We start from the raw sequence: 144,179 nt of genomic DNA, 5'->3' as shown, positions 1-144,179 counted from the left end.
CTGCCCGGGGCATAGACTTGGATTACCATGATATTGAATGATTTGCCTTGGAAACGAACAGAGATTATTCTATTGTTTTTCAGATTGCATCCAAGTACTGCATTTTGGACTTTTTTTGACTCTGATGGTTACTCCATTTCTTCTAAGGGATTCTTGCCCACAGGAGTAGATATACTGGTCATCTGAGTTAAATTCACCCATTCCAGTCCATTTTAGTTCGCTGATTCCTAGAATGTCGACATTCACTCTTGCCATATCCTGTTTGACCACTTCCAATTCGCCTTGGTTCATGGACCCGACATTTCTGGTTCCTATGCAATATTGCTCTTTACAGCATTGGACCTTGTTTCCATCACCAGTCATATCCAAAACTGGGTGTTGCTTTTGCTTTGGTTCCATCTCTTCATTCTTTCTGAAGTTACATCTCCACTGATCCCCAGTAGCATATTGGACACCTACCTACCTGGGGAGTTCATCTTTCAGTGTCCTATCTTTTTGCCTTTTCATACTGTTCATGGGGTTCTCAAGGCAAGAATACCAAAGTGGTTTGCCATTCCCTTCTCCAGTGAGTCACATTTTGTCAGAACTCTCCACCATGACCCATCCATCTTGGTGGCCCTACACAGCATGGCTCATAGTTTCATTGAGTTAGACAAGGCTGCAGTGGCAACCCACTGCAGTACTATGGCCTGGAAAATCCCACGGATGGAGGAGCCTGGTTGGCTGCAATCCATGGGGTCGCTAAGGGTTGGACACGACTGAGAGACTTCACTTTCACTTTTCACTTTCATGCATTGGAGAAGGAAATGGCAACCCACTCCAGTGTTCTTGCCTGGAGAATCCCAGGGACAGGGGAGCCTAGTGGCTGCCATCTATGGGGTCGCACAGAGTCAGACACAACTGAAGCGATTTAGCAGCAGTAGCAGCAGTGGTCCATGTGATTAGATTGGTTAGTTTTCTGTGATTGTAGTTTTCAGTTTGTCTGCCCTCTGATGGAAAAGGATAAGAGGCTTATGGAAGCTTCCTGATGGGAGAGACTGACTAAGGGGGAAACTAGGTCTTGTTCTGATGGGTGGGGCCACGCTCAGTAAATCTTTACTCTAATTTTCTGTCGATGGGTGTAAGTGTGTTCCCTCCCTGCTATTTACCTGGGGCCAAACCTTGGTGGAGGTAATGAAGATAATGGTGACCTCTTTCAAAAGATCCCATGCATGTACAGCTACACTCAGTACCCCCAACCCTGCCGCAGGCCACCACCAGCCCTCACCTCTGCTGGAGACTCCTGGACACTCATAGGCAAGTCTGGGTCAGTCTCTTGTGGGGTCACTGCTCTTTTCTCCTGGGTCATGGTGCACAAGGTTCTGTTGTGCCCTCCAAGAGTCTATTTCCCAGTTCTGTGTAAGTTCTGGCAGCTCTATAATGTGGTTAATGGCAACCTCCTCCAAAAGGGCTTATGCCACACCCAAGTCTGCTGCACCCAGAGCCTCTGTCCCTGTGGCAGTCCACTGCTGGCCCGTACCTCCACAGCAGACACTCAAACACAGCTCCGTCTCTGTCTCTGTGGGTCCCTGGGTCCTGGTGCACACAAGGTTTGTTTGAGCCCTCTGAGCATCTTTGGCAGGAATTGGGTTTGATTCTAAACATGAATTCACCCCTCCTTCCATCTTGCTGAGGATTCTCCTTTGCCCTTGAATGTGGGGTATCTCCTCACAGCTGCTCCAGAGCCTACCATCTTACTGGGGTTTCTCTGACCTTGGACATGGGGTATCTCTTCACGGCTGATCCACCAAAGCGCAGCCACTGCTCCTGACCTTGAACATGAGGTATCTCCTCAGGGCCGCCACTCCTGACCTTGGACATGGGATATCTCCTCTCAGCCACTTCAGAGTCACGCAGCCACCGCTCACGATAGAGTTCATATAAATCGGTTACCATAGAGTTCATATACATTGACTTATTTTAAACTCATAATCATTGAAGTTAAACACATTCTAAAATATCTACATGTTTTAGTCTCCATTCCCATGTTTTGTTTTCAGTGTCATATTTTATATCTTCATGCTTATTCCTTAGCTGTTTATTGTATAGTAGTCAAAACTGATTTCAAATTTTTGTCTTTTAACCTTTATACCAGCTTATTTAAATGATTAAACCATTGACTTTCTTGTATATGTGCCTTTCCCAGGGTGATTTTCCCTTCATATAATTTCTTATTTATTAATGTAGCTTTTTCTTTTTCATTTAGTAAAAAGACCATTTAATATTTCTCATAAGTTTGATTTAGTGTTTATGAACTCTTTCCTGTTTTTGAAAGAGCTTGTTTGAGAAGCTCTTTATTTCTCTTTCAATTCTGAATGACAAACGTGCTGGATAGACCATCTCAGATTATAGGATTTTTCCTTTCAATACTTTAAATACATTATGTTATTCTTTTCTGTAAAGTTTTTGCTGAATAATCAGTTGGTAGACCGTTCCTTTGATGTGACTGTTTCCTCTTGTTGCCTTTAAAATTCTCTAACTTCTGCAACTTCAATATGATATAACTTACTGCGGGTCTCTTTGGGTTTATCTTGTCTGGGACTCTGTGCTTCCTGTACCTGGATATCTATTTCCTTCTTCAGGTTCAAGAACTTTTTTAGCCATAATTTCATCAAATACATTTTCTACCCCTTTCTCTGTCTCTTCTCCTCCTATGTCTCCTACAGTGTGAATATTTATACACTTAATGTCTCAAACATCCTTTAACTGTCCTCATTTTTTTTAATTTGTATTTCTTACACTGTTAGTGGGAATGCAAACTAGTACAGCCACTATGGAGAACAGTGTGAAGATTCCTTTAAAAATTGCAAATAGAACTGCCATACAACCCAGGAATCCCACTTCTGGGCATACACACTGAGGAAACCAGAATTGAAAGAGACACGTGTACCCCAATGTTCATTGCAGCACTGTTTATAATGGCCAGAACATGGAAGCAACCTAGATGTCCATCAGCAGATGAATGGATAAGAAAGCTGTGGTACACATACGCAATGGAGTTTTACTCAGCCATTAAAAAGAATACATTTGAATCAGTTCTAATGAGGTGGATGAAACTGGAACCTATTATACAGAGTGAAATAAGCCAGAAAGAAAAACACCAATACAGTATACTAACACATATATAGAGAATTTAGAAGGATGGTAATGATAACCCTGTATGCGAGACAGCAAAAGAGACACAGATGTATAGAACAGACTTTTGGACTCTGAGGGAGAGGGAGAGGGAGAGGGTGGAATGATTTGGGAGAATGACATTGAAACATGTATATTATCATATGTGAAATGAATTTCCAGACCAGGCTCAATGCATGATACAGAATCCTCACGGCTGGTGCACTGGGATGACTCAGAGAGATGGTATGGGGAGAGAGGTGGGAGGAGGGGTTCAGGATGAGGAACATGTGTACACCCGTGGTGGATTCATGTTGATGTATGGCAAAACCAATACAATATTGTGAAGTAATTAGCCTCCAATTAAAATAAATAAATGTATACTAAAAAATAATTTTAAAAATAAAGTTTGTTTTTCTTTTTGCTGTTTTGATTGGGTGATTTCCATTATCCTATTTTCTTGGTCAGTAGGCACTCTTCTGTCACCTAATCTGTTGTTAATTCCTTCTGGTGCATTTTTCACTTATGTTACTGTATTATTCAGGTCTGACTGGATTTTTCAAAAAATTTTGTAGGTCTTTGTTGTAATTCTCACTGTGTTCATCTATTCTTTCCCCAAGTTCAGTTAGCAGTCTTATAACTATTGCTTTGAACTCCTCATCAGGTAAATGATTTACCTTCATTTCATTGCTTTTTTGTTTGTTTGTGTTTTTCAGGACTTTTAAATTGTCGTTTCATTTGAAACATATTCCTTTATCTTCTTATCTTGTTTAACTTTTTCTGTCTCTATGAAATTAGGTGAAACAGTTACCTATCCTGGTATTGAAGGTCTGTCCTTGTGTGAAAGGGTCCCTAAGCTGTCTACATGTACTCAGTGGCTTTGTGAGAAAGCTGGATCTGAAGTGAGAACAGGCTATATCTTCCCCTGGGATACACTGACAATTCACATTAATGGGAGGTAGGGGTGGAGTTGGAGGGCCTAAAACCAGAGCCAGGTGCAAAAAAAAGGGGCTTCTCCTACACTCAGTGGCCATCACCACCTTATTAGGAGGCAAGGGCGGAGCCTGAGCTACTGGAACAGGATCCCTGAGGGAGCTGGGTTCCTCCTGGGTGTGACTGCAATCTCCACTTTGGCTAGGGGCAGGGCTGAGGCCTGAGGGCTTGGGGCTGCACTTCTGTGCTGGTTTCACTTTTTCCCTGGTGAGCGCACCTTGGTTAGAGGCTGGGTCAGGATCAGAGGGGTTGAAGCCACATTACTGGGTTACTTGTTGTCCTCTCAAGTATGTACAGGGACATATGCACTGGCGATCTTCATGGTTAGAAGTAGGTCTAGGTCTTGAGCTGGCTCCTTTTCCTCTAAATGTGCACACTCTCATGGACAATGGTAGCCAGTGTCTTAGTGGGGAGAAGTTCTGGACCAAGACTGGCTGGAATAGGGGCCTGGTGCAGGCTGGAGCATGTGCCAGGGCTGTCCTGGAAGCTGACCAGAGCCCTAGCTAGTTTTTAATCTTTTGCCTCTGTGCTGTGACAGGGGGAAAACAAATTTGTTCATGCACTCTTCAAGAGCAGAGTCTTAGGTTTTCACAGCCCTTTAGTCAGCCCCACTGGTTTCCAACCTAGCTAAGGAGCTAAGGGGACTCACCTTCCCTTTATCAGTCCCCAGGCTGGGGCTTCTAACATATGGCTCAAATACCTTGCTTCCAAGAGAGGATGTCTGAGCGTATGATACCTCACTATTCTTCTGGATCCCCTCCTAGGGTGCTGGTCCTGACTAAATTGCTTCCCCTCCCTACCTACTAGACTCTGTGGATCTTTCTTTACTGTCTTGGTTGTAGAAGAGCCATTCTGCTAATCCTCAGGTCGATTTCAGCAATAGTTGTTCTATATGTACCGGTACTTTTGAATGTGCTTGTGAAAGGAGGTAAATTCAGCATCCTCCTACTCTGCCTTCTTGATCCAAAGAGATTGAATGTTTGCAGTTGTAAACCAAAAGATACTGAAGAATGCCTGCAAACCATCAGAATCAAAGAAAAGACTCAAGGAAGAATTCTCCTACAGATTTCAGAGGAATCATGCCCTACCAACATCTTGATTTAGGACTTCTAGCTTCTAGAAGTGCAATGCAATGTCTTCCTGCTTTTATCCACTTTGGATGTGTGGTAATTTGTTAAGGTAGCCCTAAGAAACTGATACAAAATATTGTTAAAAATGATAAACTCAAAAACTGTAGAGTTTTGTGGTTGCTCTTAACACTAACAGATTAAGAAGTGCACATCAGATTCCTAAGTTTTAGTTCAAGCGATGGACTTGTATCTAGGGGTTTCCTATGATGGTGTTAAAACAGTTATTATCACCTGTACTCACAGGCAGCTGAAAACCAAATGTAAACATGAATCCTCTAAGTTGCTGATTTATAATGACAGTTGAATTTGAAGGGAAACACTTTCTATAAGGTATGGTGAGTGAAGTCTCTCAGTCGTGTCTGACTCTTTGCGACCCCATGGACTGTAGCCCACCAGGCTCCTCCATCCATGGAATTTTCTAGACAAGAGTACTGGAATGGGGTGCCATTTCCTTCCCCAGGGGATCTTCCCAACCCAGGGATCAAAGCCGGGTCTCCCTCATTTTGGGCAGATGCTTTACCGTCTGAGCCACCAGGGAATCCCATAAGGTATGGTACTGTTTTGGAAAAACTAGAATAATGAAAACTTGAAAGAATATATTTGAACATCTGAATAGCATGGGATACTCTCTGAACAACAACAACAACAACAAAGTCCCCTTCTCTGAAAATCTTTTCTTCTCTTGTTTAAAATCTTATCAGAAAAAAAAAAATCATAATACTTCCCCCACCACTCCCACCTCTTTTAACTCCAGAGGTGTAACAAGAATTAGGATTCAGTAAAATAGCAAGATCTCACCAAAGATAAATGACTATGCACTAAAATAACCTCAGAATTTTACCAAGAAATTTTTGAGTGATATCAGAAATTTTAAAATGCCTTTCTTTTGAAAAGGATTTAGTGACTCCTCTCTGGAGCCTTTATTTGGATATCAAGGGATTCTGAACTCATGCTGTTAACATTCCCAGTTCTTGAAGAAGATGCTCACCAAGTGGAATAGTTCCTACATGTCTACTTGCTCTGTGAAGAGTTATTATGGTGAAAATAACAAAGATAAAGTCTTAGAACTCACTTTTTTTTTTTTTTACAAAAACAATAAATCATATGGTACATCACATAACCGGGAAAATGATAGAGACGAATGGCACCACTGAGACGTGAAAGATGAATGTATCTTGACTGTTTTACCAAATTTGCTGGATGGGTCTTTAAAAAGGGGAATACATTTTTATAAGCTTAATCAGGGAATTATTCCAGATTATAATTACACTTCCAGATGTGGTCCCATTACCAGAACAATTTAATTCAATTCATGAATCTCCCATATGTTTTGGAAAGACATGTGAAAATGACAGAGAGGTAGAAATAAATCCCATACAAATGTACATGTTTCAAGTCTTAGGCATGTTAGGACATCTACTCCAAAATGCAAGGTTAAGTTGCTTCACCCTCACTCTCTGTAGTTAAGAAAGACAATATTTACAGAGCATATTTGTGGTTTCAAAGAACATAAACTACATTTGGTGACCCATTGAGATCTATCTACAAATGTCCTTGAAACCTATAGTTTTTAATTGGATTCCCACCTCATCCAAGAAGACTCTCCTGTGTGATTTAGTCTGCCAACTAAGGAGCTCTGCCTCTAGGCCCATAAGATTTGACAGAAGTCAGTGGTCCTTGAAAATCTCTGGTGTATAAGAAAATTGGTATGCCAGCAGAAACCCTGAAGATTTGGTTGTATGCCTTATTTATCAGTTAACTCTCCATCTTAGCAAAATCCTGTTATATTTGCTGAAAAACACTCATAGAGGATGACCAAATTACCAAGGAATAAAATGTGACCACAGCAGTGGCCACAGGACTGGAAAAGGTCAGTTTTCATTCCAATCTCAAAGAAAGACAATGCCAAAGAATGCTCAAACTACCACACAATTGCACTCATCTCACACACTAGCAACAACAAAATTCTCTAAGCCAGGCTTTAACACTTCATAAACCGTGAACTTCTGGATGTTCAAGCTAGATTTGAAAAAGGCAGAGGAACCAGAGATCAAATTGCCAACATCCACTGGATCATCAAAAAAGTAAGAGAAACATGTTCCAGAAAAACATCTATTTCTGCTTTATTGTCTATGCCAAAGCCTTTAACTGTGTGGATCACAATAAACTGTAGCAAATTCTGAAAGAGATAGGAATTCCAGAACACATTATCTCCCTCCTGAGAAATCTTATGCAGGTCAAGAAGCAACAGTTAGAACTGGACATGGAACAACAGACTGGTTCCAAATTCAGAAAGGAATACATAAAGGCTATATATTGTCACCCTTCTTATTTAACTTATATGCAGATTATATCATGCAAAATGCTGGGCTAGATGAAACACAAGCTGGAATCAAGATTGCCAGATAAATATCAATAACCTCAGATATGCAGATGAAACCACCCTTATGGAAGAAAGCAAAGAAATAAAGAGCCTCCTGATGAAAGTGAAAGAGGAGAGTGAAAAAGTTGGCTTAAAAGTCAACATTCAGAAAGCTAAGATGATGGCATCTGGTCCCATCACTTCATGTCAAACAGATGGGGAAACAATGGAAACACTGACAGACTTTATTTTCTTGGGCTCCAAAATCACTGTAAGTGGTGACTGCAGCCATGAAATTAAAAGATGCTTGCTCCCTGGAAGAAAAGTTATGACCAACCTAGACAGCATTTTAAAAAGCAGAGACATTACTTTGCCAACAAAGTTCCATCTAATCAAAGCTATGGTTTTTCCAGTAGTTATATATGGATGTGAGAGCTGGACTATAAAGAAAGCTGAGTGCCGAAGAACTGATGCTTTTGAACTGTGGTGTTGGAGAAGACTCTTGAGAGTCCCTTGGACAACAAGGAGATTCAACCAGTCCATCGTAAAGAAAATCAGTCCTGAATATTCATTGGAAGGACTGATGCTGAAGCTGAAACACCAATAATTTGGCCACCTGATGTGAAGAACTGACTCATTGGAAAAGACCCTGATGCTGGGAAAGATTGAAGGCAGGAGGAGAAGGGGATGACAGAGGATGAGATGGTTGGATGGCATCACTGACTCAATGGACATGAGTTTGAGTAAGCTCCAGGAATTGGTGATGGACAGGGAAGCTTGGCATGCTGCAGTTCCTGGGGTCGCGAAGAGTCAGACAGACTGAGCGACTGAACTGAACTGAACTGAATACATACAAAATAGGGCACAGTCTTATGCAGAAAATGTACATAATTAGTACTGGAAATTTCTTCATGTTTCCAAAGCATGTACTCCAGTTATAATTCAACTCTCCATCAATAGAAATTAGCAACAAAAACCCATGAATATTCTCTGACATTTGTTGCCCAAAGAAAAAGTAAACATAGTAAACTAAATCTGATGAGTCTATACAAAGTGCTGGCAACAGATATGGACTTCTAGGACATTATCTCAAAATGGTGGTGGAGGATTAGTCACCAAGTCACGTCCAACTCTTGCGACCCCGTGGACTGGGAGTCTCCCAGTCTCCTCTGTCCATGCAATTCTCCAGGCAAGAATACTGGATTGGGTTGCCATTTCCTTCTCCAAGGGGTCTACCCAACCCAGGAATCAAACCCTGGTCTCCTGCATTACAGGCAGATTCTTTACTGACTGAGCTACAAGGAAAGCTCTTATTTCAAAATAGGCACATTAAAAATATATATTTAGGTAATCTGTTTGTGTTCACATTCAGAAGATTGCAATTTTGTAAAAAAAAAAAAAACTCTTAATAATTAAATGGAAAGATATATCAATTTGCGCATTTCCATCACCATACTTTCCCATTCACTGTAGTGCCTGCTCAGTGAGCTCATGGAAAAGCATCTCTAGCAATAGAGGAAGTAAATACATGGGCCTGCACAATGGACTTGCCCTCATTAATTCAATCAATCACTAATGTTAGTGCAAGATTTTTCCTTGGCAGCTATTAACAATGTAACCCCTTAAAGTTTCCTAAAATTATAGAGTTGGGAAAGCCATATAGTTACTTGAGGACAGGTGGGTTATATTGGCACTCCACCTGTAAACATTGGATTAATACCCTTTTCTTCACTAAATAGATACATTCTCAGTTCAGTTCAGTCACACAGCGGTGTCTGACTCTTTGCAACCCCATGAATCACAGTAAGCCAGGCCTCCATGTCCATAACCAACTTCCAGAGTTCACACAGACTCACCTCCATCGAGTCAGTGATGCCATCCAGCCATCTCATCCTCTGTCGTACCCTTCTCCTCCTGCCCCCAATCTCTCTCAGCATCAGAGTCTTTTCCAATGAGACAACTCTTCGCATGAGGTGGCCAAAGTACTGGAGTTTCAGCTTTAGCATCATTCCTTCCAAAGAAATCCCAGGGCAGATCTGCTTCAGAATGGACTGGTTGGATCTCCTTGCAGTTCAAGGGATGCTCAAGAGTCTTCTCCAACACCACAGTTCAAAAGATTCAATTTTTAGGTACTCAGCTTTCTTCACAGTCCAACTCTCACATCCATACATGACCACTGGAAAAATCATAGCCTTGACTAGACAGACCTTTGATGGCAAAATAATGTCTCTGTTTTTCAATATGCTATCTAGGTTGGTCATAACTTTTCTTCCAAGGAGTAAGTGTCTTTTAATTTCATGGCTGCAGTCACCATCTGTAGTGATTTTAGAGCACAAAAAAATAAAATCTGACACTGTTTTCACTGTTTCCCCACCTATTTCCCATGAAGTGATGGGACCAGATGCCATGATCTTCGTTTTCTGAATGTTGAGCTTTAAGCCAACTTTTTCCCTCTCCTCTTTCACTTTCATCAAGAGGCTTTTTAGTTCCTCTTCACTTTCTGCCATAAGGGTGGTGTCATCTGCATATCTGAGGTTATTGAGATTTCTCCCAGCAATCTTGATTCCAGCTTGTGCTTCTTCCAGCCCAAGGTTTCTCATGATGTACTCTGCATATAAGTTAAATAAGCAGGGTGACAATATACAGCCTTGATGTACTCCTTTTCCTATTTGGAAGCAGTCTGTTGTTCCATTTCCAGTTCTAACTGTTGCTTCCTAACCTGCATATAGGTTTCTCAAGAGGCAGGTCAGGTGCTCTGGTATTCCCATCTCTTTCAGAGTTTTCCACAGTTTATTGTGATCCACACAGTCAAAGGCTTTGGCATAGTCAATAAAGCAGAAATAGATGTTTTTCTGGAACTCTCTTGCTTTTTCTATGATCCAGCAGTTGGCAATTTGATCTCTGGTTCCTCTGCCTTTTCTAAATCCAGCTTTAACATCTGGAAGTTCATGGTTCACATATTGCTGAAGCCTGGCTTGGAAAAATTTGAGCATTAATTTACTAGTGTGTGAGATGAGTGCAATTATGTGGTAGTTTGGGCATTCTTTGGCATTGTCTTTCTTTGGGATTGGAATGAAAACTGACCTTTTCCAGTCCTGTGGCCACTGCTGAGTTTTCCAAATTTGCTAGCATATTGAGTGCAGCACTTTCACAGCATCATCTTTCAGGATTTGAAATAACTCAACTGGAATTCCATCACCTCCACTAGCTTTGTTTGTAGTGGTGCTTCCTAAGACCCACTTGACTTCACATTCCAGGATGTCTGGCTCTAGATGAGTGATCACACCATCGTGATTATCCGGGTCGTGAAGATCTTTTTTGTACAGTTCTTCGTGTTTTCTTGTCACCTCTTCTTAATATCTTCTGCTTCTCTTAGATCCATGCCATTTCTGTCCTTTATCGAGTCCATGTTTGCGTGAAATGTTCCCTTGGTATCTCTAATGTTCTTGAAGAGATCTCTAGTCTTTCCCATTCTGTTCTTTTCCTCTATTTCTTTGCATTGATCGCTGAGGAAGGCTTTCTTACTCTTCCTGTTATTCTTTGGAACTCTGCATTCAGATGCTTATATCTTTCCTTTTCTCCTTTGCTTTTCGCTTCTCTTCTTTTCACAGCTATTTGTAAGGCCTCCCCAGACAGCCATTTTGCTTTTTTGCATTTGTTTTCCATGGGGATGGTCTTGATCCCTTTCTCTTGTACAATGTCACGAACCTCAGTCTATAGTTCATCAAGCACTCTATCTATCAGATCTAGTCCCTTGAATCTATTTCTCACTTCCACTGTATAATCATAAGGGATTTGATTTAGGTCATACCTGAATGGTCTAGCGGTTTTCCCTACTTTCTTCAATTTAAGTCTAAATTTGGCAATAAGGAGTTCATGATCTGAGCCAGTCAGCTCCTGGTCTCGTTTTTGTCGACTGTATAGAACTTCTCCATCTTTGGCTGCAAAGAATATAATCAATCTGATTTCAGTGTTGACCATCTGGTGATGCCCATGTGTAGAGTCTTCTCTTGTGTTGTTGGAAGAGGGTGTTTGCTATGATCAGTGCACTTTCTTGACAAAACTCTTATTAGTCTTTTCCCTGCTTCATTCCGTATTCCAAGGCCAAATTTGCCTGTTACTCCAGGTGTTTCTTGACTTCCTACTTTTGCATTCCAGTCCCCTATAATGAAAAGGACATCTTTTTTGGGTGTTAGTTCTAAAAGGTCTTGTAGGTCTTCTTCATAGAACCATTCAACTTCAGCTTCTTCAGCATTACTGGTTGGGGCATAGACTTGGATTACTGTGATATTGAATGGTTTGCCTTGGAAACGAAGAGAGACCATTCTTTCATTTTTGAGATTGCATCCAAGTACTGCATTTTGGACTCTTTTGTTGACCATGATGGCTACTGCATTTCTTCTAAGGGTTCCTGTCCACAGTAGTAGATATAATGACAGAATGTGGTCCTTTGGAGAAGGGAATGGCAAACCACTTCAGTATTCTTGCCTTGAGAACCCCATGAAAAGTATGGAAAGGCAGAATGATAGGCTACTGAAAGAGGAACTCCCCAGGTCTGTAGGTGCCCAACATGCTGCTGGAGATCAGTGGAGAAATAATTTCAGAAAGAATGAAGGGATGGAGCCAAAGAAAAAACAATACCCAGTTGCGGATGTGACTGGTGATAGAAGCAAGGTCCGATTCTGTAAAGAGCAATATTGCATAGGAACCTGGAATGTCAGGTCCATGAATCAAGGCAAATTGGAAGTGGTCAAACATGAGATGGCAAAAGTGAACATCAACATTCTAGGAATCAGCGAACTAAAATGGACTGGAATGTGTGAATTTAACTCAGACACATTCTAGTTAAGTGCATTTCTAATCTGCCATTGTTCCTTTATCACTACTAACATTAGACAAACTAAATGCCTTATATACAATCACAGTATTATATAAATATTGATTCTAATCAAGTAACTGGAGATTTGCTTAATTAGTAGCAAGAAGTTAAATGATTCTTTTATACCCAAGGTCTCACTGTGTACCATATCGCACAAAAGAGGTTACCCTTAAGGAAAAGTAGAATGGTGTAAGTATCAACCATTACAGTGCTATAATACAGAGCACTGTAGAATTTATATAATTCATTCTTTCTCATATAATGTTTCCTAAGCAAAAAGAGCATTTTCATACTAATTTTGTATACCTAGTCTTATACACAAAATCGATGCTAAAAAGAATGCTGGTCAAAATTAAATAAATCAATTAAAATTACTTTGCATTAGTAGACATAAAATAAGATTATGCAAACTAGTACAGCCACTATGGAGAACAGTGTGGAGATTCCTTAAAAAATTGCAAATAGAACTCCCTTATGACCCAGCAATCCCACTTCTGGGCATACACACCGAGGAAACCAGAATTGAAAGAGACACATGTACCCCAATGTTCATCGCAGCACTGTTTATAATAGCCAGGACATGGAAACAACCTAGATGTCCATCAGCAGATGAATGGATAAGAAAGCTGTGGTACATATACACAATGGAGTATTACTCAGCTGTTAAAAAGAATTCTTTTGAATCAGTTCTGATGAGATGGATGAAACTGGAGCCGATTATACAGAGTGAAGTAAGCCAGAAAGAAAAACACCAATACAGTATACTAACACATATATATGGAATTTAGGAAGATGGCAATGACGACCCTGTATGCAAGACAGGGAAAGAGACACAGATGTGTATAACGGACTTTTGGACTCAGAGGGAGAGGGAGAGAGTGGGATGATTTGGGAGAATGACATTCTAACATGTATACTATCATGTGAATTGAATTGCCAGTCTATGTCTGATGCAGGATGCAGCATGCTTGGGGCTGGTGCATGGGGATGACCCAGAAAGATGTTATGGGGAGGGAGGTGGGAGGGGGGTTCATGTTTGGGAATGCATGTAAGAATTAAAGATTTTAAAATTTAAAAAATAAAAAACTAAAATTAAAAGAAAAAAAAAGATTAAAACCCTTTAAAAATGAGATTGGTATCATAAAATATCCAGAAATGCAAATCAAAGTTGCTTTTTTGGGTTTTACATAAAAATGATGCTTTGTTGATATGGTTACAGAGGATTCACTGTTTCTTTCAAATAATCAGCTATATTTAAAAGCTTTTTAAACACTCTTTTTTACAACGAACTAAGCATTCTGCCCTTAATGATGACAAAATCTTTGTACAATTGAATTATATCCAAGTCACTGATTTCATTTTGATAACTGTCTTTCCAAAATCATTTGCAAAGCATGTGTTTTTACAGCTCTCAAAGAATTGACATTCTAGTGAGGAACAGTAATTTGATGATCCTGAAATTTAAGGTTTCAGCTTCTAATTTCCTTGCTAGATTTATTTTTGTTTATTTTATTTTAGTGGTAAGGATAGATTTAGTCAAACCTAAAATATTTTTTTCTTATTGATGATTACTTATATATCTTTTTTTTTTCATTTTAAAAGATTAGTAGGGCTGCTATGTGACTACATAACTTTAACTGATTCATCCACTGAAGAAAGACTCAGAAGTTGCAGTATCTGAGTTCAGCATAGAATTAGTACACACACAAAAAAAAAGGTTCAGTCCTTCAATTCCTTAATCAATCATCGTCTTCTAAAAGCAAGGCAAACAAATTATTATAAGCACTGCAAATAGAGCATGCTTAAAAATATTCTGAAAAGTACAAAGCAAATTTCTTGAATACAGCACAGATTTGATAACTAATATTGATGTGGGGGGAAGAAATTTTCCTCTATCCTTCTAGGTTCTTCTGGCTGGTCTAAGAATTAAATCGACATGAGATAGATTAACAGGAAAACAAATCAAACAAAAGTTTAGTAACCTGTGTATATGGGAGAGACCCAGGAAAACTGAGTAACTCACCAAAGTGACTGAAATATTTACCTTAAATACTTCAGCTGAAGACAAAAGAGGATGTTGGGAAGAGGTGGATTGGGATTTCGAAGGGGAGAAAGGTGATTGACAGGAGACAGAAAAGCAAATGATTGGTAAACAAGTGTTTGCTAGGCCATACAGAGACAATGGGACAAAGAGAAGAATTTTAACAAATAGACCCTGCTAGGTTCCTCCCTGCAACACACTTACTTTTTTACTATAGTTATCTACGGTGATAGCCTTTTCCCTGAATCAGGTCTTCTATCTATATTCTTCAGGCAGTTCTGGAAGGCCACAGTTTCTTTCTGAATCATTTGGGCCTTGACTGTTTTCAGCTCAAAATGATCTACACGCCAAAAGAGACATTTTTGGGTGGGAAATTTTGCTCCCTTATAAAACATTGAATTTTTAAAAAACTAAATATCATGCTATTAGAGAGCAAGCCCATTCATAAAAATCTGCAGAAATCAGTCTAGTCTCTAAATTTAAGAAACTCAATATATTTTTGGTGAATTAATGAGCATGATTATAATAACAAAATTAAATGAAAGCTTTAATCATTTTTCCTGAAGTTTTGCACTTTGATTAGCTTATAATATTGTTAGAATACACTGTCTAATCTTTTATTTCCATTTTTCTAGGAGTTTTATAGCAAGTCTGGACTCATTAAAATTCTCTCATCACTTTATACCTTTATTATTTCTTTAGATTGCTGGTAGAATAATTAATCAGAATTTTAAAACCTGGAATAATCTGAATTTTTACAGTCTACCAATGAAAACAGTATGCTTACTGTGAGGATTTACTTTGTCTACATTTTTCTCCATTCAATCAATAAGACTGTTGAGTAGAATTTTAAAATATTGTCTTGTGTTCATAAATTATGATGATAATTCGGGTCAAATAAAATCAATTACTTGTAAACAATACTTGTAATTTATTTGGATTTTGAAGCATTTTGAAAGCAGCTCTTTTTCCTGTTTCCTGTATGCCTGTTTCCATTCCCCCCTAACCTTAAAGGAACTTAATATTAGGAACAAGATCACTAAGCAATTTAACCTAAACTTCTGAATTATGCTCTCCTGAGTGTACACAATGCCTTGCCTAACTTGTTGATCTTTATCCTAGATTAAAGGAAGTAAGAATGAAGAACTAAGTAGCTAAAGAATGACTTGTTTTCAACCCCACAAAGTTATTTTAAGAGCAGATCATGTGAGCAAGATAACATCTGAAGAAAGAGCCAATCTGCATGCAATGGAAAATGTAAAAATTTTTTTCTCTTTAAAAATTGGCATAGCTGAGCAGAGCCAGTCTTGGGACATGAGTCCACATTTTACCCAGATTGCCAGCTTTTCTTCTTAAAGCAACCTTCCACCAACACTTGCCTCTCATATTGGCTTTTGAGTAGCAAGAAACCAAACCTGAGCTCAGTAAAAATTTTAAAAATGTATTTGCTTTGTATGAAGCGTGACCTTCTAGAACTAACACCCAAAAAAGATGTCCTTTTCATTATAGGGGACTGGAATGCAAAAGTAGGAAGTCAAGAAACACCTGGAGTAACAGGCAAATTTGGCCTTGGAATACAGAATGAAGCAGGGCAAAGACTAATAGAGTTCTGCCAAGAGAACGCAATGATCATAGCAAACATTCTGTTTCAACAACACAAGAGAAGACTCTATACATGGGCATCACCAGATGGTCGACACTGAAATCAGATTGATTATATTCCTTGCAGCCAAAGATGAAGAAGCTCTATAGGGTCAGCAAAAACAACACTGGGAGATGACTGTGGTTCAAATCATGATCTCCAAATTCAGACTGAAATTGAAGAAAGTGGGGAAAGCCACTAGACCATTCAGGTATGACCTAAATCAAATCCCTTATGATTATAGAGTGGACGTGAGAAATAGACATAAGGGACTAGGTCTGATACAGAGTGCCTGATTAACTATGGACGGAGGTTTGTGACATTATACAGAAGTCAGGAATAAAGACCATCCCCAAGGGAAAAAAAAAATGCAAAAAAGCAAAATAGCTGTCTGAGGAGGCCTTACAAATAGCTGTGAAAAGAATGGAAGCAAAAAGCAAAGGAGAAAAGGAAAGATATACCCATTTGAATGCAGAGTTCCAAAGAATAGCAAGGAGAGATAAGAAAGCCTTCCTCAGCGATCGATGCAAAGAAATAGAGGAAAACAATAGAATAAGAAAGGCTAGAGATCTCTTCAAGAACATTAGAGATACCAAGAGAACATTTCATGCAAAGATGGGCTCAATAAAGAACAGAAATGGTATGGAACTAACAGAAGCAGAAGATATTAAGAGGTGGCAAGAATACATAGAACTGTACAAAAAAAAAGATCTTCTTGACCCAGATATTCACGATGGTGTGATCACTCACCTAGAGCCAGACATTGTGGAATGTGAAGTCAAATGGGCCTTAACAAGCATCACTATGAACAAAGCTAGTGGAGGTGATGGAATTCCAGTTGAGCTATATCAAATCTTGGAAGATGATGCTGTGAAAGTGCTGCACTCAATATGTCAGCAAATTTGGAAAATTTAGCAATGGCCACAGGACTGGAAAAGGTCAGTTTTCATTCCAATCCCAAAGAAAGACAATGCCAAAGAATGCTCAAGCTACCGCACAATTGCACTCATTTCACACACTAGCAAAGTAACGCTCAAAATTCTCCAAGCCAGGCTTGAGCAATACACGAACTGTGAACTTCCAGATGCTCAAGCTGGTTTTAGACCCAGAGGGATGGTACGGAAAGGGAAGTGGGAGGGGGTGTCCAAGATGGGGAACACATGTACACCCGTGGTGGATTCATGTTGATGTGTGGCAAAACCAATACAATATTGTAAAGTAATTAGCCTCCAATTAAAATAAATAAATTTATATTTTTAAAAAATGGAAAAAAAAAAGAAAAGAAAAGACAGAGGAACCAGAGATCAAATTGCCAACATCCTCTGGATCATCGAAAAAGCAAGGGAATTCCAGAAAAACATCGATTTCTGTTTTATTAACTATGCCAATGATTTTGACTGTGTGAATCACAATAAACTGTGGAAAATTCTGAAATAGATGGGAATACCAGAGCACCTGACCTGCCTCTTGAGAAACCTGTATGCAGGTCAGGAAGCAACAGTTAGAACTGGACATGGAATAACAGACTGGTTCCAAATAGGAAAAGGAATACGTCAAGACTGTATACTGCCACCCTGCTTATTTAACTTACATGCAGAGTACATCATGAGAAATGCTGGGCTGGAAGAAGCACAAGCTGGAATCAAGATTGCCAGGAGAAATATCAATAACCTCAGATATGCAGATGACACCACTTTTATGGCAGAAAGTGAAGAAGAACTAAAGAGCCTCTTGACAAAGGTAAAAGAGGAGACTGCAAAAGTTGGCTTAAAACTCAATATTCAGAAAACTAAAATCATGGCATCTGGTCCCATCATTTCATGGCAAATAGATTGGGAAACAGTGGAAACATAGCTGACTATTTTTCTAGGCTCCAAAATCACTGAGGATGGTGATTGCAGCCATGAAATTAAAAGACACCAACTCCTTTGAAGGAAGGTGATGACCAACCTAGACAGCATATTGAAAAGCAGAGACATCACTTTGCCAACAAAGGTCCATATAGTCAAGGCTGTGGTTTTTCCAGTGGTCATGTATGGACATGAGAGTTGGGCTATAAAGAAAACTGAATGCTGAAAAGCTGGTACTTTTGAACTGTGGTGTTGAAAAAGACTCTTAAGAGTCCCTTGGACTGCAAGGAGATCCAACCAGTCATCCTAAAGGAGATCAGTCCTGGGTGTTCATTGGAAGGACTGATGTTGAAGCTCAAATTCCAATATCTTTGGCCACCTGGTGTGAAGAGCTGACTCATTTGAAAAGACTCTGATGCAAGGAAAGATTGAGGGCAGGAGGAGAAGGGGACGACAGAGGACGAGATGGTTGGATGGCATCACCGACTCAATGGACATGGGTTTGGGTGGATTCTAGGAGTTGGTGATGGACAGGGAGGCCTGGCACACTATAGTTCATTGGGTCGCCAAGAGTCAGACATGACTGAACGATTAACTGAAGCATTCCAGAACACAAATGAATAATAGTTTCTTCTATGACCTTAATAAATAGAAAGAAACCTTCAAAGCAGATATTTTTTTCTCCTGAGATCAAAAATGCCAAGAACCCCATGGTAATGATTTGTTACAATTGTAATTACAAAGAAGCATTATTTCTTGAGTTCAGTTCAGTTCAGCCACTCAGTCTTGTCCGACTCTTTGCGACCCCATGAATCACAGCACGCCAGGCCTCCCTGTCCGTTACCAACTCCCGGAGTTCACTCAGACTCACCTCCATCAAGTCAGTGATGCCATCCAGCCATCTCATCCTCTGTCGTCCCCTTCTCCTCCTGCCCTCAATCCCTCCCAGCATCAGAGTCTTTTCCAATGAGTCAACTCTCGCATGAGGTGGCCAAAGTACTGGAGTTTAAGTTTTAGCATCATTCCTTCCAAAGAACATCCAGGGCTGATCTCCTTTAGAATGGACTGGTTGGATCTCCTTGCAGTCCAAGGGACTCTCAAGAGTCTTCTCCAACACCCCAGTTCAAAAGCATCAGTTCTTCGGTGCTCAGCCTTTTTCACAGTCCAACTCTCCCATCCATACATAACCACTGGAAAAACCATAGCCTTGACTAGACAGACCTTTGTTGGCAAAGTAATGTCTGTGCTTTTCAATATGCTATCTAGGTTGGTCATAACTTCTCTTCCAAGGAGTAAGCATCTATTAATTTCATGGCTACAGTCACCATCTGCAGTGATTTTGGAGCCTGGAAAAATAAAGTCTGACACTGTTTCCACTGTTTCCCCATCTATTTCCCATGAAGTATCAGACCAGATGCCATGACCTTCATTTTCTGAATGTTGAGCTTTAAGCCAACTTTTTCACTCTCCTCTTTTACTTTCATCAAGAGGCTCTTTAGTTCTTCTTCACTTTTTGCCAAAAGGGTGGTGTCATCTGCATATCTAAGGTTACTGATACTTCTCCCAGCTATCTTGATTCCAGCTTGTGCTTCTTCCAGCCCAGCGTTTCTCATGATGTACTTTGCATATAAGTTAAATAAGCAGGGTGACAATATACAGCCTTGATGTACACATTTTCCTATTTGGAACCAGTCTGTCTCCCAGCTATCTTGATTCCAGCTTGTGCTTCTTCCAGCCCAGCGTTTCTCATGATGTACTTTGCATATAAGTTAAATAAGCAGGGTGACAATATACAGCCTTGATGTACACATTTTCCTATTTGGAACCAGTCTGTTGTTCCATGTCCAGTTCTAATTGTTGCTTCCTGACCTGCATATAGTTTTTCAAGATGCAGGTCAGGTGGTCTGGTATTCCCATCTCTTTCAGAATTTCCCACAGTTTACTGTGATCCACACAGTCAAAGGCTTTGGCATAGTCAATAAAGCAGAAATAGATGTTTTTCTGGAACTCTCTTGCTTTTTCCATGATCCATTGGATGTAGGCAATTTGATCTCTGGTTCCTCTGCTTTTTCTGAAACCAGCTTGAACATCTGGAATTTCATGGTTCACGTATTACTGAAGCCTGGCTTGGAGAATTTTGAGCATTACTTTGCTAGCGTGTGAGTTGAGTGCAATTATGCAGTAGTTTGAGCATTCTTTGGCATTGCCTTTCTTTGGGATTGGGTTGAAAACTGACCTTTTCCAGTCCTGTGGCCACTGTTGAGTTTTCCAAATTTCCTGGCTTAGGACCTCTAAAATTTCAGACTGATAATTATTTTTTCTAAGATTTTTATAGTCTGATCTTAAGTTTCGTGTAATTCAGTAACCAGGATAATTAGTTTCAACCAAAAATTAATACTTTGCCTTTTATCCTAGTGGTCTAATTTAATTTCATTTAAAATACTATTCCTTAGAAGCAATCCATGATCATTCTTTTCAATGGCATAGTTTATCTATCAGTTGAGTGTTTTCACATCAGATATTTACATTTCCTCCCAGAGAGACACAGAGTAAAATCTGAGAAAAATATTATTTTTAACCTTCAATCAAAGTGTAAGAAACTATGAAAATGAAGTTTTAGTGTGATCATCACTCTCTAATGCATTTTTTCTATAAAAACATTTTCATTTCTATCTATTTATGATTCTGATGTCTCACATTGCATCAAAAAAATGAAAAAAAAGCAAGGCATGAGTCCAAGTGGCTGCTACTTGTCCTTTTCTACTAATGATAGCACTATTTGAAATAGAAATTCTCTTTTTTTCTCCTTTCAGTTCTACAATAACACTGGATTTTAAATATTCCAGATCAGTGGTATTTATTACTGTGAAGTAAATGTAGCTTGCAGGTTGAACATCCTGTTTTAAATTATTAAACTGATAAGTAACAACAGATGGTAGTGCTGGAAATGTTTCTACTACATATTTTATTTGAGCAATACATTTATCATATTGCTTATAGCAGAGCAATGAAAACTGAACGTTTCCCCCCAAAGCAGGTCTTAAAATTTCTCTAGTTTCCTTAAGTAACTCTGCTGTAGAAAAAAAGATAAGAAGCTATAAATTTTTGGGGTGCCAGTAGTGAAAGGGACTCATTCTGAGTCAAAAATATTTCACCTTAAATATGTACATGTTGTCTTATAATTTAAATTATCTTATAAAATATTATTTTATAAACCTTATATATGACATCAGTATATTTCATATCAAACTTCAATGTGTAATTTTACTGAAATATATTATCTCAGTCTACAGTGACATTTTCAAAGAAGAAATAAAGGATGACTATAAAAATCAATCTACCCTGTAATCTGAGAAAAGTACCTACAGACTATAACAGAGTTACAGTCTTCACTTACAAGGCTGAATCATAGCATCTTAATGTTTGAATTCCATGTTTATACTGGAAAAAAATGAATCAACTGGTAATTGTGAGCTGCATAAACCCAAATGCAGTCTTCAGGAACAAATGTCTTATTCAAGATATTTCTCTAAATTCTATAATCACCATATCAAATACATAGTGACTGTGAAGAGCATGTACTGCCAGCTTTTTGTGTGTGTGCATAGCATCTTCGGTATTTTCACAATAGCCTTCTAACTGGAGAAGAAAATGGCAACCCACTCCAGTATTCTTGCCTGGAGAATCCCATGAACAAAGGAGCCTGGTGGGCTAAAGTCCACGGAGTCGCACAGAGTCAGACACAACTGAAGTGACTTAGCACAGCACAGGACAACACAGTGAAGTCTTCTAATAAATTGTGGATATACCCAACCAGAAAAGAATGAAATGCATGACTATAACCAGAATTTCAGAGAAAAAAAAAAAAAAACAATTAAAAAGATAAGATGTGCTTAGCAACTCCATTTGCCTCTCCAGATCCATTCCCCACAGTATTCCAACTTATATCTGCTCCAGGTGGCCGACATGTTGAAATATATAATCAGATCTCCTGCACTCTTTCAGCTGGGGAAGCCTGGGGGATTCTGGAGGTAGAGATGAGAGCAAGGTCAAGGCTTTGCTGACCCCGATTTTCTTCCTTTGAAGTCATTTCAGGCTGGCTGTCCCCCTTGAAAAGATGGCACTACTGAACTCAAAATGGCCTACTCTACACAATTCCTTTTGGTTCTGAAAGCCTCTCCTACCCTACATCACTGCTATACCTAGAAAGTCTAACATTTGCTTCTGTAAGCAAGCTTCTAGGATTTTGTACCTATCTTTGTGTTTTTCAAGACTCCCAGTCACTTCTTTTTAATTTGGCACCTTATAAATAAACCATCTTCAAATCATCCTAATATGAGTGTGTTATTTTCTGATACAGCCATTGATATCAGGAGTATCCTAAATAACTTACCCTTAAAATGAGATTATGAGATTTGGTTGGTTATATAATCCAGGGGCTCATAGATAACCTCTATTCTGGGGAAAAATAGGATACAAGTAACCTATGGCCTGACATAGCATCATAATTGCTCAAATTTTTACTGCCAGTAACATTGGATAAATATAGTTGGAGGAAACAGCATTGTGAGATTGAGTGCTTTGACACTATTCAATGGAAAAGACAGTGATTTTAAAGTTCAAATGTTCACCTGATTTCTTCTAATGCCCCTAGAGAATTAATATAAGGCAAAGAGAAATTTGAAACTATGTGAAATCAAAAATACATGTAGAACAACAAAATGTGTAACAACTTTCATGAAGACTCTTATTTTCCCTGGTCACAAGGAACACATGGCTGAGACCATGTATAGGAATGTATGAGTTGGAGTTTCAGCCACAAATTAAATGCCCAACTCCTCCACTAGAAGAGAAGGAGCAGGATGCAGAGATGTGGTCCAGGAACAACTAAACAGATATTAATGAAATCTTGAAACTTTAACTTTCACCCCAACCTGCCTCCATCTGAAAAAAAAAAAATCATTCCATCCTCAACTTCTGGTTGCAGCTGGGACAATTAGCTTCATAAGATAACAAAATTCTTTTTAGAAATATCTTCTCTCTCTCCCCTTTTGTCCAGATATACAGTAAGACTTATATCCCAGCATTTTCCAGACAGTGTGGTCTATTCTAGGAGAAGATGGTATATATATATATCACATGAGTTAAAATGTTTCACAAATACAAACTTGGGGATCTGTGTGGTATTTGGTTCTAAATGTGTTAGACCACACGTAGAATTTAAGGTTCAGTTCAGTCGCTCCGTTCTGTCTGACTCTTTGCAACCCCATGGACTGCAGCACTCTAGGCCTCCCTGTCCATTGCCAACTCTTGGAGTTTACCCAGCCTCATTTCCCTCGAGTCAGTGATGCCATCCAACCATCTCATCAGCTGTCATCCCCTTCTTCTCCTGCCTTTAATCTTTCCCAATGTCAGGGTCTTTTCAAATGAGTCAGTTCTTCACATCAGGTGGCTAAAGTATTGGAGTTTTAGCTTCAGCATCAGTCCTTACAATGAACACCCAGGACTGATCTCCTTTAGAATGGACTGGTTGGACCTCCTTGAAGTCCAAGGGACTCTCAGGAGTCTTCTCCAACACCACAGTTCAAAAGCATCAATTCTTCAGCGCTCAGCTTTCTTCACAGTCCAACTCTCACATCCATACATGACCACTGGAAAAACCATAGCTTTGCCTAGACAGAGCTACAGGTAAAGTAATGTCTCTGCTTTTTAATACACTGTCTAGGTTGATCATAACTTTCCTTCCAAGGAGCAAGAGTCTTTTAATTTCATGGCTGCAGTCACCATCTGTAGTGATTTTGGAGCACAAAAAAATAAAGTCGGTCACTGTATCCACTGTTTCCCCATTTATTTGCCATGAAGTGATGGGACTGGATCCCATGATCTTAGTTTTCTTAATGTTGAGTTTTAAGCCAATTTTTTCACTCTCCTCTTTCACTTTCATCAAGAGGCTCTTTAGTTCTTCTTCACTTTCTAATTAATGATATGTATCCTTTCACATTGGTTTCAGAATTTATTGTGTAGGCTAGGCTTGAGCACTTATGTGTGATGTTAATATTCTACTAGATTGGCTAATCTAAACCTTCTCTCAACTAAGACCTATCGTTAATGAAATTGAAAGGAAAAAAAATACAATTCCACATTATTCTGTAATGAAAAGTCTTAATTCTTTTTTTTTTAATTTTTATTTTTACTTTATTTTGCTTTACAGTACTGTATTGGTTTTGCCATACATTGACATGAATCCACCACAGGTGTACATGAGTTCCCAATCCTGAACCCCCCTCCCACCTCCCACCCCATATCATCTCTCTGGACCATTCCCATGCACCAGCCCCAAGCATCCTGTATCCTGTATCGAACATAGATTGGCGATTCATTTCTTACCTGATAGTATACATGTTTCAATGTCATTCTCCCAAATCATTCCACCCTCACTCTCTCCCTCAGAGTCCAAAGTTCGTTCTATACATCTGTGTCTCTTTTGCTGTCTTGCATACAGGGTTATCATTACCATCTTTCTAAATTCCATTTATATGTGTTAGTATACTGTATTGGTGTTTTTCTTTCTGGCTTACTTCACTCTGTATAATAGGTTCTAGTTTCATCCACCTCATTAGAACTGATTCAAATGTATTCTTTTTAATGGCTGAGTAATACTCCATTGTGTATATGTACCACAGCTTTCTTATCCATTCATCTGCTGATGGACATCTAGGTTGCTTCCATGTCCTGGCTATTATAAACAGTGCTGCAATGAACATTGGGGTACACGTGTCTCTTTCAATTTTGGTTTCCTTGGTGTGTAAGCCCAGCAGTGGGATTGCTGGGTCATAAGGCAGTTCTATTTCCAGTTTTTAAAGGAATCTCCACACTGTTCTCCATAGTGGCTGTACTAGTTTGCATTCCCAGCAACAGCCTAAGAGGTTTCTCTTTTCTCCACACCCTCTCCAGCATTTATTGCTTGTAGACTTTTGGATTGCTGCCATTCTGACTGGTGTGAAATGGTACCTCATTGTGGTTTTGATTTGCATTTCTCTGATAATGAGTGATGTTGAGCATCTTTTCATGTGTTTGTTAGTCATCCGTATGTCTTCTTTGGAGAAATGTCTATTTAATTCTTTGGCCCATTTTTTGATTGGGTCGTTTATTTTTCTGAACTTAAGCTGCGTGAGTTGCTTGTATATTTTTGAGATTAGTTGTCAGTTGCTTCATTTGCTATTATTTTCTCCCATTGAGAAGGCTGTCTTTTCACCTTGCTTATAGTTTCCTTTGTTGTGCAGAAGCTTTTAATTTTAATTAGATCCCATTTGTTTATTTTTGCTTTTATTTCCAGAATTCTGGGAGGTGGATCATAGAGGATCCTATTGTGATTTTTGTCAGAGAGTGTTTTGCCTATGTTCTCCTCTAGGAGTTTTATAGTTTCTGGTCTTAGGTTTAGATCTTTAATCCATTTTGAGTTTATTTTTGTGTATGGTGTTAGAAAGTGATCCAGTTTCATTCTTTTACAAGTGGTTGACCAGTTTTCCCAGCACCACTTGTTAAAGAGATTGTCTTTAATCCATTGTATATTCTTGCCTCCTTTGTTGAAGATAAGGTGTCCATATGTGTGTGGATTTATCTCTGGGCTTTCTATTTTGTTCCATTGATCTATATTTCTGTCTTTGTGCCAGTACCATACTGTCTTGATGACTGTGGCTTTGTAGTAGAGCCTGAAGTCAGGCAAGTTGATTCCTCCAGTTCCGTTCTTCTTTCTCAAGAAAGGAACTACACTTGGAATAAATCGTTTAAGTGGAATCTTCTTGGTGATTGCCTAGCCATATTCTCTTAGGATATCTGGGAGGACATTCCCTCAACAAGACATTAAGAAATGCTTTCATGATGGAGGTATGAACATTCTTGATCTCTCTGGTGCTTATACTCTGTAGGCCAGAGATGAGAGTATGAGATGCTACAATGAAAATTGACTCTGTGACCTCAATGGCAAAAATGGGATTCTAGAGTGGTAGAAAATGTGAGCACAGAAGGCATAAGGAGAAAATGCCTGTGGCTACAATACTGGTCTTTTAAATTTTTATTTATTTATTTGGCTGTGCCAGATCTTAGTTGCATCATGAGGGATCTTCTGCTGCTACACACAGGCTTAATTGCTTTGCAGCATGTGGGATCTTAGTTCCCTGACTAGGGATCAAACTCAAGTTCTCTGCATTGCAAAGTAGATTCTCAACCACCGAATCACTAGAGAAATCCCTACAATAGTTATGATCCATGTAAATCTATTGCTATTTACTCATAGCCTCAGAAGTGAAATAAATTGATTCCTAGAAATCTACTTAAGTGCTTCCTAACATATATAGGATGATAAATTCTAGATTTGCTGAGAAAATTCTGACCCAAATTGCTATTTGGAGATTCACAGCTTTGTTACTACACAAAAGTCAGTTTAAGACAGAGCTTTCCCCATGAAAAACATTGATGCTGTTCAGTTTGAAAATTAAACCTCCATCCAGTTCCTCAAATGTCCATTTTCCCATTACCATTTTCCAGAATGATTTTAAAAAGAGAAATATCCATACTTCATAATCTTTCAGTTACTGACTCTGAACTCATGCTTATCCTCAAAAACCCAAAATACTTTTATATTTTATTAATCAGAGTGACTCTTGGGTTTTCCTAACAGTGGCTTCAGAACATGCAGTAAAAATAGAATATATTTAATTCTCAAGAAGGAGTCTTATCTTTGTTCCATAGTATATGGAAAAAAGTTTATTTCATAGCAAGAATAAAATTCCATTATCTCATCTCTTCCTGAAAATAGTAAACCATTCCTAGGGGAAATTATAGATATTAGTATCACAATCAAGGATTTGACATGTGTAAGGATTGTGATTCCTAGCATAGCACCAATGAACTAGCCAGTTTGGTCAGGGCAAAAACTTGATGGATCATGGAGAATAGCAGAAGATCATTAAAAACTTAATGAAATACTGATGTCAATTGCAGCTATGATTCCAGATTGGGTATCTCTATAGGTACAAGTCAACATAATTTTAGCACTTATGTATAGTAAATAATTAATGTTCTAGAAAAGTTTGTAAGCAAAATAATAAATGGTTTGTATTTCCATATCAGAGAATACTGTGTAACTTTACTGTCTTGCCACAGGTCTATGTCAACTGTTTAGCTTCCTTTCATATAGAGAATTTGTTAATTAACTAGAGCTCTGGAGAACTCATTAAGACAAACATGTGCCCGAAGGTAGGGAAGCAACTACAAATACTCACAATCTGCTCTGTTGGTGTAATTTCCAGGAGTCTAGTAGCTTGGATCATGTCAGAATATTCTTTCTAAAGTAAAAGATAGAACCAGTCTCAAAAGAATAAGCACAATGTTTTATAGATGTCTATGGATTTTAGAGGCAAAATATCCTGTATTGGATATTTTGGCACCTAATGTGCCTATTATCAGTGTGATCTAGAGACAGAAATTTCACTTTATCAGATTTAGATAAATCTGATAGTATAATTTTACTTCTACCAGGCATAATGACCCAGAAGCTCAAGTGGTTTTGGAATTATCTTTGGCATACAGATGCTATATGAAGCTTCTGGTGATCCCAGAAAGAAAGCCAGAAACATCCCTAGAATAAGACCATGTCCTTCTCTTTTGGCAAATGTTCTACATGAGAAAAGCAGCTCCAGGCTTGTGACTGGGCCCTTGTACAGACTAAGTGACTGAACATGAGATATCTAATGACCACATGAACCAAATTTCTTATTATGATAATTCAACAAACTTATCTTTGGATTTCAATAAGCAGTATTCCCATATAAAGTAAAAGTAAGATATACAAAGTAAGGTTGTAGCAGGCCCTGAAGACATGTGTGAATCACACAAGCAATTAACTAAGAACCATGGCATCTGTGTACAGAAGAGCCTGGGAGGCTACAGTCAATGTGGTGGCAAAATAGTCAGACATAAGTGAGCATGAACACTACTTATTAAACTAGTACCAGATGGAGGTATTAATATATGACTAGCCCTCTTCAGCACCCCTCAGAAATGTGCCTCAAAGGCAGTGGAAAGGAGGGGAACCATCCTGTATGGAAATGGCTCTCCACATGGAAGAAGGAAGAATAGCCTCACGTAAGTCTATTGGAACAGAACTTAGAACAAAGTCAGAGAGCTAATGAACATGCAGTATAGTAAAAGATAAATAAGGAAGAACGTCACAATCATAAAAAGATTAATCATTTACAAAGAATCAGTCTGCAAGGAAAAAAAAAAGACCCTCTCCTTAAATAAAACAAAAAGCAAATGTTTTTTAAAATATAGAGAAAATATATGAGAATTTCAAGTTAATAATTTCAACAGTTCCATTGTATTCAGTGTTACAGTACTGAATAAGCCATGGTTCATTATCATATAAGGGCAAGACTTCTGGGTCTGAATAAGACCACCTTAACATTCTGAGCACTTTCTTAGTTCTTCCAGATAAGTGATTGCTTAAGGCATTTGCAGGGTCATGACAAGGTTCTTGAGTTCAGGATCATTTCAAGGGCCTGCAATTAGGACAGCCCAATTATCTGGTGACTTAAATGACCCAAGTTTTACCAAGGCCGATGCCAACTTCAGTCCTTCTTAGTGTTTATCTCCTATAATTAATACTTTTATAATTAAGTAGCTTAAACTCTTTCTCTGATTATTAAAAGACTCAAAAATCTGTCTGTCAAAGGTCACAACATTTATCAAAAATCTGCATTAGGATTAGAAAATATATTATTTAACCCAGTAAAAGTAAAAATAAATTAAGAAATACCATCCAAATCATTAAAAAGGAATATGCTTGTCCAGACACAGATTTTCTAAAAATATTTCCTTTTTTCTTATCTAACAGAGAAGTCCTTTCTTTCATAGAAAAGCATAAGTTGAGCATAGAGGAAAGCTGTCATTATTCCTTTTTAAATTCATTTTCAACATACACAAATAAAGAACAAGAAGTATTCATACTCTCTTACATGGTAAGTTGGAATTCCTTCATTCGTTTATAAAAATTATTTGGCTTGAAATGTACATATGGTCCAGGATACACAGTTGGGGAGGCAGGAACATTGGAGAGACTATTCTTGCCCTTGAACATCCTAGAACCTAGTGAAGACTGACTGGGTGCCTGCTCTGAGATAAATCTCTATCCCACAAGCAATTAAACTCCTAACTCCCTCAAGTAGGTGCATTCACTGTTACACAGGCAGCACTTAGCTCTGCCAATTGTTGTGTCCAGGCTCTGTTCTTCCTCAGGTGAGAACAGGCAAAGTACTCTGCAACCTGAACACTCAACACAAATCCCCAGGACTTGTGAATATAATAGCAAATAATCTTTACTAGATTTCTGAAATCTAGAGATCATTTGCATATGATTTTCCTGGCCTTTTCACTACACAGGAGCACACTTTGAAATTCTGGCTGTTATTCAGCATTGTACTTTTAGAAAAGCTTAACTTCCACGCAAAATAAATAAATTTAAAATCATAATAACTGAATAAGAGCTTGTAAAATGCTTAATAAGTTTTCAGCTAAAAAATGGTGTTGAATTTGATTGGTTTAACTCTGCAGTGAGGAATTTGAATGAAAGCATATTCTTGGGAACATCTTCAGATTTCAAGGTCATCTAATCAGATTCCTAACAGTTCTTTAGTGAACAGCGTCAGGTCTTACAAATGTGCCTCAGAAAATATTTTTACATTTTTATCATCAAAAATTCGACTTAAAGGTTTTAATGAATGGTTTAGTTTTAGACTGTGAATTTTTTTTTCTGAAAGTCATCAAACTGATATATGTATCAGGAATTTATATCAGGGACTTCTTTGGCAGTCCAGTGGTTAAGACTCTACATTTCTGCTTCAGAGGGAGCGAGTTTGATCCCTGGCTGGGGAACTAAGATACTACATGCTGTGCAGCCATGCACTATGCTGTGCATGCTGTGCAGCCAAAAAAGAAAAGGAAATTTATAACCAAGTATTCATAACACTGTAAGTAACATTCTCAGGCCCTTTAGTGTAGAACTTGAAGTACACAATGGTGGGAACATGATGATATCAAGACCTCAGATCATTTTGTTTCCAGGGGCTATAAGGATATAAATCCTAAGATTTCATTTGGTTGAGCAGATGCAGAGAATAAACTATGAAAATACAGTGGAACTATTGAAATTATTAGCTTGGAATTCTCATATATTTTTCTACATTCATAAATTGTGTCCTCCCTGAATAATAAATATTCTTTTTGTTTTAAATTGTATAGATAGTTTGCATATGTGTGTGTGTATGCTTTGTCATGTCTGACACTTTGTGATCCCATGCACTATAACCCACCAGATTCCTCTGTCCATGGAATTTTCCAGGCAAGAATAATGGAGTGGGTTGCCATTTCCTACTCCAGGAGATCTTCCCAACCCAAGGATCAAATCTGAAGCTCTCATGTATCCTGTATTGATAGGCTAATTCTTTATGACTGTGCCACCTGTGAAGCCTTGCATATGGATACAATGTGTTAAGTAGCTAAATTATACAATGTAAAACATATCAGTGATTATTAGAAACAGCTTTTTCCAAATTTCCCAATTTGCCAACTATGAATCCATTTGCAAAAATTTTTAAATTTATAACAAATCTAGGCGATTCTTGAAACTGTCACCCATTTTTGAAATGCTTAGTAAATAGAATCAGCTGTGATTTTGATGGCCATGAAAGTGGATATAATACCTTTTCTTCTTTCTCTTACATTCTTCTATATATTTCTATGTTCAACAAATATAAAGATGTGTTCCCAAGTTATTTGTAATATACCTATAATGTTTCACAAGGCTTCTTCCATAATGTTCTAGGGTTAATATTCCTATTTGGAAGGAAAGGATGTTGATGAGAATAGGATTTGTTTGCTTAACTACAGAAAAATGTTTATTTCTGGTGCTTCCACAGATAGATGATAAGTAATACAAAACAACAATATGAAGTGCTTATTTCTTAGGAAAACATGTAGAAAATATTTTAAAGAATTTAAAATGTATAAAAAGAATATACTTTACTATTTAATGATCCTGACCTGGTGAATTTAGGAATAGAAGATAAACTTGCCATGTCTTTGATAGAAAACAAACACACATCTCAAGTTTTAAATTAAAAGTTTTAAAATAACTTTCATTAAGAAATTAAACATATACTTCAGGTGTCATAAAAGTAGGAATGAAAACAAAAAGAAACAAAAGAATGTTAATGAAGCCAACACATGTAGAACAAGTACATGCCTTGTATAAAGTCACAAGATGGAAAGTTTTTGTATTTTTACAGGCAGCTGAAATGGAGATTTCCAGTCTTCCTCCCCAAAGATTCTGAGTCTCTAGATGTCTTGACCTTGACAGGCCATAGTTGATGCAACTGGTCATTTACCAGTAATTCAGTGCACAGAACCACAGAAGCACAAGAAATGTCCTAGTGAAACCCCAGGCAGGTCCCCAGATATACTCTTTTTTACTCCCATTGTGTGATATCCCCCTAATACTTTATGTCAATTATCATTAATTGTTTCTGATATTATAGAAGTCCCTATTTTTGTTTACTGGTTCATTGTCAAGAGCAGAAGCTGAAAGCAATTTGTTTCTACTCACAACATCCAATTTAGTAAAATTCTTTGTCCCCTGGATGCCTGAAATGTTACCTCCCTGAAAACCACAATCCTCAAAGATATTGATAGGAACTACTCCTATCTCCAACATGTAACACCTGGAGCTGTTCATATTAGGTTTTAAGGATTCTCCAACAGAAAATAAACAGCTAGTTCATTATTCAATAGCCTCCTTGGGGATCAGTGCCTTACCCCTACAAAATGGTGCCCCTAAGCTAGTGCTTTGACTAAGCTTTTAGCAGTGTATTCCATCATCCTTCCCTGGTGGCTCAAATGGTAAAGTGTCTGCCTGCAATGAGGGAGGCCCAGATTCAATCCCTGGGTTGGGAAGATCTCCTGTAGAAGAAAATGGCAACCCACTCCAGTATTCTTGCCTGGAAAATCCCATGGACGGAGGAGCTTGGTAGGCTACAGTCCATGGGGTCACAAAGAGTTGGACATGACTGAACAACTTCACTTTCTTTCTTTCCATCATCCTAGTTCAGTTGCTTAGTTGTGTCCAGCTCTTTGCCACCCATGGACTGCAGCATGCCAAGTTTCCCTGTCCATCACCAATTCCCAGAGCTTGCTAAAACTCATGTCCATTGAGTCAGTGATGCCATCCAACCACCTCATCCTGTCATCCCCTTCTCCTACTGCCTTCCCAGCATCAGGGCCTTTTCTAATGAGTCAGTGCTTTGCATCAGGTGGCCAAAGTATTAGAGCTTTAGCTTCAGCATCAGTCCTTCCAATGAATATTCAGGGTTGATTTTCTTTAGGATTGACTAATTTGATGTGCTTCCAGTCTAAGGAACTCTCAAGAGTCTTCTCCAACATCACAGTTCAAAAGCATCAATTCTTTGGTGCTCAGCTTTCTTTATGGTCCAACTCTCACATTCATACATAACTACTGGAAAAACCATAGCTCTGACTAGACGGATCACTTTTTAAAAAGTAATGTCTCTGCTTTTTATTTTTTTTAGTATAAATTTATTTATTTTTATTGGAGGTTAATTACTCTACAATATTGTGTTGGTTTTGCCATACATCAACATGAATCCGCCAGAGGTATACATGTGTTCCCCATCCTGAAACCCCCTCCCTCCTCCCTCCCTGTACAATCCCTCTGGGTCTTCCCAGTTCACCAGCCCCAAGCACGCAGTATCATGCATCGAACCTGGACTGGCGATTTGTTTCATATATGATATTATACATGTTTCAATGCCATTCTCCCAAATCTGCTTTTTAATATGCTGTCTAGGTTGGTCATAGCTTTTCTTCCCAGGAGCAAGCATCTTTTAATTTCATGGCTGCAGTCACCATCTGCAGTGATTCTGAAACCCAAGAAAATAAAATCTCATTGTTTCCATTTTTTACCCATTTTTTGGCCATGAAATGATGGGCCAGATGCCATGATCTTAGTTTTCTCAGTGTTGAGTTTTAAGTCAGATTTTTCACTCTCCTCTTTCACTTTCATCAAGAGGCTCTTTAGTTCCTCTTTGCTTTCTGCCCTTAGCATAATGGCATCTGCAGATCTGAGGATATTGATATTTCCCCTGGAATCTTGATTCCAGTTTGCACTTCATCCAGCCTGGCATTTCACTGAATACAAAAGACCAAAAGACCTGTCTCTCACCCCATTCACTCCTCTCCTCATGCTACTGTCCCATTTCCAACTATTATTCTGCCTTCTGTCACTAGAGATCAATTTGCAGTAGAATTTAACACTATGTACTGATTTTAGCCTGATTTCATTCACTCACCATAGCTAGTTTCAGAATCATTAATTTTGTAAATAGGTATTAGTAAAAATTTCTTCTGATTGCAGAATAGTGTTCTAATATTACAGTTTGTTTATTCATTAACCTGTAGATGATATTTGTCTTATTTCCTGTTTTTGAACCTTACAAATAAAGTTTTCATAAATATCTGTATATAAGTCTTGTTATGGACTATGCTTTCATTTATAGATGTGGAAGCTAATGTACATGAAATTTTTAAAATTCCAATTTCTGAATGTTAAAAATGTATAAAATTCTGAACATTTTTTAAAATACATTGATATTGTATATTGAACCAAATATTAAAGGAATATTCTAAATGTTTCCAGTAGGGAAGCAAAGAGGAGGTTATACAATCCAAGCGATCTCAGGATTCCTGCCTGAAACTCTTGAAGCCAAACTAAAATGTCTTTGAAGTTTGAGGGATAAATTACTTTCAATTTAAAATTCTATTCCAAGTCAAGATATCGTTAAAAATTGGGAGTAAAGTTTAAAATTTTACCAACAATAAGATGACTAATACAGATTTGCTCAGCTTTATTTTAATTTTGTACCTACTGTAACAGCATAATTATAATAGCTCTCATTCACTTTATCCTCATAAACATCAAAAATTCAGAAATTCTGCCTTATATACTCCATCAGGAAAATACTAATGTTATGTTTCTGCACCACAGTCACATAAACCATCAAAGACTCAGAATTCAAGAAACAGAAGATAATGAGGAAAGTAATGAAGAGAATTTATAGTAAGACTGATTAGAAAAGGAATTATCAAAAAGGGGATTTTCACTTCTGGAAATATTCAAACAGTCATAATAGCTATCTACCTTGGGTTTTGTAGAGAAATCTATGGGAAGTCTAGATTTGGTAAACTGCGGTCTCCAAAGTTAAAGAAAATCTTCTGTTGTAAAATAACAATTCTTTGGTTATAATTTATAAATGTCTGCTTCTTTTATTGATGCTAATGTCAATGTTAATAACTTACATTTAAAGTTAGCATACATTTTCCCTTTATTCTGAAGCAATATTGAAGCATTTCAATAAGACTGAGTAAAACCTTTTAAAAGTTATGAAATAGTGAATACAGACTAGGGAAACAGATATGAAAGAGATATCAAAGTTTGTCTGCCCTTAATAATGATAACAGAATTACATTTGTGTTCTCTTGGCATGCTTCTCTGATGGCCAATGAAGATTGTTGGTAAGAATACAAGATTATATATAATTATCTCTTAAGTAATAACTGCCTATATGAATATTAAACCTGTAACTTTGATGATATGTGTTACACTCATTCAAAAGAATTTAACAAACTCAACGGTTAAAATTTTAATCTCCATAAATAGAAAGCTTATCATAAGTCATTTTAAAAATCTAATTGAAATTCCCATTTAAAAAAAAAAAAAGATATACTGAATCATCAAATTTGTCTAAAGGCTTATGTAAAGATTCAATTAAAAAAAATAGGATTCTCATGAAGAGGGACTTTTATTCTTGCTTAGTTAAAATACATTCATTCAAAAATTACTTATTAAACACCAAGGATATTCCAAACATAGGGTCACTGTGTCAATCAGGAGAAAAAGCTACCCTAAACTTCAGATAGGAAAATGTTACACAGTAAGTGAAAGATATAAATAGTCATGTAGTTTTAGACTCTGAAATGGGAAAGTTCAGAGTTTGGAAATCACTTGAATTTGAATTTCCACCTATGAAATTACAAAAACAGTCATAAAGGAGAGGATCTGAAAATTCACAAGGGCTCCATAAACATCACTTGGATGGTTTTAACTTTTAAATCTATGTGCAGAAAAGGGGTAGTGACATAAAGCCAAGCACAAATATGAAAGAAACATGAGCCTATGAGAACAGTGCCAGAAAACACAGAATCAACTGATATTCATGGATAAACATCTGTCGGATCATTGAAAAAGCAAGTGACTTCCCAAAAAACATCTTCTGCTTTATTGACTACACCAAAAACTGTGACCATATGGATCACAACAAACTGTGGAAGATTCTTCAAGAGATGGGAATACCAGACCACCTGACCTGCCTCTTGAGAAATCTGTATGCAGGTCAAGAAGCAACAGTTAGAACTGGACATGGAACAACAGACTGGTTCCAAATAGGAGAAGGAGTACATCAAGGCTGTATATTGTCACCTTGCTTATTTAACTTATATGCAGAGTACATCATGTGAAATGCCAGGCTTGATGAAGCACTGCAACCAAGATTGCTGGAAGAAATATCAACAACCTCAGATATGCAGATGACACCACCCTTATGGCAGAAAGCGAAGAACTAAAGTGCTTCTTGATGAAAGTGAAAGAGGAGAGTGAAAATGTTGGCTTAAAACTCAACATTGAGAAAACTAAGATCATGGTATCCAGTCCCATCTCTTCATGGCAAATAGATGGGGAAACAATGGAAACAGTGAGAGACTTTATTTTAGGGGGCTCCAAAATCACTACAGATGGTGACTGCAGCCATGAAATTAAAAGACGCTTGCTTCTTAGAAGAAAAGCTATGACCAACTTAGCACATTCAAAAACAGAGACATTACTTGGCCAACAAAGGTCCATCTAGTCAAAGCTATGGTTTTTCCAGTAGTCATGTATGGATGTGAGAGTTGGACTATAAAGAAAGCTGAGCACCAAAGAATTGATGCTCTTGAACTGTGGTGTTGGATAAAGACTCTTTAGAGTCCCTTGGACTGCAAGGAGATCCAATCAGTCAATCCTAAAAGAAATCAAACCTGAATATTCATTGGAATGACTGATGCTGAAATGTCAATACTTTGGCCACCTGATTGGAAGAACTGACTCATTGGAAAAGACCCTGATCCTGGAAAAGATTGAAGGCAGGAGGACAAGGGGACAACAGAGGATGAGATGATTGGATGGCATCACTGACTTGATGGACAAAAGTTTGAGTAAGCTCCAGGAGTTGGTGATGGACAGGGAAGCCCAGCATGCTGCAGTATATGGGGTCGCAAAGAGTTGGACATGACTGAGTGACTGAACTGACTGAATGTGAATAAATTGCATAAGGACAATAACATGTTTTTAAGTTATATTTATATCCAGAGCAAGAACAAAGAGAATTCACCTATAATATGTCTAGCAAGATTTTATAAATTGAACAAGTGACACAAAATTGGATTCAGAAAGTTCTATTTACTTCCATATTCTCTGACCAGAAAAATAATTTTTAGCCTGGAGAAGGTTGAATAAGTATTGGTAAAAGCAATTGATCCTGAAGATATGTAAAGAGATGATAAGATAGTGTTTAGCTTCTCTAAATGATTTCAAGTTTCCTGGCCTAAAATGATTACATCCTAGAGTATGGTAAAAAACTTACAGATGAGATAGTAAACTATAGGAACAGAAATTTCTTATCTTCCAGCCACCAGGGAAAATAGGAGATGTGACCAGGAATCAAGAGTTATTAATGTTTAGTCTTGACTTTCAGAATGAAAAGAAGAGATAGGGACTGAAAGAATGTATTACTATAATTTGTGTGTTTTCACACTGCTCTGAGCCAGTAGTCAGGCCATTAATATATCCATACCTCTGGGATGGTTGCAGATGGAAAGCAGAGTTTTTGATCAGTGGCTCCTTAAGTTTTTTGTGAAAACATACATTCCTTGAAGAGAGGATGTTGGTTTTCAGATGCTACTCATACTCACAAAATATTCTTCAACAATTCCCATCCTCCCAGGTATTCAGTTTGGGGCCATATGACTAGCACAAGCTAATGAATTAAGAGTAGAAGCCACATATTTTATTTCTAGACCAAGGCAATTAAAGCCAAATTCTTCCTCTCATTCTCTCTCTCTACCTGCCACAAATTGTGATGGTGGCAGAATAAGATGGAAGAAATCTGGTTCTTTGTGTGACTAGACAGAGAACAGCCTCTGACAACTCACATCAGACATTATGTGGATAAAATATAGCCTTTTTGTTGTATTAATCTACTCATATTTTATGGTATCTTAAGGTAGCTAATATCAATTTCCTTGCTCTCTGAGTATAGTTATTCATTTAATGAAAAAGTTTAAAGAAAGAGAAAGCTTTAGACAGTGATAGACTAGAATTTCAATTTCGCTTATGTTAAGAAGTTTTGTCAGCTATGTGTTTTGACTTCATCCTTAGGCTGTCATCCTTCATGTTAGCAAAGTAGGTATAAGCAGTTCTAGGCCTCACTTCTGCATGCCTTATCATCCAGAGCAGGAGAAAGAGACTTCTTTTTTCTCAACCTAACATTCTATCCAATCAAAGAATATCTATTCTCTGATTGAACTGTCCATGAACCAAGGACTGTGACATACATAGTTAAATTATGATAACTAGCTTCAACATATTAGGGCCCAAGCCTAAAGAATTTGATGAGTCAACTGCTCCCAACCTCGTAGCTGGTACAAGTCAAGGGGAAGCTGGAATGAAAGAATGAAAGAAGCAGCAGTGAAACATACTAAATATACTAAACATACTAAATATACTAAACAGGTCTTGGATATCCTTAGATCATTTTATTTTATCTTATTGAAAATGTCCATAATGATTTAATAGCATATTTAGTAGATTCATAAATTTTGTAAAGAAAGTCATTATGTTAGACCAACCCCCAGTACTGGTCCATGGCCTATTAAGAATCAGATGAACAGCAGGAGGTGAGCAGTGTGAGCAAAGCTTTATCTGTATTTACAGCCACTATCCATCACTTGCATTACTGCCAAGTTCTGTCTCATGCTCAAAAAACTCAATAAATGTAATGCACTTCAATCATCCCTAAACCATCCCCTGCCATCCCCTCCACCTCAGTCTGTGGGAAAATTGTGTTCCACAGAACTGGTTCCAGGGGCCAAAATGGTTGGGGACCACTGTGTTAGAGAGTACAATCAAGGTTCAACGTAATGAATAATGGTTCAAGTCTAACAGCGTAAATACTTCTTAAATAGAAATTTAAAGAACCGGTACTTGGATTTTTAAAAATTATACAAATATAGGTCCAGATAGGTAAAGATTAATACTAGTGACTGTGAAATATTTGGGGGTTATAGCTTAATAGGAAACACAATCAATCAGCAATGTGATGAGATCATCCAACAAAGCCAATGATAAAATGAACAAATGGACATAGAAAATCTGCAATGATACAATGAAAAATCTCATGTTACTCTATATAAATGAGACCACTCTTGGGGTCTATATAAAATTCTGAGAGTCACAATTTAAGAGGAATATTGAAATATCAATATCATCTGGAGGAGAAGAAGCAAATTAATTAGAGAATTGGAAGCTATATCCATTTTGGAGTAGTTGAGGATGCTTAGCCATGAAAAGAGGCACTTAATAAGAATTTATTAACTGTCTTCAGACTTCTGAAATGATATATATTCATGCACATACAACTTGTTTGGAAGGAATCACTAGGACAAAAGAACTGAAACACGTACGCACACAAAACAGATTTCAACACTATACAGAGAAGGCTTTTGTAACAGTCATAGATATACAGGAATGAAAGAGGATGCCTCGGGGCAGAAAGCTTTCTCAACACCAGGGTGAGTTGAAGCAGAAATTAGTTTTTAACTTGTCAGATGTGATACGGAGAAGATATAAGCCTGCAGTGATAGTTGAACAAGATAATTTTTATAATCCCTTTGATGTCAGTGTTTCTAGGATAATATGAAATAAGCTGAATTTCACTACTCTGTAGAAATAGTCTATTTTAAAGCTTAATTCCCTAAAGAGACTGCAATTCCACCATACAGCTTCAGAGAAACGGAAAGAAAATGTCAAATTTAAACAATCTCTACTTTTCTAGCTCATGAGAGATTTCATAAATTTTATGATTTTGAAGGACACAGAGAACATGTCATATTTCCATTAAGAAAAAATTTTGTAAGTTAGTATCAACTCATGAAATGTCACTCTGCTTCTTAACTGTAATGACAACATTGGCTAAAATAGAGTGTTTTTAAAGAACTCTATCCATATCATTGGTTTAAGAATAAAGTGTCTCCAAAGGCCTTTACTCAGGGAGGAACAACTCAGTGATAAAATCAAGCCAAGAGAGCAGTGGATAGTTTCTAAGAGCAGTGCATTCACCTTGAGAAATCATCAGCCTCACTTTGACATTTCTAAATATGATCAATTAATTTGGAATCCATTTTCTATAGCTCTCCTCCTTTACCCTAAAATAAAAAGTTAAAAAAAAAAAAGGCATAGTATCAATTTGTGGCACTGTACTTTTTTTGTCTGGGGTGAAGCCACCAAACACATAATTTAGAGTCTTATATAAGTTTAAATAGCAGGACTAAATGAAAATGAAGTTCTTATTAATGGAAAATAATCTCATTGCAATAAACAGACAAAACCAAATTTATAATACATACATATTCTCTATACAAGCAGTATCTACTAAAAGCCCTTTATCTAAAGTATCTATAAACTACTCACATTTTTCAAGAGATCTATAAAAACAACCAAAGGTATTCTGAAGAAAATTTAAGTTTACAAATGTGAATTTCCCATAAAACTACATAATCTTCCTACAACCAATTTTTTTCACAGATACATTGTTTTCATAAAGTTAACACTGCCTCTTCCCACTCTTCTGTGTAATGTCTAAAAGACATTACTGTTTGGAAGCTGTCTAACAGCTTTTGTGAGATAAACTGGTAGATTCCATTAGTGTAAACAACCTTCCTAATTTTTGAAGGAAATTTTAAAGACTTCACATTTTATAAAAAGTGAACTATTTAAAGTCATTTATTACAAATTCTATTTGCTTTCAGAAGGACTGATCTAAGAATCAAAAAGAAGAAAAATTTCCCACTTAACATCCCACAAGCTACTTTGTAAGGAATAGTTCGTTTTTCAACAACAATTTACTGGAAATTCTTATTGTAAACTTAGGGGAAATATTCAAGAGCTATTCCTTGAAAAGTACAAATAAATGATAACTTTGACTTTGACTTTCAAGGGCTTCCCTGGTGGCTCAGGCAATAAAGAATCAACCTGCCAATGCAAGAGATTCGGGTTAGATCCGTGGGTCGGGAAGATCCCATGGAGAAGAAAATGGCAACTCCCTCCACTATTCTTGCCTGAAGAATGCTATGGACAGAGGAGCCTGGAGGGCTACAGCCCATGGGGTTGCAAAGTGTCAGACATGATTTAGCACCTAACACATTTGGCTTTACAAAGCATTGACATGTATTTGGAATGAAACTTACTGAATATATCTAATTACTTCCCAAATTGTTAAAACTGAGTGCTAATTCTATTTTTTCAACCCAAATTTTGATGAATTACATTGTTAAATAGCTGTGTTGACATTTTTTCAACTAGTAGTTTTACAAAAACAGGAAAAAATTCATACATTTGACAGCTTAATAACATGGACAATTTAAATTTCTCGTCCATTTAGGTACTATCTAATAGGGGTTTTTTAAAATTATTTTGATTGGAGTCTAACTTTGTGATATTATTCATCAATGTGCAACAAAAATATTTTATTTAAACTACTCAAGGCAGATTTCTAGGACATCTGACTTTTAGTCCCTTGACATCAACTTTAATCTGGGGTAGATGAGTAAGGAAGTTAGTGTCTCAGGGCCAATTCAGCTGTGTAAAGGGAAAAAGGCTCATGCTAGGTAGGACCTATCCAAACCTAAAGAGCTCTTGCTCCGGCTAATGAGAAAAATACTGCCTAATTCAAGCATATTGTTTTTACATAGGAATTAAACATTTTCCAAAAGAGGCCACAACTTAGATTTTTTGTGTAAAATTTCTCAATTTTGCAATGTTAGAACCTATATGAAGATTTCCAAAACCTATGCAGAACAATGTTATGAGAACTAAATAATACACATTTGTAACTGAAGGAAACTTCACTTCAGTCTACAAGTGAATGGTTCATATCTATGGTTTGGAGAATGCACAGGTAATCAAGAGAATCAATTCTTATTTTCAGACTCCTTCTTCATGTTCTTCCCTCCTTTCACACCTTTATTCTCCAATTACCTCTTTTTCCATCCTTAGGTCAAACAGTAAAGAATCTGCCTGCAATGCAGGAGATGCAGGTTCAATCTCTGGGTTGGGAAGATCCCCTGAAGAAGGACATGGCAACCCACTCCAGTATTCTTGCCTGAAGAATTCCATGGACAGAGGAGCCTGGAGGGCTATAGTCCACGGAGTTGCAAAATGCCGTATATGGCTGAGTGACTAACACTTTCAACGCATCTCAGCATGTTCTTCGTCTTTGAGAAAAACAAGTAAAACTTCAGGAACATAGAAAGAAATATACTAGAAAACCAATTCTGAGCTATTGAAATTGGTACTAGAGTCCATTATGATTCATTTGCTAAGGGTAACTCATAGCTCTCTCCAAATGTTTCTACCTTTAATTGTAAAACACAAGAATCAGAAAAACCTTAAGTATGAATAAACTATTTCTAAGAATTTGACTTCTATATTGACATAAGAATCTGCTTAATTCAAAATTATATGAGACATCTTAGATATAAGAAGTGGTAAGTTAGGCAAGACCAAAAAACTGCTCCAGTCTAATGAGAATGTGTTAACCTTGATTTCCAATTCAGTTTGTAAACAGACATCATAAGACATAGGAAATCAAGGAACAACTTCCCAGTACTTAGGAAGACATAGGTTTACTTAGGAAGTAATCTCTAATTGCTTAGGAAGACATAACTGAAAGTTTGGTAGTGAAAGAAATCCCCAGGAGAGTAAGAACTGATAGTAACAGGCCAAAGACCCATGCTTGTTGTCTTTTCTTCATTTAGCCAGAAAAAGTCTTGATTATAATATTTGCTAGGCCAGTTAGTTACTTTCCTTCCTAATATAAGAATTACAGTATAGAAATTACAATCCTAATTTCAATAGGTCACATGTAGACAAGAGTTACCTAAAAGAATTAGAATTATTTTTTAAGGTTGAAAATTAAAGAAATATACAGCAAGGATGAAAGGAGTTTTGCAAAAGAAAGAATTTTATTAGAGTAAGCAAATAAATCCTTGTATATTAGAGACAACTCAGACTAGAACATGAAGGAAAGTACTCTTGTTCACATAGCTAAAGCAGTACCATTGCAGATTCAGAAAATTAATGATTTGGTTGAGAGGCCTATTTTACAGGATTGGAGGGATTTGTGAAGGGACACAATAAACATTGAGGCTGATGTGATGAACTAGGGTCAGTAGGTAAGTTGTAAATAGCAAATTTCAGCTAAGAAGTTCAAACTTTATTTAGAAATTAGGTTTGGCCATCAGGACTTTCTGTGAAGAATTAGAAACAACCACAGCTTAATTTGAATTTTCAGAAAATACATGGTGAACCACTTATTAGAAAGACAGAATTTCAAACTTTTCCAAACTGGATTGGCAAAAGCACAAATCAGTTGACTTTTAATGCAGACTGAAGGTCCATCTGCTCAGGCTAGCCCACCCAAAGGGGCATACTGAATATCATTGCTTGTTGGTGCATCTGTCCCTTTAGAATTGTTCTTTTAAACACTTGCGTATTTGTAAAATCAAACTGCTTTAAGGAAGCATAAAAGATATCTTTTATAAGAAAAATAATTTTGCATATTTACATATAAAACCCACTCAACATTTTTTAAATGTTATTGAAATATAGTTCGTTTGCAGTATTATTCATGTCAGATTATTACATAGTGATTTGAAATTTGCATAATTTAGGAAATTATCACCACAATAAGTCTAGAAACATCTATCCTCATAAAAATTTATTACAATATTACTGACCACACACTTTATGCTGTGTATCACACACCCTGGCTTATTTATTTTATAACTGGAAATTTGTACCTCTTAATCTTTTTCACTTATGCTGCCTCTTCACCCTTCTCCCCTCTAGCAATAACAATAATCTCTGTATCTATCAATATAAATCTATTTTCATTTTGGTTTGTTTGTTTTGTTAGATTCTGCATATAAGTGAGATCATATGGTTTTTATCATTCTCAGTCTGACATTTCACTTAGCATAATACACTCTAGATCCATGCATATTCTTGCAAGTGACAAGATTTCATTTTTTATGGCTGAATAATATATGTATCCATATATATCTATCAAAGGACACTTAGGTTGCTTCCATATCCTGACCATTGTAACTAAGGCTAAAATAAACATCACTGTACATATATATTTTCCAATTAGTGTTTTTGTTTTTTCATGGTAAATACCCAGAAATGAAATTGCTGGATCATATGGCAGTTCTATTTTTATTTTTTTGAGAAATATCCATACTGTTTTCCATAGTGGCTACACCAATTTACAGTCCCACTTACAGTGCATAAGAATTCCCTTTTTTCACATCCTTGCCAACATTTATTTGATCTCTTTTTTATTCTGACAGGTGTGAGGTGGTATCTCATTGTAGTTTAATTTGCATTTCCCTGATGATTAATGATCTTGAGGACTTTTTCATGTGCCTGTTGGTCACCTGTAATCTTTGAAAAAAATATCTACACAGGTCTTCTGCCCATTTTTTTTTTTTAATTTGGTGTTGAGCTCTATGAGTTCTGTGAGTATTTTGGATATTAATACCTATTGGATATATTGTTTGCAAATATCTTCTTCCATTCGTAGTCTGCCTTTTCATTCTGTTGGTACTTTCCTTTGCTGCACAAAATCTTTTCAGTTTGATTCTGTCCCACTTGCTATTAATGGCTTTATTCCCTTACCTGTGGAGACACACCCAAAAAATGTTGCTAAGACCAATATTAAAGATGTATGTGCATGCTAAATAGCTTCAGTGGTACCTGACTCTTTGCAACTCTATGGACTGTAGCCTGCCAGGCTCCTCTGTCTATGGGATTCTCCAGGCAAGAATACCAGAATGGGTTGCCATGCTCTCCTCCAGGGTATCTTCCCAACCTGGAGACTGAACTTGCATCTCCTGCATTACAGGTGGATTCTTTACAGTTGAGCTACCAGGAAAGCCCATTAAAGATGTACTGCCTATCTTTTCTTCTAAGAGTTTTATGATATCAGGTCCTACATTTGTCATTTATCCATTTTGACTTCATATTTGTATATGGAGTGAGAATATAGTCCAATTTGATTCTTTTACATATAGCTATTCAGTTTTCTCAATGTTTTACTGAAAAAGCTATCTTTTCCTCACTGTATTTTCTTGTCTACTTTCCCATAGAATAATTGACAATATAAATGTGGGTTTATTTCTGGGTTGTCAGTTCTGTTCTATCAAGCTGTATATCTGCTTTTGTGCCAATGTCATACTGTTTTAATTACTGAAGCTTTGTAGTACTATTTGAAATTAGGGAGCAATTTGTTCTTTTTTCTCAAGATTGCTTTGGCTCTTTGTGATCTTTCCCATTTCCATACAGCCTGCATTATTTTAAAGCTGTAACTCATAGACTTTTGTTAATTAATTAATTTATTTATTACTTTTTGCTGTTCTGGATCTTTGTTGCCGTGCAGGATTTTCTCTAGTTGCAGCAAGCAGGGGCTACTCTCTAGTTGCTGTGTATAGGCTTCTCATTACTGTGGATCCTCTTTTGTATAGCACAGGCTCTAGGGGGTGTGGGCTTCAGTAGGTGTGGCTCATGGGCCCACCAGTTCGTTCCCAGGCTCTAGAGTGACAGGCTCAATAGTTGTGTCCCATGGGCTTAGCTGCTCCACGACAGGAAGGATCCTCCCAGACCAGGGATCAAAACCATCACCTGCACTGGCTTGCAGATTCTTTACCACCAAGCCACCAGGGAAAACCCATATAACTGTTAGAATTATTTGTTCTAGTTCTGTGAGAAATGCCTCAGGTGTTTATATAAGGATTACATTGAATCTGTAGATTATCTTGAGGATTATAGCTATTTTAACAATATTAACTATTTCAATCCATGAGCATGGTACAACTTTCTGCTTGTTTTTGTCATTTACAATTTATTTTATCATTGTTTGTGATTATGACAAACCTATAGCAAATATCATATTCAATGTGAAAAACTGAAAGCATCCTTCTAAAATCAAGAAGAAGACGAGGTTGTCCACTCCTGCCATTTTTACTCCACATAGCTTTAGAAGTCTTAGCCAGAGCAATCAGAGAAGAAAAGGAAATAAAAAGAATCCCAATTGTAAAGGAAAAAGTAAAACTGCCACTGTTTGCCAGAAAACTATGAGAACTTATCAGTGAATTCTATAAAGTTGAAGGATATAAAATCAATATACAGAAATCTGTTGCATTTCTAACAACAAAGATCAGAAAGAGAATTTAAGGAAACATTTACTATCACATCAAAAAGAATAAAATATGTAGGAATAATTCTACCTGAGGAGGCAAGAGACCTGTACTCCAAAGACTGCAAGACACTAATGAAAGAGATTGAAGGCTACATAAAAAGATGGAAAGATACACTGTGTTCTTTGAATGAAAGAATCAATATTGTCAAAATGACTATACTACTCAAGGAAATCTACAGATTCAATGCAATCCCTATCAAATTACCAGGGGCATTTTTCAAAGACTGACTAGCCTCAGTTTTTTAATTATTTTTCACTTTTCAACTTGGATGATTTCGACTACTGTGTCTTCCAGATCACCAGTCTATTACTTTGCATCATTCAATCTACATTCCTTATAGAGTTGTTTTTTTTTTAATTTCAGTTATTGCGTTCTCCAGTTCTGCTTGGTTTTTTTTTAATATAATTTCTAACTCTTTGTTGAAATGTTCAGTGTCTTCATCCATCCTTCCCCTGAGTTCGGTGATTATCTTTATGATCATTACATTGCACTCCTTATTGAATAGATTGAGTTTGAATAAAGGAGTTTGGGACTGCTGTTGGCCCACCACGGCCAAGATCAAATCCCTGTTCAGCTGCATGTTGTCCACAGGGCACAGGCCTAGTGCAAGTTAATTGGAAGGTGGAGCTGGGTCCTTGTGTAACTGTCTACATGGCCTGGCCGGGCGTGGTCTGGTGCCCACCTGCTGGACGGTAGGACCAGGTTACTGCACAGCTACTTGTGTACTCTGTGGGTGCTCTGGACTTGTGCCAATCCCCTGGAGGGAGGGGCTGGCTCCCCACATGACTGTCTATGTGACCCAGTAAGGGAGGTTGAGGGCTTCCCTGATAGCTCAGTTGCTAAAGAATCCACTTGCAATGCAGGATACCCCAGTTCAGTTCCTGGGCCAGGAAGATCCGCTGGAGAGAGGATAGGCTATCCAATCCAGTATTCTTGGGCTTCCCTGTGGCTCAGCTGGTAAAGAATCTGCCTACAATGCAGGAGACCTGGGTTCAATCCCTGGGTTGGGAAGATCCCCTGGAGAAGGGAAAGGCTACCCACTCCAGTATTCTGCCTGGAGAATTCCATGGACTGTATAGTCCATGGGGTTGCAAAGAGTTGGCCATGACTGAGCAACTTTCACTTTCACTTTCAAGGGGATTTGATACTGGTACCAGTCTGTTGGAGCATAGGGCCAGATTTCCGTGCAGTTGTCTGTATGACCCAGGTGGGCTCAGGGCTGGTGCTGTCTTGCTGGTGTGTGGGGCTAGTCCCTGATAATACTAGACTGGAAGGAGTATCCCAAATTGTTGCTTGCCAGCACTGATGTTATGATAAAATGAGTTCCCCCAAATGGCTGCCTCCAGTGTCTACAGGGCTTCCCAGGTGGCTTAGTGGTAAAGAAGCTGCCTGCCAATGCAGGAGACACAAGAGACGCAGGTTTGATCCATCAGGAAGATCCCCTGGAGTAAGAAATGACACCCCACTCTGGTATTCTTGCTGGAAAATTCCATGGATAGTGGGGCCTGGCAAACTACATTCCATAAGGTCGCAAAGAGCTCAACACAACTGAACGTGCACTCACAAATGCATGAACCAGTGTGTCCAACCTTAGGGGAGTCCCAGTTGCCTCCTATCTCTTCAGGAGGCTCTCCAAGATCAGTAAGTGCCTCTGATACAGGCTTCTTTTAAATCATCACCTTTGTACTGGGACTCAGATCATGTGAGATTTTACATGCACCCTTTAAGGGGGGAAGTCTGTTTCCTACAGCACTCCATTCTCCCAATCATAAGCGCTGCTGGTTTGCAAAGCCAGATGTTCAGGTAATATTCCAGGAATCTTTCCTGGGCTGGGGAGTCCAATATGAGGCTCAAACTTCCTTGGGGAAGTCCTGTACAGCCCCCATTTGTGGACTGTCAAACTGGAGGGTTTTGGTCGTGGTGATACTGCACATCTGCTTCTTCTACCCATTGAACTCTTGTTCCTTCTTTATGTCTTTGCTGCTGCTAAGTCGCTTCAGTTGTGTCTGACTCTGTGCAACCCCATAGATGGCAGCCCACTAGGCTCCCCTGTCCCTGGGATTCTCCAGGCAAGAACACTGGAGTGGGTTGCCATTTCCTTCTCCAATGCATGAAAGTGAAAAGTGAAGGTGAAGTCACTCAGTAGTGTCTGACTCAGCAACCCCATGGACCGCAGACTACCAGGCTCCTCCATCCATGGGATTTTCCAGGCAAGAGTACTGGACTGGGGTGCCATTGCCTTCTCTGTCTTTATGTCTTTAGTTGTGGAAAAATCTTTTCCCATGCATAGTTGCTCTGTAAGTTGTTGCAATTTTGATGCGTTCTTGGGAGGAGGTGAATTCAGTCTTCCTATGTGAGATCTTGACCTCTTCTCCTCCACTCAACATTTTTAATTATAGTCCATTTTACCCATCAAATACCTTATTTTTCAAAGCACTTCTTAAATTCTCAAAAGAAAAAAAAAAAGCACTAACCTGATAATTATGAGGAGGAAAATTATTCACCCAAAAGCATAAAATTAACATTGAATTTCTAATATAAGAATTACTGTTTGTTTTACTTCTGAGGAAATGCTCTTTACTTATCTGTAAGACTATATGCAGAATTTATATTTAGTTCACACACAAAAGTTGATCTGGACAACATAAATCCAATTGTGTCAAATAAACTACAGATTTTTGATAAGACAGTGATATTTGACACAACATATAGTTTGGATTTTAAAAATGGAATTCATGTATTTTCAGAGAGTGATAGAGAAGAGAAGGTCAGAAATCTTTCTATCTTTTAAGAATCACACTTTTAAGGGATCTAGGCATGTACACACACTTTTAAGGGATCTAGGCAGGTGCTTTAAATGCTTTCTTCAAGAAGGTATGAGGTTCTAATTTATATATAAGATACTCTCTTTCATACCTGTGGTACATGTCAAGCTGCATATAACTTATTTCTGTAAGCAATATTTTGTGACTTTTCATAATATACTCTGTTAATCTGTCTCAGTTTGGAGTTACTCCATAGACCAACCTAAGATGTTGTTACCTCTTGCTTCCTTGGTTTTAGTGCATCATCTACAAGGGAACATTGTTCTACCTTGCAATATCTCTGGCACTTGTATGTTACCTGCCATCTGTTTGCCACATCATGCTTGCTAAACATTCTTTACATTTTAATGCCAAATCGTGATCATGTTCTAAAACTGACCATGCATTACACTTCCTGAAGATGAGAAATGAGACATGAAGCTACAGATAGTTCTAGATCAGTTTCTTCTCCTTCCAAACTAACGCTTCTTCCCAATTAAATTTCCATCATCAACTCTAAGGGAGTAAGTCCCAAAACCACTATTAACAGAAATTTGTGTATGTTAGTCATTCAGTCATGTCTGACTCTTTGAGACCCCATGAACTGTAACCCATCTGTTCATGGGATTCTCCAGACAAGAATACCATAGCGGGTTGCCATTTCCTTCTCAGCTTGAAGCTCCGAAACCCTAATCTGTATGTTGTTGTTGTTCAGTTTCTAAGTTGTGTCCAACACTTTTGTGATCCTAGGGATTTTACCCCACCAGGCTCCTTCTGTCCATGGGGTTTTCCAGGCAAGAATACTGGAGTAGGTTGCCATTTCCTTCTCCAGGGGATCTTCCTGACTCAGGAATCGAACCCACATCTCCTGCACTTGCAGATGGATTCTTTCTGACTGAACTACCATAGATATACCCCTTGTTTGTATACAGGCTGACAGACCTTCAGAAAGTCACTTAACCTTCTGAGTTTCAGTTACATAAATAAGAATTGTAATAATATATTGTCTTAATGAGATGGGTTGTTGTAAGAATTAAATGAGATGTGTATATAGAATATTTACTACAATATCTGGCACAGAGTGAGGACAATAGTATCATTAACTAACATAAAGAAATAGATCTAAAAGGTAACATCAAAAATACTGCAAAAACTGCATGTCTTTAGAATGATGTTATTTAACATTACAGGATAACTGTTTGAGCACTTTCAAAAAGGATATTCACCAATCAACTCATGTGGAAATTTAAGGAAATTTGAAAACTCACCCTTCTCTGGGAAGAAAAGTGAAAGCGTTAGTCGTTCAGTTGTGTCTAACTCTTTGACCCCGTGGACTGTAGTCCACCAGGCTCCTCTGTCTATAGAATTTCCCAGGCAAGGATACTGGAGTGGGTTGTCATTCCCTTCTCCAGGGGATCTTCCTGACTCAGGGATGGAATCAGGGTCTCCTGCATTACAGGCAGATCCTTTATCACCTGAGCCACTAAGGAAGCCCTTTAAGAAGGAAAGCTGCACCCAATGTAACATGAGAAGCATTCATTTGTAGAATACTTATTGAGCAATTACTTTATGCAGACCCTAGTATGGGAAAGTTGTCAGCAATTTCTCCTTTCCTTCAAAGCATGTGTAATTTATTGTGATGTGTATGCATGCAACTGAAATGCAAGTGATAAGAAATCAAGAGAATATTCCAAAGGAAAGAGTGCATTTGCAACAGATGTAAAGGAAAATATGCTATAGGAATAGTGAGCAGAACAACACAACTGAAGCTATTTCAAGGTTGAGGCTGACTACATGGAAGGAGCTTGAATATAAAGACTAAACGTTTGGATTGTATATTGTGAGAAATAGAGCACTACTAAAGATCCAAAGGTGAACAGTGATGGGCTCAATCTGACTTTAAGGAAAATTGATCTGACAGTGATGCTTCAGTTCAGTTCAGTTCAGTCGCTTAGTTGTGACCGACGCTTTGCGACCCCATGAATCACAGCACGCCAGCCAGGCTTCCCTATCCATCACCAACTCGCAGAGTTCAATCAGACTCACGTCCATAGAGTCAGTGATGCCATCCAGCCATCTCATCCTCTGTTGTCCCCTTCTCCTCCTGCCCCCAATCCCTCCCAGCATCAGAGTCTTTTCCAATGAGTCAACTCTTTGCATGAGGTGGCCAAAGTACTGGAGTTTCAGCTTCAGCATCATTCCCTCCAAAGAAATCCCAGGGCTGATCTCCTTCAGAATGGACTGGTTGGATCTCCTTGCAGTCCAAGGGACTCTCAGGAGTCTTCTCCAACACCACAGTTCAAAAGCATCAATTCTTTGATGCTCAGCCTTCTTCACAGTCCAACTCTCATATCCATACATGACCACTGGAAAAACCATAGCCTTGACTAGACGGACCTTAGTTGGCAAAGTAATGTCTCTGCCTTTGAATATGCTATCTCGGTTGATCATAACTTTTCTTCTAAGGAGTAAGCGTCTTTTAATTTCATGGCTGCAGTCACCATCCTCAGTGATTTTGGAGCCCCAAAAAATAAAGTCTGACACTGTTTCCACTGTTTCCCCATCTATTTCCCATGAAGTGATGGTATTGGATGCCATGATCTTCGTTTTATGAATGTTGAGCTTTAAGCCTACTTTTTCACTCTCCTCTTTCACTTTCATCAAGAGGCTTTTAGTTCCTCTTCACTTTTTGCCATAAGGATGGTGTCATCTGCATATCTGAGGTTATTGAGATTTCTCCCAGCAATCTTGATTCCAGCTTGTGTTTCTTCTAGTCCAGCGTTTCTCATGATGTACTCTGCATATAAGTTAAATAAGCAGGGTGACAATAGACAGCCTTGACGTACTCCTTTTGCTATTTGGAACCAGTCTGTTGTTCCACATCCAGTTCTAACTGTTGCTTCCTGACCTGCATACAGATTTCTCAAGAGGCAGGTCAGATGGTCTGGTATTCCCATCTCTCTTAGAATTTTCCACAGTTTATTGTGATCCACACAGTCAAAGGCTTTGGCATAGTCAATAAAGCAGCAATAGATGTTTTTCTGGAACTCTCTTGCTTTTCCGTGATCCAGTGGATGTTGGCAATTGGATCTCTGGTTCCTCTGCCTTTTCTAAAACCAGCTTGAACATCAGGAAGTTCACCGTTCACATATTGTTGAAGCCTGGCTTGGAGAATTTTCAGCATTACTTTACTAGCATGTGAGATGAGTGCAATTGTGCAGTAGTTTGAGCATTCTTTGGCATTGTCTTTCTTTGGGATTGGAATGAAAACTGACCTTTTCCAGTCCTGTGGCCACTGCTGAGTTTTCCAAATGTGCTGGCATATTGAGTGCAGCACTTTCACAGCATCATCTTTCAGGATTTGAAATAGCTCCACCGGAATTCCATCACCTCTACTAGCTTTGTTTGTAGTGATGCTTTCTAAGGCCCACTTGACTTCACATTCTAGGATGTCTGGCTCTAGATGAATGATCACACCATCATGATTATCTTGGTTGTGAAGATCTTTTTTGTACAGTTCTTCTGTGTATTCTTGCCACCTCTTCTTAATATCTTCTGCTTCTGTGAGGTCCATACCATTTCTGTCCTTTATCGAGCCCATCTTTACATGAAATGTTCCCTTGGTATCTCTAATTTTCTTGAAGAAATCTCTAGTCTTTCCCATTCTGTTGTTTTCCTCTATTTCTTTGCATTGATCGCTGAGGAAGGCTTTCTTACTCTTCCTGTTATTCTTTGGAACTCTGCATTCAGATGCTTATATCTTTCCTTTTCTCCTTTGCTTTTCACTTCTCTTCTTTTCCCAGCTATTTGTAAGGCATCCCCAGACAGCCATTTTGCTTTTTTGCATTTGTTTTCCATCGGGATGCTCTTGATCCCTGTCTCCCGTACAATGTCACGAACCTCATTCCATAGTTCATCAGGCACTCTATCTATCAGATCTAGGCCCTTAAATCTATTTCTCACTTCCACTGTATAATCATAAGTGATTATATTTAGGTCATACCTAAATGGTCTAGCAGTTTTCCCTACTTTCTTCAATTTAAGTCTGAATTTGGCAATAAGAAGTTCATGATCTGAGCCACAGTCAGCTCCCGGTCTTGTTTCTGCTGACTGTATAGAGCTTCTCCATCTTTGGCTGCAAAGAATATAATCAATCTGATTTCAGTGTTGACCATCTGGTGATGTCCATGTGTAGTCTTCTCCTGTGTTGTTGGAAGAGGGTATTTGCTATGACCAGTGCATTTTCTTGGCAAAACTCTACTAGCCTTTGTCCTGCTTCATTCTGCATTCCAAGGCCAAATTTGCCTGTTACTCCAGGTGTTTCTTGACTTCCTACTTTTGCATTCCAGTCCCCTATAATGAAAAGGACATCTTTTTGGGGTGTTAGTTCTGCAAGGTCTTGTAGGTCTTCATAGAACCGTTCAACTTCAGCTTCTTCAGCATTACTGGTTGGGGCATAGACTTGGATTACGGTGATATTGAATAGTTTTCCTTGGAAATGAGCAGAGTCGACCCAGTAAAGTGGGTAAAGGCTGCAGACATGGAAATCAGGTGGAAAACTAATACATTAGTTCAATGAAGACATAATAAAAGACTGAGAAAGGTTGATGTCCATCAGAATAAAAACTTCAGGATTATTTTTTTAAAATCAATAAACTTAACAACTGATTAGATATGAAGAAAGAAGTTAAGGTGGCTGCTACTGTCTTTAGGTACCATATGAACAAGCTGACTTAGACATAATGATCTTTGATGGAAATTATTAGCAAGAACTAGCATCATCCAGTACACACCGTGTGCCAGACACCCTTCCAGTTGTCACATATATTAACTTATTGAGATTCACAACAATACCATGAGTTGTGTTATTACTGTACCTTTTTTTTTTTTTAGCTAACACATGTGGGAGAGAGAGGTTAAATGAAAAAACTAAAACCTCAGAACCAATATGCAACAATGCCAGATTTGAGCCCAAGGTGCTTGGCTCCAAGGTAAAGTAAATGGCTTTTGATACTACACATACTGCTCCTCATCATTTCTATAGGAAAGACAACACATTGCTATCATCAGATATAATGCTCACAGAAACAACCCCTTCTAATATTGGTTATATTTCTACAATACTCTTTTCTTCCAAGATACTACTTCAAAATTTAGTTCCCAAGACCATACCCATGAAATAAGTCCAGTTGGAAATTATATTTTATTCTTATCTTTTTTCTAATCTAGTCAATGCCAAAGAGATGAAAAGCTGTCAAATGTAATAATTGGAAACAGTGGTTTAATACTGGCAGCATAATTACAGAAAGTTAGACATGTCAGATTTCATGAGTGGTCTGAAATAAAGGATTCTCATGTAAAGACCTTTAACTTTTCCATATTTTATGCCACAATGTTGATTTTTATAGTTTATTTTGTTTCAAAAATAATTAGAGGTTCAGAATCAGTGACTCACCAGAATTTACTAGTAAAGGGCAATGCTCCTAGCTGTGGAGTGCAGTTGTAGCCCACAGGATATTAGACATGAAGTGATTAAGGAATAATTTCTTGGAACTGCTACACCCCTGTGGGGAGAGGAGAGAACTATGCTTGATATTATTACAGTGTTATGCAAATGGACTCTGATTTCAATTTAGGCTCCAGGTTGTAACTGACATTTCCCAGTTCAACATGTTCCTTCCCTCATCTCTGAATAGAACACCAGATATGGCCTACAGTGCAAAGATGCAGGACAGAATACTTAAATTAAAGGCAGAGTATTAGAATGGCATGCAGAAATCGGGCAGGCAACCAATATTTTTTCATCTATATTGGAAAACCACTTTGTGACCAAAATTTAAATGGTAATATCTCCTTAATTTAGAAAAAGTTTTTATATGCACACACACACATACACACACAGAATCCTATATAATTCTCATAATATATGTATCATGTATATGTTAGTATTATCATCACATTACAGATAAAGAAACTGAAACATTAGAATATTGAGTAACTTTACAAAGTCACATAAGTTGTAAGTGGCAGAGTCAGGATAGAAAATATAGGTAATTTGACTTCAAAGTAGACACTTTTAACTCTTAAATAGCCATTTATCACAGCACATTGCAACAAAGCAGACCTTTCAAATATATTCACAGAACTTTCATAAAGTACTCTTTGAACATTTACCAATGAAAAGACTCATGAAATCTACCATCTGTATTAAGGGCCCTGAAAGAAGATATCCTAGCCAGAATATTGAGTCAAGATTTCAAAGGCACAGCAAAAATGATTTTCAGAACTGGGCAATGCAACAAGGAATCCAAACCATCCCAGAATCAACACTGACCCTTCAATTACACAGATTTAGAGTAATTACCTAATGTTGATGAGATAGAAATAGTTTCCATTCCAGGATTTGGGAAATCTGTATTAACTTAAAGTCTGTCTAGATCTAGTAAAGAATATATACATAAATAATTCAAAAATTTTATTCTAACTTTAGAATTTTTATTAGTAGCTAATACTAACTTTAGTATTTTTATTCCAACTTTGGAACATGATAGAATAGTGATCTTTACACATTTTTTAATCCCATAGGAATAGAAATTGGTCAATGTTCTGAAATCAGTTATTAATTATAGACATATTAGAATCAAACCCACCTGGCAAAGTCTGGCTTTTTAACATTTCATAAAAGAAATTTACCATTTTAGGGATTGGTAGTAATTTATGTTTTCAGGGTGAAAATGGGAAATCATCTTTAAGGCAAACTTTCCTTTACACTAGAAAGACCACTGGGGGGGGGGGTGGTCCTTTAGGTTGTGAAGATTCCTCAGTGAAAAGTCACTGTAAAGTTTAATAATGCTTCACAACATTAAGCTATTAAAAATTGAGATAAACGATATTTAGTATTTGGCTTATGCCTTTGCCTTCTCCTGAGATAAGATCATTGATTAATTGTCAGGCAGAACTGATCCTCTATTTCACAATGAAACACAGGCTTTGAGAAGGAACTTGACTAGATGCAGCAGCCAGTACTGGACACTTGGTGTCCTCCATGTAATGCTATTTAAGATTTAATATTCAACCTGATTGTAAACATGCCATCAACTATTGGGATTGTTTTGTTGCAGCCATCTGCCTGGAACGCTAATTTCCCTCTGAAGAGAGGGGTCTACTTACTGCCCATCATGTTGGAACATGTTTAATCCTGAGACAAGACATCAAAAGGGATGGCAGGAAATAAACATGAGGCTGAGGACAGGGGTGGGACATGTACAGTTGAGATAGGGTGATGTTTAGGAAGAATCCCACTGGCATTGGACAAGTGGGTGAACTTCAGTTATCAGAGCCCTTCTTGGGGTGACACAATGATTCAGATTTTGATTCTGGAGTCTGATGGTCCCAAGAATAATTAACACAAGTAAGTGAAATTCAAATTTGTACTTGTAATGTTATAATGTCTTATAAAAAGTCACAGCCTGGTCTCAGCTGTGCTCTTGGGGATAAAAGGAAGCTTGTTTTCCTTCCAGAAGTCGGATAGGCAGCATCAGTGGTACTCACCGCTGGGGGATGACTGTGCCAACGGAGCAGCAGGAGCAGAGGCACAAGAGGCAACAGCTGGGACCAGTCAAGAAGGCTCGAGCAGAAGATCTGAGATGTTATGCGCATCCGAAACCTGAAAAAAATCGCAAGAAAAGCTAGAACAGTCTTGGAGGGAGGCAGTTTGTGTCAATTATTCTAATGCTTTTACTGAAAGAATTGAATATAAAATAAAATTCTGTTTTTCATTACAGATTTGTGAGTCCAGTTTATACAGATGATAATGATGGTAGTGATGGTGGTGGTGGTGGTGGTGATAGTGTTAAACAAATATTCCAGACTTCACTAAGTTGTGAGCTCCCATTTCCCTTAAATATGTGAATAATGATTGCTTAATCTTCAACTAGAGTTTTAATATTCTACCAGATTCTAGTACCTAAGTGTTTGTGAAGATTTGTAAAGAATACTTATGTGTTTCCCAGATTGACTCTGTGTTTTCACTATCTTAGCCAGTAGTCAAGCTTGTGATAAAACACCTCCCACTTCCGGAGTCCATCTCCTATTATCTTGAGGCTGGGGACCCAAAAACCAATGCTGCTTTGCCTGTACCACACAGTCCCTCACGGCAGCACCAGCCCTTTTTTGATTCCCCAGAATAACAATAGACCAGACTACAACATACACAAGGATTTTCCAGAGGCTTCATAATAGTACAAAGGAATTACAAAGCTGAGGATTTAAACCTGGACCCTAATTGTGGCATCCTCACAGCCTTAAGTTCTTTCATTAGTCATTTCTTCTATTTGGCACTCCCCCATGACCTGGTGCCATCATATGTACACTTCCCAGAATAAGTTCTCAGAAGCATGTTTCCCTCCCCTTGGGATCCAACCTCCAACTACAAGGAAACGTTTCCCTCCAATATGCCAGTCTGAGGCTTGTCATTCATGTTCCACATTTTTCCCTTTGGGTTAAAATCTTCCCTGGATACTTGCAATATGAATGTGTAGTTTTCCCTACCCTTAAACAATATGGATTGGCTCTGCCTAAAGTTGCCATTAAATCAAATCATCAGAATCTAACAGTCTTCTATTATTTCTCTAGCAGGATTATTCATTCTTAAAAACCACTTCAAATAGTACTTTGACAGTCAGAGTAAGCTTTAGAATTAAGAGTCTCTCTCATTACACAATGTGAATATATATCCCCATATCCCGACTGTCAGTTTTTGGTCTCCACTTCCGACAACTCTATGAGATGTGTTCAATCATTATACTTATAGATATAGACATTTTATACAGCTTGCCCAAACTGAAACAGTTAGTACATGAGGAATCTGTGATTCATCCCCAGGTAGAATGACTTCAGTATCTTCTGTCTCAACCACTATTCTAAAACTGTTTTAGAAAAGAATTCTCCAAGATGATGTGCTCTAAACATCTATTTAGAAAAGAAACATTACTTTCCAGAGAAAATAATCCAGCACTCTTCCAATAGCCTTTGACCATGAAGAATAACTCTTTATTTTCTTCTGTTCACTAAATTGCTTACTTGTGACTCATTGTGGCAAAAAATAATAAGATAATTGGGGGCAATGATTATTAGAATTTTAACTCTATTGGTAGCAAAAAATACAGTTCAGGGACCTAGAATAAAAAGAATTATTCCTTGTAAACATCTATGATAGGCTGCTTCTGTGTTCCACGGAGTAACAGCTCAACGTTACTCTCATTTAGAGACCTAGATTGTATAGAATGTCACTGGAAACCATAACAGAAGAATAAGGGAGAAGCAGACAATTTCATGAGAGGTGATACATGTTACTATTGTTCACATTTCACTGGCCAAAGCAAACATGGTAAATCAACACTTATGTTTACCACATGGTTCTTTTCCAGTAAATGCTGGGGAAAAGAAAGAATGATTTTACACAAAGACTTGTCCCTCAGACATGCTATTACACATATCACAAAAAGTAGACCATAGTTCTCAAATTTATGATCAGTTGGCCACTTAAGAAAAGATGGCTAACTGACTTCAAAAGCCAATAGTAAAATTACTAGCATCTTTCCTTTTTTCCTTTTTTCCAATCAATAGGAATAGACTGGCAGCTTCTACACCAGGCTCTAGGAATATAAAGATGAAATGACCTAGTTTTTTCCCTCATGATACTTTATGGTCTAGGAGAAGTAGAAAACATCTCTCTGTACAAGAAAATATCTCTGCCCCGTGATAGAACTAGAAATTAAAATCTAATTTTAAAACAATGAAACTTTATTTTATCCTCTTTGGAAAATTATGGGCCCTCCCCCCACCTCCCCCTGGGGGAAAAAAAAAACAACAACAACATTAAAATTATCTAAGTCATTGTCCAAATGAATAGTAACTATTCCATCATAGTTTCTGAGTGTCATCAAGAATCATCACCACTATTGAGATAAGCTAAAATGAAACATATGAAAGGTCTCAGAGGTAGAAGTAATAAAGTATACTAAATATCTACTATTGAATGCATTTTCTGCTTCCCAAACAAGTTACAGTTATAAGGCAGACATCAAAAATTGTGTGGACTCCATTAACCTGTGTTTGCTTCCATTGTTTTTCCCCCAAACTGTGCTTGTACTGAAATAGATTAACCTAAGAACTGCTTAGCTATTTTTCCAAAAAGCAAAGATAGCTTAGATAATATTACTGTAAGTGTAAATTCATTGCTAGATGGTTGCAATTGGATCCCTCAATACTGTTTACTACAAATTATGAGGCAAAGTTTGGAAAATGAATTTCTGCACAACAAAACATCTGTCCCTGAATTTTAGTCTCTTTGCTTCTTTTATTCCTGTGATGAATGCAAACTTTACAGTAAGATAGGAATCCAGTTATATTCACTCTTGTCAATCTCAAACAGGTCAATAAAGATTACTTACTATGTCATATGCCCAATCACTTTTACCATATTGGGCATCTCTCCTCAGCAGAGCCATCATGAATGGCTATTACATCAGGGAACATGAAGCACTGTTGTTTTTTTTTTCTAATTAATTCTTTTATTTTAATTGGAGGCTAATTATTTTACAGTATTTTGGTTTTTGCCATACAATGACATGAATCAGCCGTGGGTGTACATGAGTCCCTCATCCTGAAACCCCTTCCCACCTCCCTCCCCATCCTATCCCTCTGGGTTGTCCCAGTGCACCGGCTTTGAGTGCCCTGTTTCATGCATCAGGCTTGGACTGGTCATCTGTTTCACATATGGTAATATACATGTTTCAATGTTATTTCCTCAAATCATCCCACCATTTCCTTCTCCCACAGAGTCCAAAATTATGTTCTTTATATCTGTGTCTCTTTTGCTGTCACACATATAGGGTCGTTGTTACCATCTTTCTAAATTCCATATACATGCATTAATATACTGTATTGATGTTTTTTCTTTCTGACTTAATTCACTCCATATAATAGGCTCCAGTTTCATCCACCTCATTGGAATTGATTCAAATGCATTCTTTTAAATATTCCGTTGATTATATGTACCACAACTTTCTTATCCATTCGTCTGCTGATGGACATCTAGGTTGCTTCCATGTCCTCGCTATTGTAAACAGTGCTGCGATGAACATTGGGGTACACGAGTCTCTTTCAATTATGGTTTCCTCAGTGTGTATGCCCAGCAGTGGGATTGCTGGGTCGTATGGCAGTTTTATTTCCAGTTTTTTTAAGGAATCTCCACACTGTTTCCCTAATGGCTGTACTAGTTTGCATTCCCACCAACAGTGTAAGAGGGGTCCCTTTTCTTCACACCCTCCCCAGCATTTACTGTTTGTTGACTTTTTGATAGCAGCTATTCTGACTGGCGTGAGATGGTACCTCATTGTGGTTTTGATTTGCATTTCTCTGATAATGAGTGATGTTGAGCATCTTTTCATGTGTTTGTTAGCCATCCGTATGTCTTCTTTGGAGAAATGTCTGTTTAGTTCTTTGGCCCATTTTTTTATTGGGTCATTTTTCTGGTATTGAGCTGCATGAGCTGCTTGTACATTTTTGAGATTAATTCTTTGTCAGTTGCTTCATTTGCTATTATTTTCTCCCATTGAGAAGGCTGTCTTTTCACCTTGCTTATAGTTTTCTTTGTTGTGCAAAAGCTTTTAAGTTTAATTAGGTTCCATTTGTTTATTTTTGCTTTTATTTCCATAACTCTGGGAGATGGGTCATAGAGGAACTTGCTGTGATTTATGTCAGAGAGTGTTTTGCCTATGTTTTCCTGAAGGAGTCTTATAGTTTCTGGTCTTACATTTAGATCTTTAATCCATTTTTAGTTTATTTTTGTGTATGGTGTTAGAAAATATTCTAGTTTCATTTCTTTCACAAGTGGTTGATCAGTTTTCCCAGCACCACTGGTTAAAGAGATTGCCTTTTCTCTATTGTATATTCTTGTCTCCTTTGTCAAAGAAAAGGTGTCCATAAAAAAAAAAAAAAAGTGAAGTCGCTCAGTCGTGTCCAACTCTTTATGACCTCATGGGCTGTAGCCTACCAGGCTCCTCTGTCCATGGGATTTTCCAGGCAATAATCCTCAAATGGATTGCCATTTCCTTCTCCAGGAAGGGGTCCATAGGTGTGTGGATTTATTCCTGGGCTTTCTATTTTGTTCCATTGATCTATATTTCTGTCTTTGTGGCAGTACCATACTGTCTTAATGACTGTGGCTTTGTAGTAGAGCCTGAAGTCAGACAGGTTGATTCCTCCAGTCCCATTCTTCTTTCTCAAGATTGCTTTGTCCATTCAAGGTTTTTTTGTGTTTCCATACAAATTGTGAAATTATTTGTTCTAGTTCTGTGAAAAATACCATTGGCAGCTTGATAAGGATTGCATAATCTATAGATTGCTTTGGGTAGTATACTCATTTTCACTATATTGATTCTTCTGTTTCATAAACATGGTATATTTCTCCATCTATTTGAGTCATCTCTAATTTCTTTCATCAGTGTGCTATAGTTTTCTATATATAGGTCTTTTGCTTCTTTAGGTAGATTTATTCCTACGTATTTTATTATTTTTGTCACAATGTGAATGGGATTGTTTCCTTAGTTTCTCTTTCTGTTTTCTCATTGTTAGTATATAGGAATGCAAGGTATTTCTGTATATTAATTTTATATCCCACAACTTTACTACATTCATTGATTAGCTCTAGTAATTTTCTGGTGGAGTCTTTAGGGTTTTCAATGTAGAGGATCATGTCATCTCCAAACAGTGAAAGTTTTACTTCTTTCCAAACTGGATTTCTTTTCTTTCTTTTTTTTTTTTTTTTCTCTGATTACTGTGGCAAAAACTTCCGAAACTATGTTAAATAGTAGTGGTGAGAATGGACACCCTTGTCTTGTTCCTGACTTTAGGGGAAATGCTTTCAATTTTTCACCATTGAGGATAATGTTTGCTGTGGGTTTATCATATGTGGCTTTTATTATGTTGATCTACATTCCTTCTATGCCTGCTTTCTGGAGGGCTTTTATCATAACCAGATGTTTAATTTTCTCAAAGGCTTTCACTGCATCTATTGAGATAATCATATGATTTTTATCTTTCAGTTTGTTAATGTGGTATATCACATTGATTGATTTGCAAATACTGAAGAATCCTTGCATCCCTGGAATAAAGCCCACTTGGTCGTGATATATGATCTTTGCAATATGTTGTTGGATTCTATTTGCAAGAATTTTGTTTAGGATTTTTGCATCTATGTTCACCTGTTGATACTGGCCAGTAGTTTGTTTGTTTGTTTTTGGTGGCATCTTTGTTTGGCTTTGGTTTTAGGGTGATGATGACCTCATAGAATGAGTTTGGGAATTTACCTTCCTTGGCAATTTTCTGGAAGAGTTTGAGTAAGGATAGGTGTTAACTTCTCTCTAAATTTTTGGTAGAATTCACCTGTGAAGCCATATGGTCCTGGGCTTTTGTTTGTTGGAAGATTTTTTATTACAGTTTTGTAATAAAACTTGTGATGAGTCTGTTAAGATTTTCTGTTTCTTCATGGTTCAGTTTTGGAAGGTTATACTTTTCTAAGAATTTGTCCATTTCTTCCAAGTTGTCCATTTTATTGGCATGCTGCTGCTGCTGCTGCTGCTGCTGCTGCTGCTGCTGCTGCTGCTGCTGCTAAGTCGCTTCAGTCGTGCCCGACTCTGTGCGACCCCATAGACAGTAGCCCACCAGGCTCCACCGTCCCTGGGATTCTCCAGGCAAGAACACTGGAGTGGGTTGCCATTTCCTTCTCCAATGCATGAAAGTGAAAAATGAAAGTGAAGTTGCTTAGTCGCGACCCCATGAACTGCATAGAGTTGCTGATAGTAGTCTCCTATGATCTTTTGTATTTCTGTTGTGTTGTCTGTTGTGATTTCTCCCTTTTCATCTCTTATTTTGTTGATTTGATTCTTCTCCCGTGTTTTCTTTGCGAGTCTGGCTAACGGTTTGTCTATTCTACTTATCTTCTCAAATAACCAGCTTTTAGTCTTGTTGGTTTTCACTATAGTCTCCTTTATTCCTTTCTCATTTATTCTGCTCTAATTTTTATTATATCTTTCCTTCTACTAACCCTAGGATTATTCATTTCTTCTTTTGCTAGTTGCTTCAGGTTTAAAGTTAGGTTATTTATTTGATTTCATTCTTGTTTCTTGAGGTAAGCTTGTATTGCTATGATCCTTCCCCTAGCACTGCTTTTATTGAATCCCATAGGTTTTGGGTTGTCGTGTTTTCATTTTCATTTGCTTGTATGCATATTTAGATTTCCTTTTTTATTTCTTCCATGATTTGTTTATTATCCAGAAGTGTGTTTTTAGCCTCCGTGTGTTTGTGTTTTTAATAGTTTTTTTCCTATAATTGACATCTAATCTTACTGCATTTTGATCAGAAAATATGCTTCAAATGATTTCATATTTTTTGAATTTACCAAGGCTAGATTTATGGTCCAGGATGAGATCTATCCTGAAGAATGTTCTGTATGCACTTGAGAAAAGGGAAATTCATTGTTTGGGGGTGAAATGTCCTATAGATATCAGGTAGATACAGATCTACCTCGCCCATTGTATCACTTAAAGTCTCTGTTTCCTTGCTAACTTTCTGTTTGGTTGATCTATCCATAGGGGTATTAAAGGTGGGGTATTAAAGTCTCCCACTATTATTGTGTTACTATTAATTTCCCCTTTCACACTTGTTAGCATTTGCATTACATATTGGGGTGCTCCTATGTTGGGTGCATATATATTTATAATTGTTATATCTTCTTCTTGGATTGATCCTTTGATCATTATGTAGTGTCCTTCTTTGTCTCTTTTCACAGCCTTTATTTTAACGTCTATTTCATCTTATATCAGTATTGCTACTTTTGCTTTCTTTTGGCCTCCATTTGCATGAAATATCTTTTTCCAGCCCTTCACTTTCAGTCTGTATATGTCCCTTGATTTGAGGGTGGTCTCTTGTATACAGCATATATAGGGGTCTTGTTTTTGTATCCATTCAGCCAGTCTTTGTCTTTTGGTTGGGGCATTCAACCCATTTACATTTAAGGTAATTGTTGAAAAGTATGATCCCATTGCCATTTACTTTGTTCTTTTAGGTTCTAGATTATAAACCTTTTATGTGTTTCCTGTCTAGAAAAGATCCTTTTAGCATTTGTTGAAGAGCTGGTTTGGTGGTGCTGAATTCTCTCAAGCAAAAGCTGAGAGATTTACAGAAAAGCTGTGAAGATTTTGATTTCTCCATCATATTTGAATGAGATCCTTGCTGGACATAGAAATCTGGGTTTTAGGTTTTTCTCTTTCATCACTTTAAGCATGTCAGGTCATTCCCATCTGTGTTCTGGTTGGTGGAGATGGATCTCTTCTCTGAAGTGTAATGAAGTGTCCAGTGAGTTTTGGGGTGTCTATGGGTTTGGCATGGCTTTGGGAAGCCTATCTTTTATTGCTCAGGGCTGTATTCCTGCTTTGCTTGAGAATTAACATGGTATGTCTTGTTCTGGAACTTGTTGGCTCTTGGGTGGAGCTTGTTTTTTTCTATGATCCAACACATGTTGGAAATTTGATGTCTGGTTTCTCTGATAAATGAACATAAAAAATTGGAATGACAAATTTAAAGGAAAGAACAGTAATTTTTTTTTTCTAGAAAATCAACATCATTAATGATGCCTAATAGTAACTGGAGCCTAATTGTATTTTTCTCCACTATACTGGAGCAATCTTGATTATTTTTAACACATTTATTTTAACTAAAAGTGGTGTTACATGATCCAGCTGCTGAGGAAAGTGTCAGAAAGTCATATCCAGGTTTCTGTTGCTATTGTTTTGCTTCTATTTAATTTTTTTCCTTAAAGTTAAACATGTTCTTATAAATAGAGCTACATGGAAGACACAGAAGCCAAAAATATGTTTTCCTGAAATGGAAACCCAAAGCACCAAACAGTAATTTAGGAAGTTTTCTGAATCATGGAATGGCCCTGAATTCTAGCAATAAGGCAATAGGAGAAAGGAATCAGTGAATAAAAAAGTGGGGTATTTTGGTAGTATTATTGAAAGAAAGAGTAGTGGTTCAGTACAAAGCTTCCTATTAAGGAAGTTCAGAGCTGACCACTTATATCTACTGTGTTCTATTGCCATTGCTTCATACCCTGGGTAATGTCCCTGACTCTAAGCAGATTAAAGGACTGAACAAAGGAATTATATCCACATTCATCAGGCTTTGTAAAATTTATTCTACTTTCATGGGTTTTTTTGATGAGTTATTAATAAAAAAGTTCACTCATATTGGAGGAAATGTTTTAGAAGTCCAGATACATTAAGAAATGTCAAACATTTTTCTCAAAAGTACAACTATGCTAACTATACTAGGAAAAGTTTATTTTCCTCTCCAACTTTGAAGTAGCCACCCATCTATAGAGCAGTAAGTACAAGATTAGTTCTTTTATTACCAATAATAAAATTATAATAGTCATATTTATTGAACCTTTAACATAAGCCAGGTTTGTGCTTAGTATGTGTATTATCTAATACTTACAATATCTAGATGAAACATTATTAGTATATTTCCCATAAATGCAATTACATTATGAGGTATAGTTTATATTCAATAAGCTATTTATTTTAAGCATACAATTTAATAAGTTTGAAATATGTATATACCAGTGAAGCCATCACCAGAATCAAGATAATGGATACAGCCATCATCCTCAAAAGTTTCATAGCACTCACTGTAATCCACTCATCTCTTCCCATCTCAACTCTATCCTTTTTCCTTTCATCGGACAACCACTGACCTGCTTTCTGTCACAATACATTATGATGTGAAGGAACTTGAATTTTCATGCAGTGTTGATGGAAATATAAAACTCTATACATATTTTGGAAAACATTTTTTGGCAGTTTCTTTAAAAATTAAACACACAGCTACAATGTGACCTACACATTTCATTCCTAGGTATTTATCCAATAGAAGCATATGTCTCTGGAAAGACACGTGCATGAATATTCATAGAAGTTTTATAAGATGTATAAGAGAGTTCCAGAAAAACATCTGTTTCTGCTTTATTGACTATGCCAAAGCCTTTGACTGTGTGGATCACAATAAACTGTGGAAAATTCTGAAAGAGATGGGGATACCAGACCACCTGACCTGCCTCTTGAGAAATCTGTATGCAGGTCAGGAAGCAACAGTTAGAACTGGACATGGAACAACAGACTGGTTCCAAATAGGAAAAGGAGTATGTCAAGGCTGTATATTGTCACCCTGCTTATTTAACTTATATGCAGAGTACATCATAAGAAATGCTGGACTGGAAGAAGCCCAAGCTGGAATCAAGATTGCCGGGAGAAATATCAATAACCTCAGATATGCAGATGATACCACCCTTAGGGCAAAAAGTGAAGAGGAACTAAAAAGCCTCTTGATGAAAGTGAAAAAGGAGAGTGAAAAAGTTGGCTTAAAGCTCAACATTCAAAAAACGAAGGTCATGGCATCTGGTCCCATCACTTCATGGGAAATAGATGGGGAAACAGTGGAAAGAGTGTCAGACTTTATTTTGGGGGGCTCCAAAATCACTGCAGATGGTGATTGCAGCCATGAATTTAAAAGACGCTTACTCCTTGGAAGAAAAGTTATGACCAACCTAGATAGCATATTCAAAAGCAGAGACATTACTTTGTCAACAAAGGTCCATCTAGTCAAGGCTATGGTTTTTCCAGTAATCATGTATGGATGTGAGAGTTGGACTGTGAAGAAAGCTGAGTGCCAAAGAATTGATGATTTTGAACTGTGGTGTTGGAGAAGACTCTTGAGAGTCCCTTGGACTGCAAGGAGATCCAACCAGTCCATTCTGAAGGAGATCAGCCCTGGGATTTCTTTGGAAGGAATGATGCTGAAGCTGAAACTCCAGTATTTTGACCACCTCGTGTGAAGAGTTGACTCATTGGAAAAGACTCTGATGCTGGGAGGGATTGGGGGCAGGAGGAGAAGGGGACAACAGAGGATGAGATGGGTGAATGGCATCATTGACTTAATGGACGTGAGTCTGAGTGAACTCTGGGAGTTGGTGATGGATAGAGAAGCCTGGCTGGCGTGCTGCGATTCATGGGGTCACAAAGTGTTGGACACGACTGAGCTACTGAACTGAATACTGAAGTATAAAACACTGAAGTAAAGGTATCTAAATATGGACGTGAATATAGAAATAGAAAAGATGTAATCCAAACTCTGATGCCTAGATCTATGCATGGATAACATGTCTAAGAGACAAAGAGGAACAAAGCATGTAGATTAGGGAGAAATAGCTGGGCATAAGGAGGAAAGCCAGGAGAGTTTAACACCCTGAAGACCACTTTTTAAAAAGTATTTAAAGGAAGATGGGGTAATATACCCTCTCAAATGCCACTGGTAGGTTTACTCACATGAGGGGAGACTAGACATTCAGTTTAGCACCATGACCAATGGTGGCTCTAATAAGAACAACATAATTGGAATAATGGGCTTTAACTACTGATTAGGGTAGAATGGGGAGAGAGGAGTTGGAAATGAAGATTGTAAGCAAATCATTTTTAGATTTCTTGTGAAGGAATACAGAGAAATGAAGTGGTAGTTAGAAAAGCATGAAGGATCAAGAGTTATTTTTACACAATTGGTTTGTTCTGATTTTTTTAAATAATTTATGCTTTGCTTTGTTTAGTGCTCTTTTGTTAGTCAATTTGGAAGTATAAGTTAATGTATTTGGTGGCATTTGATATGTTTAAATTTGATATATATTTGACTGTGGGTATATTTTACTTTTTTATTTTGAAATGATTATAGGATTCACAGAAATATGCAAAGATGGTACACATAAGTCCTAAAAATGTTCACCCAGTTTTATACTATGCTTGTATCATATATAACTATCTTAACAATATCAATTATACCTTGGTATAATGTAGAAGTAGAGTTCTAAGTCATCTTATCACTTGTACAAATTCATGTAACCACCACCACAATCAAAATACAGAACTATTATTCCAACTCTGCAAAGATCCCTCTTGTGCTGCATGTTTATGGCCATGACCTCACTCCTCCCCGATTCTATTCCTTACCACTACCAGTCACTAATTTGTTTGCCATCTCTATAATTTTCCTTTCCTAAAATGTTATGTAAATGGAATCATACAGTATGTGACCTTTTGATATTGGCTTTTTCTCACTCTGCATATCCTTGAGATCCATCCAAGTTTCTGGCTGTATCAATAATTGTTCCACTTCATTATACATGGTACGGATGTATCACCAGTTGTTTAACAATTTACCAGTTGTAACACACTTCAGGAATGTCTGTATATTGAAGAAATCATCTAGTAAAAGAAAGGGAGTAAACTTCCCTGGTGGTCCACTGGTTAAGAATCCACTTGCCAATGTAGTAACATGGCTCTGATCCCTGTTCCAGGATGATCCCACATTCCTGGGGCAACCACTTGTGGTCCACAAGCCCACACACCACAACTATTGAGCCTCTGCTCTAGAGCCCAGGAGCAACGTTCTTGGGTAAGTGCAGAGAAGATACAGAGCTCAAGTAGAAACCAGGGACATTCATTCAAAGTAAAGCTTATGAAGTCAGAGTCAGTGGGCAAAAATGCAAGCAAATGTGTGTGCTGGGGGGAGCTTGTGGAACCCCTTTCCCAGTGGCTTCTCCTTTCTAAATAAATAAGCAAGCAAGTCATCAACTGAAAGGAAAAGTTGTTGCAGGTTGAAGGAGAAAAGGAAATGTATTCAACAAGCATCTAGAAGAGTAGAGCGTAGAGAGATGAGACAGACATCGGATGTTATGCTGTGGCACGAAAAGCCCACAAAGATAATAACCGTGAATTTAAAGCTGAAGTAACCAGCATGGCTTGTTTCTCTCCCACCTCATTCAGATGCTCAGATGCAGGTGCAGGAAATGCCGGAGGAATAATGACTTGAAGTTGACAGAGATGAAATAAGAAGAATAAAGAAAAATTCAGAGTTTGGAAAGAAGTATTCGGTTTTGTTTTTAAAAATGTGAGGCACATTATAACCAATAGATGTTCTGTAGATGCAAGCGGGGCTTTCCCAATGGCTCAGCAGTAAAGAAACTGCCTGCAATACAGGAGACGTGGAAGAGGTGGGTTCGATCCCTTGATCAGGAAGGACCCCTGGAGGAGGGTACGGCAACCCACTCCAGTATTCTTGCCTGGAGAAACCCATGGACAGAGGAGCCTGGCAGTCTATAGTCCATAGGGTCACAAAGAGTCGGATTCAACTGAAGTAACTGAACACACAGACAAGATTCAACCAGCTCAAGAGAAAGTGACAGGTTGCCTTGAATTATAAACAGAAAGCCAATCCTATATATCATCACCGTTAACCAGAACCCTGAAAATTCCATTGAGGGGCTGTGGCGGTGACTCCTTGGTCAGTTAAGGGGCTGACACTTAACACTTAATGCCACCATTTTCCAAGGAAGTTTGGAGCTATCTTTAGTCAGCTCCCTCAGCCACTGCTACGTCAATGTCTTCAGCCATTTGAATATCTGTGTAGGCCTTCCCTTCCCTTTCATAAAACATTTGTACCTTACCCTCCTCAGCCATTCTGATAAACTGTTGCTATTTTTCCATCTGTCAGATCTGAATATTACAGCAGGGAAAGAGAAGTGTTGTTCAAGTCTTCTGTGGGAATGTTCATTTTCCTGACTCATTTGGCTGGGGTGTTCAAGCTCAGAAGCTTTGCCACTCCTCCCACACAATGAATGTGATGCAGAATATCCCTGTGGATATTCCTGGGCACATGAAACAATGCAGGGTTGTGCAGTGTGTCTGAGGCAATCGGTGTGTCTGAGGCAATTGGTGTGTCTGTGATTTCACAAAGCAGGCTGCCACTTGACCAAGCGCAAACATGACATTTCTAGAGGCTCTGGAGAGAGGACTCAGAAACAGTGCCTCAGTTCAGAGACATTTCTACCTCCTAGTGTTGGTGCAGCCCTTCCAGCCTGATGCATCCTGCTGTGTCTGTTGAAAACAGAGAGGTCAGCACAATTTCTTTGGTGCATCTGCTTTTTAAGAGGCTGGGAGCTAGGTATCTTTCTAATTAATATCATTTGTTTTGAGTAAATTTCTGGCATGCAGTCTGGTTATAATATCTTCTTGGGAAATAGAAAACTGCCTCAGTAATCTGTTGAACCAGTTTGATCTGTTTTAGTACACTCAAGTCTCATATTCTCTCTCTTTCTCTCTCTCTGACCCCTCAATCCTCACTCCCCTACCCACATTTCTCAATCTCCAAACAATGCCCTGCCTCTGCCAGAAAATAAACAAGGAGCCACAGTACTTACCTGGGTCACAGCATTTTGTTACTTAGGCAAAAAGTATAACAAATAGTTTAAATTCTGTCACTAGCAGAGGTCAGAAGGATGACAGAATCAAATCTGCAGGTTCTTCAGTAGGGCCCTTCACTTAGCTCTGCCTAATTACCTTAATTTTCCAAGTTCTTCTAAGTCAGTGCTCAGTTCAAAACACAGCTAAAAATGCTCTTTCTCCTGCTATCAGCATGTTTGTGTTCAGTTCAGTTCAGCGGCTCAAGCACGTCCAGTTCTTTGCCACCCTGTGGAGTGCAGCACGCCAGGCCTCCCTGTCCATCACCAACTCTTGGAGTTTACTCGAACTCATGTCCATTGACTCAGTGATGCCATCCAACCATCTCATCCTCTGTCATCCCCTTCTCCTCCCACCTTCAATCTTTCCCAGCATCAGGGTCTTTTCAAATGAGTCAGTTCACTTTCACATGGGACAGCATGTTTACTTTCTCCTTTAAACAACAAAGACTGCAAATATAACCTTCCACTGACCTGTTCCAATTTTAAAAGGCTTAAAGCAAAACTGACTGAAAAAAGCAACTTTGTAGGCCTGTGAGCCCAAGAACAGATAATCTCGTCAAGCAGCAGCAGCCTGCAAGGGAAATATACTCTGACAGAGCACTTCACAAAGCTGTTTTCTTGGTGTCTGCTTTAGTGACTGGGTTATAAAAACACTCAGGGCTCACTGGAAATAAGAGGGACTGGGAGGCAGGAGGTTGGGTGAGTGATTGAGAGGTCCAGGCTGTTGCAGACTCCTCCCCAGCAGATGCTCTGCAGGCCACAGGTCGGCATGGCCCCACAGGCCCTGCACAGGAAAAGAACTGGCACTTTTCCCAGGTCGGTCCTCAGCTCTATACCTTCATGCTGCTATTCAGTGCCACTCCCCTCCTCCTTCTGACTATCCCTCCTAGGTCGTATACTGTCTCCACATCCTTCTCTCATTCCCAAGGTAACCAAGGGCTCCATTTTGTCACTGCCTTCTCAGTTCTGTCGACTTACCAAACTGTTCACATCAGGGTTTTTGCATACACTGTTCCTTTTACCTCAGAGATTCTGTCTATCTTTTTCATTTTGCTCATTTGGGTCTCATCACAAACATAACCCTTCCCAAGAGTGGCCTTCCCCAGCTGTGGACTCCAGATTAGATCCCCAGCACATCACTGTCCCTCATCACACCCTGGTCTGCTCCTTCTTTATCATATTTGACATTTTCAATTTACTTGTTCATAAACATTCAGAAAAGAAGTTTATTTTATTCACCATTGCATCAATACCTAGTACTGTGCCTAGCCCAGTGTAAAAGGTACCCGTTATAAATGACACTTGATTTTAGTAGAGTTCTTTTTATTGAGTGCCTTTACATCAAAGAAAAATCCTGATAAGTGGCTGCCCCTCTTTCCACCAGTAATCTAAGTTACATAGGCCTCCCCAGCACTGTGCCATGACCTTGAAATATACTTCCTATTTCCTCATTTAATCATCAACACAACAATGTCATATCATATCCATTTTATATATAGAAAAGAAAACAATGCACAAGTTTCCCAAAATGTTTAGAAATGATAATGCTAAAATATAAAGTTATATAAGTATTTCAAGCATGATAACAAGCCAGTAGGGTCTCATCATAAGTTATGATACAAGTTGTATAAAGATTATTTTAAAGGACATTGCCTGACTCTTTAGCAATATTACATCATCTTTGTATCAAGTTCAGGAAATGCAGAATGATGAAAAGTAAGTATAAGGCACAGACACCCAACTAGCACCTAACAAAATGTGAAGTATGTGTTCAAGAGAACTCTGGAAACACAGCACAGCATTCTAATACCAATAAAGGATGTTATCCATGCCACGTGACTGATATAACTATACCAGTATAATGTTGCAGTTAAGATTAAGAACTGTACAATAAGACAGACTTGAGTTTTAATCCTTGCTCTATTATTGGCTGCTTTTGATTGGTTCTCTCATCTGTCAAATAAAATATAACAATCTCATCTCCCAACATTGGTGTGAAAAGTAAATTACGTATTTAAATTGGTTAACACAATGTGTGAAACACTAAGTGTTCAATAAATATTGATTTTATCATGGTAATTATTATTAACATTATTATTATCATTAGCTTGGGTTGCCTGCCACTCTAAGACCAGAAATTTTAGCTCCTGTCTATGGAAGTTCACAGGCTAGATCTTGTATGCTGATGGGAGGTGAGGGGAGTCCTTACAACTATATTGCAGGAGCATTCTCCCCTGTATTTGAGAAATCCTATATAATAGCACATTTGCCCTTCTAGTTATTTATCATGACTGAAAAAAATCCTTATTCTGAAAAAATAGTGTCATTTGATAGCGTGTAGTAGATCTCTCTCATTTACCTACACTTACTAGCACTTATAAGTATGTGGTCATCAAAAAAACCCAAAATTTTACTTTTATTTTTGTGAAATTGTTTTAAATATAAATTAGCTCTTAGATTCTGTCAAAAGGTTGCAGTTTTATGCTGTCTGACAATTTGCTCCCTTGGGGATATCATTTGTTATCATCCTAATTATCAGTTTGAAGCATTCTTGACAATTATGCTCAGAACAATTTGTTCAACAACACCTTGTTTAGGCTAAATTCAGATTTGACTCTGCTGGCTGTAAAACTAAATCAGTGCATTTGTACCTTAAACAAGTTTGCAATTACCTCCACAGGGATTTTCAGAATCACTTCATGTGGTGAGTGGAAACATTAATCTGGGTGCTTAACTACTGCTTGGGAATTAATTGGCACTCAGATAACATATATTAAAGAATTGCATGACACAATTTAATATAAACATAAGTTCTGTTAAACAACCAGCTCTTATGGCTTATGTTTCAATACAGAATGAAGCTGATGATTGAAATTATCATTTGAACTATATTCACTGTATTAAAAATAAAGCTATAAGGCAACAAGAAATTTAGAGCTTTGCTCTCAGCCTCAAGGATTCTTTTCATAACATAAGAAAACTATAAATAACAATTTTACTATTGGAAGGATACTGCAAAGAAATGTAATTTTATATCTTTTAAAGAGACTTTAATGTGGATGGAGTAACTAAAATCAAGGCTTGGACATTGCCAACAAAGGTCTGTCTAGTCAAGGCTATGGTTTTTCCTGTGGTCATGTATGGATGTGAGAGTTGGACTGTGAAGAAAGCTGAGTGCTGAAGAATTGATGCTTTTGAACTGTGGTGTTGGAGAAGACTCTTGAGAGTCCCTTGGACTGCAAGGAGATCCAACCAGTCCATTCTAAAGGAGATCAGTCCTGGGTGTTTTTTGGAAGGAATGATGCTAAAGCTGAAATTCCAATCCTTTAGCCACCTCATGCGAAGAGCTGACTGATTTGGAAAAGACTCTGATGCTGGAAGGGATTGGGGGAAGGAGGAGAAGGGGAAGACAGAGGATGAGATGGCTGGATTGCATCACCAACTCGATGGACAAGAGTTTGGATGAACTGCAGGAGTTGGTGGACAGGGAGGCCTGGTGTGCTGCAGTTCATGGGGTCACAAAGAGTCGGACACAACTGAGCGACTGAACTGAACTGAACTGAACTGAACCCTAGATATATATTTTATAGGTATATCTTTCCTTTTCTCCTTTCCCTTTAGCTTCTCTTCTTTGCTCAGCTATTTGTAAGGCCTCATCAGACAAGCATTTTGCCTTTTTGCATTTATTTTTCTTGGGGATGGTCTTGATCACTGCCTCCTATACCATGTCACAAACGATGAGCACAATAAAAGAAAAAGTATGGACCTAACAGAAGCAGCATTTATTAAGAAGAAGTGGCAAGCATACACAGAACTATACAAAAATTTCATGACCCTGATAACCACAATGGTGTGATCATTCATCTAGAGCCAGACATCCTGGACTGCAAAGTCAAGTGGGCCTTAGGAAGCATCACTATGAACAAAGCTAGTGGAGGTGCTGAAATTCCAACTGAGCTATTTCAAATCCTAAAAGATGATGCTGTGAAAGTGCTGCACTCAATATGCCAGCAAATTTGGAAAACTCAGCAGTGGGCAAAGGACTGTAAAATGTCAGTTTTCATTCCAATCACAAAGAAAGACAATGGCAAAGAATGTTAAAGTTATTACACAATTGCACTCATCTCACACGCTAGCAAAGTAATCCTCAAAATTCTCCAAGCCAGGCTTCAATAGTACATGAACCATGAACTTCCAGATGTTCAAGATGGATTTAGAAAAGGCAGAGGAACCAGACATCAAATTGCCAACATCTGCTGGATCATCAAAAAAGCAAGAGAGTTCCAGAAAAACATCTACTTCTGCTTTATTGACTATGCCAAAGCTTTTGACTGTGTGGATCACAGCAAAATGTAGAAAATTCTGAAAGAGATGGGAATACCAGACCACCTTACCTGCCTCTTGAGAAATCTGTATGCAGGTCAAGAAGCAACAGTTAGAACTGGACATGGAACAACAAACTGGTTCCAAGGAAGGAAAGGAATACATCAAGGCTGCATATTGTCACCCTGCTTATTTAACTTAGGTTCAGAGTACATCATGTGAAATTCCGAGCTGGATGAAGCACAAACTGGAATCAAGATTGACAGGAGAAATATCAGTAACCTCAGATATGCAGATGACACCACACTTATGGCAGAAATTTAAGAAAAGCTAAAGAGCTTCTTGATGAAAGTGAGAGATGAGAGTGAAAGAGCTTGCTTAAAACTCAACATTCAGAAAACTAAGATCATTGCATCTGGTCACATCACTTCATGGTAAATAGATGAGGAAACAATGAGTAGAAACAAACAGTGAGAGATTTTATTTTCTTGGGCTCCAAAATCACTGCAGATAGTGACTGCAGCCATGAAATTAAGAGACACTTGCTCCTTAGAAGAAAAGCTATGACCAACCTAGACAGCATATTAAAAAGCAGAGACATTACTTTACCAACAAAGGTCCATCTAGTCAAACCTATGATTTTTCCAGTAGTCATGTATGGATGTGAGAGTTGGACTATAAAGAAAGCTGAGTGCAAAAGAATTGATGCTCTTGAACTGTGGTGTTGAAGAAGACTCTTGAGAGTCCCTTGGACTGCAAGGAGATCAAACCTGTCAATCCTAAAGGAAATCAGTCCTGAATATTCACTGGAAGGACTGATGTTGAAGCTGAAACTCCAATACTTTGGCCACCTGATGCAAAGAACCAACTCACTGCAAAAGACCCTGATGCTGTGAAAGATTGAAGGCAGGAGGAGAAGGGGAAAACAGAGGATGAGATGGTTGGATAACATCACCAATGCGATGGACATGAGTTTGAGTAGGCTCCAAGAGTTGGTTATAGACAGGGAAGCCTGGTGTGCTGCAGTCCAGAGGGTGGCAAAGAGTCAGACACGACTGAGTAACTGAACTTATAGATTTTTATGAAAGAAAAGCATTCATAATTTTTGAAATATTCTCTTACTGAAGACTTTATTTTCCTAAGATTTTTTTCAGTGCATAAAATATTATAAACAATTATGTTTACAATGTAAAACAAAGCATGATTTCCTAAGTAAAGTCAGAGACATTGAAAAATGTTAATGCATGAATCAACTTTTAAGAAAATGACTACTGGAGTTAATACCATTCTAGTTTTGTGATTCATTTATTCAATCACTCATTCATTTGTTTGTCACAGAATATTTATTGATGACTTTATTATGTGTCTGGCACTGTTATAGCCTTGGGAAACAAACATAAAATACACAAAAACTGGATGCCCTCAAAGACCATCCATTCTAGTTGGTTGTGGAGGATGTCCAATAAGCAAAATATATAAGTGAAATTTATAGAAACTTAGATGGTGATAACTCCAATGGAATAAATAAAGCAAGAAAGTAGAATTTAAAAATGCTAGGTATGGATCTGAAATTTTAAAGAGGAAAATCAGAGTAGGCTTTACTAAGAAGATCACATTTAAACAGACTTGAAGGAGAGATGTTGGTTCATACACTTCTTGGAGCCTCCTGTGTACAATCTGCCCGCATAGTCAAATGGCAGAGCGAGAGAAAAGAAGGAGGCAGGTCTCTCCAGATTGTTGAGTGGTGGTTTTATTAATAAAGGGAATATCCTCTTAAGGGTGGTCTTGGGCATCCACAAGATGAGTAGACTACCAACCACAGCCAGATACTAATGCCAGAATCTTAAAATTGTACATAGAGTTCTGAACTGGTCTCAGTCACATATGCCATCAAGATAGTCTCAATAACTCATTGCTCTCTCAAGGTTGTCTTTGGCAAGTTCTAGCAAGGAGGCCAGAAAAGTACAAGAATTCCAAAGAGGGAATTCTGACTGCCTGGGTCAAGGTCGCAGGTTAACCCATGCCATGTCTTCTCTTCATTTACCTCCTCCAAGAGAAGGAAGCGAATATTGCAGAAATTTAGAGGAAAGCGTTCAAAGAGAAAGAATATTAAGAATAAATGCTTAGAGGTGAGAAAGTGGATGGATGGCACTTAGGACGAAAATCAAAAATGAAAATGTGACTGGCATGTCATCAGAGAGGAAGAGAGAAAGGAGAGCTGGAGACAAACAGGTTCAACATCAGATCATGGAAGGTCTACTGTAAGGACTTTTTCATTAAAGATCAGTGAAATAGGGTGTGACCCAACTCTTCATTATGTTTGGAGAAAAAGTTTAATCATCTAGTATTTCCTACACACTCTATGATAATGTCCACTTGGTACTATACTAAAAGACTTGTGGTTGAACTCCAGCTTTTTAAAAAATTCTTGATTGTCACCAAGATCAATAATAAAGGTGAAATTGGAAAAGACTTCGATGCTGGGAGGGACTGGGGGCAGGAGGAGAAGGGGACGACAGAGGATGAGATGGCTGGATGGCATCACTGACTCGATGGACTCGAGTCTGAGTGAACTCTGGGAGTTGGTGATGGACAGGGAGGCCTGGCATGCTGCGATTCATGGGGTCGCAAAGAGTCAGACACGACTGAGCGACTGAACTGAACTGAACTGAAACCAAATTCTAAAATTAAATGCATGCCAGGGATGGAGAAAATTTTGTTTAAACAATTTGCTTTCAGTTAAATTTTTTTAACTGTGGCAGAAACTGCTTATAGGTCTCTAATATCTTTGCTAGCTGAGAGGATGCAAGCGGAAACTACAAGTGCCAGGACTTCCTGGTAGTGGAGTGGTGACCACTTCACCTTCCATTGCAAGGGGTGCAGGTTCATTCCGTGGGAGCTAAGATCCCACATACACTGAGGCCAAAAAAAAACAAAATGTAAAACAGAAGCAATGTTGTAACAGATTCAATAAAGACTTAAAAATAAAAATGGTCCATGTTTTAAAAAATCTTTAAAAAAAAAAAAAAAGCTACAAGGGCCAACTCTAGGTCCTAAGAAAGAATACATGTTTCTATCTTGGCTCTTTCCCTTTCATGGCTACCTGGTAGTCAGTGAAAACTGGAACAGAGATGGCAGTAACATATTAAGTTAAGCAGTTATCCAACCAGCTATGACTGCTTATTCTTGGTTGGTAATATGAGAAAGAGACAAAGGCCTTTTTTTAGCCCATATTTTGGGTCTTTGGTTTGCACCAGCTTAATCTGCACTTTATCAAAGTACATTAGCAAAACAAGAAGTTAAATGACACAGAACTCCTAAAACTCTATATTATTTCATTATAATCTTTAACCTCTTTATATTCACTTTAAACTTGTTTACTTCTCCCACAAGGAGAAACAAAACTATAATTCACTGTACTTTTTATCATAAATAAGAAACAAGAAATCCATGACCCTTTGACTCTAATTTTTATTCAACCTTTGATGGAAAAGAAAATAGGGGTGTCTTAGGAAATAATCTGAACAATTTCTCAAAGAAAAGCTATATTTTATGGCGCAAAAACATTTCCTTTTCTTGATGATAATTAGAGTGATATATGCATCAGATTTGTTTAGGAATGTGTGAATAATGAGAGTTACATATGGTACAGGGAAGCATTCACTGAACTATGATATTTTAATATAGCTTGCTTCAGGAAGAGAGAGAGAAAAGATTAAGAAAGATATAGAAAATAAAACACAGAAATTTAGGGTGCAGGAGACTGCAATAGAGAGATATAGGCTAACAGAGCAAAGGAGAAAGTTTAAAAAAGACACAAAAGAACTAGACAAAGGAACATGGAAGAAGACTGTCAAGAATCATGGTGGAAATTTGTTTATTCTTGTCTTGCTTTGTATTTTTAGCATAACCTTAGAAGATCTTCACTAAACTCAGGAAACAGTTAATATTTGACATTCTTAGAGCCATTGTCTGAGTAGTTGAGCAGAAAAAAAAAAAAAAAAAAGCCACCAATAGGGTAAGAAGTAGCTCAGTTGTCTCTGCTTACTTTTATAAGTTATAAAGTATCTCAAGGGCTATTTTACAAATATCTTTTAATGGACTATATACTACCCCTGATTTTTACCAGAGGTTTATTTATATGAATATGTCCAAAGTCACTAATATTTCAATAATGATTTTTTTCCTTGAACTTCCTTAAATGATTTTTGTGTGTGTTAGATTAATCAATCTGTGACTCATACCTCTTAGGATTATAAAGCCAGTTGGTTGACATAGAAAAGAAAAACAAACAAAAAAGCTCAATGCATACTATTTTAGAGTACTTAAATGACAATTATCCCTTCATTGATCACAGCCTTGTCGTGAAAAAGGAGCTTGTGTAACTCAATGAAGCTATGAGCTATGCTGTGCAGGGCCAGTCAAGACAGATGGGTCATAGTGAAGAGTTCTGACAAAACATGGTCCACTGAAGGAGAGAATGGCAAACCACTCCAGTATTCTTCCAGTGAGAAGCCCACGAACAGTATGATAAGACAAAAGATAAGACACCAGAAGATGAGCCCCCCCAGGTTGGAAGGTGTCCAATATACTCCTGGGGAAGAGCAGAGGGCAATTACTAATAGCTCCAGAAAGAAAGAAGCATCTGGGCTAAAGCAGAAATGACACTCAGTTGTGTATGTGTCCAGTGGTGAAAGTAGAGTTCAATGCTGTGAAGAACAATATTGCGTAGGAACCTAAAATGTTAGGTCCATGAATCAAGATACTAATAAATTGGACATGGTCAGGAAGGAGATGGCAAAAGTGAACATCAACATCTTAGGAATCAGTGAACTAAAATGGACAGGAATGGATGGATTTAATTCAGATGACCATTACATCTACTACTGTGGGCAAGAAGAAATGGAGTAAACCTTATAGTCAACTGAAGACTGAAATCAAGCACTTGGGTGCAGTCTCAGAAACAATAGGATGATCTCGGCTTGTTTCCAAGACAAACCATTCAATATTACAGTAATCCAAGTCTATGCCTGAACCACTAATACCAAAGAAGATGAAGTTGACCAGTTCTATGAAGGCCTACAAGACCTTCTAGAACCAACACAAAAAAGGATGTCCTTTTCATCATAGGAGATTGGAATACAAAAGTAGGAAGTCAAGAGATATCTAGAGAAACAGGCAAGTTTGGTCTTGGAGTATAAAAATGGCTAACAGAGTTTTGTTAAGAGAATATACCGGTCATAGCAAACAACCTCTCCCAACAACACAAGAGATGACTCTACATGTGGACACCACCAAATGGTAAATACTGAAATTAGATTGATTACATTCTTTGCAGCCAAAGTTAGAGAAGGTCTATAAGTCAGCAAAAACAAAACTTGGATCTGATTGTGGCTCAGATCATGCACTCCTCATTGCAAAATGCAGGCTTAATTTGAAAAAAGTAGGAAAAACCACTAGACATTTCAAGTACGACTTAAATTAAATCCCTTATGGTTATATAGTGGAGGTAACAAATAGATTCAAAGAATTAGAACAGGTAGAGTGTCTGAAGAACTATGGATGGAGGTTCATGACATTGTACTGGAGGCAGTGACCAAAACCATCCCCAAGAAAAAGAGATGCAAGAAGGCAAAATGATTGTCTGAGGAGGCTTTACAAATTGGTGAGGAAAGAAGAAAAGCAAAAGGCAAGGGCGAAAGGGAAAATAGGCCTAACTGAATGCAGAGTTCCAGAGAATAGCAAGGAGAGATAAGAAGGCCTTCTTAAATGAACATGCAAAGAAATAGAGGAAAACACTAGTATGAGAAACACCAGAGATTTCATCCATAAAACTGGAGATATCAAGGGAACATTTCATGCAAGGATGGGTATGATAAAGGACAGAAATGATAAGGACCTAACAGAAGCAGAAAAGATTAAGAGGCAGCAAGAATACAAAAAACTATACAAAAAATGTCTTAATGATCCAGATAACTACAAGGTTGTGGTCACTTAACTAGAGCTAGACATCCTGAAGTGTGAAGTTAAGTGGGCCTTCAGAAGCATCACTATGAACAAGGCTAGTGGAGGTGATGGAATTTCATTGGAGCTATTTCAAATCCTAAAATATGATGCTTTTAAAGTGCTTCACTCAACATGCCAGCAAATTTGGAAAACTCAGCAGTGGCCATAGGACTGGAATATTCCAGTTTTCAGTCTAATCCCAAAGAAGGGAAATGCCAAAGAATGTTCAAACTAGCATACAATTGTGTTTATTTCACATGCTATAAAGATCATGCTCAAAATCCTTCAAGCTAGGCTTCAGCAGTATGTGAACTGAGAACTTCCAGATGTACAAGCTGGGTTTAAAAAAGGAAGAGGAACCAGAGATCCTATTTCCAGCATTCCCTGGATCATAGAGAAAGCAAGGGAATTCCAGGAAAAAAACATCTACTTCATGCTTCATTGACTATGCTAAAGATTTTGACTGTGGATAACAAGAAACTAAATCACATGAGACTGTTACACTGTGACAATTCTTAAAGACATGGGAATACCAGAGCACTTTCCCTGCCTCCTGATAAACCTGTATGCAAGTCAAGAAGCAACAATTAGAACCAGAAATGGAACAATGGACTGGTTCAAAATTGGAAAAGGAGTACAACAAGGCTGTATACAGTTATCTTGTGAATATAACTTATATGCAGACTACATCATGTGAAAAGCTGGAATCAAAATGGTGAATCACAAGCTGGAAACTAGATTGTTGGGAGAAATATCAACAACCTCAAATAGGCAGATGATACCACTCTAATGGCAGAAAGCAAAAAGAAACTAAAGAATTTCTTGACGACAGTGAAAGAAGGGAGTGAAAAAGCTGGCTTGTAACTCAAAAGTCCGAAAACTAAGATCATGGCATCTGGTCCTACCACTTCAAGACACATAGATGGAGAAAAAGTGGAAGCAGTGACAGTTTTTCTTTTCTGGGGCTCCAAAACCACTGTGGAGGGTGACTGCAGCCATGAAATTAGAACTTTTGCACCTTGGAAGGAAAGCTATGACCAACCTAGACAGCATATTAAAAGTACAGACATCACTTTGCCGACAAAGGTTCATATAGTCAAGGCTGTGACTTTTCCAGTAGTCATATACAGATGTGAGAGCTGGACTCTAAAGAAGACTGAGTGTTGAAGAATTGATGTCTTCAAATTGTGGTGCTGGAGAAGCCTCTTGAGAGTCCCTTGGACAGCAAGGAGATTAAATCTGTCAGTCCTAAAGGAAATAAACCCTGAATATTCATTGGAAGGACTGATGCTGAAGCTGAAGGTCCAATACTTTGACCACCTGATACAAAGAGCTGACTCACTGAAAAAGACCATGATGCTGGGAAAGATTGAGGGCAGGAGGGGAAGAGGGCATTAGAGGATGAGATGCTTGCGTAGCATCACAGACTCAATGGACATTATTTGAGCAAACTCTCAGAGATAGTGAAGAACGGGGAACCTAGTAGGCTGCAGTCCATGAGGTCACAAACAGTCAGATAAGACTTAGTGACTGAATCACAACAAAATGACAATTATACATGTTTAAAGTCAATTTGAATGAGATGTTTAAGATATAAGCATCTGTTAAACTCAAAAAACATTTTTTTTAGAATATCTGATATATTTTTTTAAAATTTGACCCAAAGATCATTTTGGAGTACTTATTTGGAATGATCCAGATATCTGCATGCTAGATAACATCTAACATTTTGTCTAATCCTTTGAAGGATGTTATGAGAACCCTCGAAGAATAGTCATTTAAGTGTCCATATGTGATTTTTTTCCCTGTGTAGGTCCCTTTCTATGCACATTTGTCTGTAAAATGACAGTTTGGAAAATTCAGCATAGCCTACAAGAATATGTCCACTAAGTAACATAACAACTTCATTTTTAATTCAAAACACAATATGAGCTGATAGAATTATTAAAATTTAAAAAAAATCTGAAGTAGGAGGCACAATCTGTTTATTAGATTGCTCATGTTTTTCTTTTTTCTGAAAAAAAGAGAATTCATGATAACATACAGGTCTGATGTAGAACAATGTACGAAAAATTAAAAATTAACAACTGAGCAACCACTTTGTAGTTTTATTTGCACAACCTAAAGTTCAATTCCTTTCTATTAGTTCAGGGATTCAAAACAGATTATGATCAGTTCAGTTCAGTCATTCAGTCATGTCCGACTCTTTGTGACCCCATGGACTGCACCACACCAAGCTTCCCTGTCCATCACCAACTCTTGGAGCTTGTTCAAACTCATGTCCATTGAGTCAGTGATGTCATCCAACCATCTCATCCTCTGTCATCCCCTTCTCCTCCTGCCTTCAATCTTTCCCAGCATCAGGGTCTTTTCAAATGAGTCAGCTCTTCGCATCAGGTAGCCAAAGCATTGGAGCTTCAGCTTTAGCATCAGTCCTTCCAATGAATATTCAGGACTGAGTTCCTTTAGGATTGACTGGTTGGATCTCCTTGCTGTCCAAGGGACTCTAAAGAGTCTTATCCAATACCACAGTTCAAGAGCATTAATTCTTCGGCACTCAGCTTTCTTTATGGTCAACTCTCACATCCGTACATGACTACTGGAAAAACCATAGGTTTGACCCTTGTTGGTAAAGTAATGTCTCTGCTTTTTAATATGCTATCTAGGTTGCTCATAGCTTTTCTTCCAAGGAGTAAGTGTCTTTTAATTTCATGGCTGCAGTCACCATCTGCAGTGATTTTGGAGCCCAAGAAAATAAAGTCTCTCACTGTTTCCATTTTTCCCCCATCTATTTGCCGTGATGTGATCAGACTGAATGCCATGAACTTAGTGTTTTGAATGTTGAGTTTTAAGCCAGTTTTTCCAGTCTTCTCTTTCACTTTCATCAAGAGGCTCTTTAGTTCCTCTTCACTCTCTGTCATAAGGGTGGTATCATATGCATATCTGAGGTTACCTAAATTTCAATTTCTTTCTATTAATTCAAAGATTCAAAACAGAGTATGATATGGATTACTAATTATCCAGCCAGCTTTGATTTTTCATATGACTAAATCAAATGATAATAAGCAACCAACCTAATTATTCTATTATCTAAATAACTGATAAACTTATCCTTTAACTTACTCTGCAAAAATAAACTTGCTTTGTAATTTGAGTCTAACACTATAAAATATAAAACAAATATATAAAGTCTGTTCCCATAAGAAGTTAACAAGCATCTGGGGAGAGGAGGAAACACCATCATCTCCCACCTGAAGTACACAGAAAGAAGTGTGATCTGTATTAAATCCATTCATTCTTCACACTGCATTTAGGGAGATCCTTACAAAGAGCATATCTGATTACATCTTCACCCTCCATGCCCCTACCCCCAACAAAGACATAAATTATGTAAATGAACTTTCAATGTGCTTAGCTATAAACACAAAACTCCTTGCCAGTGTTTTTAGTGCTCTTTAAAGTCTTCCCTGGTGGCTCAGATGGTAAAGAATCTGCCTGCAATGTGGGAGGCCTGTGTTTGATCCCTGGGTGGGGAAGATACCCTGGAGAAAGAAATGGCAACCCACTCCAGTGTTCTTGCCTGGGGGATTTCATGCACAGAGGAGCCTGGCAGTCTACGGTCCATGGGGTCACAAAGAATCAGACATGACAGAGTGGCTACACAGTCTTCTCCAAGAGACTTTCCACCCTGGTCTCTCACTGGGCTCCCTTCTCTGCTTCAGCCGCACTGGCTATGCTTCTTCTAGCCATGATATCATTGTAAAAGGTAGTTTTGCTTCATTGGGTTCACTCCTTCAGATCTCAGCATAACTGTCACTTTCCTGATCTTTTTTAGGTCAAATTCTTTATGTATATTTCATAGCACCTTGAATTTCTCCTCTGTGCGTAGGGGTTAGAGACAGTTTTATGCTTTTGTTATTAATTAAAGCTTATCTTCCTCTCTAGGCTATGAACTGTGAAAGTAGAAAAATCATGTTCATTTCTCCTCACTATTAGAAAATAAGTGCTTTCTTAATGAAACTGAATCCTATAATCTCTCAATAAATATCAGCAGAATGACTGCTATTATTCAGTGATAAATAAACTTGAATTCAGCATTCCATCATTGGAACTTCAGAAAATCCCTTCATAATGTTTATAATGACTTTTAATCTTCAGCTTAAACTAGTCACTGGTTAGTTGACTACGTTTTATGTGTTTGTTTCTTTGTTTCTGAAAAACAAATCTTGACTTGCTCTTACTAAGAAAATGACTGTCTCTCTTAATTATATTATAAACATTTATTTCTTCATGTGTTCAACAAATACTCAGAAAAATAGTGTGAATTCAAAGGTACTTCTTAGGTTTTAACCACTCAAAGGCATGAACTTATAAATTCATTTCAAAATTAACATAAACCATAGTACTTTTGAAAATTCTATCCTATTTATGGTTGATCAAAACTCATATTTGCTGCACTCTACAAACATAAACTGTTTATGCTTCTATGAAGTTTGTGCTTCTATGAAAGAGAATTAATGCTCCTTCATTTCCCCACATTAGACTTTTTCCCAATCTGTTTTTCTCCCTTTATTGAAAATTCAGAAGTAATTTTTTTCAGCTTTGAAAAAATAAATTCCTTAACCTCACCAAGTATTCCTCTTATCTGTTGTTTTTTCATTGCTTATTAAACAATTTTGGAACAAATAAGTTACCAAGCACTTACAATGTGTCAGGCTCTGTGCAAAGGATTTTACATATACTGTCTCATTTTAACATCATGTAGAGATGATTATTAGATTCTTTGAATAACTAGAGAGAGAAGTTCATCAAGTTGCCTCATCATCACCCAAATAATAAAGGGGCCTAACTATGATTTTAAACATTTTTCTTCCTTGCCAAAAGGTTAAAGGAAGGATAAAAGAAACAGCATGGAGTGGGATAAAGATTCCTAAGCTAGTGTCTTTTGAAATACAGAGATAAGCCATGGCTCTGTGGCTAACTGACAAGTCACTAAAGTTCTCTATAATCGCCTTTAAAATAAAGAGCATGTAGAACATCAGAGCCAGAACTATTGTCTGCCGAGTGAAAGTTGATTGATTCTCTGCTTACTTCATCTTCCCTTTACCCAGCCCCAAAATTAAGTCCACAGGAAGAATGATGAATGGCTTCATGATCATGTATTATACAAGCAGACAGGAATGTAATCATATAGTCAGCATTTTTCATCTTCCAAACCATACACTTATCTTCACAGAGTAGAATGTTTAGATTAGTAGTATTTTTTTAATGTGGTGTATATCATTAGGAGATAAGACTACTACCAGCTGTTTGAAGGAAATAGGAGTTTTACTAGAAGAATCCACTGGAAGGAAGTGAATAAGACAGATTGGTGATAGGAGAGGAAATCAAGTCTAACAGCTTCAATTCTTATTCTAGCTCCCTCTTTCATACAAGTTCCAGTGACTTTTGTAAAGGATTTTAATACCTTCATTTACATCTCAATAAACTGTTATAATGTGGACATTTTTACTTACATAAAAATTAATGCTTGAAAAGCACTTTAAAATCCTTAGTGCTTCAAGTATTTTAAATGAATCCATATCATAATATAGTCTGCTATACCATAAAATGTGATAAAACAATAGTTTTTAACAGTATTGGAGAAATCTTAAACAGGCTAGACTCAAGAAGGAGTACAAAGATCTACAATATTGACACATGCCAGCTATATTGAAGTGGTACAGTTTGTAACTTAACACATGGGCTAGATTTTATTGTATCTTATGGCTATCAAAGATATAATCTGGTATGAACTCCCAAACTTTTCTTCTGCCATGTTTAAGGGTGCTAATAAAAGGTAAGTACCTCCTATCTTATTCTTCTGTTGCACCATCAGAAGTGTCCACACTGGCTGCCAAGCTCCCACCATCAGACCCCTACTAGAGCTAGCAAGAAGGAGAGCAAACACAGAGCTGTACACAGAGCCCTGTGTAGAGCCCTACACAGAGAATGTATGCTTATGCCATGTAGGCCAAGACTTACTCATAGATTCAAAGCAATCTGGGAAACACTGTCTTCATTCATGGTCATGTAAATAGCCAAAAATCCATGAAATATACTGATATAAAGCTAGGAGTCTCTTACGCAATGATCTTAAGCAAGTGACATTGCCTTCCTAAACAGCAAATTCATCATCTATTACAGGGGTTTTCATATCTATATTATCAGAATGTGGTGATGATGCCATGTTCTATTTGAACATGCCTGTCACACTTGTAAATCAATGTGTTTACATTTAAGCCTTATGTAGACCTAAGACATTATTTGCTCATAAGAGTCCTTGAATGGAAAAAAAATTTAAAAATCTGCAACTAGTCTGTTGTGTTACTAATAGAGATAGAACACTTTGGACAAGAGTCAACATATTTTTTTTTAAGAGTCAGCATATTTTTAAAGCAATACTTTTTCAATATAATTTTAAAGATTTTGTTTATAACAGAGAAATGACTCTCAAGTATTAATCACTAGATTTAATATGCCTCTTCTGTCACTGTCACTTGTAGCTTTCTAAGAATGTATTACTCTCTATCTTTTTCTTAAGCAAGGATGATTTTATTCTGATTTAGGAGCTCTGAAACTGTTCAAGAGTGAGAAGTAACTGAAGCCAATCCTGTCAGATTGCTTGGTACCTATTCAAAGCCACACTGTGGAATGCTCAGGAGGGATTATTGTATTTCAGTCACATTACTATACATATACCACTTGTACATTCCACAGAAGTCTCTAATAAAAAGCAGTTTTTTAACACCAGTGCAACCTCTGTGAGAACAGAGTATCTTTTTTATGGGTGAGGTACCAGACAGACAAAAAACTGATCTCTAAAAGCAAGGAAACTCCCATTTCTAGTGATGGGGGAAGTGGAAAGCACCTATTAATATAATAAAGAGAAGCCACCAAGTGAAAAGTTAAGTTTTGAATTCTTTTTTAGCAAACATAGAGAAAAAGTTGGATCATTTGTCCTCAAAGAAACTATCTCAGAGCAATGAAGTTCCTTGGTGGATCCAAAGAAAGACTATTGCTGACAATTGGTAAAAGAAACACAATGAACCAGTTGTCAGACATGCCTACAGAATGACAATTTGTAAAATAAAACCCTTTGAACAACCAGAGGATGTTTTAAAAGAAGCTGCTGATTCAAACTGAATAACCACTTTGCTGTGTTTTCTGCTCTTGTATAGATCATCATTACTATTTTTACTTTCTATTTTCAGCAGAAATTTGAGTTAACCTTTTGTTCCATCTGTAGCGCCTTCTGAAGCAGCACCACCTTCTTTTCATTATTTCTTTCAAAAGCACTGAAATTTGCAAAATGTGCCATTTCCCTCCCTCACTCTGTGGAGGAGTAGCAGAGCCAGCTTTTCAAGCGTGAAGATTCCTAATAATCAAAGGAACTTCAGGACTAAAATGAATATGCAGAGTGGATAATACCCAATACCAGAGCAGGTGTGATTGGAGAGGCAACAAAAATCCTCTTGTTCTAAAATTTGTTATTTAGAAACCTGTCAAAACACCTGGAACTTCCTACTGTGACTCGCTGAAGTTTTTAAGCCTCCAAGAAAAATTTTAACTATTTTTATGAAGATATTGTTCACTAAATCACCACCAATTTTAAATGTCTTAGTTCATATTGGTTTGATTCTTCCTTCCCTAGACACAAAGCATTCACCTGATTTCTAAGAAAAAGATAATGGGGAGATACTAGAGGCTGGCCTCCAGATCTGTTCCTAAATAAGGACATTGGTAAAATCAAAGTAGTTGCTGACTCCCCATATGATACTATTCATTTAGTATGAGATAATATCAGTATTTGAGAATATAAAAGATAAAATTTACTCTGAATTCACTAGCATCTTAAAATAGTTATTTTTTCTTATTCACAATATCACTTTTATGTATTTTAAATGTTGTAGGTATTTATGGAATACAAATTTTTCCAATCCTCAGAAAGTATTCAAAGATAATTCCAAAGCTCCTTATAGCAACATCTTAGCACTTTAGCCTGGTGAACTCCCTGGCAGGCAGGCTATATCTACCTGACTGTGCCCAGGCTGGGTGATGTCACAGGGAAAGGCTTTGTTGGGGGCTGGCAGGAGGTAACCTGTGGGACTGGGCTCTGAGGCTGATTCTGGCTCAACTGTAAAGAGAGGTAAGAAACAACACCATTCCTCAAGAATTCTGCCTTGTTAATTCATTAAAGGGGACTGGAATGTAAAAGTAAGAAGCCAAGAAACATCTGGAGTAACAGGCAAACTTGGCCTTGGAATATGGAATGAAGCAGGGCAAAGGCTAATAGAGTTTTGCCAAGAAAATGCACTGGTCATAGCAAACACTCTCTTCCAACAACACAAGAGAAGACTCTACACATGGACATCACCAGATGGTCAACACTGAAATCAGATTGATTATATTCTTTGCAGCCAAATGGAAAAGCTCTATACAGTCAACAAAAAAAAAAATTAAAAAAAAAAGACTGGGAGCTGATTGTGGCTCAGATCATGAACTCCTTATTGTCAAATTCAGATTTAAATTGAAGAAAGTAGGGAAAATCACTAAACCATTTATGTATGACCTAAATCAAATCCTTGTGATTATACAGTGGAAGTGAGAAGTAGATTGAAGGGACTAGATCTGATAGAGTACCTGATAAACTATGGATGGAGGTTCGTGACTTTGTACAGGAGACAGGGATCAAGACCATCCCCATGGAAAAGAAATGAAAAAAACCAAAATGGCTGTGGGGGAAGCCTTACAAATAGCTGTGAAAAGAAGTGAAAAGCAAAGGAGAAAGGAAAGATATAAGCATCTGAATGCAGAATTCCAAAGAATAGCAAGGAGAGATGAGAAAGCCTTCTTCAGCGATCAGTGCAAAGAAATAGAGGAAAAGAACAGAATGGGAAAGACTAGAGATCTCTTCAAGAAAATTAGAGATATCAAGGGAACATTTCATGCAAAGATGGGCTCGATAAAGGACAGAAATGGTATGGACCTAACAGAAGCAGAAGATATTAAGAAAAGGTGGCAAGAAAACACAGAAGAACTGTCCAAAAAGATCTTCATGATCAAGATAATCATGATAGTGTGATCACTCACCTAGAGCCAGACATCCTGGAATGTGAAGTCAAGTGGGCATTAGAAAGCATCACTATGAACAAAGCTAGTGGAGGTGGTGGAATTCCAGTTGAGCTATTTCAAATCCTGAAAGATGATGCTGTGAAAGTGCTGCACTCAATATGCCAGCAAATTTGGAAAACTCAGCAGTGGCCACAGGACTGGAAAAGGTCAGTTTTCATTCCAATCCCAAAGAAAGGCAATGCCAAAAAATGCTCAAACTACCGCACAATTGCACTCATCTCACACTCTAGTAAAGTAATGCTGAAAATTCTCCAAGCCAGGCTTCAGCAATACATGAACCGTAAACTTTCAGATGTTCAAGCTGGTTTTATAAAAGGTAGGGGAACCAGAGATCAAATTGCCAACATCCACTGGATCATCGAAAAAGCAAGAGAGTTCCAGAAAAACATCTATGTCTGCTTTATTGACTATACCAATGCTTTTGACTGTGTGGATCACAATAAACTGTGGAAAATTCTGAAAGAGATGGGAATACCAGAGCACCTGACCTGCCTCTTGAGAAACCTATATGCAGGTCAGGAAACAACAGTTAGAACTGGACATGGAACAACAGACTGGTTCCAAATAGGAAAAGGAGTACATTGTATATTGTCACCCTGCTTATTTATCTTATATGCAGACTACATCATGAGAAATGCTGAACTGGAAGAAACACAAGCTGGAATCAAGATTGCCGGGAGAAATATCAACAACCTCAGATATGCAGATGACACCACCCTTATGGCAGAAAGTGAAGAGGAGCTAAAAAGCCTCTTGATGAAAGTGAAAGAGGAGAGTGAAAAAGTTGGCTTAAACTCAACATTCAGAAAACGAAGATCATGGCATCTGGTCCCATCACTTCATGGGAAATAGGTGGGGAAACAGTGGAAACAGTGTCAGACTTTATTTTGGGGGGCTCCAAAATCACTGAGGATGGTGACTGCAGCCATGAAATTAAAAGACGCTTACTCCTTGGAAGAAAAGATACGATCAACCTAGATAGCATATTGAAAAGCAGAGACATTACTATGCCAACAAAGGTCTGTCTAGTCAAGGCTATGGTTTTTCCTGTGGTCATGTATGGATGTGAGAGTTGGACTGTGAAGAAAGCTGAGAGTTGAAGATTTGATGATTTTGAACTGTGGTGTTGGAGAAGACTCTTGAGAGTCCCTTGGACTGCAAGGAGATCCAACCAGTCCATTCTAAAGATCAGTCCTGGGTGTTCTTTGGAAGGAATGATGCTAAAGCTGAAACTCCAGTCCTTTGGGCACCTCATGCGAAGAGTTGACTCATTGGAAAAGACTCTGATGCCTGGAAGGATTGGGGGCAGGAGGAGAAGGGGACGACAGAGGATGAGATGGCTGGATGACATCACCAACTTGATGCACATGAATTTGAGTGAACTCTGAGAGTTGGTGATAGACAGGGAGGCCTGGCATGCTGTAATTTATGGGGTGCAAAGGGTCAGACACAACTGAGCGACTGAACTGATCTGAACTGAACTGAAGAGTTCCCCCAGGTAGAATAATAGCATGCAAGTGTGCATGCTCAGTCATGTCCAACTCTGCAACTTCAGTCTAACCCATGGACTGAAGCCCACCAGGTTTCTCTATCCATGGAATTTTTTTTATGTTAATAATAATATTTTATTTTTCCATACTATTTTCAAATACACAAGTGATTCTTTCTTATAGCACTGTGCTATAACTATTTTATTTTTTTTACACATTTTATTTTTTTTATTTTTTATTTTTTTTAGTTTTTTATTTATCCATGGAATTTTGCAGGCAAGAATACTGGAGTAGGTTGCTGTTTCCTATTTTGGGGGTGATAGATGTAGAACAAGGTTTAAGGACTGGAAGAGGCCTTAGAAGTCACATAATCTGATCATCAGGTAAGGAATATGAGGTAATCTATGTGATAACAAAGTAATTGCCAAGGCAGGACTAATTTCCAGAATCTTCTTTCTGTGAAACTATTGACATAAACTAAATATGAGTCCAAAAAACACTATCAAATCAATGTTTACAAATATGCACTAAATAAATGTACTGCCTAAAACATTCTGCTGTGAATCATTTATGAAGTCTTGTATAGAACCAGGCATCAGGAGACTCACACAAGAGTATTACTTCTGCCTTAAACTGTGTGACTTTTGACATGCAATTACACATTGACTCATCTTTTTCCTTCTGAAAAATATGGATATTAATTTTTAAAAATCTCTCAAGTCCCTTCAACCTTATCATTCTGAACATATAAAAATTCCCCCAAATGCAAAGCATGACCCCATAATTTATCTGTATTATTGCCATATCGTCATTTTAGAATGGCATTAAAGGAGAGTTATCTTTTTTTTTTTTTTCTGGAAAAGACAAACATATACAGGTGGTATAGTTAACGGTATAAATTCATTACTTAATTTTTTAAAAGATACCTCAAGAAATGTTATTCTGAGATTGAAATAATATAGTTGCAATAAAAATACAGAAGCCCATCAATAGATAGCAATGGTATTATGAAGATATTATGCTTTTAGATATCTTTGAGGATGATAGATAATAATTACTGAGGGTCTATACCAATGCCCCAGAGTGACAGTTTTATCTGTTTCTACAAGGAGATAGTGACAATGTTGATTTTAATCATTCAAAATATGAAGACCATATGAAATGTAATACTTTTTCTTTTCATAAGCAACTAAAAGGCAGAGGAACCAGAGATCAAATTGCCTAAATTCGCTGGATCATCTAAAAAGCAAGAGAGTTCCAGAAAAACATGTACTTCTGCTTTATTGACTATGCCAAAGCCTTTGACTGTGTGGATCACAACAAACTATGGAAAATTCTTAAAGAGATGGTAATACCAGACCACCTTAGCTGCCTCCTGAGAAATCTGTATGCAGGTCAAGAAGCAACAGTTAAAACTGGACATGGAACAACAGACTGGTTCCAAATCAGGAAAGGAGTACATCAAGGCTGTATATTGTCACCCTGCTTATTTAATTTATATGCAGATTACATCATGAAAAACTCTGGGCTGGAGGAAGCACAAGGTTGAATAAATACTGCCAGGAGAAATATCAATAACCTCAGATATGCAGATGACACCACCCTTATGGCAGAAAGTGAAGAAGAACTAAAAAGCCTCCTGAAGAAAGTGAAAGAGGAGAGGGAAAAAGTTGCCTTGAAGTTCAACATCCAGAAAACTAAGATCATGACATCCAGTCCCATCACTTTATGGGAAATAGATGGGATAACAATGGAAACAGTGAGAGATTTTATTTTTGGGGGGTGGGGGGGCTCTAAAATCACTGCAGATGGTAACTGCAGATGTGAAACTAAAGATGCTTGCTCCTTGAAAGAAAAGTTATGAACAACCTAGATAGAATTTTGGACCCTGAGGGAGAGGGTGGGATGATTTGGGAGAATGGCACTGAAACATGTATACTATCATGTAAGAAATGAATCACCAGTCTATGTTCGATACAGGATGCTTGGGGCTGGTGCATGGGGATGATCCAGAGAGATGATAAGGGGTGGGAGGTGGGAGGGAGGTTCAGGATTGGGAACTCATGTATACCCGTAGCGGATTCATGTCAATGTATGGCAAAACCAATACAGTATTGCAAAGTAAAATAAAGTAAAAATAAAAATTTTTTTTAAAAAAAGCAGCGACATTACTTTACCAACAAAAGTCCATCTAGTCAAAGCTATTGTTTTCCCAGTAGTCACGTATGGATGTGAGAGCTGGACTATGAAGAAAGCTGAGCACCAAAGAATTGATGCTTTTGAACTGTGGTATTGGAGAAGACTCTTGAAAGTCTCTTGGACTGCAAGAAGGTCAATCCTGTCAATTCTAAAGGAAATCAGTCCTGAATATTCACTGGAAGGACTGATGCTGAAGCTGAAACTCCAATACTTTGACCACCTGATGTGAAGAACTGATTCATTGGAAAAGACCCTGATGCTGGAAAAGATTGAAGGTGGGAGGAGAAGGGAACGACAGAGGATGAGGTGGTTGGATTGCACCGCCGACCTGATGGACATGAATTTAAGTAAGCTCCAGGAGTTTGTGATGGACAGGGAAGCCTGTCATGCTGCAGTCCATGGGTCACAAAGAGTTGAACTCGACTGAGCAACTGAACTGAACTGAAGGCTGGACATTCACTGTCAGAGAGAACTGTGGAGGTGGGAACAAATAGTATATGCCTTCAGCCCCATTGTCCCAGATTGGCATGTGTTTAGTCTCTTGGATAGCTATTTAATTTCCTTTTATTGTTTAAGTATCCCACTTGAGTAAAGGATAAAGAGCATAGGATATTATAATTAACTTTCTATGAATTCCATTTGACAGGAGAAATAACTAACCCGTGTACCAAAGGCTGTTTCTGTATAAAACTATAACCAAGTAGTGAAAAAAAGTAATTAAGCCATAATTTTGTTATGAATCACCTAACATTTTTACTGATTTCCCCCCAGAGAATGGTTTGTCTACAGGACATTATGTAAACAGAGGTTAAGAGAAGCTAAAGACACTAAACAGAGCATCAAGTTTGTTTGGATTATAGTAGTGCAAATGTCCATCTCCTGTTTACTTAGTTTCCTAACACTTCTTTAATATATGCAATATTTTGAGAAATGTCTTGTGTAAATCTAAAGCCTTTCCAATTAATCACTGCAAAGTTCACTGTGCCCCTAAGGCATATTAAACTTCAATAAAGGTATTTGGCTATGTGAGAACACAGAGGGAAAAGATGGCATCCAAGGACGTGACATAAAACCTGATATATTGGTAACACACAACAACAAAGGAAAGGTCTTTTGAGTGCAGAGGACAGTAGCCTGAAGTGTAAAATTAATCATTGTCATAGAAAAGAATATTAAAGAGTAAAATATGATTGTTGTATCCACCTGTATTGAACTCAAAGCACTACTCCAAAGGGAACTTGATGTTGGTTTTGCTTATTAAAGGGTTATTGGATAGTATTGTTGCAAGATTAAAAAGTTGTTTCTATTAAATTTTGACTTCTGAGAAACATAAGAGATAATGATAGGTATCCAAAAATGATTAACTGAAGCATTTTGTATGTTTAGCTATTAACCAAAGGAAGAAAACAGACTTGAGTACTAGGAAAATTGTTTGTTCTCTTTTTACAACTGCAAAGCATTTAATATATTTTTCCTGAATCAGTTACAAATCCAGAATTGCATTTATAAAAACCAACTATAGTTTCAAAGAATTTTTATTTTTCTGTTTCTTTGTTGAACTGTAGTTGATTTACAACGTGATGTTAGTTTCATGTATATAGCACAGCGTTTCATATATATATCCTTTTCAGATTCTTTTCCCTTATCAGTTCAGTTCAGTTCAGTCACTCAGTCATGCCGACTCTTCATGACCCCATGTACTGCAGCACACCAGGCCTCTCTGTCCATCACCAACTCCCAGAGCTTGCTCAAACTCATGTCCATCGAGTCGGTGATGCCATCCAACCACCTCATCCTCTGTTGTCCCCTTCTCCTCTCACCTTCAATCTTTTCCAGCATCAGGGTCTTTCCCAAAGAGTCAGTTATTAGCATCAGGTGGCCAAAGTATTGGAGCCCTCAGCTTCAGCATCAGTCTTTCCAGTGAATATTCAGCATTGATTTCCTTTAGGATTGACTGGTTTGATTTCCTTGCAATCTAAGGGACTCTCAGGAGTCTTCTCCCACACCACAGTTCAAAAACATCAAAAATATTGAGTATAGTTCACTGTGCTATCCAGTAGGTCATTGTAAGTTATCTATTTTATGTATAGTAGTGTGTATATATTAATTGCAACCTTCAAATTTATCCCTCCCTCCACTTCCCCCTTTGGTACTATAAATTTGCTTTCTATGTGTATGAGTCTATTTCTGTTTTGTAAATACTTCATTTGTATCTTTTTTTTAGATCCCCCATATAAGCAATGTGATATTTGTCTTTGTCTGACTTGCTTTCTTTAGTATGATAATCTCTAGATCCATCTGTGTTGCTACAAATGGCATTATTTCATTCTTCTTTTGGTTTAAGTAATATTCCACTGTGTATACACTACATCTTCTTTATCCATTCCTATGGCAGTGGACATTTAGGTTGTTTCCAGGTCTAGGCTATTGTAAGTAGTACTTCAATGAACATTGGGGTGCATATATCTTTTTCTGAATTAGTTTTCTCCAGATATATGCTCAGGAGTGGGACTGCAGGATCATAAGGCAACTCTGGGCTTCCCAGGTGGTGCTAGTAGTAAAGAAGCTGCCTGCCAGTGCAGGAGATGAAAGAAATAAGGATTCAATCCCTGGGTCAGGAAGATCCCTGGAGAAGGGCATGGCAACCCACTCTGCATTTTCGCCTGGGGAATTGCCTTGGACAGAGGAGCCTGGCCAGCTATAGTACATGGGGTCACAAAGAGTCAGACATGACTGAGTGACTAAGTACAGCACAGGGCAACTCTATTTTTAGTTTTTTAAGGAATCTCCATACTGTTCCCCATAATGGCTGTACAAATTTATATTTCTACCGACAGCATAGGTGGGTTCCTTTTTCTTCTCACCCTTCAGGTAGATCAAGAATTGCAATTTCTAAAAACCCACCATGGTTTCAAGGGATTTCTTTGAAAACAAACAAACATGTTTGTTGGTAACAACAACAAAACATGAAGTCTGGCAATATACTAGGAGTGCAGGGAACCAAGCTTGGAAAATAGAAGCTAAGGTAGCTTCTAACATGCAAAAAAAACATAAAGCATAATTAGCAGAACACTGCATCAGGATAGATACCAGCACTGCAAGATGCTCAAGTTACATAGAACATATGCCCACTGACTACAGTGGAATTTCCACTATATGATTGTGAATATATTCTACTTCACTGTCATCAAAGTATCAAGATCCTGGGTAAAAGTACATAACTGATTAAATGCATGCCATCTTTCTAATACTGGAAAGTTATCGTATTCATTATTAGAGGCCATGGTGACAAATGACCACAAATTTGGAAGCTCAGAATGATAGAAATACATATTCTGGAGGCCAGGCCTACAGAATCAAGATATTGGCAGGGCTTTACTTCCTCTGGAAGCCCTAGGGCAGATTCTGCTTCTTTCATCTTCCAGCATTCCTTGCCAGCATTACTTGGCTTGAGGCACATAACTCCAATTTCTGTTTCTACTTTTATAGAAATTTCATCTCTTCTATTTGTCTCTCAAAATTCCTTTTGCCTTTCTCTTATAAAGACACTTGTGATGGCATTTAGGGCCTACCCAAATAGTCTATGGTTAGCTAGCCTTTCCTGGTTGCTTAGTCAGTAAAGAATCTGCTAGAAGTGCAGGAGACCTGGGATCAATCCCTGGGTTGGGAAGATCAGTTTAGGACAAGACTGGGCGACTTCACTTTCACTTTTCACTTTCATGCGTTGGAGAAGGAAATGGCAACCCACTCCAGAGTTCTTGCCTGGAGAATCCCAGGGATGGGGGAGCCTGGTGGGTTGCCATTTATGGGGTTGCACAGAGTCGGACACGACTGAAGCAACGCAGCCACAGCAGCATAACACAAAAAGAGAATTTTTTACCATAAAAAAAAAGTTGGTTTTGGTAAAATTAACCAAAGTTAAATTAGTAACGACAAAGTACAGAGAAAGAATAAGGAAATAATTCATCTGAAAGAGAATGCATTATTTATTTATTCATACTCATTGTATACAATATGAGACACACCTCAATGCCTCAAATCTCAGTTCCATTTACACATTGCATCCTGTAAAAATGAAATTCTAGTAAGAGGTGATAAGTTATACAAAAGTGAATAGAAAAGCCATGGAAATGAAAATAATTTAGATATATATTCATTCATTTCATATCAATAGTGTACCAGAGATCCTAACAACAATAATGATGAATAACATACAAACTATCGCCATTGTCCTTGATCATTTGGAAAACCAATACCCAAAACTATGAAGGGCAAAAAAAGCTCACATCTCATCTGGACTCCAACTTGTATTTCTAACAGGAACTAATGAATTCCTGAAAAATCGCTTCACTTTTTATATAGTTGCTAATGAGCTTTGATCTAATTCAAGCAAATATTTATGAGTGAAATAATGCATCATATTTTTTCCATAGCAACACCACTCTGTTGTATAATATCTACTGGATACAAATCATTGCCAAATGTAGTGATAGGCAAATGCAGCTATAGAAATTAGGAGAAAAGAATTATGATGAGACTTTCAACAAACTGGGAACCCACGCTGTAACTTGCACACAGGGATGCTACAGAATTCTTTATTTTTATCAATTCCTTTATTATTTACAATCAAGACCTAAAATAAATCTACATTGTAGTTGAAAGTCCAATTGTATGAGACTTTCTCACAAACTTAATGATTTATAAAAGGAAATATTTGAACATATCATTTACCAATAAAGCCAGTTATTGGCCTACAAATCGGACTTCCTGTGCCCCCACTTCAATTGTTCCTGACCTCATCTCTTATTCCAGCTGCTGTTTCAGTGACCCATCCTCACTAACTTTGATAAGATTCAAATAGGTGAAATTTTAGGTCATTGCTTCATATCTCTTGTCCTCAGGAATTTTTTAATGCCACAATGTGGGATGTCAGCAAATACCTGCTCAGCATTTAAGCATGACCAATCTAGAAGTGTGGGAGAGTGAATGCCCAGGAGCCATCCTTAATCAATGTGAGATGAAAGCCAATGGATAAATGCTTCCTCCTTTCATCCCCCAGGCAGATCATTCTAAGACACATTTCATAAAACACTCCATAAAATGCAGTGAAGTCAACCTGCAGTTTCTCATACTGATTGCCAACTTAATAATGCATCTTTATTTTAATTTTCTCTCCTTCCCCATTTTACTCTCTTATTCCTCACTCCGATTCTCTGTGTGTAATCCTTTCTCTCAGGCTATACTTTTTTGGTACCCACGCTAAGGCAGTTGTTATTTTACTTAATTCTATGTAACAGATCTTCAGAATGGGTTTTGGAAACTGGATAAAGCTCCAATCAGTTGATAGATGTGTGGTAGGACCATAGCACACAAAAGCACCAGTTTGTGAGAAAAATGGCAGGTTCCATTTGGCCTACTATAAAATTAAAGCATGCTTGAAAAGATAGGACTCCAGAAGACTGTTTGAGAAAATCCATATCTAGTATAGCCACGCAGGATATACTGTACTGAAAAACAGGCACAAGATTTTATTGTGAGTTGGTAGAGCTGCAAAGAAACAAACACACAGTCTTGATAGAGCTGCTAAGTCAGAATCTGAGCCCTAATAAGAAAATGTATAAAATATAACTGAAAAAATTCAGTGGAGATTTTTTGGTTAAAAAAAATTATAAGCACCTTGAATCCACAGATAACCGTGAACTCTTCAAGGCAGTAGAAGAGCAGGCTTCTCCCCATTGATAAAGTGACCTTCCAATTCTTAACTACTCTGCAAAGACTATAGGAAAAATGTCTAGACATATTTTGCTTGTCCTCTTCACAGTTTATATTCTCAATTCCTTACTGTTATCAGGTCAAAAACCAAGGATCGGTCTCAGTATAGTCCAAACAGGGAAATACAATTTCTTAAATACTGAAGGAATTTCAAGGACTGCTAATATGCACCAGCAGAAACTAGAGGAATACATGTGTGCTAGGTGGTCTTGTCTTTTCATACTGTTCATGGGGTTCTAAATGAAAAAGCAAGACCACTTACTCATACATAAAAGCCTAAAACATGATGTTGTTAAAGTGCTGCACTCAATATAGCCAGAAAATGTAGAAACGCAGCTGTGGCCATAGGATTGGAAAAGGTCAGTTTTTATTCCAATCCCAAAGAAGGACAATGCTAAACAATATTCAAACTACCATACAATTATGCTCATTTCACATTCTAGCAAGGTAATGCTCAAAATCCTTCAAACTAGGCTTCCACAGTATGTGAACTGAGAATTTCCAGATGTACACACTGGATTTAGAAAAGACAGAGAAATCAGAGATCAAATTGCTAACGTCTGTTGGATCACAGAAAAAGCGAGAGAATTCCAGAAAAACATCCATTTCTGCTTCATTGACTACACTAAAGCCTTTGATTTCTTTGAGGAGAAGGAGATGACAGAGGATGAGATGATTGGATGGCATCATCAACTCAATGGACATGAGTTTGAGCAAACTCTGGGAGATGGTGAAGGACAAGGAAGCCTGGTGTCTGGCAGCCCATGAGGTTGCGAAGAGTTGGATATGACTTAGCAGGTGAACAACAAGAAAGTGCTCTTGAGGCTACTACAGTGAGTAGTGGTCAATGGCGGGGGGTGGGGTGGGGTGGTGGTGATAGAGCAGAAAATAAGTTTGAATAGAAGACAATTTATTGGATTAGAATCCTGTAACTCAGAGTTCAGTATCTTAGTAACGGCACCTAGCTTTGATCCTAACATACAACATGAGTGGCTCTTTGAAGCTTGGATCCAATGATAATTCTCTATTAAACTGAGATTATGAGACTTCCTTGGAATGGTATTGAGAAAGGGATCTAAAACTTCGGAAAATGAAAACACCTGAATGAATTAACTAGGAGACTAGAAAACCTGCCACCTGATTATGTTTCCTGGCAGGACCCAGGGGACATATCTTCACAAAGATTATAAGAAACGTGCTAGTGAGAAAGGCACTAGCATCTTTGATAAGCTTAGTGCATAAGGTCTCTGCAGACAGGAGTAAGAGTAGGAGATGCTTCCTACTGGACCCAATGGTATCAACAGGAATTCTAGAATTCCAGAATACTAGAAAACAGATGCAGCACTTAAAAGTTAGAGTAAGACTAGAATGGCAGACTATCTGAACCCACAGAAATCAGTGGTAAAGGAGGGCTAATAAATTATATCTATATAATATTATATTATATAATATATAATTATAAATATAATATATAATTATAAATATATATATTTAAGCATCATATATATGTATTTATGGCTGATATTTGGGCTTCCCTTGTGGCTCAGTTGGTAAAGAATCTGCCAGCAATGTGAAGACCTGGGTTTGATCCCTGGGTTGGAAAGTTCCTCTGGAGAAGAAAAAGGCTACCCACACCAATATTCTGGCCTGGCGAATTCCATGGACTGTATAGTCCATGGGGTCACACAGAGTTGGACATGACTGAGCAATTTTCACTTTCACTTTCAATTTTTCATGGCTGATATATATATTTATAGTTGATATGATGTTATGATGTTAATTTTCTGTAAGAACCTAAAAATAATACAATCAAATTCTGGAAACCAGAAGGCTAAGGTAGATTACTATACTGCAAAATTATAATCCTTCACCCAATTTCCAAATCTAATCACAAATCTATCCACATATACAGTATGCATTAATTAAAGTATGTATTAGTTTCTTAGGGTTTCTTTAATAAAGCACCACAGACAAGGTAGCGTAATATTCACAAATTTATTTTCTCACAGTTCTGGAGGCTGAACACCTGAGATCAGGTCTCAGCAGAGCTGGTTTCTTCTGAGGCATCACCCCTTAGATTGGAGATAATCATCTCCCTTCGTCTTCACTGATCTTCTCTCTGTACCTTGTTATTCAGTCATCCTGTCGTGTCCAACTCTTTGTGAGCCCATGGACTGCAGCACGCCTGGCCTGCCTGTCCCTCACATCTCCCAGAGTTTGCCCAAGTTCATGTTCATTGCATTGGCAATGCCATCCAGCCATCTAATCCTCTGATGCCCTCTTGTCCTTCTGCTCTCAATCTTTTCCAGCATCAGGGACTTCTCCAATGAGTCATCTGTTCACATTAGATGGCCAAAATACTGGTGCTTCAGCTTCAGCATCAGTTCTTCCAGTGAATATTCAGGGTTTATCTCCCTTGAGATTGACTGGTTTGGTCTCCTTGCTGTCCAGGGAACTTTCATGAGTCTTCTCCAGCACCACAGTTCAAAGGCATCAATTTTTTAGTGCTCTGCCTTCTTTATGACCCAGTTCTCATAACCATACACGACCACTGGAAAGACCATAGCCTTATCTATAGGACCTTTGTCAGCAGAGTAATGTCTCTGCTTTTCAACACACAGTCTAGGTTTGTTATAGCTATCCTGCCAAGAAACAATCATCTTCTGATTTCATGGTTGCAGTCACCATTCACAGTGATTTTGGAGCCCAAGAGTAAATCTGTCACTACTTCTACCTTTTCTCCTTATATTTGCCATACAGTAACGCGGCCAGATGCCATGATCTAATTTTTTTAAAACATTTAGTCATAAATCAGCTCTTTCACTCTCTTCCTTCACCCTCATCAAGAGGCTCTTTAGTTCCTCTTCGCTTTCTGCCATTAGAGTGGTATCATCCACATATCTGAGGTTGTTGATGTTCCTCTCACCTATCTTTTTTCTAGCTTGTAACTCATCCAGCCTGGCATTTCTCATGATGTGCTTAGCGTACAAGTTAAACAAACAGGGTAACAGCAGACAGCCCTGCCATATTCCTTTCTTGATCTTGAACCAATCATTTGTTCCATACAGGGTTCTAAATGTTGCTTCTTGACCTGCATACAAGTTTCTCAGGAGACAGGTAAGATGGTCTGGTATTTCTCTAAGAGCTTTCCACAGTTAGTCATGATCCACACAATCAAAGGCTTAAGTGTAGCTGATGAAAGAGAGATAGCTGTTTTACTGAAATTCCCTTGCTTTCTCTATAATCCAGCAAATGTTAGCAATTTGATCTCTAGTTCCTCTTCCTTTTCTAAACCTAGCTTGGACATCTGGAAGTTCTTGGTTTGCATAATGCTGAAGCCTAGCATGCAAGATTTTAAGCACAACTTTACTAGTATGGTAGATGAGTACAATTGTTCGACATTCTTTGGTACTAACTTTCTTCAGAATTGGGATGAGGATTTACCTTTTCCAGTCCTGTGGCCACTGCTGGGTCTTCTGTATTTGCTCATATAATGAATGCAAAACCTTGATGACATCATCCTTTAGGGATTTGAATAGTTCAAATCCCTCTGTATCTACCTGTGTCTAATTTCCTCTTCTTATAAGGACACAGTCTTACTGGATTAGGGCCCATCTTAATGACCTCAATTTAAGTTAACTATCTGTTTAAAAAAAAAAAACTATCCCCAAACAAAGTCATATTCTAAGATATTGTGGAGATTAGAATTTTAACATGAATTTGGTAGAAATTCATGTTAAATTCCGCTCATAGCAAAGAAGTTAGATTCCCTTGACAAAAGGTCTACCCAAGCATATATGATAAACATTTCTTTAATAACTTCCTAAAGAGATCTGTGACCCTATACAAGGCCTTTTAAGATACTGACACCATAGGATCTGAAAGCTTATTGTGAGTGCTCTGATTTGTGAAGGGCTTCCCTCATAGTTCAGTTGGTAAAGAATCCACCTGCAATGCAGGAGACCTTGGTTCGATTCCTGGGTTGGAAAGATCCACTGGAGAAGGGATAGGCTACCCACTCCAGTATTCTTGGGCTTCTCTTGTGGCTCAGCTGGTAAAGAATCCACCTGCAATGCAGGAGACCCTGGTTCAATCTCTGGGTTGGGAAGATCAGCTGGAGAAGGGAAAGGTTACCCACTCCAGTATTCTGGCATGGAGAAGTCCATAGTCCATGGGGTCACAAAGAGTTGGACACAACTGAGTGACTATCATTTCACCTCACTTATAAAAACTGAGTAATAGAGACAGTTTTGACCCAAATCCATAGCATCATGGTCCAAAATTCAGGCTGATTGATTCAGTTAATTCTTCAGTCTCTAAGTATATAATTGACTGGATATATAAAGCAATTGGTATACATTCACACTAGTTCTCTGACCTATGGTGTAAGATCATATGGTAGGAAGGATAAGGGGAAGCACTTTAACCCACCACTGAACTCTGTCAGATTGTTAAAAAAAAAAAAAAAAAAAGCAATATTGCTACCCAGGAAGAATTTTAGATACTATTGCTACCTCCCACCAAAATCTGTTTTCAGTTCACTTATTTGTCTCTGAAAAAGAAGATGGATTATAGTACATGAATATGGGCAATTATAAACTTAACCAAATGATAGCTTAATTCATAGTTGCTTTTGTGCTAGAAGTAGTTATGTACTGACATATAGACATAGCCTCTGGAACTTTGTATATAGCTCTTGATCTACTGGACATATTCTTCTCAATTGCTCAAGTACAGGAGGTAAAAAGAAGCTTTCTTTCACAGGGGAAAGATAGCAGTACATACTCAGTCCTTTCTCAAGACTGTTAACTATCCCATTCTCTGTCCTCAGGGAACTATTCTGTCTTACAGGAAATTTGATCACTCTGACATTCTTCAGAACATTAATGGTTGATTACAATGTGAAATAACACTAATTGGAACTCAAGAGAAGTAAATAATCTGGTAGACAGAATTGTCAGAGGGCTTCCCTTGTGGCTCAGACAGTAAAGCATCTGCCTACAATGTGGGAGAGCTGGGTTCGATCCCTGGGTCAGGAAGTTCCCCTGGAGAAGGAAATGACAACCCACTCCAGTATTCTTGCCTGGAAAATCCCATGGATGGAGGAGTCCAGTAGGCTACAGTCCATGAGGTCGCAAAGAGTTGGACACGACTGAGCGACTTCACTTCATTTCAGGGTGGCTCAATGGTGAAGAGTCTGCCTGCCAATGCAGGATTCTCAGACATGGCCTGAGGTCCAGAAGATCCCCTAGAGGAGGAAATAGCAACCAATTCCAGTATTCTTGACTGGAGAATTCCATGGACAGAGAAGTCTGGCAGGCTTTCCATGGGGTCACAAAGAGTCAGACACAACTGAGTGACTGAGCACACACGCAAAAGATAAATACAATGATGACTCAGGTATTTGAAGTTTTTATTATGAAGTTTACAGGTATCCAACAGTCAGGAAAATACTGAAGAATTCCCCTTAAAAAAGGACAAACTAATGCATTTTGTACCACCACCTATGATGAGAAAAGAGGCCATCACTTAGTGGCCCTTTTCAATATTTGGAGAAAATCTGAAAATTCTATTTTGACCTTTTTACTAGGAGACTTACAATACTAACTGTTTTGAATAGTTTCCAGAGCAGCATAAGGTCCTGCAGGAAGTCTAAGTTGGGTGCAGACTGTCTGGACATTAAGATCACATAACCTAGCATATCTGATGATGATGAAAGTATATTTTAAAAAGGCTTTGTGCAGTCTCTGATAAGCCATAGTAGAAGAGTCACTATACAGACTCAGAATTTCCCAGCAAGCCCATGCTTTCTGTGGCACAGAGCAATCAGTCCTTGAAAAATAGTTCCTATGCTACTAATAGCCCTAGTAAAGATGTAAGACCTGATCATGGGATATTTAGGGACTGTGAGTTGGAGTTGTCCATCATGTCACACAGCAGGCAGAAACCAACTGCATGATAGAAGTGACATGTTCGTCATGGTGCCTGAGCAGATCCAGAATATGGAAGTAAGTTACAAAAAGAAAGGGCCCAGACCCCACTTTAGCCAGCTCTGAAATACACTCGGCCTTTTTGGAGACATGCCCTAGAGCTAACTGACCAAAAAGGAAAATACTTGGCCCTGGTTCCCAGATGGATTGGTATTGGTACTGGCCACAAATAGACTGCTATTGTACTGTACTCCCATTCAAGAATGGCTCTAAGTGAGGAACTAGGATTGCTGCTACACAGTGGGCAATAAGAAACATGTCTGGAAAACAAGTGATTTGTGGAAGCATCTCTTGGTGCTTCAGTACTCAGTAATAACTGTGAAAAAACAATTGCAACAACTATAATACCATAAAACAATTCAATTAAAAATTCAGTCCCTTCAGGGCTAAAGGATCGTTTCATTAGTCAAGCTGAGTAGAAAAGCTGGAATTCTGACCAAGGGTGAGCTAAATCTAGAATGGATGAAGGGATAGATAATGAATACCAATTATGGCCTGAGGACAAGCTGCACTGCTGGTAACCCTGCCTTGTTCAAATAATCCTGGGGATTTACAGAGAGTCTGAATAGATTTGACTGCTACAAAGGCTGGACTGCATATACTTCTCTTGTGCCTAATATCAAATCCTCTCAGTGTCACCATTACTGTGATAACCAGACCTGCAGAGACTGCAACCAGCTTCACACTGATGGAAACTATAAGCCCCTCACCAAAGACCCGTGATGGTGTATACCTCACACATCCTACATGAGGCTTTCCCTAATGGTATGGGATGCTCATGGGAACTCATTTAGCACTCATTCATGGCACATCTGGAGAAGGCAATGACAACTCACTCCAGTACTCTTGCCTGGAAATTCCCATGGATGGAGGAGCCTGGTAGGCTTCAGTCCATGGGGTCGCTAAGAGTTGGACGCAACTGAGCAACTTGACTTTCCCTTTTCACTTTCATGCATTGGAGAAGGAAATGGCAACCCACTCCACTGTTCTTGCCTGGAGAATCCCAGGGCTGGGGAGTCTGGTGGGCTGCTGTCTATGGGGTCGCACAGAGTTGGACATGACTGAAGCGACTTAGCAGCAGCAGCAGCAGTAGCATGGCACATCTAACCTAGAAATATGAGTTATTGCCCACAGGACCATGCTTGACCAATGAGGGCAGGAGCTGATAGAAATATGCCCTCCTTTTAGTTAAGAGTTCTAAAATACATTGTTTAGTCTGCTCAGAAGCTCATACTGTATATCCCTATCTGTCATTCCCACTCCATGAGACCTAATTCCCAAGTGAATTACCTGCAAGCAAAATCTCTCAGCACTGCTTTTGGGGAAACAGGGTTGAGACAGAAATTGCCCATTTACTCTTGAAAGTTTGTATTCTAAGGACACATAAATTAATTTAATTAATTAATTAATATTTAAATTAATTTAATTAATATTAGATATAGTTACACATTTCCTCATATCAAAAGTGATACATTTTTGTGCATTTCAGACTCCTCCCAAAGACCCTTCTTTATGAGTAAAAAATAAAATGTTATTTCTAAACCTTGGGAAATTACTGTTTTCTAATTTTTAATGATATTCAACCACAATGTCAAATATAATTGACCCACCTTAAAATGTAAAGACATCAGCTATTATTAATGAAGTGTTTTAAGGCACATTTTGGAACGTGATCACAGCTAGAATATATATGCAGTTTTATATGATAAAAGATTAACTTATTAACCTTGGAGCATTTTCTCTGCATCAGCAACATTTTAGAGTATTAGAAGAGAAGCACTATCTCAAATAATTTGTAAAACTTTAACAACACATCAAAGGGGGAAAATAGACAAGTTGGTTTCAAATAATGAACCTTGCTTCTCCAGAGGACAGCTGTCTAAAAGTAAAACTCTCTGTTTACTCTCTGTGGCAGCCTATTACTATACCTATTATCTATCACCTGTTTGCCCTTGGAGAATTCTCTTTAAATGTGTTTACAAAGGCAAAGACAAGTTTAAAGCAATTATCAAAGAAATGTGGGCTACAGTGGTACACAGAGGAATAGGCATTGTGCTTATTCTTTCTTTTATTTACATATTTCCAAGATCTGGCTTATGTCCAATTCCAGATATCCCTCTGTCTTCCATAACATACCTCTTGATCTATAGTCAATATTTTAAACTCATACTTGGATGCTCATTTTCTTCCTTATATTATTTTTCTACTTCTTTAATGCATCATTTCTTTTCTGATAACAGAATTCTAAATTACTTGGATATAATTATATTTTGTATATAGATTTGCATATCATTCTAAAATTCTTTGCAAACTCACCTCTATAGTTTCAAATACCTTCATTTTCATCACTATGATATTTTAGTTTATCACTATTAACACTTAGACTTTCTGAGATTGTATTTAAATTTTCTAAGGTTGTGTTTTGTATAATTCCTGAAATCTCATGTTATTTGATTTTATAAATATATTTTATTTGAAAATCTTTCATTGTTATCTATATAAATTTATCTAATTATATACTTAGTGGTAACAAAATATAAAGCACTATTTAGGCAATTTTTAAACTATCATATCCTATACAGATGAAATTCCAGTGAGTTGGGCACTTAAACATCACTACTGAAAATATGAATTTGCTACAAACTTTCCCATAAGGAACTTTGCAACACAAATCAGTATGTCAAAATGGCCATACTCTTTTGATCTATAATCTATTTCACTATCTGTCCTATGGAAACATACAGAGATGTAGTCAAAAACTTACAGGCAAAAATATATATTCATTTCTAGCAGTATTTATCTTACTAGAAAATTGAAAAAAAGCTTTAAAACTTACAAGATTGGTAAAAACATATACATAATGTATCTCTCAGGGAAGGCAATGGCAACCCACTCCAATATTCTTGCCTGGAAACTCCCATGGGCAGAGGAGCCTGGTAGGCTGCAGTCCATGGGGTCACGAAGAGTTGGGCACAACAGAAGTGACTTAGCAGCAGCAGCAGCAATGTATCTCTAGCCTAGAATTAATGCTGTCATTTAAAAAATATATATCTCATTTTAACATAACAATAAAATGCTTATGATATAATGTTTAATAGGAATCAAATACTGAATAGAATATTGAATATCTAGTATTGTACAAATTTGGGCAAAAATAAAATGAAATACAAAGATTTTAAATGTATAAAAATCACGTGTAAAATGAAACAGTGACTTTTCTCTGAATCAGGTATGAGGTGATTTTTATTTCTTTATGTTTGTTTATATTTTACATATCTGATCACTAATCAACATGTATATTTTACATAAATCAGAAAAGCTATTTACAAAAATTAAAATCCAATTTGGGGTTCTGTTTCTTTTACAATTAGAAAGTAGACTAAAGTCCTATAGCCATGATATTTAATAACTATGAGATGAACCATTAATCAACTAAGTTTTCTCTATACTCCTGATGACTGCCTTAAACCATTTTATTTCAAGTGATAGATAACTGCAAAGATGAGTGAGAAAGATGTTGTCTACATATCTCATCTCTGCTTCTGTCACTCTTCCTCACTGTTGCTCAGAGCAACCTTGCTTTCTCCACAGGACTAAACATATACACACTATCTGCTCCTGAACTCTCATCTTACATTATTGGCCAACTAGACAAAATATGATTCTCTGATTCAGTTTTCAGAATTCAGAAATATTCTGACCAATCTAACTTAGATCAGTTGCAATCATTTGTGTCTCAGTCAGTTCAATCACTCAGTTGCGTCCAACTCTTCATGACGCCATAGACTGCAGCACACCAGCCCTCCCTGTCCATCACCATCTCCTGGTCTACTCAAACTCATGTTCCATTGAGTCAGTGATGCCATTCAACCATATCATCCTCTGTTGTCCCCTTCTCCTCCTGCCTTCAATCTTTCCCAGCATCAAGGTCTTTTCAAATGAATCAATTCTTTGCATCAGGTGGCCAAAGTATTGGAGTTTCAGCTTTAACATCAGTCCTTCCAATGAACACCCAGGACTGATCTCCTTTAGGATGGACTGGTTGGATCTCCTTGCAGTTCAAGGGACTCTCAAGAGTCTTCTCCAACACCACAGTTCAAAAGCATCAATTCTTTGACACTCAGCTTTCCTTATAGTCCAACTCTCACATCCATACATGACTACTAGAAAAACCATAGCCTTGACTAGACGGAACTTTGTGGCAAAGTAATGTCTCTGGTTTTTAATATGCTGTCTAGATTGGTCATTTGTGTCTAGAGGAAAATTGATAGGGAAGTTTCTAGAAAGTCACATTTATAGAGCTAAAAGTCAGAGAAAACAGTTCTCTGAAATGAGAAGTTGTAGAGATTACAATGTGTCTAATACAATAACTATAAATACATAAATAAACAAACTATTTATAATTGTGCTATTTCAATTAATATTTCAAATAAACTGTACTTTATAGCACTGTATAATAATGATTTGATCATGTAGATATATTATTAGACATTTTTGAGAACCATCCCCATGTACACGTATATATTTGCAATATATAGAATACCTTGATTATCTAGACAAAATATATTTTTATAAAAACTCTATTCAATATAAAAATGTGAGCCACATATTTAATTTTAAACTATGTAGCACACATTTAAAGCAAAAATTAATAGGTGAGATTAATTTTAATATCATATTTAATTTAAGCCAATATGTCCAAAATATTATTGTTTCAACATGTCACATTACCTTCATTTCAAGTATTCAACAGCATCTCTGGTTACTGATTACCTTATTGGATAGTGTATCTCTAAATTATATAGTCAATATAGGTAAATGTATAGAACATATGCTTTCTTCGTATATGTATATATATTTAATATAGAACATATTTATTCAAAAATTCTATATAAATGTGAAATATCTTTGTTCATATGTTCTAAATGTTATTGTACTAATAAAATAGGCATACTATTACTCACACAAAAAATATAAGAATTAGAGAACAAAACAAGTTCTAATGGTTTCAGTCACATTGCAGTACATCATGCTTGAGTTCATATGACTTCAGAGACCAAGGCTGTAGAGATTCAATTTACTTCTCAAGGATGTAGCAATTATAAGTATCTTTGATGAATCAATTACTATAGAAATTAATTCAATAATAGTAAAAGTATACCAAAAAATAAGTTAACTAATGAATGAAATAAATTTCTGATTACTCTTTACTTGACATTAATGATAACTTATTGCTCAGTCACTTCAGTCATGTCTGACTCTTTACAACCCAATGGACTGTAGCCCACCAGGCTCCTCTGTCCATGGAATTTTCCAGGCAAAAATACTGGAGTGGGTTGTCATTTTCTTCTCCCGTAACTTATTAAACTTGTCTTATACCAGAGAAATTTTTTAGTAAAATATGCATTTTTAAAAATAAAGCTTTCCAATGAATAGCATCAAATAGAAATAAGGAGTCTGGTTCAAGAGAACTTAAATATAATACTTCTCTTGAAATTTTTTCAAAATCCTTTGTATTTCATAAGATGCTTCATAAGTGGATTTGAATATCACTTGTCACAGAACAAAATCAGGAAATCTTAGAGTCAAATCAGAAATATAATATATGTAAGAAATTCATAAGAGGAAAAGCAACAACAACCATGAAAGTTTTCCTCTTACTTATCTCAAGAAAATGTTGAATCAGCTTTCAAGAACTTATTGTTGTTTTTATTTTTCTATGGAACTGTTTATGAAAAATTATTTAAGGTTGCTGAAAACTGCACTCATCTTTATGTAATCTTTCATTTTAAGAATATCTTAGAATAGGTTGGTGCTAAGGAAACAGGCATAAGGAAAATAGAAGGACCTGGCTAAGTGCCACCAGTCCTGTAAAATGGTGATGGACAGAAGGTAGGGCTTGTGAGGAGCCCTGCCTTTTCCTGTATAGCTCCACCTTTTGTTCTCTCCTTGTGCCACCTTGAGTGATCAAGTTGAGCAAGAGGCTTGGCTAACATAAGCTAACTCAGAGCAGGCAATTTCTCATTTCTGTCAGTCATATCATCTTTGCTTTCTTCCTCTGTACCTTCAACTATGAATTTTAAGGGTGCTTTTTTTGGCTGGGAAGAAATAAGTAAATGTTTAATGAGAATTTATACCCTACTTTAGTGAATTTAGGGATTAAGCAATTCTGGATTAAAGTGAGAAGGAGCAAGTTAATCTCTGAACCCTGCCAAGACTCATCACTTTAAAAGCAAAAATAAACAAATGGGACCTAATTAAAATTAAAAGCTTCTGCACAACAAAGGAAACTATAAGCAAGGTGAAAAGACAGCCTTCAGAATGGGAGAAAATAATAGCAAATGAAGCAACTGACAAAGAATTAATCTCAAAAATATACAAGCAACTCTTGAAGCTCAATTCCAGAAAAATAAACGACCCAATCAAAAAATGGGCCAAAGAACTAAATAGACATGTCTCCAAAGAAGACATACAGAGGGCTAACAAACACATGAAAAGATGCTCAACATCACTCATTATTAGAGAAATGCAAGTCAAAACCACAATGAGTACCATTTCATGCCAGTCAGAATGGCTGCTATCCAAAAGTTTACAAGCAATAAATGCTGGAGAGGGTGTAGAGAAAAGGGAACCCTCTTACACTGTTGCTGGGAATGCAAACTAGTGCAGCCACTATGGAGAACAGTGTGGAGATTCCTTAAAAAACTGGAAATAGAACTGCCATACAACCCAGCAATCCCACTGCTGGGCATACACACCAAGGAAACCAGAATTGAAAGAGACACGTGTACCCCAATGTTCATTGCAGCACTGTTTATAATAGCCAGAACATGGAAGCAACATAGATGTCCATCAGCAGATGAATGGATAAGAAAGCTGTGGTACATATACACAATGGAGTATTACTCAGCCACTAAAAAGAATACATTTGAATCAGTTCTAATGAGGTGGATGAAACTGGAGCCTATTATACAGAGTGAAGTAAGCCAGAAAGAAAAACACCAATACAGTATACTAACACATATATATGGAATTTAGAAAGATGGTAATGATGACCCTGTATGCGAGACAGCAAAAGAGACACAGATGTGTAGAAGTCTTTTGGACTCTGTGGGAGAGGGCGAGGGTGGGATGATTTGGGAGAATGGCGTTGAAACATGTATATTATTATATGTGAAATGAATCGCCAGTCCAGGTTCAATGCATGATACAGGATGCTCAGGACTGGTGCACTGGGATGACCCAGAGGGATGGGACAGGGAGGGAGGTGGGAGGGGGGTTCAGGATGGGGAACACGTGTACACCCATGGCAGATTCATGTTGATGTATGGCAAAACCAATACAATATTGTAAAGTAATTAGCCTCTAATAAAATACATAAATTTTAAAAAAGAACTCAACATTTAAAAATGAAAATAAATAAATAAATAAATATATTTTCTCTTCTCAAATTTGTAATTGAAGGAATGGCATCTGTTAGTACATAAGAGCAACAATCTTCTTTAGGATTGCCAAATCTGTGTTTAACCCTTCTTTTTACCAGCTGTGTAGGATTATAGAAAGATAAATTCAGTCCCTGTCTTTCTCTGCCTTGGGAGTTGGTTATGAAACCAACAAGATCTAGATACACATAAACATAACTTACAGTTGTTAAAATATGTAAAATTTCTTTGAGAATGTTCATCATACACTATGAATCTACTGAAGTAGTAAATGCTTGACTTAGAATAATAATAAATTCTTCAAACATAATAATATTATGGGTTTAAATCAGACCTCAATATAAAATAAATGTTTTTGTTATGTGTTAATTGCCACACAGATAAGTGTTATTCCCTGGTGGCTCAGACGGTAAAGAATCCACCTGCAATGTAGAAGACTCAGGTTCTATCCCTGGGTCAGGAAGATCCCCTGTAGAAGGGAATGGCAACCCACTCCAACCTACTGTTGCCTGGAGAATTACATGGACAGAGGAGCCTGGTGGGCTACTGTCCATGGGGTCTCAGAGAGTCTGACACGACTGAATGACTAACACTATCACTATAAGGGATATTCAAAATAATTTATATCAATATTCCCTCATTAAGAAGGCAATGGCACCCCACTCCAGTAATCTTGCCTGGAAAATCCCATGTATGGAGGAGCCTGGTGGGCTACAGTCCATGAGGTCGTGAAGAGTTGGACACGATTGAGCGACTTCACTTTCACTTTTCACTTTTATGCATTGGAGAAGGAAATGGCAACCCACTCTAGCATTCTTGCCTGGAGAATCCCAGGGACGGGGGAGCCTGGTGGGCTGCCGTCAATGGGATCGCACAGAGTCGGAAGCGACTGGTGTGACTTAGCAGCAGCAGCTTAGCAGCAAGAAGGAGCTAGTAAAAGTTATAGCAAAAAAAAATATGATTTTGTCAGAGGAACATAGTCTTTATCCTTTGCATATGCTTTCTTTGACTATTATTTTTTTTTTGCAGGCATGTTGCTGAAAATGTATTCATGCCTTTTGTACAATGCCCCTTTGTTATCTAACTATATAACAGCCCTGTTTGCAGCTTATTACAGAATCACCTTTCCTTTTTTCAGCAATGTTACCTCACAGTTTTTCCTTTTTTTTGAGATGCTCCTGCACACTGCTCCTCCTGTCTATACTGCAAGCCAGCACATAATGTTCTCTGCAACAGCTTGGCTCTATTACTGAAGCTACCCCCCTGTACTCACTAGAAACACTCTCTCTCACACATAGATCCACTTTCACAGAATTAAATTTTGCCTCCTTATGTAGTGCTTATGCATTCTGAGTTCACCGCTTTTTCCTTATAGATTATACTTGTCGTGGCACCAAGACAGCATCGCTTAGTCCATGTCAGGCTACCATAGCTACACTGGCATCTCCTCCTAACTCCGACCCTCTCAGTCTGGCCATTCAGGTCATTCATTTCTCTGAAAACATTTTCCCAATCTTTCACCACAAAAAGAAAAGAGCGACTTACTTTCAAATGAAGCAGCATCATTTTAGACTAACAAAACTGGCTTTTATGTTCACTGTTACCAGAAGAGCCATCAATTAAGGAACAGATATTTTCAAGTATTTTTGTTCCAACTATATGACAAATTTAAAATAAAATTTTTTCTCTGAATCCTTCAGAACTGGGAAAACTGATTTTTTTTCTTACAGTTGGTTGCAGCCTACTCCAGGTGAACTTACAAAAGCACAGCATGCCCTGCTTTCTTATGTACAACAGGGTGCTTTACAGAGGATCTAGATTTTTGTCATATGTCTAAAAGTTTGCTTCCTTAAGGAGGTTTTTTAAAATGCCATAACCTCAATAAAACAGAGATCGAAATAATTTAAAGATTTGTCTCCTTGAATAATGCTTCTGGTCAGGTCAACACTTGATACATTCATCTGACGAAGTATTATACAAGAAGAGAATTAGCTTTTCATGGATTATAACTGCCAAAGTGTATATTTTGTAATTTAGGGAAAAAAGTAAATATTGTATGTCCTCACACATGGAAGCTTAAAAAGTTGAATTCATAGAAACAGAGAATAGAATGGCAGTCTCCACTGTCTAGTGGGTGGAGGGATAGGGAATTGTTGGTCAAAGGGTACAAACTTCTAGTTCTAATGTAAATAAATTCTGAGCATCTAACACGCACCATGGTGACTGTTTTTACCAAAACTATATCAGATACTTGAAAATTTCAAAGAGTAGATCTTAACTGTTATCACTATATATATGCAGAAGATTAATTATGTTAGCTGAAGAATGTGTTAATTAACTTTATTATGGTCATAATTTCATAACATATATGTGTACCAAATCATCATGCTGTACACCTTAAACTTACAAAATATTATGTGTCAATTATATATCAGTAAAGCTGGGAGGGCAAGTAAAAGAGAAAAATCAGTCTGCAGCATGACTATTTACAAAAAATCACTCTTTAATAATTACATGGGCAAAGTGGAATGCTAAATCTTTATTTCTTTTTTTTTTCCTTCACTTTCACTTTTCTTTTTTTTCTCCCTTTATTTATTTTTTTTAATTTTTTTTTATTTTACTTTACAATACTGTATTGCTTTTGCCATACATTGACATGAATCCACCACAGGTATACATGAGTTCCATCCTGAACCCCGCTCTGACCTCTCTCCCCATATCATCTCTCTGGGTCATCCCAGTGCACCAGCCCCAAGCATCCTGTATCCTGTATCAAACCTAGACAATAAATGTTTATTTCTTTGGCTCAGTTCTTCCAAATATTACCTGTTCAGTTCAGTTCAGTTCAGTCACTCAGTCGTGTCCAACTCTCTGCAACCCCATGAATCGCAGCACGCCAGGCCTCCCTGTCCATCACCAGCTCCCGGAGTTAACTCATACTCACGTCCATTGAGTCAGTGATGCGATCCAGCCAGCTCATTCTCTGTTGTCCTCTTCTCCTCCTGCCCCCAATTCTTCCTAGCATCAGAGTCTTTTCCAATGAGTCAACTCTTGGCATGATGTGGCCAAAGTTTTGGAGTTTAAGTTTTAGCATCATTCCTTCCAAACAAATCCCAGGGCAGATCTGCTTCAGAATGGACTGGTTGGATCTCCTTGAAGTCCAAGGGACTCTCAAGTGTCTTCTCCAACACCACAGTTCAAAAGCATCAATTCTTTGGCACTCAGCTTTCTTCACAGTCCAATACTCACATCCATACATGATTACTGGAAAAACCATAGCCTTGACAAGACAGACCTTAGTCGGCAAAGTAATGTCTCTGTTTTTGAATATCTAGGTTGGTCATAACATTTCCTCCAAGGAATAAGCGTCTTTTAATTTCATGGCTGCAGTCACCATCTGCAGTGATTTTGGAGCCCCCAAAAATAAAGTCTGACACCCTTTCCACTGTTTCCCCATCTATTTCCCATGAAGTGATGGGACCAGATGCCATGATCTTCGTTTTCTGAATGTTGAGCTTTAAGCCAACTTTTTCACTCTCCTCTTTCACTTTCATCAAGAGGCTTTTTAGTTCCTCTTCACTTTCTGCCATAAGGGTGGTGTCATCTGCATATCTGAGGTTATTGATATTTCTCCTGTCAATCTTGATTTCAGCTTTTACTTCCTCCATCCCAGCTTTTCTCGTGATGTACTCTGCATATAAGTTAAATAAGCAGGGTGACAATATACAGCCTTGATGTACTCCTTTTCCTATTTGGAACCAGTCTGTCGTTCCATGTCCAGATCTAACTGTTGCTTCCTGACCTGCATACAGATTTCTCAAGAGGCAGGTCAGGTGGTCTGGTATTCCCATCTCTTTCAGAATTTTCCACAGTTTATTGTGATCCACACAGTCAAAGGCTTTGGCATAGTCAATAAAGCAGACATAGATGTTTTTCTGGAACTGTCTTGCTTTTTCCATGATCCAGCAGATGTTGGCAATTTGATCTCTGGTTCCTCTGCCTTGTCTAAAACCAGCTTGAACATCAGGAAGTTCACAGTTCATGTATTGCTGAAGCCTGAGTTGGAGAATTTTGAACATTACTTTACCAGCATGTGAGATGAGTGCAATTGTGTGGTAGTTTGAGCATTTTTTGGCATTGCCTTTCTTTGGGATTGGAATGAAAATTGACCTTTTCCAGTCCCGTGGCCACTTCTGAGTTTTCCAGATTTGCTGGTATATTGAGTACAGCACTTACGCAGCATCATCTTTCAGGATTTGAAACAGCTCAATTGGAATTCATCACCTCCACTAGCTTTGTTCATAGTGATGCTTTCTAAGGCCTACTTGACTTCACATTCTAGGATGTTTGGCTCTAGATGAGTGATCACACCATCGTGATTATCTGGGTTGTGAAGATCTTTTTTATACAGTTCTTCTGTGTATTCTTGCCACTTCTTAATATCTTCTGCCTCTGTTATGTCCATACCATTTCTGTCCTTTAGTGAGCCCATCTTTGCATGAAAAGTAGGAAGTCAAGAAACACCTGAAGTAACAGGCAAATTTGGCCTTGGAGTACAGAATGAAGCAGGGCAAAGGCTAATAGTTTTGCCAAGAAAACGCACTGGTCATAGCAAACACCCTCTTCCAACAACACAAGAGAAGACTCTACACATGGACATCACCAGAAGGTCAACATCAAAATCAGATTGATTATATTCTTTGCAGCCAAAGATGGAGAAGCTCTATACAGTCAGCAAAAACAAGACCAGGAGCTGATTGTGGCTCAGATCATGAACTCCTTATTACCAAATTCAGACTTAAATTGAAGAAAGTAGGGAAAACCGCTTGACCATTCAGGTATGACCTAAATCAAATCCCTTATGATTATACAGTGGAAGTGAGAAATAGATTAAAGGGCCTAGATCTGATAGATAGAGTGCCTGATGAACTATGGGATGAGGTTCGGGACATTGTACAGGAGACAGGGATCAAGACCATCCCCATGAAAAAGTAATGCAAAAAAGCAAAATGGCTGTCTGGGGAGGCCTTACAAATAGCTGTGAAAAGAAGAAAAGCGAAAAGCAAGGGAGGAAAGGAAAGATACAAGCATCTGAATGCAGAGTTCCAAAGAAAAGCAAGAAGAGATAAGAAAGCCTTCTTCAGTGATCAACGAAAAGAAATAGAGGACAAGAACAGAATGGGAAAGACTAGAGATCTCTTCAAGAAAATTAGAGACACCGAGGGAACATTTCATGCAAAGATGGGCTCGATAAAGAACAGAAAAAAATACTATGTGTAGGTATTTGATAATACTTGTCTGATTTTTAAAGTGTGTATTTTGGTAGTATTCTTTATATTAAAAGTGATTTTACATGCAATTTTTATTTATCTTCATATGCCCCTGTGAGGTTATAGAGCAGATACTATTATTTTCTTTGAGAAATGAAGACACTGAGAATAAGAAAAGCTATAAGGGCTTAGGTGGCTTGACCAAGTCCACAGAGACACATTAAAATATGGTGGCAAGAGATCTATATTTCAGGTTTCAGTTTAGTTCAGTCACTCAGTCGTGTCTGACTCTTTGTGACCCCATGGACTGCAGCACACCAGGCTTCCCTGTCCCTCACCAATTTCAGGAGCTTGCTCAAACTCATGTCTATCTAGTCAGTAATGCTATCCCACCATCTCATCCTCTGTCGTTGCCTTCTCCTCCTGCCTTCAGTCTTTCCCTGCTTCAGGGTCTTTTCCAATGAGTCATTTCTTCACATCAGGTGGCCAAAGTATTGAGGCTTCAGCTTCAGCACCAATCCTTCCAATGAATATTCACGACTGATTTCCTTTAGGATTGACTGGTGGGATCTTCTTGCAGTCCACGGGACTCCCAAGAGTCTTCTCCAACACCACAGCTCAAAAGCATCAATTCTTTGGCGCTGGGCTTTCTTTACAGTCCAACTCTCACATCCCTACATGACTACTGAAAAAACCACAGCTTTGACTAGATGGACCTTTGTCAGGAAAGTAATGTCTCTGCTTTTTAATATGCTGTCTAGGTTGGTCATAGCTTTCCTTCCAAGGAGCAAGTGTCTTTTAATTTCATGGCTATAGACACCATCTGCAGTGATTTTGGAGTCTAAAAAAATAAAGTCTGTCACTGTTTTCATTGTTTCTCCACCTATTTGCTGTGAAATGACAGTACCAGATGCCATGATCATAGTTTTCTGAATGCTGAGTTTTAAGTCAGCTTTTACACTCTCCTCTGAATTTCAAGAGGATCTTTAGTTCCTCTTCACTTTTTGCCATAAGGATGGTGTCATCTGCATATCTGAGTTTACTGATATTTCTCCCAGTCCAGCTTGTTTCTTCATACAGCCCAGCATTTCACATGATGTACTCTGCATGTAAGTTAAATAAGTAGGGTGACAATATACAGCCTTGATGTATTCCTTTCCCAATCTGGAAGCAGTCCATGCAGTTCCATGTCCAGTTCTAACTGTTCTAACTGGGCATATTTAATGATCATTTATTGTCATATACACTTTATGTATCGAGAACAGAGACTTGACTTGGGGGTACTAAAATCTACTTAAAATAAGCCTTATTATTATATTTCCTATATTCCTCTGATGATGCATTTAAAGTGAATTTTCAAAACTAATGGCAAAAGAAAAATGATCAGTTAAGCCCTAGGTTAAAAAAAGAGAGAGAGACAGTTGTTTATCAACTCACTAGGAAACTATCTCCCAGGGTTCAGGGTGACATAAATCACACCCCATTTGCCTCTGGGAAGTTTGCTCTGGGTTAAGAACAGGAGATGCTGAGATACTCATGAAACTGTTGAACTGAGGAATATCTATATTGGAAAAAGACTACATAAAAATTGACTAAGCAGACACAATTTAAAAATCAAGAGTTTCCTTCTGAAAACTTGATACTCTAGGTTCTCTTGAGAATGGAATAACCAGCAGGTCTGGGCCCACATTCTCACATAGCCACCTCTAGCTGAAAAGCAGAGTGACTGTCCATTTTTGAGGATGCATGAGAGCTCCAGGCCCCACTTTTCTTTGCTGGGACCCCCTGCCCTAACATAGCATATCTGATTCTTATTTATCATCTCACCTAGATTGTTTCTTTTCTAATCATAAAATTATGAGAAAGTGAAATGTTTTTATATCTGGATTTCTAGCAAAAGTAAGAAGATAAAATTTAGTACAAAAGTACAAATGTCTGAAATACTTCTTATATCCAGACCACTTGCTCATTTATATTTTGTATTCCTGATCCCCAGAAGAATTTGAGTTTACTTCCACTGATTTAAACAGTCAGAGTGAATTATCTGAGCCAAAAGAAGCCTGTTGACTCTGATTCTCTAGGCCTGAAGGAACTTGATAATATATCAATTTTCATTTTATTCTCTCTCGAAGAATCTACTCACTGAAACAGTCGATCCAATCGTCCTTGCATTAGCCTTTAAGCCATCTCACAAAACAGTCACATATGGTTTTATAGTTGCTTTACCCTGTCAACAAAGATGTCAGTCTCATCTCTATACTTGTCACATATTTTAAATATCCCCCAGCTTCATATTTTCACTGCCCTTAGCAGTCTGCTGTCTTATGGCCCATTAACTCATTCAGTCATTCCCAAGTATCACAAAGCCAGAGGAAGACAGTAATTTTCTAACTCACAAAATAAGTTATACCTGCTTCCAACTGTTGGGCCCAATACCCTCAAATAGCCTCCTTATTCAAAAGTAGCAATACAATAAATAATCTAAATACAAAAGTTTTACTGTTATTTAATGAAATTAATTTTAAAGTATATTATTCAGGTAAATGCCTGAATTTTTTCATTTGCTTTATCTTGCTTAGTAAAATTATTCTTATGAACCTTGGATTTTTGTTGCTGTTTGTCACTTAAGTTGTGTCTGACTCTTTGTGAACTGACGGAAGGCAGCACACCAGGATTCCCTGTCCTTCACATCTCCCAGAGCTTGCTCAAACTCATGACAATTGACTCGATGATGTCATCCAAACATCTCATCCTCTGTCTTCCCCTTTTTCTCCTGTCCTCAGACTCTCCCAGCATCAAGATCTTTTCCAATGAATCAGCTCTTCACATCAGGTGGCCAAAGCACTGGAGCTTCAGCTTCAGCATCAGTCCTTCCAATGAACATTCAGGGTTGATTTCCTTTAGGACTGACTAGTTTGTTCTCTTTGTTGTCCAAGGGAGTCTCAAGAGTCTTCTCCAGCATCACAATTTGAAAGCATCAGTTCTTCAGTGCTCAGCCTTCTCATTGTCCAACTCTCACATCTGTATGGGACTTCTGGAAAAACCATAGCTTTGATTATACAGGCCTTTTTTGGCAAAGGGATATGCCTGCTTTTTAATATGCTATCTAGGTTTGTCATAGCTTTCCTTCAAAGGAGCAAGCATCTTTTATTTTTGGGATTTCAGTCACCATCCACAGTGATTTTGAAGCCCACGAAAATAAAATCTGCCGCTACTTCCACTTTTTCCCCATCTATTTGTCATGAAGTTATGGGACTGGATGCCATGATCTTAGCTTTTAGAATATTGAGTTTTAAGTCTGCTTTAAACCTTGGATAGAGGTGGGGAAAGAAAGCCATGTCTTATACCAGGAAATAATCAAACCTTACAAATCCATTGTAAATGGTTTTAAGTGCCTCTACTGCTGGCTATGGTCTTAGGAAAACAAAATGCCCTAGAGATGTCACCTATAGTGAGGTAATGTCAGCAATTTTTAAAAGTAAACAAACCTCACTATTAAAATAGGTGTCAATGTAGACAGGTATAGATATGGATGTAGTTACAGATCTACCTATAGATATAGGTACAGATCTAGAAATATATAGAGATTTCCAGATATAGAAGAATCAGTGAGAGTAACAGGCAAGCAACATAACCCTAAGCAATGATTAATCTGTTTTCAGTTTGGAGCTGTACTGTTTGTCATTAACATCTGCTTCCAGACTGCATAGGTAAAGGCAATTTAAGAGCATTGCTGCCAAGGTCTTATCTGCTTTCTTTTCTCAGTAGCAGTTATTCTGATTTCTAGGCCTAGAGGCAAAAGAGAAACTGGCACCTGTTTCTAAATCTCTATTGAGGTTTCAAATGGAAAATAATAGCCTAATTTAATGAAAGGATTTTCCTCCCATCCTGGAGTGGCTGGGAAGAATGCAAGCCATTCATTGGTGTGTTCAAGTTTTTGTGCAGCAGAATAGATGATGGATAAAAGTTCAGGTGCTCTACAATTAGTGCTGGGCAAGTGCTTCTGGCAGGCATCCAGTGCCTAAAGACACAGCACTGCTATGGTCTGCCAAACTGTGTCCTTAGGAAACCTCATTTTCCATCCCTTCAAGAGTCTGAATTGTAATTGTGCTCTGAGACAAAATGAAAGAATAATCTGCAACCTCACAGTGTACATTTCCAGAGGGGTTCCTCTCTGGGTATGTCAAGAAGCCAGTTCTAACTCTTACCAAATCACTGAGGGCAGCAGGGATTCCTACACAATATGTATGACATGTATCACCTCATCATTATTTATCAAGGAAAATCTGTTGATCATTCACATCCGAACCATGGAGGGAAGTGGAAGGGGTTAATACGTATATTTCTGAATCCCAGACCAAACCACCAAATCAAAATGTTCCAGGTGAAATTCAGAATCCATATTTTTTTTAGCATGTTTTATCATTCTTATCCCTAGTAGCTTAGCTGGTAAAGAATCTGCAGCAATGCAGGAGACCCTGGTTTGATTCCTGGGTTGGGAAGATCTGTTGGAGAGGGATAGGCTACCCACTCCAGTATTCTTGGGCTTCCCTGGTGACTCAGATGGTAAAAAAACCACCTGCAATGCAGGAGACGTTGGGTTCCATCCCGGGTTGGGAAGATCCCTGTGTTGGGAAGATCCTCTGGAGAAGGGAACGGCTAACTACTCCGGTATTCTGGCTATGGTCAGAGGAGCCTGCTAGGCTATAGTCCTTGAGGTGGCAAAGAGTCAGACACAACTGAGCAATTTACACTTTCATGATTCTTATTCACATCAAAACTGGAGGCTTACTGATCTAAGGTTATTTTTTCCCTTTCATAAGAATGTATTGAGCCTTTGCCCTATAGGCTCATAGATGTATGTCCTTTATTTAGTAGTAAAGATCACAGACAATTTATATTTTCATAAAACCTATAGCCTTATAAAACACAAAATAAATGAGTAAACATGCAAATCTATTACTACAAAACTTGATAATCTATGAAGAAATAAAGGATGCATCACAAAGAGTAAATAGGCAAAGGCAGGAAACCAGTTAAGCAGTTAGATAAGGAGAGACATCTATGAAGAGAACTCCCTGCCCCTAGAAAAAATAACAGTGTTTTTAATATACCAATGCCCTGGCTCCCTTGCTATGGCCATGGGAAAGCTTAAAGTCAGTTCTAAGGAGATTTGGGATAACACAGCTTTGGGTCTATAACTGTCTGTGAATACTCTATTATATTTGATCCTCATAGAAAGCCTGCGAGATCATCAAAGTGTTAGGGAAAGCACACTGATTGAGACCACCCACCCTGGCCAGGCATCATAGTAACCATTTGCATGAGTTGTTTTATGACAGGAGATCCTGATAAGGAATACGGAACTAATAAGCCACCACCAACCAGAAGAGTTCGGGAAAGGTCGAAAGGAGACACCGTGTGTCTGTCCACTTCCCAGAATCCCTCTCACTAGCATCCATCTTGGCTGAGCGATGCGTGCACCACCAGGAAAGACTCTGAATTAGAATGGTTGGCCAAAGACCACTCGGAAACTAATCCCATCTCCATAAAACCCGAGACTGCGAGCCACGTGGCAGAGCAGTTCTCCTGGGTTCCCTTACCCTACTGCTCTCCACCCGGCTGCTCTTTCCCAATAAAATCTCTTGCTTTGTCAGCAGATGTGTCTCCTGGGACAATTCATTTCCAAGTGTTAGACAAGAGCCCAGTTTCGGGCCCTGAAAGGGGTCTGCCTTCCTGCAACAAAAGCAAATATCATCCTCATTTACAGAAGAGGAAAACTGTGGTAACACGGTTCAACTTGAGAAAAGACTTTTCAGATGACAAGGGGAATTCAACAGAGACCCAAAGAAGAAGGAAATTTAGTCCATCTTAGAAACATATTCCAACTGAAGAAATGGTAATCTTAATCGGGTGAAATGCTTTCTGCCTATGGCATTATCACTGACATTCATAATTCTTTTCCCTTTATCTGGTCATGTGATATCACTTACCAACACTCTAATTTTAGCAACTGCCCTGATTTTAATATAGTTCTTAACCTTGTATTACAAGGAGAATATTGTACTAGGTGTCCCAAATGATTAATACTTGGTCCTGTCTCTTATAGAGTTCACAAACTAATGGGTGAAAGATACAATCGTTATATATAATACAAAATTAAATAAATACTAAGAAAAACATTTGTTTACAAATGTTTAATATTTGTAAAATATTTAATAAGTAAGTATTTACTAATGTTTAATAAATATCTACTATTTAACACATATTTAATAAATATCTACCATATAAACTAGGGCTTCCCAGGTGGCTCTGGTGCAAAGAACCCACTTGCCAACACAGGAGATGTAAGAAAAGCGGGCTTGACTCCTGTGTTGAGAAATGCCCTGGGGGAGGGCATGGCAACCCACTGCAGTATTCTTGCCTGGAGAGCCTTATGTACAGAGGAGCCTGGCAGGCTACGGTTGGACATGACTGAAGTGACTTAGCACGCATGTACACATGTATGCATGCGTATGAGCCAAGCTTTTATGATAGGTGAACCTAGTAGAACACTTTTAACAGATAATATCTGAACTATGCTTTTAATCAGAAAAAGGAGATTGATTGGTGGAAAATTAGGAGAATGAGATTCTATGCAGAGAGCAGAACACAGATAAAATTACAGAGTGATAGAAGCATACAATATGTAGGAAAAATGTAAATATGGATTTGTACAAGTTTTGTAAAATGATGTAGAAAAAGAAAATGGAAAGTTAGATCAGAGAAACATCCTTACTGACTTGGTAAGTGTTTAACACTTTACTCCAAGGGAAGGGGAAGTGATTGTAAGTTTTAAGAGTGAAAAAAAATACTTCGATCCATGAATGAGGAAGAAACACGCCTGAATTGCAAAAGGACATATAAAAAATCTAATACCTCATTTTTCTCTTTGGTTTTATAATTCTTTAGTGTTATACATATCAATGTACACTGTTCAGTTCATTTCAGTTCAGTCGCTCAGTCGTGTCCAACTCTGCAACCCCATGAATCGCAGCACGCCAGGCCTCCCTGTCCATCACCAACTCCCGGAGTTCACTCAGATTCATGTCCATTGAGTCAGTGATGCCATCCAGGCATCTCATCCTCTGTCATTCCCTTCTCCTCCTGCCCCCAATCCCTCCCAGCATCAGGGTCTTTTCCAATGAGTCAACTCTTCGCATGAGGTGGCCAAAGTACTGGAGTTTCAGCTTTAGCATCATTCCTTCATTAAAATTATAATGTGCTTAAGTCTAGGAAATAGAAGCATGTAAGTCTCTTTGAAAATTTTAACCTTGCCAAGAACCAGCTCTGTTGATTTTCACATGGTCCTGATTTCCTTTCTAAAGGAAGCAGGCAGAATGGTTTGGAGGTCTTAACCTCATCTTAAGCCTTCCCCAATAGCCCAGTGGCCGAGAATTCACCTTCAGTGCAGGAGACATGGGTTTCATCTCTAGGTCAGGAAGATCCTTTGGAGGAGGGCATGGCAACCCACTCCAGTATTCTTGCCAGAAAAATCCCATGGACAGAGTAGCCTCGTGAGTCCATGGGGTTGCAAACAGTCAGACATGACTGACTGCACACACGAACCTCATCTTAAGAGCATGTGACTCATTTTACCTGGCAAGCAGTGTAATTTTTCCATGCTTAGTATAGTGCCTAGCATACAGGATTAATATTTAGTAAATAAGTGAACAAATAAATGTGTTAGATCACAGTTTTAGTGTAACCATGTTTGCAACTTTGATATCCCCAATTATTTTACACATATGGGTTTTCTTATATTTTCATGGGCATCTGTTTATAAATAGGATACCTCTTCACCAGATTATATTCTGTAAATAATGCATTCATTGAATCCAATCCATCTGAAAACAGGATAAACTGAGAAAGAGTTCGATGTGCCTTTCCTACCAATTTTGCTAAAGACAAATACATAGATAGATGATATATGCAAATATATATATATACATATACAGATAAATACATATGCACAGATACACATATACACATGCATATATATATATAGATACATAATTTCACCATTAAGTTCAGTTTGTTTAATTAAGGAATATTAAGAACTACTTTAACACAGGTTAAGCTAAAACTTACTTTCACTTTGTGCAAGCTTTTGCAGATTGAAATCAAAGCAAATAAAAGTATAGCATATTTACATATGGGAGAATATAACACATTTTTTTTATTTTAATTGGAGGCTAATTACTTTACAATATTGTATTGGTTCTGCCACAATGGCGGTTCATGAACATGAATCCGCCATGGGCGTACACATGTTCCCCATCCTGAACTCCTCTCCCACCTCCCTCCCTGAACCATCCCTCCGAGTCATCCAAGTGCACCAGCCCCAAGCATCCTGTATCGAACCTGGACTGGCGATTCGTTTCTTATATGATATTATACATGTATAACACATATTTAAACAGCAACATACAGTCATCTTGTCACGAGAATCAAATTTGTTCTAATTGAAACTTTAATTATCAAAATAACTGGAAATCACTTTCATGAGTGAGGTTATTTTTTCTTTTTTATGTGATGATTAACTCTCCCTAAAAACATGTCATCACATTATACTTCCAAATAACCTCCAAAACTAAGAAAATCATCACTAAAATGGAAAAGGGATATACATGATATAGAATCTTGCCAAACAAGAATATTGGGATGGGAAATGTTTGTGTTCAAAGAACGTTTATGACAACCATTGGCAACTCTGAAAGGGAAGAAATAAGAAAAAGGTTAACTACCACATGGTTTTATTAGAAGGTTGCAGACTTTGAAATTATCATTTTCAGCATGGAGCAGAATTCTTGCCAGCTGTTTTCTTGACAAAATAGTGGGTGAACATTCATTTTAAGGTACTGTTTTTTGTGTTTTTTTTTTAAAGTCATTCAGTTTGTAAGTTTAATATGCTTATGGAATGCAGATATATGTTTTTCCTGTGCTCTCCTGGAAGTACATAACCTAGAGCGACAAACAATATCAGATTGGGCTTCTTTTAAAAAAAATTATTTTATTTAATTTTAATAGGAGGCTAATTACTTTACAATATTGTAGTGGCTTTTGCCACACATTGACATGAATCACCCATGGGTGTACATGTATCCCCGCTTCCTGAACCACTCCCCCAACTCCCTCCCCTTCCCATCCCTCAGGGTTGTCCCAGTGCACCAGCTTTGAGTGTCCTGTTTTATGCATCGAACTTGGACTGGTCATCTATTTCACATATGGTAATATACATGTTTCAATGCTATTCTCTCAAATCATTCCATCCTTGCCTTCTCCCAGAGAGTCCAAAAGTCTATTCTTTATATCTGTGTCACTTTTGCTGTCTCACATATAGGGTCATCATTACCATCTTTCTAAACTCCATATATATTCATTCAGTTCAGTTCAGTTCAGTCACTCAGGCGTGTCTGACTCTTTGCGACCCCATGAATCGCAGCACTCCAGGCCTCCCTGTCCATCACCATCTCCCGGAGTTCACTCAAGTTCACGTCCATCGAGTCCGTGATGCCATCCAGCCATCTCATCCTCAGTCGTCCCCTTCTCCTCCTGCCCCCAATCCCTCCCAGCATCAGAGTCTTTTCCAATGAGTCAACTCTTCACATGAGGTGGCCAAAGTACTGGAGTTTCAGCTTTAGCATCATTCCTTCCAAAGAAACACCAGGGCTGATCTCCTTCAGAATGGACTGGTTGGATCTCCTTGCAGTCCAAGGGACTCTCAAGAGTCTTCTCCAACACCACAGTTCAAAAGCATCAGTTCTTTGGCGCTCAGCCTTCTTCACAGTCCAACTCTCACATCCATACATGACTACTGGAAAAACCATAGCCTTGACTAGACGGACCTTAGTCAGCAAAGTAATGCCTCTGCTTTTGAATATACTATCTAGGTTGGTCATAACTTTTCTTCCAAGGAGCAAGCGTCTTTTAATTTCATGGCTGCAGTCACCATCTGCAGTGATTTCGGAGCCCAGAAAAACAAAGTCTGACACTGTTTCCACTGTTTCCCCATCTATTTCCCATGAAGTGATGGGACCAGATGCCATGATCTTCGTTTTCTGAATGTTGAGCTTTCAGCCAACTTTTTTGCTCTCCTCTTTCATTTTCATCAAGAGGCTTTTTAGCTCCTCTTCACTTTCTGCCATAAGGGTGGTGTCATCTGCATATCTGAGGTTGTTGATAATTCTCCCGGCAATCTTGATTCCAGCTTGTGTTTCTTCCAGCCCAGCATTTCTCATGATGTACTCTGCATATAAGTTAAATAAGCAGGGTGACAATATACAGCCTTGATGTACTCCTTTTCCTATTTGGAATCAGTCTGTTGTTCCATGTCCAGTTCTAACTGTTGCTTCCTAACCTACATACAGATTTCTCAAGAGGCAGGTTAGGTGGTCTGGTATTCCCATCTCTTTCAGAATTTTCCACAGTTTATTGTGATCCACACAGTCAAATATACTGTATCGGTGTTTTTCTTTCTGATTTACTTCACTCTGTATAATAGACTCCAGTTTCATCCACGTCATTAGAACTAATTCAGATGTATTCTTTTTAGTAGCTGAGTAATATTCCACTATGTATATGTACCACAGATTTTAATCATCAAGACTGACTAAATGAAAATCAAATACTACTTTGATTTAAAGAGGTTTAATGAAGTATTTAGCATCTAACACTGGTATAATACTTCAGCATGATCATTTAGATATATTGAGCAATGAGTATCAATTTATATTTGAAGCAACATATTGTTTTATAGTGTTCTACACTGATTACAAAAATACCCCTCTCTCTGTCCATGACACCTTCTATAGGTTACATAAATTGGTATGTTTTAAGTTACTCAACTTTAGGATGTATTATTACAAAGGAAAGGTTAATGGATACATATAACCAGAAATCCATTGATTTTTGTATATTAAAATTCAAGATGCTCATACTTTATCCATTTAGTGATAATTGTTCTATAAACTGCAAAAGACTAAAAACATTTTCATAACACTGTAAAACAATTATCCTTCAATTAAAATAAATATTTTTCTCAAAAAGACTATACGAATATTATTCTAACACAGATTAAACTTCATGGATCCATGACAATTTAAAAATACCCTCCCTCCATTCCACATCATTAAAGAGGCTATGCACTACAGGAATGAAATTCTTGACAGTCTGTATTTGAAATATCCACAATTTTAGGTGTAAGATAGCTATGCAAGTTTCAATTGAGATTTAAGCCATTAAAATATTATTATGCCCTTTTTGAGAGCTTTTTGAGTAGAAAACTAGAGTAGCAGGGAATTCTGAAAATAGACTTTCATGAATCTTTGATTAGTAGACTGTAAAAGTTACCATTTCAAAAACACAATCAGTTTGTTTTATTTTGGTTTTCTGTTTATGGAGGAGACCTAAATAAAGTAAAATAACCTGAATGTAGGTACTTCATACTAAGAAATTTAGTGATGTCTCTGATAATTTCATTGGGGAATATATCTCAGCAGAGTATTGACTTTGAAGACTGTATTGTTAGTTGGGGGAAATAATGCTTTTGGAGTATGCATTTTGACAAATTTGTATACATACAAAACTTATTTGCTTATAAAGATGTATGTGCATACTTCTCTAAGCGGTACTTTACAGGACATTCACAGTTGATATGGGGAAGACTGTGTGTGTCCTAAGTCGCTTTCAGTTCAGTTCAGTTCATTTCAGTCACTCAGTCGTGTCCGACTATTTGCAACCCCATGAATCACAGGACGCCAGGCCTCCCTGTCTATCACCAACTCCCAGAGTTCACTCAGACTCATGTCCATCGAGTCAGTGATGCCATCCGGCCATCTCATCCTCGGTCGTCCACTTCTCCTCCTGCCCCCGATCCCTCCCAGCATCAGAGTCTTTTCCAATGAGTCAACTCTTCACATGAGGTGGCCAAAGTACTGGAGTTTCAGCTTTAGCATCATTCCTTCCAAAGAAATCCCAGGGCTGATCTCCTTCAGAATGGACTAGTTGGATCTCCTTGCAGTCCAAGGGACTCTCAAAGAGTCTTCTCCAACACCACAGTTCAAAAGCATCAATTCTTCGGCACTCAGCCTTCTTCACAGTTCAACTCTCACATCCATACATGACCACTGGAAACGCCATAGCCTTGACTAGATGGACCTTAGTCGGCAAAGTAATATCTCTGCTTTTGAATATACTGTCTAGGTTGGTCATAACTTTTCTTCCAAGGAGTAAGTGTCTTTTAATGTCATGGCTGCAATCACCATCTGCAGTGATTTTGGAGCCCGAAAAAATAAAGTCTGATACTGTTTCCACTGTTTCCCCATCTATTTCCCATGAAGTGATGGGACCGGATGCCATGATCTTCATTTTCTGAATTTAGCCATGTCCAACTCTGTGCAACTCTATGGACTGTAGCCTGCCAGGTTCCTCTGTCCATGGAACCCTCCAGCCAAGAATACTGAAATGAGTTGCCATCCCCTCCTTCAGGGGAGCTTTCTGACCCAGGATTGAACCCATGTCTCTTACATCTTCTGCATGGGGAGGCGGGTTTTTGACCACTAGTACCACCAGGGAATGTAGATAGGGAAAACTGTAGGTAGCTAAATGAGAAAGGTAAAATGGAGTTGAACTGAATTAAACAACAGAAAATGAGTTGGATTATTGTTATCTTAAATGTAATGTTACCTAAAATGATTAACCTAAATGAACTGGTGCAGAACTTCTATTTTGTGTGTATATAGAGGGCAAGGCCATAATATGTGAGCAGAGATAGATTTTCCTCCAAATCAATGGGAATACTATAATTAATATTATTTTTAATATTACTTGGAAGATGTCAATACAAAGATAGAAAATATTTGGAAGATGGATTTCTTAGTTCAAAGTAAAAATAGAGCTCTCAAACACAAGTCTTGTTTAAGCCTAAAATTAAGGTAGCATATACATGGTAAATTAAACACTTTTTGGAGACAAGAAGGTCAGCTGGTCTTACCAAATGACACCGTCAAGAGAAAAGAGGAAAGTACGTTACATGAATCCTTAAATATGGGCCTGGTTTTGGTCTTGAGTAGTCTAAGTTGAGATTTGGACCATAAAGAAGGCTTCAAGAAGGCTTGAAGAATCGGTGCTTTTGAACTGTGGTGTTGGAAAAGACTCTTGAGAGTCCCTTGAACTGCAAGGAGATCCAACCAGTCCATCCTAAAGGAAATTAGTCCTGAATATTCATTGGAAGGACTGATGCTGAAGCTGAAATGCCAATATTTTGGCCACCTGATGTGAAGAGCTGACTCGTTGGAAAAGACCCTGATGCTGGGAAAGATTGAAGGTGGAAGAAGGGGACAACAGAGGATGAGATGGTTGGATGGCATCACTGACTCAATGGACATGAGCTTAAACAATTTCCAGGAGCTGGTGATGGACAGGGAAGCCTGGCATGGGGTCTCAAAGAGTAGGACACGACTGAGCAACTGACCTGAATTGAGTATAAGTTAATCAATTAATCTAATCTATTAGAATTTTGAACCAAAGCCATATGTTCTTAATAAGTTGTTTAAGTTCAATTCCATTCAGTCACTCGGTCATGTCTGACTCTTTGCCACCCCATGGACTGCAAGCATGTCAGGCCACCCTGTCCATCACAGAATCCCAGAGTTTACCCAAACTCGTTCCATTGAGTTGGTGATGCCATCCAACCATCTCATCCTCTGTCGTCCCCTTCTCCTCCTGCCCTCAATATTTCCCAGCATCAGGGTCTTTTCAAATGAATCAGCTCTTCACATCAGGTAGCCAAAGTATTGGCATTTCAGCTTTAGTATCAGTCCTTCCAATAAATATGCAGGACCAACCTCCTTTAGGATGGACTGGCTGGATCTCCTTACAGTCCAAGGGACTTTCAAGAGTCTTCTCCAACTCCACAGTTCAAAGCATCAATTCTTCGGTGCTCAGCTTTCTTTATAGTCCAACTCTCACATCCATACATGACCACTGGAAAAACTGTAGCCTTGACTAGATGGATCTTTGTTGGCAAAATAATGTCTCTGCTTTTTAATATGCTGTCTAGGTTGGTCACAACTTTCCTTCCAAGGAGTAAGCATCTTTTAATTTCATGGCTGCAATCGCCATCCACAGTGATTTTGGAGCCCCAAAATTAAAGTCTCCCACTGTTTTCACTGTTTCCCCATCTATTTCCCATGAAGCGATAGGACCAGATGCCATGATCTTAGTTTTCTGAATGTTGAGCCTTAAGCCAACTTTTTCACTCTCCTCTTTTACTTTCATCAAGAGGCTTTTTAGTTCCTCTTCACTTTCTGCCATAATGGTGGTGTCATCTGCATATCTGAGGTTGTTGACATTTCTCCCGGCACTCTTGATTCCATCTTGTGCTTAATCTAGCTCAGCATTTCTCATGATGTACTTTTCATACAGGTTAAATAAGCAGGGTGACAATATACAGCCTTGATTTACTCCTTTTCCTATTTGGAACCAGTCTGTTTTTCCATGTCCAGTTCTAACTGTTGCTTCCTGATCTGCATACAGACTTCTCAGGAGGCAGATCAGGTGGTCTGGTATTCCCATCTCTTTCAGAATTTTCCACAGTTTGTTGTGATCCACACAATCAAAGGCTTTGGCATAGTCAATAAAACAGAAATAGATGTTTTTCTGGAACTCTCTTGCTTTTCAATGATTCAGCAGATGTTGGCAATTTGATCTCTGGTTCCTCTGCCTTTTCTAAAACCAGCTTGAACATCTGGAAGTTCACGGTTCACGTATTGTTGCAGTCTATTCTCTGCTTTCACTGTCAGAAACCAGGAGTTGCATCTCTTCTTTAGATGAAGAAGTACAAAGTGCATTGATATGTGAATGAGCAATTTCCAACATTTTACAGTAGGGTTGAGGCATGGTACAATGTCCAGCGAATGACTTAGGTTATGAGAATATGCCAAGAAAACTTTGTGGAATAGACACGCATTCTAAAATGTTCATGGAATGTTTATGTCTATAAACAATATAAAATGTTTATCATAAATACACAGAAAGTAGAACTTAGGAAATAACTGGAATTCCTTGTGGAAAATGACCTAGAAGCATAGTGAATTCTTGCTTAAAAGAATGATTTTATTAACACATAAAGTATGAATTTACAAAATGATTCTTTCAATGTATGTTAATTTAACTTACAAAACTAAATCAACTTTCAAGTTACATTAAAGCTATATTTTGCTTTATGTCAATAGTAAAAATAAATAAAACAAATAAATAAGACAAAGTCCCACTGGTAAATTTCCAGTTATCATGAATAGCATACTCCAAAACCCAAATGTGTTAAAACATATTTGATCACATAATTCAGGGCTAAATCCTTCCAGTTTTGTCCATAAAACCTCTTTCATCCTCCCAAAACCCAAGTTGACCTAGAATCCTAGAGCCTAAGCCTGAATTCCTTTCTTTTTAATTTGTTTTTTTTTTAACTTTTTATTTTATATTGGAATATAGGCAATTAGCTCAGCTGTTAAAGAATCCACTCGCCTACAATGAAGGAGACCCTGGTTTGATTCTTGGGTAGGGCAGATCCACTGGAGAAGAGATTGGTTACCTACTCCAGTATTCTTGGGCTTCTCTGGTGGCTCAGATGGTAAGAATCTGCCTGCAATGAGGGGGACCTGGGTTCTATCCCTGGAGTGGGAAGATCCCCTGGAAAAGGGAACAGCTACCCACTCCAGTATTCTGGCCTGCAGAATTCCATGGACAGAGGAGCCTAGCAGGCTACAGTCCACGGGGTCACAAAGAGTTGGGCACGACTGAGTGACTTTCACTTTCACTTCACATAGCTGATTAAAAATATTGTGATAGTTTCAGGTGGACAACAAAGGCATTCAACCATACATATACACGCATCCATTCTCCCCCAAACTCCCCTCCCATCCAAGCTGCCACATAACATTGAAGAGAGTTCCCTGTGCTATACAGTAGGTCCTTGTTGGTAATCCATTTTAAATATTGCTATTGCTAAGTCACTTCAGTTGTGTCCGACTCTCTGCGACCCCATAGATGACAGCCCACCAGGCTCCCCCGTCCTTGGGATTCTCCAGGCAAGAACAGTGGAGTGGGTTGCCGTTTCCTTCTCCAATGCATGAAAGTGAAAAGTGAAAGTGAAGTCGCTAAGTCATGTCTGACTCTTAGCGACCCATGGACTGCAGCCTACCAGGCTCCTCTGTCCATGGAATTTTCCAGGCAAGAGCACTGGAGTCAGGTGGTATGAATGTGTTGATCCCAAAGTCCCTAACTATCCCTTCCCTTCTTCCTTCCCCACTGGCAACTATTAATTCATTCTCTAAGTCTGTGAGTCTGTATCTGTTTTTAAAATAAGGTCATTTGTATCATTTCTTTGGTACATATGGTCAATGGAATATCATTGCTGTTGTCACTTAATCACTAAATTGTGTCGATCTCTTTGCAACCCCATGGACTGGACTACGTAGCCTGCCAGACTTCTCTGTGCATGGGATTTCATAGGAAAATACTAGAGTGGATTGCCATTTACTTCTTGAGGTGATCTTTCCAGTCCAAAGATTGAACCTACGTCTCCTACATCGTCAGGTGGATTCTTTACCATTGAGCCACCAGGGAAGTTGTATGAAGGAATATTACTCAGCCATTAAAAATAATGAAGTAATGCCATTTGCAGCATCATGGATGGACCTAGAGACTGTCATACTGAGTAAAGTGAGACAGAGGAGAATTATCGTATGACATCCCTTACATGCAAAGCCTGGTGGTGGTGGTGGTGGCGGTGGTGGTTTAGTCGCCAAGTCGCGTCCAACTCTTGTGACCCCATGGACAGAGGAGCCTGGCAGGCTACAGTCCATGGGATTCTGCAAGCAAGAATACTGAAGTGGGTGCCATTTCCTTCTCCAGGGGGTCTTCCCAACCCAGGAATTGAAGCCAGGTATCCTCCAATGTAGGCAGACTCTTTACCAACTGAGCCTCAAGGGAAGCCCATGTAAAGCCTAAATTTCTTTAAATCTAGAACCTTTAGTCTTCCAATTACTCTAACCCTAAACTCTCAACTGCTTTGGAACCCCAGACCTCTTTTCACTCAGATCCTGAGATATGAGATAGAACTTCTAACATACTTTTAATAACAAAGAGGATTATTCTACCAAAAAGGTAGAGTGCCCCTAAATAAATCACATAGCACTAGCATGCACTGAAATTGACAAGGGCATTTTATCAGAACTAGCTTTTCCTTAGGGCTTGATTTGTGTAGAAAACGGAGATTGTCTGGGACTTAAAGCAGTATTTAGTAACAGAAACTCCATTTCCTTCCTATTTGAGTAAGATTGGTTAACCTGGTTTTGAGAAATGTATCTTTTTTTTTGTTTAAGTCTCAACTCTAATCCAAATATACTATTAACCTAAGCATGACCTCATTGCTAATTGTTTATGCCTGCCTTTAGGGGCTATGTTTTTTAAGGAACAATTTGTGATCTTTTGATATGTTAATTTAATATGTTTTGCAATTTCCTTTTGTTAATGGTGCCCTTTTGTACTTTAGAGTGCTAATTATTGAAATGGTGTTTTATTTAAGAGGTTATTTTCAGAGGAGAAACACCTTAGCTGACTATTTCAAGCCTGTGCAGTTCTTTGTTACTTTTCTATAGGTCACCATTCCTTCCATCACAGAAGTAAACAGCAACTTGAATAAGACCCAAGGGCATCACTTCATATTAACTTATTCTTGCTCACAATTATGATCATGCTGTAAAGAAAAATAAAATAATGTTAATGGTGGATAGCTTTAAAATACAGTGATATTAGAGGCAGAGTACAGTTTGGATCATAATCTAAGAATATTTAGACCTACTCTTTATCTTGAGTTTAACAAGAAATTTAACATTGATTAAGCTATCCACCCTTATGGCAGAAAATGAAGAGGAACTAAAAAGCCTCTTGATGAAAGTGAAAGAGGAGAGTGAAAAAGTTGGCTTAAAGCTCAACATTCAGAAAACTAAGACCATGGAATCTGGTCCCATCACTTCATGGAAAATAGATGGGGAAACTGGAAACAGTGTCAGACTTTATTTTGGGGGGCTCCAAAATCACTGCAGATGGTAATTGCAGCCATGAAATTAAAAGACGCTTACTCCTTGGAAGAAAAGTTGTGACCAACCTAGATAGCATATTGAAAAGCAGAGACATTACTTTGCCAACAAAAGTCCTTCTAGTCAAGGCTATCGTTTTTCCAACGGTCATGTATGGATGTGAGAGTTGGACTGTGAAGAAAGCTGAGTGCTGAAGAATTGATGCTTTTGAACTGTGGTAGGAGAAGACTCTTGAGGGTCCATTGGACTGCAAGGAGATCCAACCAGTCCATTCTAAAGGAGATCAGTTCTGGGTGTTCTTTGGAAGGACTGATACTAAAGCTGAAACTCCAATATTTCAGCCACCTCATGCAAAGAGTTGACTCATTGGAAAAGACTCTGATGCTGGGAGGGATTGGGATCAGGAGGAGAAGGGGACGACAGAGGATGAGATTGGCTGTATGGCATCACTGACTCGATGGACGTGAGTCTGAGTGAACTGTAGGAGTTGGTGATGGACAGGGAGGCCTGGTGTGCTGCAATTCATGGGGTCACAAAAAGTCGGACACAACTGAGCGAATGAACTGAACAGAACTGAAGCTATGTGATGACTTCCCTGGTGGTTCAGCTGGTAAATAATTAGGCTGCAATGTGGGAGATCTGGGTTCAACCCCTGGATTAGGAAGATACCCTGGTGAAGAGAACCATTACCCCACTCCAGTATTCTGGCCTGGAGAATTCCATGGACTGTATAGTCCATGGGGTTGCAAAGAGTAGGAAATGACTGAGTGACTTTCATTTTCAAGCCATGCAATAACTGTTCTGCTGTCATCTTGGTAAAATTAGCAGGTTCTACTAAGACCATAATCACTCTGCTTCTAAAGTACTACCTTTTATGGCTTAAACTGTCAGCTCCTCAACTTCTAAGCAATAAACTCCTCTGACTTCTAAAAGGTACAGCAAAGGATTAGTAGAATTTCCAACAGTATGTACATCTCATTTATAGAAGTTTAGATAAAAGAAAGAATGGTATATTTAGAGATGTGACTGTTTTTGTCCAGCTGCAGGGAATGGAGTCAGCAGACAGTGCCCAGATGACAGTTCATTCCAGGTGCCCAAACCACGTTCTAGAACCTGTGTCTATCCCAGCTATAAAGAGTCATCTGAATTGATATCAAATCCTTTTTAAGGCAGCCCACATCCAGCAACTCCTTTATGGGGAGGTGGTGGCCCAACATGATACACTCTGATGGGTTATACGCCCTCCAGAATTTTTCAGTGGATAGGCTGTAACTTTGTTAGTCTTGCCTCAAAGTTTTATCTTCCTCTTTTCCATTCCATTCCATTCTTCTACTCTTTTTTTTCCCCTAATAAATACATGTGCAACCAATTTCATCCTATCATCTGCTTCCAAAGAACTTAACATGAGACTAGCCTCTGTACCAGAAATGGTAAGTTGTTCTCCTGTTACGTCTTCAAAAGTCCATGTCAGTTCCAGACCCCAGTTTCAGAACTCAACAGGAGTAAAGTTCAAAGGGCCTACTTTCATTATAAATGTTCAGAATATAATTTAGTATTGGATTACCTTCCTAAATGGAAATTAATTTCCAGGATTCACCTATGTTAGTGAGATAAGGAAGGACCTTAATTTAATGCAGACTCCCCAAAGCTTCTCTGAATATTAGAATTCTGAAAATTAGAATAGGTTCTAGGCCTTGAAGAAAACACTAGGTGAAACAGTTTACTAGGATGAGTACTTTTTCATGCTCTGCATACTAGAACTAGTCCAATCCTAAAAGCAAAGACGGGATCCCAACTATTTTGACAGAAGTGAGTGAAGTGTGATTCTTTCTTTTGAAGCACTAAGTTGACCTTTTAATATGAAAATCTTGAATTATGTGAAAATTCTGAAATATCTTGCCTTGATTACAGAACATTTGGCACATATCTTAAGTAGGCATGGGTTTGTGTTTTTATAGAGGCATTGCATGCAGGCATATTCCCAAAATCTAGAACAATAACAATTCATCTAGCTATGGCTGCTATTCTAAATAAAAATAATTTAAAGATTAAAAACACAACAAACAAAAACCCTCACCAGAGAGTCCCTGCTCTTGGCATAACAACAAACAATGGAATCAGAGCTTCAGCTTCAACTCTAAACCAGAATCAATCTTGCTGGTTTAAGGTCCCTGATGTTTGGCTAATGACCCAGGAACACTACCCATATCTCCTAAGAAATTCCTTTCCTTGAACTGTTTAACAACTGAAAAAGAAATAACCTGAGAAAATGAGTTTAATACTACTTCAAACTCTCAATCTAAAATTTAATTTTAATAACATTTAATGTTAATTTAATCTTGTTTAATATGGCCACCTTCCATGATATTCTTCTAGTAAATCTTGATATTTTTCAAATTAATCACAATTTTAACATAATAAAAAGTGAAATTATGCTAAAATACACTAGGGCCAAGTAATCGAATGCCATATTCCAAATGTGATGAAGCTCCAGCTTTTATGTAGATATTTTCTTTTTCTCTCCTATTTTTGCCCTATATTTCTATTCAAATCAACTCAAACAAAGATCTTGAAAGTAATTGCCTTTTCTGGTTTCATGGATATATCCCAACATTTCTAAAAACAATTGCTCTGGAACCTCTGAAATTCACCAAGAAGTTGCATTATTAGTCTACTAATATTTTGTTTTAAAATATCATCACTTGAAGCAATGAAGCCTGTACCTCCTTGTGTGTTAGACTTTAGTATTCTGTTCTCACTCCATGTGCCTTGATGGGGGAATAAGGGGGAATATGCATATGTATTTGAGGAAGCTGAAGCCCAGTAAAGACTAATGTCATATTCAAGATATACATTTATTAATATACATTTATGTAAATTTGTACTTATAAATGTGATGACAAACCAAAAATGGCTCCCTCCAGCAGTGGACAAACGCTGGCTAAGTCAATACATTCATATCATGCACTTATTGAATACCTATGGTAAGTCAGGCAGTGGACTGATAAAAAGTTCCATAATTAGTTCTGTAGTCTCGATTCTGCCACTGACTCACTAAAACATCTTTAACAGGACCTTAACCTTCACTGGGTTTTAGTTTCCTCAACTATGAAAGAAGAGACCTGGGCAACACAACCAACTCTAGCATCTGATGGACCTGTGCCTCTCCTAAGAAACAAAAGCACAGCTAACATAGCTGATGTTCTAGCCTGAAAAGTAGATTGAACTCATATAAAATGAAAAACAATAATGTATTATATATGATATATTAAATCTGGATGATATAGTATGAGAATACTGAGGGCCTGAAATGTTAGGAAAATTTATATAGAAAATATTAGTGATATTTCAACAGATGTGATAAACAGAAAAGCTTTCCCATCAGGGCACATGGGATGAGAATAGGGTAACACTAACGGCTGATGCACAGGCAGTTTTAGGCTTCATTGTCTCAAGAGATGAAACAATACTAACAGACTAATAATGAAACTTCTTGATGAATTTCAGAGGTTCCAGAGTAATCATATCAAGAATGTTGATATATATCTTTGAAACAAGAAAAGATGAATTACTTTCAAAATTCTTATTTGAAATGACTAGAATAAAAATATAGGGCAAAGGTAGGAAAGAAAAAGTTAGATATTTTATGGGGTCTTGCTCATTTTCCTTAAACAGACATTTGAGTCAAATGCAAAAAAAAGGGGGGGGGGGCATCCAGCATCATTTCCAAATCACTATCTTTTTTGTTGAAAATGCCAGGTCTGCAGGACCAAACCATATATATGCAAATTTGGCTTGTGTCCTTTTTGCTTTGTCATGTGAGCAGGAGCAACTTGCATACCTGACAGGCAATAAAGATAATTATTCCAGGGCTAGTCAGAGCTGACAAGATGACAGCCCCACCTGGGAGCTTACTGTGGAGAAAGAACATCAGAGTTCTACGTCCCACTTCATTAGAGCATCCTTGCCAGACTGTTGAGGTGCTTGATTATACACAAAAGCGATGATATTCAAGAGATAGAGCAAGGCAGCCTTGAGGCTTGAAGGTCCATTAGGTTGAGATATGTGAAATTGCTTGATTTCTACCACTGAGTGGCTTCTGAGGCCAGGCAGAGGTTAAGCATCAACTTCTTGTTGCAGAGTAATACATCTGCCCTGGGGCACAAGGCAGGTTATCACCTGTAAAATCTGTGCCAGACCCCTAAAAAGAAGCCTGCTGTTTAGAAAGCACTCTTGCCAGAAACGTACTCTGCCATATGGACTAAAACACACTTAGGGGACAATTTTTATCAGCAAGCAACTAGGGAAGGCTTAATGTCCCTCTTTGTGCTTTATCCAATCACTGCCCAAGAATCATTTGCGAGTGAGTGACTGTTATTTGCAAGATCTGTCTATTTTTGTATTCTCACCCATGTTCTTCCTTTCAGTCCTCAGCTGGTTCCCTACTCATTGATTCCAAATACAGCCACATACTAGGCAATAGTGTCTAGAAAGAACTGTACGGATTCTTCAACCATTGTTATTGATAAGCACTAATTTTCTTCTGAAGGCATAAACATTCAGTGTTTGGAGACATTCATCTAAAAGACTGGAAGAAAGACTGCAACTGCGTTCCTTCAGATTCTAGGGGAGCAATTGAAGGTAATTTTCATCTAGAGCATCCATACCAACTTAGTGAAACCCTACTACAGGTGGTAGTGCTTCTATGAAAGTGGAAGATGACACTGTACTATGCTGGAAGGAGCACTGGACTGGGAATAACATGAACAGAATTTAACTTTGTTGCTGCTGCTGCTACTGCTGCTGCTAAGTCGCTTCAGTCATTTCCGACTCTATGCGACCCCATGGACAGCAGCCCACCAGGCTCCCCCCGTCCCTGGGATTTTCCAGGCAAGAACACTGGAGTGGGTTGCATTTCCTTCTCCAATGCATGAAAGTGAAAAGTGAAAGTGAAATCGCTCAGTTGTGTCTGACTCTTAGCAACCCCATGGACTGCAGCCCACCAGGCTCCTCCGTCCATGGGATTTTCCAGGCAAGAGTACTGGAGTGGGGTGCCATTAACTTTGTTAGGGACTAGCTATGTCATTTTTAAAAGTTATAAAAGAGAGCAGAATACACTGCACAATATGCCATTTTGGCATGTAGATTATTTCAAGCTGAAGACAACTGGGGCTCAATAGGCTCAGGAAAAGCTTTTTACCTCCCCTTTAACCATCTAAAAGAATTCAGATGGGGCCCTGTATCAAGAAGAGAGTGACTATCCTGAATAATATTTTATATCAGAAAGATTTATCTGTATGATATGGGGACAATTGTTTACCCAACATTTGCTCTTCCCACCTTCCTGTGAATTGTCTTCCTTCCCTTTGAAGCCCCGGGCCCCTACCTGCTTCTTCTTCTTAGCTTTGGATAGTATATAAGCCTCAGTTTTCTGACTTCTGGAAAGTCTCATATTTTTATGCAGCTTCCATACATATCAAATCTGTTTTTCTCCTATTAATGTGTCTTGTCAGTTTCATTACTAGGCCAGCCAAAGAGCATAGAAGGGAAGAAGGGACAGTTTGCCATTCTACATTTAGACTGAACTCTTGTTGCCATTCAAGCTGCAAAATGAGAAAGATGATCAAACACCTATCTTCCAGGATCAAAATAAAATCATACATATAAATACTTTGCAAACATCAAAGATAGATAAATAGATGTCAGATAGATAGAGAGACAGATAGTATCTCACATTTAAAGTTTTTCTAGGCCTGAATGTATCACTCCTTAATACAAACGTCTAGAGAACTGACCATTACCATTCATTTTTTCTGAAATTTATAGATTTGAATTCTAATGCTATGCTTTATTCATTTCACAAAACATATTAAAACCCTACCCTGTGCCATATACTAAGAGCAAGCTACTTCCATGTAGAGCATAGAGTGTTGGATTTAATTTTTTTTTTTAACTTTCAAGTGTTTGTGCCTTAATCATGCATCTATGCCAGAAGAGCCTAACAAAATACCTTGCACATGGTAGGATCTAAATACACCATATCGATTTGAACCCATGATTTTACCTATCATTCACCAGCCTGTCAATGAGGCAACTGATGGCTATCAATAGAGATTATCTGAGCAGTAAATAAAAGCCATTGTTTTAGAGGCCGTCTCCAGGCCTGCTGTATTGAGTTTTTGAAAATAGGAAAAATTTGCTGACAGAAGATGCATACAGACCAGTCATACTTTCAAGCCTGAATTGCATATAGAATTCCTGTGCCATCACAAAAGCGATGGATAAGCAAAAAGTGTTGCTGTTAGAAACAAATTATACCTGGAGCTAAATCATCAGAGAAACCAGAAGTACCATTATTGCAGGTAGTTTTTAAATGATATGGTTGACGTGAAAGTAATCTGGGTAACTTCTATTTAGAGGCACTGGAGACTTGTTAGGACCTCATCCAGGCCAGGCTGAATATCATCACCCACCAGAGCACATCTCCCTTGGGAAAAGGGAATTTTACAAGCTATCGCCACTGTACTGCTGCCAGCTTGAAGTCCTCTGGTATTCCTGAACTCTTGTTGCCATTCAAGTTGCAAAATGATAAAGATGATCAAACACCTATCTTCCAGGATCAAAATAAAATCATACATATAAATATTTTGATGCAGTGATGCAGAAAATCCATCACTAGAGTTTATGTCAGTAAAATATGACTTTTATAAGACTTGTGTAACAGAGAGCTCATTTCTGCCAAGGTATAAAACCTGTCCCTAAAAGACTAATTCAGCAAAGGGGTGAATTGACAATAATGCTCTTTGGATAATTAAAAATAAACAGTAAAACTAAGGACCTCCATATAACCCAGCATACTCATCTATATATTCATTTATTCATTCATCAGATAATTTTGAGTTTTAGAGGTAGGGGATAGAATGATACAGTATATGCACTGTCTTTGTCAAAATGGAGCTATGATTATAGCTCATGATTACAAAAATTCATATATGATAACGTGTTGGATTATAATTCCTGACCTGGAGAAGGAAATGGCAGCCCACTCCAGTATTCTTCCTGGAAATCCCATGGATAGAGGAGCCTGATGGGCTATAGTCCACAAAGTCATAAAGAGTCAGACACAACTGCACACAGCACAGATAAAATGTTATAGCATTTGGGAGATAGCCGACACACTCAAAATACCCAAATCAAGCATTGTAAATCATATGCACCAGCTTGGTTATGTTAATCACTTTGATGTTTGTGTTCGACATAAGTAAGAAAAAAATCTTCTTGATCATATTTCTGCATGTAATTATCTACTGAATCATAACAAAAATGTTCCACTTTTAAAACAAATTGTGTTACACAATGAGAAATAGATACTATACAATAATGTGAGATGGAAGAAATTGTGGGGCAAGTGAAATGAATCACCACCAGCCACACCAAAGGCCAGGCTCCATCCAGAAAAGATGATGCTGTTTATATGGTGGGATTGAAAGGGAGTCCTTTATATGAGCTCCTTCTGGAAAACCAAAGGTTTAATTCCAACAAGTATCACTCCTCAGTTCAGTTCAGTCGCTCAATCGTGTCCAGCTCTTTGCGACCCCATGAATTGCAGAACACCAGGCCTCCCTGTCCATCACCAACTCCCAGAGTTCACTCAGACTCACGTCCATTGAGTCTGTGATGCCATCCAGCCATCTCATCCTCTGTCGTCCCCTTCTTCTCCTGCCCTCAATCCCTCCCAGCATCAGAGTCTTTTCCAATGAGTCAACTCTTCGCATGAGGTGGCCAAAGTACTGGAGCTTCAGCTTCAGCATCATTCCTTCCAAAGAAATCCCAGGGCTGATCTCCTTCAGAATGGACTGGTTGGATCTCCTTGTAGTCCAAGGGACTCTCAAGAGTCTTCTCCATCACTCCTAATTAGACCAGTTGAAACAGTGCTGGATGAAAAGCCTCCAGAATTAGTCAATAGAAAATGCATAATCATCCATCTGGACAATGCAAGACCACATGTTTTTTGATAACCAGGCAAAAACTGTTATAGCTTGACTAGGAAGTTCTGATTCATTGGCCATATTCACCAGATATTGTACCTTTGGATTTTCATTTTTTTAAGCCTTTACAAAATTCTATTAAAGGGAAAGATTTCAATTCCCAGGAAGACTGTACACTTGGAACAATTCTTTGCTCAAAAATATAAAAAGTTTTGAGAGATGGAATTATGAAGTTGCCTGAAAAAATGGCAGAAGGTAGTGGAACAAAGTGGTGAATGAATTCAATAAAGTTCTTGGTGAAAAAGAAAAAAAAAAACCTCCTGAAATAGCTGCACATGCTATCAACCTGACAATCTA

Source organism: Ovis canadensis, chromosome 1, assembly GCF_042477335.2.
Source record: "Ovis canadensis isolate MfBH-ARS-UI-01 breed Bighorn chromosome 1, ARS-UI_OviCan_v2, whole genome shotgun sequence".
In the NCBI taxonomy this organism is placed as follows: Eukaryota; Metazoa; Chordata; class Mammalia; order Artiodactyla; family Bovidae; genus Ovis; species Ovis canadensis.
The sequence above is the reverse complement of the archived record's forward strand: the minus strand, read 5'-3'. Positions refer to the sequence as shown.